This window comes from Anastrepha ludens, chromosome 3 (genome assembly GCF_028408465.1).
Source record: "Anastrepha ludens isolate Willacy chromosome 3, idAnaLude1.1, whole genome shotgun sequence".
NCBI classification, from domain to species: Eukaryota; Metazoa; Arthropoda; class Insecta; order Diptera; family Tephritidae; genus Anastrepha; species Anastrepha ludens.
In genome coordinates, this window is record NC_071499.1 from 108,538,706 (window position 1) to 108,656,482 (window position 117,777).

The following is a 117,777-nucleotide window of genomic DNA, read 5'->3' on the forward strand; positions in this document are numbered from 1 at the left end:
TAAAAAGCTATTGAAACGAAATGAGAACTTAAAACCAACTTCACCTAAGCTAATTTATTATTTGTATTTGCTTTAATTTGTTGCGTTATTGAAAAGAAAGAAAAATAAAAACAAAAACAAAAACTACGTTGAAAGTGAAAAATTGTACGAAAAAGTGAAGAAAAACTATTAGTTTACCTTGTAAATATATATAAAAGGATTAACATTTTTAAGTGAATAATAAAAAGTAAAACTTATGCGAAAATTAAATGAAAAATATTATTGTTTTTGTTTTGTTATGGGGCTGAAAAGTCTTGGACCTAACAAAAGGAACATATGGAATAGACTCGATATAGTCGATTATACTGGCTTGAGGATACGAAACAGAAATATTGTTGGAATGAATCTTTTTTCTTATACAGGGTCCGGCACTCGAAGTGTAACCAATTAAAAAGGCCATAAAATTAGTTTAGAAACAATTCTCAGGACTAAACCACCTGAACCCACTGATGGGTCAACCAAAGTCTCATTTAAATCTGATCTCACTCCGGCCCAGCTGACACATCTTAAGAATCTTCGTGATCAGTTAGACACATTGGTAAATAATGGTGACTCTTCAAAAACAATAAAATATGTCAATGGTGCTTCTAAGATAGTTGGAACAAACTTTCGCTCGCTCAGCAAAAAGGGGAACCCAGTCGATTCTACAAATTCACTACCAGAACGTGAGAGGCCTGCGTACAAAGCTCGGAAGCTTTCTCACAGCGGAATCGATCAGTGGCATTGATGCTTTCTGCATCACTGAATCAAAAGTATTCCCATTCGACAGCATCGAACACATCTACGTAAAATTGAAGTGCAATAGTTCTGATATCGTTGTCGGGTGCGTCTACTTTTCCCCGAGAGCTTCACTCGCAGCTCTCCAGACATTCATTGATACTTCACTATCTGAAGGAACAACATAGTGCCGCAAATATCCTTATTACTGGCGACTTCAACCTTCCTAGCAGCTCACCCCGTACTGATTGTGAAAATCTTATATACGAAGGTTTCTCTTCGCTGGAATGCCAACAATTTAACAATGTCCATATCGATGATAATAACTTGCTTGATCTCTGCTTTAGTAACATTTCTATTCAGGTAGAATATACTCAGGCAATCACCACGATGGATCTGTATCACCCTGCCCTTGATATCACTATCGAGCTCCAGCCCAGTCTAAAGCCTGCAACACCGACTTACTATGATTTCAAGAACGGTGACTATGATAATCTCAATAACTTCTTCGTAAACGCTGATTGGTCTAACTTATATTCATCAAGCACTGTAGATTGCAAAATAAAAGTACTCTATGACATAATCCAGGAAGGCATCTCATCTTATGTTTCAGTGCGTGTCCAAAAAACAAGTCACTTCCCTTACTGGTTCTCAAGTGAATTAAAAGTCAAAACACTACTCAAGAAAGAAGCTCATTCCAACTACAAGAAATACAAGAACAACGATACTAATATGTATGTACTACAGAAAATTTAGTGAACTTAGACGGGAGTGCAAGGAGCTCAACACATTATGCTACAAAAATTATATAGATAAGATTGAGCAGCAGGTTCGGACTGATACAAATGCATTTTGGAAATTCATGAAACATAAAAGAAGGAGTAACAGCGATATTCCGTTTACCATCACTTGGAATAATCTGTCGGTTGACTCCGGCATTGAGATTAGTAATATGTTCGCATCCTTTTTCAAGAGTGTTATAATCAGGATCCGCATCGAGGCTTAACGTTAGCTGACCTAGGACACAGGCCGACTAATACTATCACCGAGTTCGAGGTTAATATAAATGACTGGATGGATGGACTACCAAACACCTTCCTCAAAAACTGTGCTACCAGCCTCAGCGGACATCTCACACATATATTTGATTTCTCTCTACAAACCGGTACCTTCCCAACAGTTTGGAAATCCTCCTACGTCTGTCCCATTTACAAGGACGGTCCTAGGTCTGAGGTTTCCAACTATAGACCAATCTGAATACAATCCTCTCTCGCTAAACTCTTTGAAAAAATAGTTCTCCCCCAACTCACAGCATTTTTCTCGAACGTTATCACCAACAAGCAGCACGGTTTTGTTGGCGGGAGGTCTACTACTTCGAATTTGTTTACCTATGACAACTACCTCCAAGAAACGCTAAACGAAAGACACGAAGTGCACACCGTCTACACGGGCTTCAGCAAAGCATTCGATAGGGTTGATCATTGTATCCTGATAAATAAACTCAACAGATACGGTATTCAAGGCAATGCTCTGGGCTGGATCCACTCATATCTATCTGAAAGGCAAGTGAGGGTGGATGGTCATCTATCCACCAAGCATGATGTAACGTCGGGTGTGCCCCAAGGATCACACCTGGGTCCAACTCTGTTGAGCATATTCGTTAACGACATTGGCGATCATTTACTGTCTGAGCACCTGCTATATGCGGACGAATTAAAAATCTTCAGATCGATTACTAGTGTACAAGACATCAAAATTCTCCAGAGTGATATTGACTTATTGTCGGCCTGGTGCAGCAGTCTGTACCCCAACCAACTACAATACAATTTAAATAATGAGACAATAAGTGAAATCGACAGCATAAAGGATCTAGGTAGACAACAGATTGACATTTCACAAACACATTATATTAACAAGGTTACTCTCCAAGTGTTTAAAACTCTTGGTTTTATCACAAGAACCAGCAAGGACTTCACAAATCCCAACACCTTACTGAGCCTTTTCCCCTCCTTAGTCCTTCCAATTCTGGAATATGACATAGTAATCAGGTCTCCTTTTACTGACTCTGCAATCAAACGCGTTGAACGAGTACAAGTAAAACTTTGCAGAAGCCTGGATTACCGATACAGTCGCCAAGGAGGATACAGATCAACACTTGAGATCTATGACCAGTTCCACATCAATAATTTGCAAGCACGTCGGCAGGTAGCGGACCTAATATTCTTTTTCAAAGTTGTGACTGGCCTGATCGATGCCCCAGATATCAATAGTTGCTTTGAATTCGCACCTGTTGGACTTCCACTGAGACGCAATCGCCTGCTAAAAACCACAAGGACAACTAAAAACTATGTTTTTAACGGTCCACATAACCGAATAGCTAGGTTCGTCAACTCTCTGCACACCGAGGTGGACTTTTACAGCGGATCACTCAATACCTTCGTACCAGATATTAAATCACGTCTATTACCATACCCCTAGGTCAAACAACATCTCGATTTTTTTTTTTTTTTTTTGAATCAATTAATTGTTACAAATACCCAATTAATTTGCTTAAACCTTTCCCCTCAAAATTCATTTTTTCTCTTTTCATTAATTGTTACCAAGTTGTTTACTTTTGCTCGATATGACCACCTTTTGGCTTGACTATGGTTCAGAAACGAATCACAAGCTGCCCGAATGTGACTTGCCCAATATTTTGGCCCACTCGCGGTCAAGGATTTTTTCAGCGGCTCGAGACTGGTGAATCTTTTAGTTCGGACCTTGCTCTTCAAACTGGTCCCAAGAGAATAGTCCATCGGATTCGCGTCTGGTGAATTTGAGAGCCATTGTGGGGACGTTATGAAGTTCGGAACGTTGTTTTTAGCCATTCGGTTCGAGGTTCACTCGAGCTTTGTAAGACGGTGCCGAGTACTGTTGAAATGTTCATGGTCTGCCACCGAAATGTTTGTCTGCCCACGGCATCAAAGTAACCACCAGAATACTTTCCCGATAATATTTCGCATTTAACTTCACGCCAGGCTCGATGAAAACGATTGAGGAGCACCCACCTGCAGTTACGGCGGCCCAAACCATTAACTATTGCGGATGCTGCCTCCTGGTGGTCAATCTATAACTCAGATTTTCGTATGAGCGGTCAAATAAACCCTATCGTTTTGGAAGTTTACGAATTGCTCAATTTGAAAAATTTTCTCGTCAGAAAACACAATGTTCGAAAATTGACCGCTTTCGGCCAAGCGAAGCAACTCCTTCGCTTTCTCAAGTCTGACTTGTTCCTGCCTTGGTGTGGGATCATGCGCCTTTTGGATCTTGTAAGGCTTGAGTTTGAGATCATTTTTCAGTATGCGGCGGATGTTACGGTCAGATATTTTCAGTTCTTTCGTTCCATTTCATTCGCCCGTCGTCGGGCATTTCGCTTAAATCGCTTCTTCACTTTTTGAACCATTTCTCGTGACTCTTCTCTTTTGATGTCCACCTCCATAACATTTCGCGATGCTACCAGTATCACGAGTAATGGTACAATAAACACAAAGTTTATTTGCCTTAAGATGCTCGAGCTCACGAACAATCGCTGGTTGTGATTTTCCAGCTAAATATAATGCAATCACAAATCACTACGTTTGAAATCCATTACTGATTTTTTTTTTCGGGTTTACTCGCGGCAAAATGCCGACGCGCGCTTGTAAACAATACTCTGGACTGTCATTTAGCCAACTAACAGACAGCTGATGCTCGTGCATCAGCTGCGCGAGCGGTTTGAAGTTGGTTACACTTCGAATGCCGGCCCCTGTAATCTGGTGGATAATTTCATTGCATTAAGTTTTTGCTTATGATACCCGGCACATGTCCGCCGTAGCTTCAAGTTCTATGGACCATTTCACCAGTCCAATATTTGATTACTTTTTCCAATAAATCTGGCCGTATGCCGTCAATGGTGGTGAGGACATCGCAGTTAATGATTTGAGTTTTCACCATGTTGCTGTAAAGTTGGTTTCAAAGTACCTCAATTTCTGGCAAAAAAGGGACCGCTTTGAAATCGCTAAAGATATGATTTCCAAGGCTAAATCTGACTCAACATTCATCAGACGCGTCATTGGAGACGAGACGTGGGTTTATGAGTGCAACACGAAATCCGAACATCAGATCTCTTGAGTGAGTGGAGAGCTTCGAATGAACCAAGAAAAAAACCGCACCGTATTCAGTCAAAAAAGACAGTTCTGCTAGTTTTAATGGATTACAACGTTATTGTACACCACCAATTTTTTTTTTTTTTGCCAGAAGGTCACACAGTCAATTTGGACTATTATTTGGGCGCTATAAAACGTTTACGTGAAAAAATTCACCAAAAAAGAAGAGATTTATGGAAAAACAACTCATAGATTACAACGCACCGTCGCACAGTGTCATCATAAACCGTGAATTTTTGACCAAGAACAAAACGAATACCATCCAACGGCCATTGAATTCACTTAATATGGCTCTCTGCGATTTTTTTCTGTGTGATCGTGTCGGAAAACTTCGACGAGGAACGCGTTTTAACAGTCGAGAGGAAGTAATGGAAATATCGAAGACGGCTCTGATGTTTATACTGAGAATAGAGTTCCAGAAATGTTCCGAGAGCTGAAGCAAACCCTGCCAAAAGTGCATTACAGTTTAGTACTAGTACTTTAAGGTGATAATAGAACTTTTGTTGATATTTCGAATTTTTTTAATATATTCCGGGAGCTTTTTGATGAAGACGTGTCATAATTCTTCATAATTCAATTTCATCATCTTCGCTGTTTACCATCGTAGTGGCCATGCTGGCGATGAAAAAGTATTACCGCAATGCGTTCTCACCGACGGTACTTATTTTCGGTAATAAGCGGGCCGAGTGTGAAAAGTGTACGCTCATCATTAGCGGACTCGCTTTTTGCGTTGTGTGGACGAATTTTTGGTTTAGTTCAATAGAATTGAAAGCAATAGAATGTGGAAGCACGAAGAAATGAAATTGAAATTGGCGAGAGGAAAAGCATCATAAAATTTTAGAAAGGAGACTGAAACTAGCGACAAATAGGAAAAGCAACAGACAAGACATGGTCGTCAGTTCGTACAGTAATTCAAAACTACGAAAATACCAGCATTATATTATAACTTCAAGCCCAAGAGCAGGGAGGGCATCGTTGTAGGTTAACAGAAAGGGAAAAGTGCAGTATTATGGGGCTGGTAAAGAAAGATATAAAGTAAATAAAGGGTGGTTGAATTTTAATGGCCGATGTTGAATACAAACCTAACCTAAACGTCAAGCTTTTTCTGCATTTCGTTTGACATTTTTTAATTTCAGACTAATTCAATTTGAACCATGGAAAGATGCACAATCAAGCAACGCATTAAAGTTATTCAGGCTTATTGTGAAAACGGGCGTTCAAATCAAAATGCACATCGCGCACTTCGTGATTTTTTCGATCAATTTAATCGTCCAAATGTGCGTACAATCGGAAAAATTGTGCAAAAGTTTGAGAAAACCGGGTCTGTAGGAGATGTGAAAATACCAGTGCATGCTCGTACAGCTCGTACTGCAAAAAATATTGCTGCGGTTTGCGATAGTGTGGTTGAAGAGCCGGCCACCTCAACTCGTCGTCGTGCCCAACAATTGCACCTCTCACGCTAGTCCTTGATGAACTTTATGCATTACACGCTTACAAGGTGCAATTGACTCACGAACTAAAGCCTCTTGACCATTTCAAGCGTCGTCAATGGTCAGAATGGTGGCAGGAAATGGCAACAGTGAATGACCAATTTTCGAAGAAAATCATCTTCAGTGTTGAGGCACATTTTCACCTCAGTGGATTCGTCAATAAGCAGAATTGCCCCATTTGGGCTAATGATAATCCAAGAGTGATTGCCGAAAAACCAGTGCACCCACAAAGAGTGACTGTTTGGTGCGGTTTATGGGCCGGCGGCATCATTGGGCCGTATTTTTTCCAAAATGAGGCCGGTCAGGCAGTTACTGTGAATAGTGTTCGCTATCGTGAGATGATAACGAACATTTTATGGCCCGAATTGGATGTGGACGATATGTGGTTTCAACAGGACGGTGCCACTTGTCACACAGCTAACGAAACAATTGCGCGAAAAATTTGATGGCCGAATAATCTCACGTCGCGGCGGTGTCATTAGCCGCCAAGATCATGTGATTTGACACCGTTGGACTTCTTTCTTTGGGGTTATTTGAAAGAAAAGGTGTGCGTCGATAAGCCAGCAACAATTCAAGAGCTAAAGGATGAGATAATTCGGCACATTAACGGCATCGAACCTCAATTATGCCTCAGCGTCATCGAATATTTGGATCATCGAATGGAGGTGTGCCGCCGAGGCCGCGGCGGCCATTTGGCCGATATTTTATTCCATACGTAATTGAGCTATACCAATATTATCATAATAAAGAGAAATGATAATAATTTTCTAAAGAAATTGTATTTTATTCAAAATCAACACCGGCCCTTGAAACTTAACCACCCTTTATAACTGCTTGAAAAGTGAAAGATAAGGTAAGGAATGGTGATGATGAATTCTTTGAGCAACGATCACTGGGCGCATAGTGCCCGAACAAATGATTTCCATTGATTTCGGTTTACAGCTTTTGCCATAACCAGAGTCCATGTCAGGCATACGTCTCTGCTCCATGTGAATATTCCAGTCTAGAGCAGCTCGGCTAACTTCGTGCGCTGGTTTGCGGTGAGAATGCTGTATCTAGTGCCATTTTCTTTCCCGAATATCAATATTTAATGGCCTTAGGTTCATCTATTGGCCACAAGATACGTAGAATTCGGCGATAACAGCAGTTCACAAAAGTGTTGAATTTTGTTTGCTACTTCATCGGATACTTTTTCGGATGAAAGCACGCTTTATATTTTTGGTATCAAAAGAAGAAAAATTGTGTGGCGGAAACCTGGTACAGCGCTGCATAGAGAAAATTGATTATCCACAGTTGAATATGGTGGTGGTGTGCGGTGTATGACAGCTGGTTTATTGATTCAACAATGGATGAGTTTGCTTATTTGGATATTTTGAAAAAAAGTTTAAAACAAGGCGCTGAGATGCTGAGGTTATTAAAGGAATACTGCTTTCAATGGCTCAGTAAAATAAGGTTTCTCTATAATGCCCCCAAGCTGTTGCCAACACCTCCAGAGTGATACTCTATTGAACACTTATGGGAAAGAAATTTAAGGAAACGCTAAATTACAAGCAAAACGGTCTTGAATGATTTTATGTGGGAGGAGGAGCGGGAGAAGATTATTGTCGAAGAGAATTTCAAATAGATAAACTCTATGCCCAATGGACTTAGGCAGGTGTTGAAATATCAACCCACGAAATGTCGTGTGTGCTCAACAAGCCACTAAAAACGTGCATATTTTAGAGAATTTTTTGAATACTTCAAATTTTGTATATGTAAATGCGCGTAAGCTTTTAGAGTTTGTCATTTTTGCATTGCGACTGAAATCTATTATTTATTTGTTAAATGGTTTTATCTAAAATTATTTATGCCTCTTATTTAATTAATTTAATGTCGTTATATAGTTAAAAAAAATAATAGTAATTTCAAAAACTGAAAAACTTTTTTTCGTGCTATTTTTCAAACTACCCACAAAGGAGCAGACTTATCAAACTAAGTGTATGTCCATTATAAACTCGTGGCTTGTTTAGAAAGGTCTAATAGCGTAGGTTCTTGGCAAACAAGGAACCAAAACACGTACGGCGCGCACCAACACAGTAAGTTCAATCAAATTTCTCTTATCAACTGGCTCCAAGTCAGACCTAGTAGGAGATGCAAAATACTTGGATGCACCGGATACCAAACAAGCTGTGAGAAGTGTGGAGTCTCACTTTGCTTTAAGGGGTCCTGGTGATCTAGATTTTTCAAAAAATCGATGTTTGTTTTTGATATTTCGAAAGTAAAGGCTTTTGAGAATATATTGAAAAATTTTTCGAAGGATATTCCTAGTATTTTCGGTTCTATAGCCGTTTTAGCAGGTAGTCAGATTCGTCACGAGGCGGCATCAGTGGTCGCATTTAAATGATGGTCAAAACTGTAAACTCAACTGTCTCAAAACTACTTTTTTCGGTCTGACAAAACAAAAACACCGTCCAGGTTCAATTTTCCAGGAGGGTCAACTTCAGCGCCATTTTTAAAATTGTTTAAATTAAAAAAAAAAAAATTATTATTATTATTATTAAATTTGTATAATAACAAGTTATACAAATATAAGGAGGCAGCAGCACCAGCAGCATGGGCCATAGGGAGTCTGATAACAAAAAATTTAAATGTACTTTAAATAAGGTCTAACGTTAAGTAATTATCATATTTAAATGCTTATAACTAAATAAAATAAACAAAGGTAAATATTAGATCCGTCTTAACAAGTCGTTGGCTTTTAGAAATTTGTAGACAGTCAGTATATTACTTGCAGATGGTTCTTTAAGAAAATCCAGTGCGGGAGAGGATCCAAAGAATTGTTGTCTGGAGGTGTGTAGATTTCGACAAGATTGTAGAATGTGATCTAAGGTTGCGGTTTCGTCACAAAAGGGGCAATCGGCTGGCAGCGTACATTGGAGGAGGTGTGCATGTGTGAGAATAGTGTGGCACCGGCGTGGGCGCGAGTACGGTTTGAGAACTTTTAATGGAAGGTCGGAAGGAAGTGATATCTTTAATCTAGATGGATTTAAGAAAGCGTAGTGGAGTTGGTAGTTTTTCCAGTTATCTAACAGATAAATGCGGCGTTGTTTTGTAATCTCTAGGAGGATGTCACTTTTAGAGTAGCATTTATGAAGTATTGACGGTAGATTAGAAACGCTTCTAGCTGCGGCATCAGCATTTTCATTACCGGTAATCCCCGAATGTCCTGGAACCCACATTAGCTTAATTTTGTTTGGACAGCTTATGAGAATATTTCTAATTGTATTTATATATGTATATGAGTTTGATCGTGTGTTGAACAACCGATGGCATTGATGCAATATTGACTGTCTGTGCATATAATTATTTTGCCTTTAATTTGTTTGGCATAAATGGAGGCTTCCAACAATACCACTGTTTCTGCTGTAAAAGCAGAGCATATTGGGTGCAAAAAACCATGTTTGATCGTGGCCCCGTTTTCCTTTGTGACGGCAAAAGATGTTGAGGCTTGGGTTTTTGATCCATCTGTAAATATAAAATTCCATCCCTGTTTGGAGTACTTTTCTTTTTCGGATGTAAACAGTGCTTTGTAAATCTCCTTATTTTTCATTTTTGTATGTAAAAGAAGTTTTTCATGTTCTTATTGTAAAAAAAAAATTCCTGAAAATATCCTAAATTTTTGAGATCTAGACCACCGGGACACTTAATAAGACAAACAACTGCTTGAATCATTTTTATGCATAAATTCATAAAATTTTTTTGTTTTAGTTTTTTGATTTTCTGGAATTGTGCGGGTACAAAAATTTGCAAATCGCAAATATTGCATTGAAGTATTAAATTCACCTATCCCCTGATTTGCACGGTACTTGTTTTACACGTTTTCGCTTTTACACGGTTTTCCAAATAAGGTTTTTTTTTCTCTTACGCTTTGATAAAGGTTTATTCAGAATATAATAAAGAAATAAATATTTAATAAAAAATGAAAGTTTTAATTTTCCGTCAAAAATTTCCCGCATTTCTTCCCTCTGAATTTTAAAAAAAATTATAGGCTTATGATGAGGAAAGAAGTTGAAAGAAAAGCTATTTCTTTACAAACTAAAATCGAAATTTTGGATCGCTTACGAAAGGGAGATAGAGTAGTAGATGTTGCAAAATCATAAAGCATGAACGAAGCTAAAATAACAACTATTAGAACAAATGAAAACACAATTAGAAAGAGTGTTGCAACTGGCAATACCATGAGTATGGGCACAACATCATACACCAGAAATATCGCAATGGAAAAAATGGAGAAAGCGTTAATGCTTTGGATAGAAGATCAAACACAAACAAAAGTACCCTTTGGACGCACAGTGCGGCCGATTCCCGAAAAGCTGGCCAAAACTCAAAAAAGTAACCTTTAATAGGGTTCAAAGCAGCATATGACGGCGTTGTATTACTATACAGTTTGAAAACTCAAATTTTATAAAAAAAATTGCAAAAAATGTATTTACGTATTGCTGCAGCTAAAAATTTTGTATCGAGGTATTGACATGTACTAAAGATTTCTCGTATTTTACTAACCTTCCGAAGATGATTCCATTTGGTTTTGTTCAATTTACTCCATTACAAAATCTTTCAAATGTGTACAACTTTCACTATTCATCGACAGTAATACGATGCTCAAACGAAGGCCACGTTGCGACTGAAAATACAGAGGATACTTAGGGTACAGGAAGTTGCTATGAACGGTTTTCGCTACTCAAGGCATTACTGTAGCCAACCCAAAGACAAAAAAACTCTATCTAGAAACTTTTTTTTTCGACTTTTGGCCAGCTTTTTGGGAATCGGCCGCACTGTGGGACGCTATAACTAATAAAGCATTACGAATTTACGAAAAAATTGTAGAGCAATTACCATCTTCTTCTTCAACTGAAAAGAAGCCAAATTTTTTGGCAAGTCATGGCTGGTTTGGAAGATTTAAAATAAGACATTCTTTACACAGCTTAAAATTAAAAGGTGAACTGGCTTCTGGCAACGTAGATGCAGCCCAAGAATATCCGGCAAATTTTGCAGAAATTATTAACGACAATTCATACACCCCTGACCAGGTTTTCAATGCTGATGAGTCAGGGTGTTCTGGAAAAAATTATCTGAAAGGACTTATGCCTCAAAACTTTATAAATCGGCTAGTGGTCATAAAGCAGCAAAAGATCGTATAACAATTCTTTTCTGTAGCAGTGCTTTAGGAGATTATATTATGAAACCATTAGTGATTAACATATCAAAAATGCCCCGTGCCTTTAGAGGAGTAAACATCAATAATCTTACCGTTTTTTCTAAGGCTAATAAGAAAGCGTGGGTTACTGCTGCAATGTTTACTGAATGGTTTCATGAATGTTTTATTCCAGATGCCAAAAGATATAGGGTGGGCCATGTAAAATTTGCTTTTTGAATCGGCTATAAAAAAAAAACTAATTAATATTTTTTCAAACGTTTTTTTTTATTTTGAAGATTGAACATTGTCATTTATGAATGAAAAATAATATCGTTCAAATGACTGCCACGACTGGCTTTACAGTAGGCCATTCGATCAACCCAATTTTTAAGCACATTTTCGATTGTTTGGGCTCCAATTTCATGAATGGCAACTTCGATTTCGTGTTTTAAAGCATCAATCGTCTCTGGATGGTTCGCATAGCATTTGTCCTTAACGGCTCTCCACAAAAAATTGTCCAACGGGCTTAAATCACAGCTCCGAGGCGGCCAATTGATATCGGAATTTCGGCTGATTATCCGGTTTTCAAAAACGGTAGCCAAAATTTCGAGTGTAACTTTGGCAGTGTGACAAGTTGCACCATCCTGTTGAAACCAAATGTCGTCCATGTCATCCTCTTCAATTTTTGGAAGCAACTCGTTGAGCATGTTACGGTAATGCTCGCCATTTACTGTAACCGCGGCTCCTCGCTCATTTTCGAAAAAAAATGGCCCGATGATGCCGCCAGACCAAAAACCGCGCCAAACAGTGACTCGTTGTGGATGCATTTGCTTCTCTACAGTAACGTGTCCCATTTCGTAAATGTCAAACCTTTAAGTAAATTATGATTACAACCATTGGACCAAGTTGTAATTTCTACTTTTAAAGCTTTGTACATAAAACGTGCCTTTACATATATTTTGGAACAAATGTAGAATAATGAATCTTTAACAGTTATTAGTGCTTGGAAAATTTTTACAATATTAGACTGTGTGAAGCATGTCGCCTTATCATGCACTGCGATTAAGAAAACAACGCTCAATAGCTGTTGGAAAAAATTGTGGCCAAATGTAGTCAAAAATGAACATTCCATTTCAACGTTAAATGATGACTATTTGCAGATAGTACAGATGGTACAGATTAGACAGAGGTTTTGATGATATTACTGATGACGATATCGCAGAGTTAATGGCTGATAAAAAACTAAGTGAGGATGATTTAGTTAACTTAGTTTGCGAAAGTGAGTCTGACAAATCTGATGAAGAGGAATTAATACCAGTAACATTCACTACTAAAGTCATCCGCGAAGGACTCGCATTGGGAAGAAAGCTGGGTAATCATTTTATACATGTGGCAACCAGACTGAACGGACGACCCGATGGCAACCCTGACAATAACAGGACAATATAAAAACGCAATTGAACACGAAGAGTTTGATCGAATCGCCTTCGAGTACAGACGCGTTGTACTAAATTGGCACCACATACATTTTTCCTTAAATCTAATTTAATCCTAATTTTAACCTAAATATTATTGTAATTAAAAAACTAAAATAAAAATACGTTTTACTGAACCGAAAACAATTAATTGCCACTATACCCACAATACAAAATGACACAAACGTTGAAATGGCTTTACGATTTCAACGTGACATAAATCGCTGCTTGGCTCAATATGAAGAAGTTTACAAAGATCTTACAAAAAATTCGAAGCAATTGTTATAACCGATGATGAAAGTGAATTCGAACCTTCGATTCCGAAAAAAAGAATGAGTGTAATTTCTGACAGTACACAATGGTCTGAAATTCAAATATTTTGGCATAAATCCAAAATTTTTTTTTATTATTTCCAAAAACTAGGTACGCAGTATTAATATAATTGAGACATTTCAGTGGTCTAAAATATACAAAAAATTATTTGGATATGTCAACTCAGTTCTAAATATGAGCTGTGAAACATGATGCTTCTGAAGCAACAACAAACTTGTAAAAAGTTCAGTAAAATATTGTAAGAAAACAGCTGTTCGATAATAGTTAAAAAGGAAAAAAAAGAAATAAATTTATAATGGGAGAATATAAGAAACGTATCTATTTTTTAACTTAATGAAAAAAAAATGCGGTTTATTGTGTCATATCTGTATAGTGTGGAGTTTTGTTTAATAGCCTTTTTAACCGAAAATTTCGTATTAACCTGTGTTCTGTGGAGTGAAAGTTGTGTGTATTGTTCCAGATTTTTATGTTCGGTGGAAGTTTGGGGTATGTTCTTTAAAATCATGTATGTAACATTTGCCCCATTTAAGTATGATATATTTGTAATTTTCAGCAACCTTTAAATTCCAACACGAAGAAATGCTTGGATTTTGGATAGAGGGCGATCGCAAAACTAATATTGTTTTGGATTGGGTTTTTAAAAAAAATTAATACTAATGAGTTAAGTTTAAAGAGAAAAGATGAAATAAGAAAAAAAAATACAAAATTTATTAGCATATTTAGCGAAGTATTATCAAAATGTAATCGTATGGTTAATAGATTTAAAACGAAATACCCCCAGTGGGTTTCCGCAACAACTATTATTGAAATTTCTGAGAATGATTTTGAAAAACCCTGTTCAAGTAAAGAAGGACGACCAAAGGTTAGCTACACAGATGAAAAAGATCGGCTTAAGAGGAAGCTGGCAAGAGATCTTTCTTGTGAAAACAATGACGATGTTGATTTTTTGATTCATGCAGCTGCTGTTGCGGCAAAAAAAATCAAAACAAAGTGATTTAGCATTTATTTTAAAGAAGCAGAACAAAGCGAAATAAGAAAAGCTGTTACCACTAAAAAACCCGAAGCAGTTCCACTAACTCCGGAAGAAGCTCTCGCATTTTTACTTGAAAATGATTTAAGCAAAAGACAATATATCAACATGAGGTTGTTAAATAAAGAAAGGAATTGCAATATATGTATATCCAAGCTATGAGGAAGTAATTAAATGGCAGCATTAAATGCACTTTACCGGCCTAAGGAGATATCTGTGTCGGAGTCTTTAGCAGAAGTATCACTGCAAAATCTCTTAGATTCGGATAATTCTGATTCCGATATATCGGAAGCAGACATTGTGGAGAACGCTTTAGTTTTAGATACGGAAGACTGTGATTTCGAATGATTTGCTTGGTACATATAACTTTTTATATTATATTCAAGTGAATTTAATAATTCTGTAACTTCTCTCTCATTTCAGATGTACAGTTAATGTTATTATAAAAATAGTTGTTTCAGTAAAAACATATCGTCCCCTTAGTATTAAAATAGCCTATAAATTTTTTGATGTTTTGGGAAAATGAATTTCAAACTTTTTGTCGAAAGTAGCTCTCACTCAAATCTCGTTATGTCTGTAAATATTTATTATTTTTGACTGACGTTTTGACGCACTTTGTGGAACTAGAATTTGACCAAATTTTGACCACTTATAAAATTGACGATGGAGAATCCAAAAATTCAATAAAAAAATAATAGCCTATGAGCACATAGGCTATTGTTATACTAAGGGGACGATATGTATAAATATTTGGATAATAAAATTATTTGACCACTTTTGCCTATCATATGTAAATTTTTCATTTTATGAAACCAAATTTTTACTATAGGTCCAAGGGACGAGAATAACATATTTACCAATTTTCGTTAAGATATCGCAATTTTTGGAGCTGAAATTCAAAAATTTGTACTATAGGTCCAAGGGAGGTACCCCTGGGGAATGACCGATTTCATCCATTCTTGGAAGTTTTCTTAACTAAGTCATATATAACCTGTATGGGAAATTTCAATGGCCCCTTACCACTCCTTCTAATTTATGCCAAAAAATTTTAATTTCAGACCATAGTGCAGTGATGAATGATAATAAAACACCTTTGGTTTTATTTTTTGTTCTTCTGTTTAATGTATTGTAATTAAATAAAAGAACAGTGTTTCCGTAATATGTATATTACATATTTTAACCTGTCAATGCATTTTATTTTTATTTCTGTGTACACTTAAAAATACTGAAAAAAATCACAACTGTTAAATAGGAAAATTATGCATTTTCTGCATGCAATTTTTAATTTTCGATTTACACGTTTTTCTCAGGAACGTATTTACCGTGTAAATCGGGGGATAGGTGTACTTTAATTTTTTTCCAATCCAAATTTTTGTATTTGCAGGCGACATCTGGCGGTAAAGTTAAGCTAAGTTTTCCGCCTCTCCACAGCGACATCTGTAAGGCAGATATACTAGCTGCACTTCCGTACTGAAAAAACAGATGACACTATTCCTTGATGGTAAGGGAATTTGCTTGTTCTAAAATTATATGAAATTTACAAATTTTGCTCATATTTATGTACCTAGAAATCAATTTTAAAAAATATTAGCAGTCTAATTTGCGAAGAGAGTAGGAAAGTTATGGAACTGTCACACCTACTAATATAGAATTGGCATATTAACAAATAAACTTTTTTCTTAAGTTTATGCGGACTTGTGGTCGAGCTTCGACCGAAAAAATCTGACTTCAAATTTGGGAGACTGAATGAAAAAAACTCAATGACGTCAATGGCGAGTCAGATTTGCCCAAACAGTGTTTCAAGTCGAACCAATAACCCAAAAACTCCTATAGAGGCAGTCAGAAGAGAGAACGGCGAGATGAATTCAGTCCAATGGGAAGTTCTTCCTCACTGGTCCCTTGCACTGCATCGAATTGCATCGGCATTGGTGCATTGAGTGTTTATGCCGGAAGGTTGTGCGATCAATAAGGAATATTGCCTTGAAGTTGTGCGTCATTTGCGTGAAGTAATACAAAAAAGCCGCACGGATTTGTGGAATAACCACTCATTCCAACACGAAAATGATCCATCAACTTCCCTTATAAGCCAAGAATAGAGGTGGGTTAGGTGTACTTTCTTAGGTAGAGATGCACCTTTTCGATACCTGATTTCAACATTTCCTTCAAGGAAAATATTTTGGAAACCCATAAAGAGTTTTTTTTCTATGCTTTTCGGGAAACTTTTGAGGGCTGCTCACGTATCTCTGACAATAAAAATGCCAATAACGACCGCTGTAGCCGAATTGATTGGTGCGTAAGAACCATTCGTCGAGTAAGAACCATTCGAGGAGTAATCTTGGACGCAAAACTGACTTGAAGGAAACATGTTTCGCTGAAGGTGGATAGCGCATTCAAGATTTTTCCGCAACGCCGAAGAGCCTTCGCTAAAACTCGGAGTCTGAAACCTGCTGTGGTCCTGTGGATATACACAGCACTTATCAGACCAATCATCACTTGTGACTCTATTGTTTGGTGGCGACGGACCATGGTTAAGTCCACACGCCAGGAACTATACAGACTAGAAATCTCCGGTGATGCCGTAAATTCTATGCTTGATTTGCTCCCCTTGGATCTTAAGATACAAGAGGAAGCAATACGAGCAATGTGTAGACTCCATAAATATGGTTTCTTGTACGTTGACGGGACACAGAAATATTTTTAAGATGCTATCTGAGCAGTATCTACTGTTTTGAGGACCTAAGGACGATCTTAGGCCCATAGTTTCATACAAAGAAATTTTACGGATTTTAAGTCCAAGAATTAAACAGTTTCTGAAGCCAGCTGGAGGAGTGCCAACTGTTTTCCAAACGGGAATTTTTGCCATCTGAAAGTAGCTGCATGAATAATTGAGATGAGATGGAGCGGCAAATAGATTGGAGTGTTTAGTGGCAGTCAGGCTACACTGAATGCCCTGGAGAAGGCGAAACAAACCTCAAAGATTTTTCAAGAGTGTGTTTTTGTTCTTATATGGGTTCCAGTACACCGCAGTATTCAAGAAAATGGAATTGCCGATGAATTGACCAACTACGGATCAGCGGTTACCCCATAGGGACCAGGAGCAATAAACGGAATCAATTCTACGGGAATCATGAGTTGGATCAGCGATTATGTATGCAATTTACATAAAAGGTCGATGGTCCAGTCTAGAATGCTCAGAAGTGCAAAGTGTTTTGTGACAAGCCCGAACAGAAAACTGTCGCACTTTCTTCTAAAAATTGGCAGAAAAATCGTTTGGTTGATGATCGATATTATTATGGGACACAATCCATTGAGTTGGAATCATTGAGGACCCGATTTGCCTGTATTGCTTAGAGGAGGTGGATAGCACTGAGTGTTTTCTCTGTAAGTGTCCTGCATTTGCTAAGTAAGGCTACGAATTTTGGGTGTCGATGTCATGAGAATGAGTAATATTCGTTCTCTCAAACAGGACGATATTTTCAGGTTTGACAAAGAAACTGGGAAACTCTCACAGTACTAGTTATCTCTGTATCTATTCTATTCTGTCTCTTTGTCTCTGACACTTCTCTCCTTTCCCTCTTGACTTTCAACCCTTTTACTTTCCATAGTTACGAAAACAACGAGTTTTTTAGCCTGAGTGTTTTAGGAGTTACCAAATCTCTCGGTGCTCTTGGCTCCCTTTTTTTAAATTTCAATTTTCATTTCAAGAACGATTCGGTAGTGCACGGGCTCGAAACCCACTGCGGCATGAACGACCAAATTACAGCAAATTTTTGTTTTAACAGCAGGCAGTGGCAAACTTCCAAGGGTATTTCTACTATGAGAAAGCTCCTCATTAAAACATACTGTTTATGTATGTAACATCATCATCATCATCGGTTCCTGTTTCTTCCACTACGGCATAGAGCCTCAGTAAAACACCTCCATCTGATTCTATTTTTTGCAAGAAGCTTGATTTCGTTCCAAGTTTTTCCTGACGTTTCAGCTTCCTTGTGGACAGTTTTCCTCCAAGACGACCTTGCGAGCACCTTGTGGATACTGATCCAGTGTTTGACGACAGATTTCATTTGCGTCCTTGCGAACCCAGTCCACCTCCATTTTCGCAGTTTTACCATGTGAGCTACCGGCTGGATTTTGCACCTCTCGTATAGATCGTCATTACTTATGGTGTTGGGCCACCAGATCTTCAATATCTTGCGTAAACATCTGTCTGGCGATAACGTCTAGTTTTGCACTGTCTTCAGCGGCAATGATACTACCCAAGTAGGTAAAGGTGTCAACGTTCTCAATTTGATCACCATTTAAGAGGAACGGGCGGCTGCTAGTGGATCGAATTTTCATGGCATTCGTTTTCTCGTGATTTATTTTTAGCCCTGCATTCAATGAGGTTGAGGACAGATCGTCAATTTTGTTCTGCATCTCGGTGTGTTTGACGGAGAGAAGGCATATATCATCAATATCTTTGGCAAGGTCTTCGAGATGTTCATAGAAGTTCTAATACATACCTCTTCTTTTCCCCTCAAAACAGCTTATTAGTATATCATCAATATCAATTAAAAATAATAAGGGAGACAGCAGGCAGCCTTGTCGTACGCCAGCACTGGTGGGAATGCTTTCCGACAGATTACCATTGTGCAAAATCCTATTTTTAAAGTAACAATGATGTTTTTTCGAAAGCTTTAATATGGCAGGCTCTCATTTAATAGGACAACCATTGCAGTGTAACTATGGGAGTCTTTAAATTCCTGCTTCATTTCTCTTCTGCGTGCTCTTTTGTATCATAAAGGCTGGCACAAATTGTGGATCAATAACCAGGCGAGCACTTTTCTGAAGGCTTGTGATGTACTGAATCCGAATCCAAATCAAAATTTTTTATACTGACACCAGATTTTCAAGATATTCTTGCTATATTTGAGATCATGTAACATTAGGCGAAAATTTTTATGTCGTTACAGTATTTCAAAGCCCAACGCTTTACCTTCTAAGCCGATTTCCATATGAAAAAAATATCTTTATTTGTCTCTAAGTGCCGTCTGCTGAATTTACAGTGTTAGTTTATTTAGGAAGCTCTAGATGTATCTGAGAAATACTTCTTATAAGAGATTTTTAATTTCAAATTCTAAAACACTTACACATATAGGGTGACCAAATAAGAATAATAGATGTGAGATATCAATTTGATTTTGGCTACATTCATGTCATTTTCTGTGAGATCGCACTTCATTCAAATGATCGACTCGACTTCATTGGCAGTGCATAAAGCGTGCCTCAAACTCATCCAAAGTTGTTGGCTTGGGACTTCATATAACCAGAGAAAAAATAATCGAATGATATTAAGTCGTCAATTGAAGAATATTCGCCGTAAGACACCCTTTACTATTTTGAACGTCACGTCGCTTATTTGACCTGCCGTCTTGTTAAACCACAGGTCAGATATATCGATGTTGTCGAGCTTTGGTCATGGGAGAAACAATTAGCTTCACTCTAGACTTCTTCCATTCGCCACTTCTCCGCTCGACTAACTTAACGAAAAATTTATTTACTTATGAACCACTTGCTAACGTTTCTCGAAAAGGAGAGGCTTCTATGATATATTGATAACCATTGACGGTAACGCATTCAACATCCTCACTTCGAAAGAAATAAAGTCCGATGATGTCGTCTTACGATAAATCGTATTAAACAGTACATTTTGTGGATGATTTGGTGCTTGATCGTACATTTGTAGATTGTGTCCGCTCCCATACTTTCAATTTTGCTTGTTGTTGACCTAGCCGTTGAGCCAAAAATGGCCTTTCTCTGAGGCGTTGAATTTTGGCCGAAATCCGGATTCATGTATTTACAACCGAGCCGGAATTTCGTTTATATGTTCCAATAATTTTCACACTCTTAACTAGCATAAAACGATGCATGATGAAATAAAATCCGGTTTTTAATTTGATAAAGTATCACTGGTTGCCCACTCATCGTGGTTTGGGAACCCCTGTCTTTAAATTTTTCATTATTGCGACAACGCGGTAAATGGAGTAGCAGCAGTGATCAACTAATTAAGCTATGCCAGCTCGAGAATGAGAACAACTTCAATACGAAAGCGAATAGTAGTGAGACAGTGACTGCCTTAATGGGCGAGCCACCATCGACTTGAAACGCATATATGAATATGTATGTGTGTTTATGTGTAGATGAATATTTGTGCACTGCACTGAGTGCGCTAGTGCGTGTGCGAGAGTTGTTTTGAGGCGAATTCTGTAATGAAGCACAATTGTTGGCAATGTTGGTGTTGGTGGTGGTGGTGGTTCGGTTGGGCGTGAGTGTGAAGAAAATGCGAATAGCGCAACGCAAGTCCAGAACACAACAAAACAGATCGGCCGTTGTGGCTAAACAAATGCCGGAAAGTTGAGCGTTGAGAATTGCATTTGGGCAGAACGTCATGCCGGGGAGGACATTGCCTCTGCTGCTAATGGCTGCGGAATATTGAGCGAGACCGGCAGACGAAGAAGTGGAAATGCGAAGAAAATTTCAGTTGTTGGGCAGTGTTTGTGGCGATTGGAATGATCGAGTGATCGGAGCGCGACGCGTTTGTGAAGGTACGCCGTTGAAGATTTGCAGAAAATGGCAAAAATAGTGAGGCAGGTGAAATAAAGTGCACGAATTCATAAAATGCAGTAAAACAAAAAAAAAAAAAATGGTTGTTTCGCGGACTGAAGCTTGAAAGTGAGCAACGCTGTGATGGAGATGTGCGAAATTTTGTGTTAATGTAAACAAGCAAGCAATTTTAGGAATTAATACGTACATATGTATGTATGTAGCTACAATACATACGCATAATTACGAAAACTGTGTGACGTAGTGAAATCGAAAGAAGTGAAATAGAATAAAAAATTGAAGTAAAATAAAGTAAAATTGCATAAAATATTTATAATAATAAATGAGAAAGAAATAAATTTATGAATGAAAAGACATATTGGAAAATGAACAAAACATGGCATAGCATAACAACAGCACTTAGCAAGACATAATATAACATAACAACTAAATATCATATAAAATTAAGTAAAAACATAAATAATAACATAACAAATACATATTGTAAAATAGCATAACATAACATAACATAGCATATCATTACAAAATACAATGCTGCACAAAAATTTCATATGAAACCACAAAATACAACATGGCATGCTAAAACATAGCAACCTAGCATAATACCACATAACATAGCACTACATAACATGGCATGATAATATATATGATTATAGACTATATATAACAAAGCATAACTTAAATAACATAACTAATAATAACTTTACCATATCCAAACACATGGATGAGCAGAACAAAAATAACAAAACACAACGTAGCATAAGCATAAACATAAACATAACAGATAACATAGACCACAAATAACATAACATAATCTGCATAACATAATAAAAATACCAAAACACAACATAGCATAAGCATTAACATAAACATAGCAGATAACATAAGCCTCAAATGACATAACATAATCTACATAACATAATAAACATACTAAAACACAACATAGCATAAACATTAACATAAACATAGCAAATAACATAAGCCTCAAATGACATAACATAATAAACATACCAAAACACAACATAGCATAAGCATTAACATAAACATAACAGATGGCATACACCACAAATAACATAACATAATCTGCATAACATAATAAACATACCAAAACATACCTAGCATAAACATTAACATAAACATAGCATAAGCCTCAAATAACTTAACATAATCTTCATAACATAATAAACATACCAAAACACAACATAGCATACGCATAAACATGACAGATAACATAAACCACAAATAACATAACATAATCTGCATATCATAATAAACATACCAAAACACAACATAGCATAGCTTTAACCACAAATATCATAACATAATAAACATACCAAAACATACCTAGCATAAACATTAACATAAATATAGCAGATAACATAAGCATCTAATGACATAACATAATCTGCATAACATAATAAACATACCAAAACACAACATCGCATAAGTATTATATTAACATAAACATAAAAGATGGCATACACCACAAATAACTTAACATAGCATAACAAACTTAACACAACTTAACATAACTTAATCGTAGCATAAACATTAACATAAACATAGCAGATAACATAAGCCTCAAATAACATAACATAATCTGCATAACATAATAAACATACCAAAACACAACATAGCATAAGCATTAACATAAACATAACAGATGGCATACACCACAAATAACTTAACATAACTTACAAATAACAGAGCATAATAATATATAATGTAGCACAAAATAGGAACATAACATAATAAAATAAAACGCAGCATAAGAAAGCAAAATTTAACATAACATAACATAACAAATTTAACACAACTTAACATAACATAATCTAACCAGTACCATACCATAACAAAACATAAACCAAAATTTATATAAATATCTATAAGCAATGCATGTAACAACATAACATAGCATACCTAAACAATGGTAACAGAACAGCAGCGCTTAACAATATATAATGCAGCATAACATAAAATAATAAAAAATAGCGACAGATAACATAAATAAGCATAACCGAACGTAACATAGCACAACATAGCATAAAATAACAGCAAATAAAACATGCAATACTCTAAACTTTAGAGTCTAATCAGAAATGCGGTGCATTAACAAAAAAAATGTTAATCTCAATTTCAGCTAACCACTTCTATGCGTTAGTATCTCGCATTACAAAGCAATGGCTCAGGTAACCCGATGTGTGTATTCATTGCCAAAGAGTGAACTTGTGCTTTGTTTCTGGATTACATATTTGGCGAGCAGTGATTTGTGACCGTGACGTCGTGTTCGTGTTGTTTTTCCTTCCGCCTCCGGTACAGCTTGACCCTACCACTGGCAGGGTAAACGAAAAAAAAGAGAGCTTATTTGTGGCTTCTTGTGATATTCTGTAGTGAAATTGAAATTGAAGTATGTGAAATGTATGCCACAATGGAATTAAGATGTTTTCACACATTCAAATGTATGATATATCTATGTATGTATGTATGCGCATACTTACATGTGCATAAATGTGTAGCCAGTAACTATTAAAAGTAAAAGCGGGCAAGAAAGCGAGTGAGTGTTATTTAATATGTGTCCAAATGGAAAGAAAGACTCTGCTTGTCGGATATCTGCAGCTTTGAAAAAAACAAGAAAACAAAGAAGAATGTGTTATACATATGTATGTGGCATATACATTCTCTACATATGTATGTACATACATAAATGTGCATTCTATTGAGGAATAATTGTATAAGTGTCGTCCAGTTGCATTAATTGAAATACAAAACAAACAAAAGTCACAAAACAGAGATCGCACAAACCATACACATAATTACAAACACACATGCATCCATACATGCATACTAAATGGAGCACATACTTTCATACGTACATAAATTTGTATTATTCGTGCTATTCAGTTGACGCGCCAACACCCGCAAACACACAGCTGGAAATTCAATGACAGTGGGCAGTAATGGAGAGAAGACCTCAAAGAACTGTGTTTATGGGGTGAGTAAGCGTTGCCTTCCTCTTTTGTTGCTTATTTAGTTGTTTGTTTACTTAAATGCATACATTTATGTGCATATGTATGTATGTGTGTGCATGTATGTATGCACTATAGACCGCTGGCTGGTGGTTAGGCAAACATGATCGCCACAATTTTCTTCATTCTGATTAAGTAAATAATGCGCGCTTGACACTTACACACACGTACACGTTCTAAAGCTGGCGATAACAATGATTTTTCCAAATGGATAGCTTGGATTTTGAAAGAACAAAGTTGTGGGTTGCATGGGTGGGCGGTTGATATTAAATATAATTTGTGCTTAATATATTTTATTATAATACAAAAAGTTAACAAAGAGAGAGAGAGGGAGATATGACATATGAAGATATTGGCTTGGGGGAAAAAGAAATGTCGTATTAGTGATCGAAATTTGACGCTTTATTTAACGTACTTAGAATCATCCGATTCAAGTCAAATATGCCCCGTTTTGTTCGCAAACTTGTTGTTGTTTGCAAAAAACTTAGACAACCAGTTTTCGCAAGCTTCTTTTGAGGCCAACTTGGTATCACCAAGGGCGTTTTGAATGGACCGGTGGGTGCAATAGGACATCCCATCCGAGCTCCCGTAGCTTCTGGCGGGTCATCAAAGATGTGTGAGGACGAGCGTTGTCCTGGTGGAACAACGCCATTCCTATTGACCAATTCTGGCCGCTTCTGGTCAATCGGTTTCGCTTCAAACGGTCAAGTTGCTCACAGTAGAGGTCCGAATTAAGAATCTGGCCATAGTTGAGCAGCTCATAGTGGATAATTGCCTTTCAATCCCACCAAACACACAGCAAAGCCTTCCTGGCGGTCCATCCGGGCTTGGCGATGGTTTCGGCCGGCTCGCCGCTTCTCGACCACGATCTTTTTCGCTTGGCGTTGTCGTACGTGATCCACTTTTCATTCCCAGTCACCATCCGCTTCAAAAATGGGTAAAATTCGTTCCGTTTTAGCAGAGACGCAAACGTTGATTCGGTCCTAGAGAATTTTTTGCGTCAACACGTGTGGCACCCAAACATCCAGCTTTTTTGTGGAATCCAATCTTCTGCAAATGGTTCCAAACGGTTTTGTGGCCTACACCTAGTTTCTAACTAATCAAGCGAATGCTCACATGCCGGTCTTTTTGGATAATTTCAACGATTTTATCAGTCTCTACGACAATTGGCCTACCAGTATGGGGTGCATCTTCGACATCTACTACACCAGAACGAAATCGATCGAACCAACGCTGTGCTGTGCGAATCGTTACAGTATCAGGCCCATAAACTGTACAAATTTTTGCCGCCGCCTTCGTTGCATTTTTACCTCTAAAGTAGTAAAAACGTAAAATATGACGAATTTCTTGCTTGGTGAACTTCATCTTAGACGCGCTATAACTTAAGACTGAAACGTACGATCACAACACTGTCAAAGAGACACTTGTAGTACAAATTGTCGTCTTCAAATCGCCGTTTAGTGTGACCCGATACAATAAGTACAACGCAAGATATGTTTAAATGTCGCGCTCAATTGACAAAATACGACATTACTTTTTCCCCAACCCAATATAAAAGAGAGGTATACAGTTATATTGTGCAAGAGGAATCACATAACTGCTTAAATAAGACATTAACTACCAAATACTAAACGAATCGACTGACTGTGGGTCAAAAACTCATCTGTTGCAGCACAACCGATCACTATCTGCTCTGACGTTCACACGGTAGGTTACAGAACTTATATCCGGCCAAGGACTGCCACGCCAGCAGCTTCTAGAGTAATGTTGGATAGCAAACTAACGTCAATGGACTACGCTCAATGTGGAAGTACGAACGAAGAAAGCACATAATGCCTTATACGCCTACAGAAAAATGGTCGGTAAGACATGGGGCTTATCTCCACCACTTTCACATTGGCATTCTAGTATGGTGGACAAGTTTGGATAAGAAAACGTATGCTAACAAATTGGAGAAAGTACAAAGAGTAGCAGAGCTCTGCATAGCAGGTGTAATACCCATCGTTACTACGGCGGCACTGGACACGATACTTAAACTTCCCCAATAGATTTAGTAGCAAAAAGTTCTGGAAATAAGTCTGCACTTTGGCTATTGACAACAGTACGACTAATTCAAAGGTCATATCACCACAGCCGAATACGCAGAGGTGTAAACGCTAACTGGGACTACGTTATTCTTCAAGCTAATTTCAACAGTAAACCAAAGGTAGTATGAGTAAGGGACGACTGGAGAAAGGTACAACTTTTAACGCACTACACCTTTAACATATACACTGACTGTTTCAAAATGGAGTGTGGGAACCACAATATTCTGCTCGAAATTAGGCTACGAACAGTCATACAAATTACCGGACTACTGCAGTGTGTTCCAAGCTAAGATCTACGCAGCAGACTTAGCTAGAGAGAACACTCCTCCGAATTCTCAAATAAACTTTTACATTTACAGTCAAGCAGCCATCAAAACAATAGCAGCTGTAATGACAGATTTACACTGCGTTCGGCAATGTCGGAATAGGATGAATGTGCTGGGAACTGAGAAACAATCCACCATCTACTGGGTTCCAGGACACAAGTGATTTGAAGGGTATGAGAAAGGGGATATACTAGCCAAACTAGGCGCAAACCTTCCTGCACCTAGCACGCCCGGTATAGAACCATCTCTCTACACACAACGATGGATATATCATATATGATACATAGATGCAGCAATGCTTCAAGAAGCGAACTCAAGATGGGAAAGAACCTGCTCATGCTGGATCGCGAAAATCATGTTACTCAGGCCAATGTCAGGTGTACAAACTATTTTTTATATTTTCCCAGGAAAGTGTGTAAAGTTGTTGTGGGTATACTGAGGGGACACTGTCTCACTCCTCCACATCCAAACTAGAGCAGAGTCAACGTGAAAGGAACTCTGGAACAGCCCTGCGCTTAGCAAAATAAAAATAACCTGCTTAGGAGCTGCATCATTTCGATATCGCTCAAGCAAGCCCTAGATCACGTCGGTCTCCATCATGCAAGTGTAGATGAAATAGCAGATGAATCACGAAGCCCACTTGTGAGATAACTGAATAGGTTTGGCCTAGAATTAATCAGTATAGGACTAAGTTAGGTTATGTTAGGACAAATGGCTGCCCAAGCGAGTGCCAACTTGGACAAAGAATTGAATTCGTCTGTGTTTGCCATACAGAGGAAAAATAGATGGGGAAAAATAAAAAACCGAGGGAAGAAGGAAGTATAGGCTTTGGATTGGAGGATGATGACCACACGGTTACTAATTACGTTGCGTCAATCGCTTCAAGCTGCTGATAAAATTCACCAGGCGTGTAATGCTTAAACTTGCTATATCCGCAAGTGTAGAAAAAGAGCAGTCTTCCATTAGTACGACGGTTAGTAGCGTTACCGGGCACTGCCTACCAGGAACACGGGAACTGCCATGGGAAAGGTATAGGGTTTCCCCCGAATGCCTTTTGTCGCAGCTGCAGAAACGAGGAGGAGGTGGAAAACGTTGAACATTTCCATAGCCACTCTTCTACTTTTGCCAGAATGTGATATCGATGTCTAAACTTTTACTCCTTTGGATGTCTAGCAGACTTGGCATGGGCCACCATCCATAGAATTTTACTGTTTGTCCGATAGATGAAGGAATTTCACTACATTTGGAATTTAAGGGTGAGCTTGAGTCCAAAGTAGTTTCATCACAATGGGTATCCAGGCCTAAGTGAGTCCCTTCCTACCCCTTATCGAGTGTGGCACGCACCGTAACCTAACCTAACATTAAGGGTCCACACTGTACACAAACAAAAATGAACAAAATCCAATTTTTCCGGTACATTCATCGTTTATTCGAAAGAGCCAATACTCCCTTTAATTATGGCAGACAATTCCATTTATGTTGCCACATCGACTGGCTTCGCAGTAGCGCATCTTGTTAACTCAGTTTTCTTAGACCTTGGCGAAGGTTTTCAGCACTATTTCACGTTGGTTGACGAATGGCTTGTTTGAACTTCACCTTAAGGGTTTGAATCGTTAATTAATTTTTTGCATAACACCGTTCCTTCACGACACCCCACAAAAAAGTCTAACGGCGTCAAATCGCGGATCCGAGGTGGCCATTTGAGACCGCCGAGACAGCTGGTAACACGAATATCGAAGAAAGATCGCCCAAGTCCATTTCTGCAATTTCCGGCCACGAAAAATGGCTTGTCTTGTCTCTATAGCGCTCAGCGTTGATCGAAATGGCGTTTTCAGCAGCATTTTCAAAGAGAAATCGGGCGCTGATGCCAAACCCCAAAACCACCACCAAACTGTCGCTTTCTGAGGATGTATTGGCTTTTTGATGATGACACGCGACTGGTCCAATCCCAATACGACAGTTTTGATGGTTAACTTAGTCGCCGAGATGAAAATACCCTTCGTCAGAAAATCATTTTTTTTAATAAGCCCACTATTTGGACTACACAACATTGACTGTGGATATAACTTTGCAATATTCTCCTAACGAGCTCGAGCGCATGGGGACTTATTTCGTTCCTCAGGGATATGAGACTGACTTGCTGTCAAAGTTTCTAGCGGCGAAGAGCTGTCGCTTTAAAATTACAAATAATTAAGAAAAAAAACACAGTATGGACCATTTGCCGACCAACATCAAGGCACCCACCAAAAATAGGAGGAGGATCTCGGCCAAACACGTAACAGAAGTGTGTGCTACAATTATTTTCCTATAATTTTTTAGCGGTTTGTAATTTTCGGTTAAAAAACGAGTTGAAATGAAAACAACTGTTGGAAACCCCCTTCGGGAAATATGGGATTCATCTATTAATCACTGTCAGAAACCCCGTACGAAATGAGGTGCCTGCTATTTAAATACTCGGAATGTGAGTTTGCGGCTGGCATCTTTCGGATTAACTCATTCAGAAAAGGGCAAAGTTCAATGAGACTTTATGCTTTTACTTAAGTACTTCTTTAATTACGAAAGAAAGGATGACCATTAAAACTACGAGTATTTAAGAATAGAGTCTTAAATACTGAATGACTCACAATTAGTTGCCTTCTGGCTCTGCGTATAATCTCACTTGCATACGCACTTACTTGTGCGTATGTAAATGGGTATGTAAATAAGTACGTGAGTAGGTCAGAAACGGTCAGTAATGACGAACGGATCATTGAACTTTTTTTCGCCTCTACGTCTGTATGTATTTGAAATAATAGAATAATGAAATTTCACAACAAATAGGACAAAAATGATTCCAAAGCGACTGCTACCTATTTTACGCACGAAAAAGATAAAGTTATTCGTAATTTTGTGGCTTTATACTCTTGGGAAGAAAACAATTATATTCAAAAATCATACACATTCATTCATATTTTATATTTCAACTCTTTTCCACCTGTGGCGGCAATGAATTCGTTGGATCGCAAGAAAGTTTTCCAACTCGCTGGCCGATTGAATCAGCGGAAAAACGCGGTTGGTGAGAAAAGAATTTCCACGTCGTCGATTCGCTTTTTAATGAGTTCGCACAAGCTTGCGAGTAGTTGTTAGACAGGAACCAGCTCCGCTTGCGGGTACAAGTCAACAAGTGAAGTGGAATTAAGTAAATACTTCGGTGAACCCATTTAATTGTAGAGTAATTATGCTGTGGCAAATGTGGGACAGACAGTCGTATTTACATGCAGTAAATGCACATAAATATGTGTACACAGATGCATACAAAAATGTTTCTATACAGGGTTATCCAAATACAAGTTTCGTTTCTGGGTTGTATGCAGGTAGTATGAACAGAGGGGCCGAATTGTTTCGTTTATCGAAATCTACGCAAGTAGGAAAAGTCTCTGATCGCCCTCCACTTGGGAGTGGTCAAAGTGACGATTGTTCTGCATACTGCTCAAACGGCTCACAATATCCGGGCTTCACCCAAGTATCTTCTGGGTAGCTTTCGAACATCCGTTCGTGAGCGAGCTAATGTGAAAAGACGAAATAGCCCAGTATATCTGGTTGTGCGCTGGGTTTGGAACCCGCCACGTAAAAGCCTTTTCCCAATGAAAATGAAAGCTAAGTCGCGGATCGGCCAAACTCGTGTGAACGGTACGAAGAAGTATATTACAGAGTTCTTACCCTCAAAATATTAAGTGTAGATCAGTGTGTCTTTGACGTGGACCAATATAAACCACTTTACGTTGAGTATTCAATCATTCCGAGATAAGAGGCGAGTTGCCTAATGAATTGTAGTAGCAGCATAAACATTTCCATATATGTACGTGGAATGCTGCTGGAGCGACAGTCCTTGGCGCGATATAAATCCGGGTTGGCCTAGTAACTAGAACCCACTGTCGTGGGAGCGCCTAACGAGTTTGTTTCAGTTTGCTTATCGAAAAGACAGCGGTGACCGAAATTAAGCACACACCGTATCTGCTGGGTGAAAAATGGCAAACGAAATTCGTTAGATGAGTTTGTTCTTGTATCAGCTGTCAAAACTCTTCGGTTATCAGTTAGAGCTTTAGAGAAGTTGGAATATTATTTCGAATTTAGCGAAAAAAGTACTTGCGCCGTTTCTTAGCTGGGATTTGTTTTGCCACCACTTACCCCAGTTCGCTCAATAATGATTGCTAATTAGCCGTTTATTTGCGAGCTGAATTTAAAGAGTTGGCCTTGGACGCATATTGGCTTCTGCACAATTTGCTTTATGAGACTTTAATGAACTGCCACACCAAAAACATCAACAATAACATGAGCCCGAGTGGATCCAACAATCGATCTTGAGAGAGGTGAGTTCGTTAATAATGTTCCTAACCATTTTGGTGATGCCCCCAAAACCTGTTGCGTTTAGAGTTCGTTGATGTTTTCGGGGTGTCCTGGTGGTTCAATGTTATGAAGATGATTTAGAAACAATTACGATCGGTCACTTAGGCGATTATTGTCATTCGCGAGTTAGAGCCAAAAATCACCAATATGGTTTGGGAAAATGTGGTTTTCGGTATAGATGCATATTTTTTTTCCTTTAACTTCTTTCGGCAGTTTTTAGTCTCAGTTACTCATCTTCTCCTAGACTGCTAACTGCCTGCCAGCTATAGAGAACGAATATTTACTAACACAAATCGAATTGAGGGAAATTGTAAAGCCGATAAGCTAGCCAGGAAAGGCATTGCTGAGGTACTGAGCTCTTCAACTGCTCAGTGATAAAAGTACCATTGGGACACCTTTGGCCACGAGTAAACTAATAATCAAAAACAACATCATTCAAGAGGTCAATAGAGCATGGAGAAAATAATTTGAAACACCTAGGCTACTATGGCCGCAAATAAACAGGAAAAAACAAAGAAATTGCTTCGTGTCTCAAGAGATGAAATCTCGAAGGTCGTGGCTTGTGTAACCGGTCATTGGCTATTTGGCAGGCATTCCTTCAGACTAGGAGTTTTCTCTCATGGATATTGTAGAAATTGTAGAGATGAGGAAGAGGAAGAAACAGTTGAGTAGTTTCTTTGCAATTGTTCAGCCCTATCTAAAATCCGAGCAGGTTGTCTAGGAAAATACTTTTTCAATTCTCTTGCAGAGCTGTGTGGCGCGGGATGGGCTACAAAATGGTTGCACGAAGGGAATTAAATGTGGTTTTCGTGTAGCACAGTGGTATTATAACAGACCTGTAAGGCCCAAGTGAGTTGGTCGTACAGATCTACTATCAGTATAACCTAACCTAACCATGAAACTATCGAGCTTAAGGCCTCGCTGCTATAGCTCCTAGCACAAATAGCTTATAAGATTTATGTTATAAGCTAATTTTATATATAATAAATAAAAATAAATATTCGGCAGCGGAATTTTGCTCGCTCATTTCAAGGACGATAGATTGTTTATAGGGTTTGGCCGTCTGAAGCAAAATTGTGAGAGTAACTTCGGCGCCTATGTCTCCGGGCATTCGGTACCAGAACTCTGCCCACTGATTACACATTGTCCAAGCAGTCATTGTTCAAACGGCAAAGAAGCTGTTTAAGCAGAGGCTGCGGTGATTGTTATCGTATCTCACCAACACAATCTCAGTGTTTTCGTAAACAAACCGTTGTCATGACTAATGTGACGTCACCAAATCAGCTGAATCTTTAAAATTCGCTGAGAGCCTGCTTACGGTCTGATATTTTACACACATCTGAAATTTTTTTCCATAAATACAGTATTAGGTGATTCACAAAGTATGCCACATTCTCTTAATGGTTAAATAAATGTTTAGAGGCCTTGAAACCATAACCAACTATTTCTTAACGTTTAAGAATCTTTTTGGTTACCTAGCGGAGCCCCTAAATATATTTCTAGCCGCTGAAAGTTTATGACATACGAGGTGTGTTCAAAAAGTATCGCAAATTTGGTGGTTTTTCAAAAACTATTTATTTATTTATTTTGTCCCCTTCAAAGTAATCCCCACGGGATATTATGCACTTGTGCTAACGTTTTCTCCAATCTTCGAAGCACTTCAAAAAATCATTTGTTTTTATCTTGTTCAGCTCCTTCTTCGTCAATCGTAGCGTAGCGTCGTCCTTTCATGGGCCTCTTCAGTTTCGGGAACAAGAAACAGTCACAGGTGGCCAGATCTGGGGAATACGGTGGCTGTGGCATCATTAGTGTGTTGTTCTTGGCCAAAAAGTCGCGCAGAAGGAACGATGTGTGAGCAGGTGCGATATCGTGATTTGTTCTTCCACAAATCCGGACGTTTCTGGCGGATTGCTTTACGCAAATGCGCATAACTTGCTGGTAATATTCCTTATTGACCGCTTTACTCTGTGGCAAGAACTCATGATGCTCAAGGCCCCTGCAATCGAAGAAAACGGTAAGCAAACCATTTTACATTCAACCGAACTTGGCGCGCTTTTTCCGGTCTCGGTTCGTGCGGCAGCTTCCATTGAGATGATAGAGCTTTGGTTTCCACGTCATAACCATAAACCCACGATGCGTCACCAGTTATGACCCTCTGGAGCAAATTTGGGTAGTCGCAAACAGAGCCCAACATCTCATTAGCAATGTTCATGCGATGTTGCTTTTGGTCGAAATTGAGCAGTTTTGGTGTGAATTTTGCCGAGACCCGTCTCATGCCCAAATCATTGAAAAAAATCGAATGACATGAGCCAATCGATACGTCTAGGTCCTCAGGAACTTTTCTAACGGTGATTCGACGATTGACCAATACCATTTTCTTCACTTCCATCAATTTTTTCGTCTGTTGTTGAAGTGCTCGGACGTCCGGCACGCTTTTCGTCGTTCTCATCTTCTCGGCCTTCTGAGAACATTTTGTACCACCGATCAACGTTGCTTTGCATTCACGCACTTAATTTCGTTTTCCACACAAAATTTGATACAGGTTCTTTGATCCATCCTTTTGAATAGGTGAAAATCGAAGACGAGCCGAAACACGTACAAGCAAAGCAGCTGTCAACAATTAACTGAACATTCAAAATGGCCGAACTCGTCGGCATGAGTGGGAGACATGAGTACCAACATATCGCCACAAAAAAATCGAAATTCGAATATACGTAACCTGTAACACACTACGTTACTTACGACACCTTGCGAATACCGAAATGAAAAAACATATTTTTTTATAAATTTACTTTTAAAAACGCGCTACACCGTGTCAAAAAACAACTTTCTTTGATCACTTTTCGCCAGGACAAATCAAAAAAATGCATCAGAAAAGTATAAAATTCATATGCACCACCCTTTATGTGCCTCTTATGCTTTTGAATGTTGGGGATTGCTGTCGATTGTAATGCTGACTGACAAGATCGTGAATGCGACTATAAACCGGATAACAAATCACACCAGTGCACGATCACAAGACTCAAGTGCGCACTCATATTTACGTGTGTGTGTATATTCGTGTATGAGAAAATCTAGTTTTCTTTAATGGCAAATTCACCTGACCCAACTATGCCGATGGTGATGAGATGGCGATGACTAGACAAGAGTTTCGGTAAAAGTTTATTGGTCTGCGGAAAAACGTGCTGCTAGAACGACAGCGCAGACATTGGAAGAAAAGCTGTCAAAGCATTGAAGAAGCTGAAAAAAGCAATGAACAAGCAATACATTCAAACATACATACAAACACACCTGTAAGAATATTGGGCGCCACCAAAGCCAGACAGCCAAGAATGTCAAAAATCAAGTGCGGCCACATAAACGAATGAGTTTGGCCTTGAAAGAATGGATCGTGTTGTTAGGCGCCCCTAATTTTCTTCGATATTACCGTAAATTGACTGAAAATGCTTTTCGGCTTTTCTCTTTTGTCTTATTTTTGTTTTTGGGCGAAAAATACTGCATTTTTCCATGTATTCACATGAATTGCCTATCAGACGAATTCGGTTGGTTATGTGGCGCCCACACACAAGCGCAAGCACACACACACTCAGACGCACACGCGACCACTTTAAGTAAGTCGACACGCTTAATGAAGCGATTTATTTGTTTATTTATTTATTGACTTTAAATGATTTTCTCCATAATTTTTTCACACCTTACATTTTGTTCGGTGTTCGTTATTTGGACTCAACGTTTTTATTTACACTGTAGTTTTTATTGTAAAGGTGTACAATGTTTTCTTGTGCTCATATTTGATTTTTTTTCACACATTCTTTTACTCTTCTTCTCTTGCTTATCCCTTCATTTACATTTTAATTGCAATGCACTCCATTTCGAATACTAATGAAAATTGATTTCATTCCAGTCACATATGATTTTCTGAAATTAAATAAGCGCCTGGGAATGACCTGTAGGATAGTATAGAAAAAAACTTAATCAAACAAAACAACAACAACAGTGTTGCTATTCAAGTAGCGTCTACTTGACATGTAAAGTTATAAGTGTTCAGATGTAATAACATTAAGTGTTAGCAAATATAATTAAAGCACCTTCGTTGTCTTCAGCGGCGCTGGCATACATGCATATACAGGGTCTTCTGGTTGGTTGGTTAGAGTGGTGATTCATCCAGAATCCAACTAGCGCTTCCGCACCATTTTGTTGCCACATCCTCGTTACCAAATTGTTTAACAGTTACTTACAGCAAGACTATATCCAATCTGTGCGGTTCGGGAACCTTATCAGGTTGTTGACGTCTAAACCAGACAGTTGCTCGAGACTCTCGAATAGCGGTTTGCCCAGGGTTAGCATTCTGTCCTTTCATAGGGCAGGGCATTCACAGAGGAAATGGAAGATGGTTTTCCTTTTCTGCGGTTGTTTACAACTATGACAGTATGTGTTGTGAGGGATGCCCATTTTGGCGGCTTGTTCTTCGATAGACCAGAAGCCAGTTATGACTGCCGTTAGTCTACAGGCGCCCCGTCGTTTCAGGTTGTAGGTGGGCCATAAAGTCCTGCTGATTTTGCATTTCGTCTGGTCTCTCCATCTACAATCTGCGATTCGAAGGTATTTTAGGGAAATTGCATTCTTGACTGGACCTAATGGTTTGAGTACCGATTCTGCAAGAACGTTATTCATGGCAGATCTCCCTCTTTCCAGTTCATCGGCTTTTTCGTTACCTTCTATGTTCCGGTGTCCTGGGACCCAAATTAAGGTTACTTTATGGTTTTCACTCAAGTTGGTGAGGCTATTCTACTTTGCTCCACCACTTTAGAGGTTGTTATAGTCGCGTCCAGCGCCTGGATTGCAGCTTGGCTATCCGAAAGAATAGCGATATTGCCCCTAAAAGAGAAATCTGCGATTAGTAGCCTACAGGCTTCCCCAATTGCCAGTACTTCCGCCTGGAAGACACTGCTGGTATTAGGGAGACGCACAGAATTTTCAATTGCAAGTCTGTGAGAATATATACCAGCTCCAACACCACAATCCATTTTACTGCCATTTGTATGACTGTAGTGTCGAAGTTGTTTAGAGAGAGTCCCTTATTCCATTCTTCCATAGATGGAAAGAGAGTGGCAAAATTCCTATTGAAAGTTACCGTCGGGACGATGTAGTCAGTCCTCACTGTGATTAACTGAGCTTGTCGCAACAATAGACTAGCGTGACCATACGTTTTTTCTTTTCAAAGGTCTTCTAAGTTCGAGTTTCTTTTTTGTAACTTTTTTTACATGCCATCCTTTTGGAAAACGTCTCTTTTCACACATGTTTATATATAATAGAACTCTGAAAAGAATTTCTCCGAACTAAAGGAGAGCCTCATCACCCTTTTACCGAAAAAGGGGAAACTAGCAAAGCTGGAAAGGCATCACACTGCTCAGCATGGTTGACAAGATCATAGTCCACATAATCAATGAAAGATTATCTGATGCACTAATGGGCGGTGTTGCTCATATAAACTCGCTTAGAGTCATCGTGGAAAAATCGGTCGAATGGTATACGCCGCTTTACCTCTTCTTCATCGACTTCCAAAAAGCGTTTAATACTGTTAACCACGAAGCTATTTTGAGATCATTCGTTTGTAAAGGTGTACCTGATAAAATTATCGATTTGGTAAAGGAACTGTACACAGACGCCAGCTGTCCAGTTAGGCGTGAAAACCTCTTGAGCGGCGGTATCCAGATTCACACATATAAGGCATTGATCTTCAAATCCGAAAGGAAGCGATGAAGGCGGTATAGAGGCTCAAGTTAAACGGAGTCTGGGGAAACGAAGAAAACACTGGTGATTGTCAGTGTGTACCGCTCCATCTGAGAAACGAAGAAAGCACTGTTCACTGTCCGAAGGACACCCAGACACCGGATATCGAAGAAGGCTCTACAAGCATATCACTAAAACTTGAACCTGTCCTAGGAATCAATTCTGCATCGGTTCAACTATGGATTGACGACTTCATGAGGTTTAGAAGACGTTGGTCTGAGTTGGGATCTTGCAGAATAGCTAAGTGCTTTGTGAACGAATTAAACAGGAAATTAGCGATCTTTCTCCTAAAACTTACTAGGAAGAGAGTACTGGTAGGTGTAATCACAGTACACAACGCCTGTGGTCAACATATGGCTACCATGGAAATCACTGGCGACCCAATATGTCTATCCTGTCTAGAAAAAAAAGAGGACACTGGAAGGCATTTTCTCTGCAACTCTCCGGCGTTTTCTAGAATGAGACGTAGGCTGTTGGGTTGCGATGCACGAAGTACGGATAAAGTTCATACTCTTCCGGATCTTTTAAGATTTATCAATGAATCCAAAAGATTCGCGGAATAGTGGTGTCAAATCAATTTTTCTGCCTCTCTGTTCTTTCCACTAAATCTATCCGAGTGTAGTACAACGGTCTTCCTGACTGTGTGCTTTGATTTGTCCCACCCCCACAAATCTAATCTAATTTAATCTAATCTATGGTAAGGCGAGGATGTGTGCTGCCTCCGCTCTTGTTTAACCTAATCTAAAACATCTGCTGAGAGAAGAGTTTCCTGGAGTTTGGTTGGCAGTCTTGAAGATCTCGACTATGCAAACGATATTTTTCTGTTCGCGCACAAACACACTCATATGTAAAGTTGGAGACGGTAAGCGCATTTGCAGCTCAGGCAGCTCTAAAAATTAACATCGCTATAAACGAAGATGATGTGCATTAATACCAAAGGAGCCCAACCTTTGCAAATACACGGTAAGAATATCGAAGAAGTAGAAGAATATTATTAGCTAGGGAGTGTCATCAATAAAGACGGTTGCTCGGCAGCTGATATATAGTACGTATCCGAATATGTTGCTGTGCAGTGTTTGGTAGTTTTGGCATATTAGACAAAGTATGGGGGTCATCACTAAGAATATGCGAGTCCAATGTCAAGTAATGGTCTGCTTTCTTATTATATTGAAGATAACTGTGTACCAGGATTCTGTAGAAATTGACGATGTGCAGTTGAAGAGATTGTAGGCATCTTCAATATTCTTGAACGCGCATTGAAATGTTCAGTGCCAATCTAATAGAATTGGTCTACAAAAAACTTGAGTTTAAAAGTAACGAGACCGATTATGCTTACCAACATTGATGTTGCGTGAATTGCAGTCAATCTCAGTCTGAAAAGTGCTATAGTAGTGTGGAAGTTTGGAATCCTCTCAGTGAGTTTTCAGTGGAAGTTGAGGAGACGTTAGATGCTGTTTCTATGCTCCAGTTGCTCTATTAACCAGGAGGTTAACACAGCTAATAGTAATCTCCTTTACTATGACCTTTTCGTTATGAAAGTTCAACATGGCCATGGAAAGTCAAGAAGGCCTCCAATGCAGAAAGAAGTTAGACGCAGAGAGTAGTTCTATGGATGATGTAACAAGAGTTGGACCGATTAGGGTTAATTTTTGAAGCATAGATGAGCTCAGAAGTGCATACGTATTATAATTGCAGGCATTGCTTTGGTGGGAGTATAGTTAATTCTAATAAATTTCGCTCATAAAAAGAGTATAAGCCTCATAGGGGATCTTGGGCAGTTTTAGTTTTCTTAACTCAAAGTTTTCTGTGGTAGGAGGTGAGGAGTTTTTAAAGTACCTGGCATTATAATTCTGAATACATTTTAATTTCTTTACACTGCATGATTATCCATCTTTTTGTATTAATAGGAAGTGGTCTCGATTTTACCCTTTGCTTGCTTACTTTGTCATCTGCTTTATCCAGTACTACATATAGATTGATCTTTTTAGTTAGTTACTCTTCCTTTCGAATCACTTACTTATCTCTTAAAAGCATTCACCCCACTTCCTAGGTCGTGGTGCTGGCACTAGTTAAGGGTCGTAGTCTTTGTTAACTCTGTAGGTCTCAGTGCAATTTTGAGGTCTTCCAAGTCTTACTTTTGTATAGGATAGTTGCAAAAAACATCAAAATTTGACTTCATTTTAGAAAATATTTGTTTGTAAATATTTTTACTAAAATACATACATATATATACCACACTGTAGTTCCGCATTTCTGATGGCAATTCAAAGACTGCAAACTTGTTGCTACTCTTACTTTCGCTTCGGCTGTGTCTCCTCCATTCTGCTGTGTCTGTGGTGCTCCTACAACAAATTTACTTCATTCGGTGGCGAATAATTTGCTTTTGGTTGTTGCTGTTGTTGCAGTTATTACTATTGCCTTTATAAGCAATTTACAACTTAAGGTGCAATGACTTTGTGCCATCACCGTCTCCCGGCCAACCTCTTTCCGCATAGTTCGCTTGTAATAAATTTATAGCACTTAATTAGATATGTAGACTGGCGTTGTCGCTGTGTGTTTGTTGTAGGCGAATTGAATTTGTATGCAAACGCATAACTGCTAAATAATTTCAATTTACATGCACAATAATATTGGAAAAGTATATGAAAAAATGTTGCAAATGTGCATATTAGGGGGGTCTAATAAAATAAAAAAAAATATTTAATGTTATTCTCTATATTTATTCTATTGCGAAAAAAGGTCCATCTGAGCAATTTCATGCCAAGTGACCCAAGTATTTTGGACATTGTCGTTCATTCTTCTGAAAATTGCTTTATTTGTAGGCCTGAATATAAATTGAGAAAAGTTAATAATTATGATTCGAAAATTTTGGTTCTTTTTAATATTTTGATAATTATTTTTATTTGTAGTTGTTTTAATAAAAAATACTGTAAAAAATTCTTCTTTTGAAAATATTAATCGTATAGAGTTTATTATTTGTAATGTAATTCTTTGAATAAAATATCTTTATAAACAATTTTTCTTGGAAAAACATTTTTTTCAATTTTTTTGAATATATAATATTTATAATTTTTTTTTTGTTTTTAGGGTTCTTAATAAAAAATACTTATTTTTGAGAATAAAAATTCAGTTCCGTTTCGTATTTTTATAAACTTTTTTTTATTTGTAGGCTTTTTAATAAAAAATACTTTTATAAATTCTTGCTATTTATAGTTTTTTTTAATAAAATATACCAAAAAAAAAGTTGGTTTTCAGAAATAAAATATCGGTTCTTTTTAATGTTTTTATAAATATTAAAGTTGTTTTTAATTCAAATATATTTAAATGAAATTATTTTTTGGAAATATAAAATATTTCGATCCTTTTCAATATTTTTATAAATTTTTAATTTCAGTCTATTTAATAAAATACAATATAATTATGAAAAATTCGTTTTTGAGAAAGAAAATATTTTGGTTCTTCTTAATATTTTTATACAGTTTTTTATTTGTAGTTTTTAATAAAATATACTTAAAAAATTATTTTACGGAAAGAAATATTTCGTTTTTTTTTGATATTTTTATAATTTTTTTATATGTAGTTTTTTAATAAAATATACTCATAAAATATTTTTTTTTAATATTTCAGTTCTTTTAAATAGTTTTATATTATTTTTTTATTTGTGTTTCTTAATAAAATATACTTATGAAAAATTTTTTCCTACAAAAAAACTTTTTCGGTGCAAAAGAACCGAAATTTTTAATTTATTTTCTTTGTATATTTTTTATTGAATAAAATATACAATACTTAAAAAAATTATTTTATGGAAAGAAATATTTCGTTTTTGTTTCTGTAATTTTTTCAAGAAAATATATTTATAAAAAATTTTATTTTGGGAAAAAAATATTTTGATTCTTTTTAATATTTTTTTAAATTGTTTTATTTGCGGTTTTTTAATAAAATATACTTTTTAAAAATTATTTTTGAAAAAAAAACTCGTTTTTTTATATATTTTTATATTTTTTAGCAGTGTTTTTTAAAAAAGTTTTTCTAGAAAAATAATATTGAGATTCCTTTTAATATTTTTATAAATGTTTTTATTTGTAGTTTTTAATAAAGTTTACTTCAAAAATCCTTTTTTGAAAAAATAATGTATTTCCTTGTTAAACATTTTTGGGCAAAAATTATATTGTGTCACTAGTGCAAAAGATCCTTCTAAAATCATTTTCTTATTTTTTTATCAGTATCAGACTCTATGAGCGTATCTCAGTAATCCCTTAAATTTCATATTTCCAATAACTTTTCGAGTTTTATTAAATTAACTTTTAGAATAATTTTGTTTTATTCCTTGATTTTAGATGACATTTTCAAGAAGAACTAAAGAATTCCTATGAAAAAACATATATCTGCGCATATTATCGCTCCTAGTCGGAGCATAGAGCGAAACTAAAGGTCCTCAACTATTTCTGCCCGCCGCTAAATGTATAATTTCATTTCAGCTGGTGGTGGTAGAGCTCTTATTTAGGATTGTGCGCAGCCAAGTTTGTCGTGGGCGTCTACTGCGTCGGCTTACTTGTGGCTTCCATTGAAAAGCCATTTAGAAACATTGTTGTATTCTCTAGTTATATTCAAATACGTGCCATAAATTTGGTATGAAATATTTATTTATATATTATTTAATTTCCTCTTCTTATTTCTTTTCACAAATGCTTCAAAAATTATACCTTTCGCTTTATTAAGACAAAAAAAAAACATAACAATTTTTTTGGACCACCCTAGTGTACATATATTCTTGTATACAAGTAGATATGCCCGTTGCTAAGTACTGAATGCTTGTAAATGGAATAATAAAAGCAATCTGTGACGGTATACACTTCAGTTGTTATCATTCTTTTGATCAATAACTTCGATGGATGAATTAAGTTGCTTGTAACAAAAGATTTCATGAACGCTAAGTTTGCAAAATATAAATTTATTGTAGGATGCCTCAGAAGTTCGGAATTTTATATGCATTCCAAAGTGCTAATATGTGTTTTGTGCAAAAGTTCCTTAAAATATTCGAAAACTTCACTGAGGTGAGAAATGCTAAAAAATGTTAAACTTGCTAAACTTTGGTGTTATTATATTTATGGGCGGGAAAGGGACATAACAATTTTGTATATATTTATTCCTCTAATCAGTAAGATCATCTACAAACTGTCTTAGCGTATTGCGCTCCAATTCTATATTAGAATTTTTTCCTTTAAAACACTACTTTCCTTGACAGGAACGAAGTACGATCTTGCCGGTTTACATTAAAAAAATATTGTGTTGATTCAATAATTTTTACAGGGTAACTTGTTAGAGGGTTAAAGAAGTCCATCATTTTTTTCGCGAATTGGTAATATCAAAACGTTATCCACGGTTTATACTTTTATCATCAAGAAGTTCACGAGCAAACACTTTAATGAAGCCTTACTGCCGACACTTTGGCCAAATTTAAGCCGACCCCTCAGGCTGCTTTTATGTGCTTATTAAGTAAATTCAAGTCAACATTCCACCTTGATCAAAAAGTTCCCAGAACAACCACCAGGTGACACCCTAGGGCAACTGATTTTAGTGTTTTTTTTTTTTGTTAGGTTGACACATCTCTGATTAACATTTAGATTTTTTACAATTTTAAAAATGGATTTGAATTTGAAACGACGATTTTTGTATTAAATTTTGCATTAACGTTTACGAGTGGCATGAACGCTTCAGAAGAGATCGTGAGTCCATCGAGTTGCGAGTCCGTCCACATCGAAAACTGATGAAAACATCACTAAAGTGAAAGAAAAGTTAAGTTAATTAACCATCAGAGAGTTGGCAGAGGACTTGAATATATGGATCTCTGCAAGGCATTGCACTTAATGATTTGGGCTTTAGCCGTGTTGCTGAAAATGGACCTGAATTTCTTGCGAAAAAGGGACCGCGTGGATATCGCCAAAGACATGATTTCCAAGGCTGAATCCAACCCAACATTCATCAAACGAGTCATTACTGGAGACCAGACGTGTGCTTATGAGTATGACGCGTAATCCAGACATCAGGTGAGAAAATAGTGTGCTCCGAATGAACCAAAACCAAAGAGACCATGTTCACACTTCTTATGGCTTATAAAAAGAAATGATTTGTGGGAAAAAAACTCGCGGATTTCGCACCATAATAATGATCGAGTCAAAAAAACCACTACGGGGAATGCGTTTTAACAGCCAAAAGGAGGTAATGAAAAAGCGAGCGTTGGATCAAACGCTGCCATAAGTTCGTTGTAATTGATTGGCAGTACTGAGGAGGCGATAATATCTCTTTTGAGGAATAAGCTAGTATTTTGAGTTTTTTGACTATATTCTATAACTTTTTGCTCAATGTGATATTCACCATTGAATTTTCCTATGCTGTGCTAGAATTCCTCGCTTGAAGCACCAAAAAGTACTAAAAGTTCAAAATGAGCGAAATCGGTCGATTCCACACCGTTTACCCGAATTTTGTTTAATGGGTTAGCCCACTGTAGTGGCAAAATAAGAAGCATAATTTGAATAGTTTTTAAGTCGGACAATGAAACAATTAAAATTTCCAAAAAGGTTCTTAATGGTTCCTGACATAAGCCGTATGCATAGTTTTTTTTTCAAGTTACGGTCTGTGTCAGAAAAAAGATATATATTTCAAATTTTTTTACATGAAAGTATGTACAAAACTACGAGTCGCAATTACTCAATAGCTGTGTAGTCTCCATCGTTGTCGAGTATAGCCTGGCATCTTCTTCATGCTTTGAACCAGCTTTTCTGCGTAACTCGTCGACAAACAAGACTAAATTTAACGAACTTGACGCACGAGTTGCTTTAAATCATGGACTGGCCTTCCGGCAAGATGCGTTTTCATAATTCCCCATACGTTTTCAATGGGGTTGGTGTCTAGGGACTGGGAAGGCCAGTTCAATACTGTCACGCCATTTTCATGTTTTCTTGTTTCTCTGAGAGCAGTGGTCTTGACGATATGGGACGGTGGGATAAGTTCGCCTCCTTCAGTCGTCGTTCGAAGGAGTTGATACTCACATCTATTCCCTTTCTAGCAGGAATTTTGCGTGCTTCGTGTATTCGCAAAGAAGAGTCCCGCTTAAAAAGTTGGACGATCACTTTATTCTGATTTTTTGTCGTCACTCGCTTCAAGCCGCGCTCGGAAAAGTCATTAACATTTTTGGACACCTTATACCAATGATTCCACATCACAACAAACTTTTTTGATTTTTTGATCACTTTTGCAGCCGCGGCGTAAGATAATTTCGGCCTTTCGAATGTGTGCATAAAAATACCGCCTCAAAACACTTCGCGTACTTAACCTGAGTTAGCGCTGACGTCGTAGCCCTTGAATGGGACTATTATGCAGCAAAAAGCAGAACGAAATATATCTTCAAGTTAAAAGAAAAAAACCGGTTCTTTTCTTCTGATACAGACTGTAATACAAAAGTAAGCAGGAGGGTGGGCATGGAAGTCGTAACCCGCTAAGGAGTGTGTAACAACTCAACTGCCGAAGCAGCTAACCCTTAAAATTGATGGGGCCTAAGTTGTATATCTATACATTACTGCTAAAGTAGATGATATATAATAAAATTTCGGTTGATTTACAAATTTTGAAACTTTAGCAAGAAGGAGGGTACAATAGTGAGCTTAGAAGTGTTTGGCGTAAGCCTGCATGGAACCGCTATTGGTACAGATCTTGGTGGTGGTAGCAAATAATCGAATGAGACCTTGGAGGATTGGAATGGAGAAAGGCTTCGTGTGAACAGAGGTTGATCGCGAGTTAGTTGGACCAAAGTTCAAGGCGAAAGCTGAAAATTTTGCTACTAAGATTCCCAAAAGACGCAGGCTTATTACAAGAAGCCTACTACAATTATGGGTCAAACTCCATCTGGTAACACTAAGGTCCAACAGGTCCTGGGCTTTCAGTCAGCCAGGTCAACCTAACCTAACCTAATACAAAAGTAAAAGTAGAGGCGGCCGGACAGATTTTTTTCGACGAAGTTTGTATTGAAAGGACGGATCATCACCTCGCTATATAACCATAAGACTGGAATATATTTCGTGATGCCATAAAAGAAAACATGGAAACTCGAGTCTCTTTGAAATCCTCCTCCGAACTGGACAATGCAATCGTATACTTAAACGATAACATAGTAAAAGCAGCAACACAATCGACACCAATATTAGACACCTTAATAACAAAGAAAATCCCTGCTTTTAATTTAGATAAAATCAAACTAAAACGCAAGCTCAGGAAAGACTGGCAACGCTCCAAACATCCACCCGATAAAACTTCACTAAACAAATCATCAAATGAACTCAAAAAAATTCTCCAAGAACATAATGACAATCAACTGAAGAAATACCTTAGCAGCCTCGAAACAACTACAGCTACGAACTATTCCTTATGGAAAGGAACTAAAAAACTCACTAAAACAACCATACACAAGCCTCCAATAAAAGCAAATTCCAACACATGGGCTAGAACAAGCAAAGAAAAGGCTGAAACATTAGCATATTTACAAATAGCATGGAGAATAAAGGCATTGAGCTGCCAAACACAATTGAGAATGCAGACCACACACTACAAAACACGACAAAAGAAGAAATCAAATATTATATAAAGAAACTTAAAGACAAAAAGACACCGGGATATGACCAAATAAATGGAAAAATACTAAAGGAACTACGCGACACTGTAATAAAATACATACGAGACCTCTTCAACGGAATAATTAGGTTACAATACTTCCCAAAAGCATGGAAGGTTGCACAAGTTTAGTGATCCCCAAACAAAAACGCCACTGTTGCTAGCTCGTACAGACCAATTAGCTTGCTGCCCATCCTCTCTAAATTGTTTGAGAAAATACTGCTTGACAGAATTGACCCGATTCTAAAACAAAAAGACGCTATCCCCTCACACCAGTTCGGTTTCCGAAAACAACATTCAACTGTGCAACAGATTCACAAAGTAGTAAACAAAATTACAGACGACTTCGATAAGAAGAAATATTGCATTGCCGTGTATTTGGACATCGCGAAAGCTTTTGACAGAGTATGGCACAAAGGACTTCTATATACCAACGCCAACTACTCGAGGATCTATGATAGGTACATTTGCAGACGACACAGTTTTAATATCAGCTAACCACAATGAAGAAGCAGCAACAAAAACACTGCAAGATACGCTATCAGCTACAACACAATGGTTTGAAAAATGGGGCATTGAGGCCAATAAAGACAAAACACAACATGTAATATACGCGAAGAGAAAATATGCAAGATATCCAATTCAAATTAACGGGGAAGACATAAAAATACACTCAAGTGCAAAATACTTAGGCGTAAAGATTGACTCAAAACTCACATGGAAAAAACACATACTGAACAAGAGAAACGAGATGAAAAGCAAATTCCGACAACTCTACTGGCTACTAGGAAAACAATCAACCCTAAGCTTATTTAATAAACAAATGATATACAAATCTGTAATCAGACCGACATGGACCTACGGACACTGTCACTGAAGCAGTAAAAAGAAGCAGCAGTAAGCACATCTTGCGACTATTAGCGCACAAAAATCATGAGATGAGACTGATACCGGAAATGGAACTTAAACCAAGAAGACTAAAGCGCAAAACACCCACAGATCTTCAGATAAAATATAATAATATAAAATTATAGAAAACTATCTATTAGTAAAATTGTAACTAAATACCTCCAAAGACAATAATGTTCTCTTTCAAAGGGAAGTTACATTTTAATTCCAAAACCTAACACCAATTACTTATTGTTAATATTAACAGATCGTAATTTATAATGGAAATAAAAAAAAAAAAAAAACACGGACGGACCAACTGCAGAAACATTTTTATTTTTCAGTACACCGACAAAGGCAAGAATTATATAATACAAGATTTGGCCATCCGAAGTAAAGTTGTGATAGTAGTTTTGGCTGTTATGTCAGCAGTTGTGATAGCACAATTCTGCCCACTTCTTTCACATGTTTTCTCACGCTGTTCCAAAGAGTCGTTGATTTTTCGTGTACGAGGGGTGCCTTTTATATTTCGGGATTTGGCAACCCTGGTGTTGCAATCTGGCAACGGTCAGCTGTATCGCAAAGTTTGACATTTTTTGGCGTACTCAGAACGTTTTGAAATACTAGCGCTATTTGTGTTGCTTACAGTAACTTAAAAGATTCATCTCGGTCCAAAAATGGAATTAAATCGTGAACATTTTCGTGCGATTATTTTTTACAACTTTCGACGAGGATTAACTCAGCAACATTGCATGGATGAACTTAATTCATTTTTTGGCGATGAAGCTCCATCAAGGACCAGTGTTTATCGATGGTATGGTGAATTCAATCGTGGTCGTGGTTCACTCCAAGACGAATTTCGTGAAGGTCGTCCAAAATCAGTTGTTGTTCCAAAAACCATTGATGCTGTGCGCGAACTGATATTGCAAGATCGTCATGTGACCTATCGTGAGATTGAGACCATCTTAGGCATTAGTGCGACCAGCATACATTCAATATTGCATAAACATTTCACTGTCAAAAAAATTTGTTCGCGTTGGACCCCACACAATTTGTCAATCGCTCAAAAAAAGGCTTGGTCGAAGGAAATGCTCAAAAAATACGATCGCGGGGCTTCGAAACACGTCTATGACATCGTGATAGGTGATGAATCATGGATTTATGCGTATGAGCCCGAAAGTAAACAGCAGTCGACTGTATGGGTGTTTCAAGATGAGCCAAATCCAACAAAAGTTGTTCGCACACGAAGTACTTCCAAGCAAATGGTCGCCTGTTTTTTCGGAAAAACTGAACATGTCACAACCGTACCACTAGAACAACGCAGAACAGTAAATTCTGAGTGGTACACAACCATTCGTTTGCCAGTTGTCTTCCAAGAAATTAGGAAAACCAATCGCCAAAGACGGATCACTCTTCACCAGGACAATGCGAGCTCTCACACATCGGCTCAAACAACTGCATTTTTGAGCACCCAAAACATCGAATTAATGGGTCATCCGCCGTATAGTCCTGACTTGGCACCGAATGACTTCTTTTTATTCCCGTACGTAAAAAACAAACTGAGAGGTCAACGTTTTTCGACACCTGAAGAAGCGGTTGCGGCATTCAGAATGCATGTTTTGGAGGTACCTCATTCAGAGTGGCAAAAGTGCTTCGACAATTGGTTCAAACGCATGCGAAAGTGTATAGATCTTCATGGAGAATCCCGACATATAAAAGGCACCCCCCGTACAAGTAATAAAAAATTAACATGGTAAAAGTCTGCCGCGAGCAATTCTGAATGGTGTTTCTAAATGTAAGGAATTTAGACCGTCTCCCGATCACGCAGCCATTTCGAGCTCATCAATCGGCGGCATGTAAAAACTCATAAGCCAACAATAATGTCATTAATCAAAATTCCACAGGAAATATAGTTTCATTGAAACACCCTTTACATATTAAAATTATTGCCATACTCAATTACAGAATACTAAAAATATTCAGCAAATAAAAAAGGGGTTTTTAATATCTATAAAAACCGTAAATAACAATCAGAAAATTACGATGTATGTACATACATATGTGTATGTACTTATATATACCAATGAATGTGGCAATAATATTTCCGCTATAAAAATATATTTCAATTGCAATCAGTGGATGTCGCGTGCCATTCATTGGTGGTATCGCCATGGTGCTTCAACTGCATACTGCTTTTTTTCATAAAAAATACAGCGGCAAGCAGTGGCATATGTATGTATACTATATGCATATCTACATACATATATGCACATCTACATATATATATGTATGTATAAGTACATGCACATAGCTGTAGTTGCTCAAATAGAAAGCAACTGAAATCAACTCTTGATCGCAACTCAATCCTCTGTATTATTTCTTTTAATTAAGAGTTGGTGATCTCTTGCATTATTGGCATTCCGTTGGGCCGGCGAGGATTGACTCAGCAAATTAGCAACTATTTATGGACGCTCTTGTGATTAAGGAGCTCTACACTGGCACTATATTTTTTGACAAAATTGTTGTTGCAACTAATTATTGCGCTCTTTATTTGTACCTCAATTTCAACTTGTACAACTAATAAATTAAGGCGTTGAACTTCAATTTTTGTTACATATTAATAGTAATCAGTAAAATGGATCTACTATAATTAACGTAGCTCTGTCAAAAACTTTTATATCGTTGACCTTTGCCTTTCAGCCACGATCAGTGGTATCCTCCAATGATGAGCCATAAGTAGAAAAAAAAGAAATATATTACCATTCTCACGTACTTTAAAGTTGAGCCTCTCCAGATAGATTATGGTTGGAGAAAGATAGAAATATTAGAAAAGTAAGTTAAAGCGATCTTAAGTATAGAAGCTCCAATATTTCTTTTAAAGTAGTTAGCGGCCTTTGCCGCATTGGTAATCCCTAATATGACTGCTCTGAAGCTTCAAACCTTTTCAGCCGATGAAATACTGAAGAATGATTAAAGACTTTTGAAATCGAACAAATAATAATTATTAAGTCCATATTAATAGGTCCATTTCTGTCCTGATCGTTCTAGTACATTTTATGTCTGCTCCTGATTTGTACACACACACACACACACCTACTCATGCACTCATACGAGTATACTTAGGAAAGCTAAAACTAAAATAAGCAATAGCTTCTGCCCAGCTGCAGTTAGTAGGCCCCCAGCCACGAATTACTATTTGTCTTCGCTTCTGAATTTTTGTATTCGCGGCGGGGTTTGCTTGTATGTATTTTTTATGGCAAAGCAAGTGCAAAGTATTTACATGTACAGTAAGGTGCAGAAATTTATAAATTTAGAAAATTAAAATTAAAAAATTTACAAAATTTTACTGCCGAGCCATAGACGTCAGCTTTCTCTAAAATATGTAAAATATCTGCATAGAATATTTGTGGTTATTTCGGGTTTCAAGTGTACGTATCATAGTCCATGCAAGCAATATTAAACTAGTTATATTAAACGAAGCAGTAATAAATTGAAGCATCTAAGAGCCATTTTCACATTGGCGCGTTAACTTAAGGCTTACTGCTCCAAATGCGGGAGTTAAATTAAAATACAAATTAAACAGAATACAAATTTAACAGTTTCAGCCTTGAATGAGAATTTCGCTCTAATATCTATTTTGAAGTAATACAATACAAAAGCATGGTACGAAGAAGATTTGTAGTACAGAAACGAATTAAAGGAGCAGGAACGATGAAGGTTAAATCATTACTGAAAAATCAAGATTTATTAAACCGTAGGTTAACTCGTACATCGGATTTAAAGTCAACTTCAGATTAACTCGGCAGCTTGAAAATGGTCCTAAGACACCAATTCAAGCAAACGTAGATTCAAAAGGTACTAGAGTTTTTAATTCTGAATAATGTGCCCACGTAGTAATACTCTGTCAACTCCCTTTAACCCAAATTTTTTAACCGTATAGCAAGACAGGAATTTCAAGACGATTAGTTAAATGGTTTTATACAGTAATAATCAGCTGAAAATAGAGAACTTCATTTCTGAGGATTAGTCTTATACAAGTCAATTGAGAAATCTCGTTTTCTCAACGACATGGATATACATTTTTTCAGAGATCTATACATAGACAAAGGCGACTTAGGTGATAATCTCTTATTAGCCAACGCATGAGTGAAGGCGGAATCTCAATACCAATCCAATTTTTTTCATTTTACTTAGAGTTATATTTACAATTTTACAGTTAGCTATAAAATATAATAAGCTTATAGCAATGACTTGAAAACAGTTTAATAAAAGAATTGTAAGTGAAGAAGTCGCGGAAATATGCCCTATCATCAAAAAAATATAATAGTTAGCGCACTCGCGTCTTGATATCTACACCACTGTTCGCTATTCAATAAGTGGTACTTTGGACTAAGTCTAAATTGAAATGTAAAGTGCCGAACAAAAATCACATCTGACGAGTTCCTCATTATGCCTATCTTGTAAGGCGCTGAAGGATGAGGAGGTCCATAAAGTGTTCAAGAGAACGATTCCGCGGAGTATTTAGAGATGTATATATAATATAAGTGGCGCGTAAGCCCTTAGTGGATATTTAGACAAGCTCCAAATGCGGCTTGGTGTCGTTCCACAAATGGAGGGACATACAGTTTTATGCCGCCTCAGAGCGCCAGTTTTTTTTTATTAGGAATCGAGGCAGAAATATGCTCGGAGGTTTGTTATTGTCTATCAAGGGGCGACCGCTATTAAAAAAAAACTTTTTATCATTTGGTGTGTATTGACTACAATGCTTATTGAATGCAGACTCTACCTAATGCTAGTCAAATCCATACCCATTCTCCCACGAAGGCCGTCTCATTAGCGAGCGCAACATCGGGGCAGCTTCACTAGCTAGTACATGTCTGACGAGTGGACATATATACTCGAGCCCGTTTTTGGGTAAACTAAAAAAATTTAGAAAATGAAATATTTTAGCTTTTTTGAAGAAAAAGTGACTTTTAGGAAAAATAATTATATTATATATGTATGTCTAAATGTCGACTTGACATAACAAAACTTTCAACACATTTTTCAATTCAAAAATATATAAAAGAAGATTTAGTAGTGAAGATAATAAGCTTTGATTCATAACAAATATTCCATTAGTTTTGGTTTTTCAATTACGCTGGCTAATCAGGGAAATCATAAAAATTAAAAGCCGATAAAATGGGAAATAACCATTTGCATGACTAACCTATAAATGCAGTATTTCTTACAGACTATGAAAAACAGATTAATGCTAAATAATTCAATCAAAAATAAATTAAACTTATATAATTTATTTATCAATGAAGGAAAATGTAACACTTCTTATAATTTACAGAGAAAGAATATTAGAGAATTCAGTTAGAGAATTATTTTTATTCTGGTACTTTGTGATAGAAAAATCTAGGCTAATATAATGTGAAAGCGAATTAAATTCTCTCAGAGTTCTAGAAATCGGAGCATTGGAAGATGCATGCAAAGTACCTATAACGGACAAAGACTTTCTGGCCACGTTCAATCCTACTAATATGACAAACATAGTATGGCCTGCACAAATAAAGACGGCTTATTCCCGCTTCGAACGCACCAGAGAAGTATACCAGATACCTATGAAATGAGAATTTCAGCTATTAACCCATAGATGTCGCTAGGAGTATTTTTAAACCTTCCCAAATGTCTTGTTTTTTTCGTCAGTCATCTGTCAACAATATTCAGTTCATTGTTTGTTACATTTCATACAACAATGCATTTTTGTCGCTCTTAAAAATGTCGAATTTCGTGCCTTCAAACCACGATTTGCGGACATCGTGAAACCAATTGTGAAATGCTGCTCTCCCGGTTCAAAAGAAAGTTTTTTTGCATCGAATCGTTACGGGTGATGAAAAATGGGTGTATTTCTCCAATCGCAAGCGTAAACGATCGTATGGTCCGCCCGGCCACAAGCCAAAAACAACGGCCAAACCAAATCGCTTCGGCCGCAAGGCAATGCTGTATGTTTTCTGGGACCAGCGGGGTATGATTTGGTACTAGCTATTAAAACCAGGTGAAACAGTTGATGGTGCACGCTACCAACGACAATTGGCCGATTTGAACAGCGCTATACGAAAACGCCCAGAATATGCCGTTCGGGGTCACAAAGTAATTTTTCTTGATGACAATGCACCGCCGCATCGGGCAAGAGCGACCCGGGAATTAGTGGAGAAGTACGATTGGGAACCGCTGGTTCATGCTGCTTACTTACCAGACTTGGCGCCTTCCGATTATCATTTCTTTGCATCGATGGGCTACGCACTTTCCGAGCAGCGATTCAATTCTCACGAAGGAGCCAAAAAATGGCTCGATGATTGGTTTGCGGCCAAAGACGGCCAATTTTTTTGGCGCGGCATCCACAAATTGCCTGAGAGATGGGAAAAATGTGTCGCTACCGATGACTATTATTTTGAAGATTAAATTTGTAACCATGTTTTGTTCATAAACGTTTGAAATTGAAAAAAAGCCTCATTACATAGGTATCTACCTGGTTAACAGCTTTAGGTCCTCATTTGATCTGTATAAAACGAAATGTATTGAATAAAACACTTAACAACTTTCAATTTTTAAAAGGGAGAGGCAAAATTTCTGTTTTTAGGGAAAAACAGTCACTACACAAATATTTTTTTCAATATAAATACATATTCATTTTTAGTTTTTCTCTCCGCAATCTACCAATCTCCCAGCGGAACTGCGAAAAAGATTTCATCTCACGGGGCTGGTTTGCTCAAAGGCTTCTAGTTACTGTTGACGCCTACGAAACTCAGCGCGTCTTAGATCATTATGAATAAGTGTTACATCTTTTCCAGTTATCAGCTGATTTCAGCATAAAATCTACACTATTTTCTCCGTTTAAGATTGTAAAGGTTTCGGGAGCATAACTCCGTGCAGACTGTGCAGTTTGATGAACTGTTATAACCAAATCTATGGAGATATTTTCAAAATACACCGTACCTTGAAAGAAATTGTTAAGGTGATAGTTTGTTCCTCTGTAGTTCCTTTCTAACCACGCTGTAAGAATGGGACGTCCATGATGCGTCCATCTTCCATTAGGTTATTTGTTCCACCGATCTTGCCAGTGGGCAATCGCACGATGCCTTTCATCTACTGCAATTTCTTTACGCCCTGCTCTACCGTCGTGTTCGGGTAGTCTTTCGAGGGCGGTTCAATAAGTATCCGTGTTTGATGAAAGAGTTCGTTCCTGAGGGAAGTTGGTGTTAGCATCGTGTGCTGCCTTCTCTCAAACCACGGCGAAATAAATTTCAGACTGATTGATAGGTTAGTTTGGATTTGGCACCTATTCGAGTAAGACAGACGTGTTTTGTGATTTTTTCTAAGATGGAAAAAGAGCAGTATCGTTCGGTAATATGATTTTTGTTTTTGGATGGGGAAAAATGCGAGGAAATAAAAGCACAGATGGATGCTGTCTATGGGGACACTTCGCCATCTATGGTTAGATATTGGTTCAACAAATTTAAACGTGGGCGAACATGCGTTTTTGACGAGGAGCGACCAGGACGCCCGGCAGATGTGGTTGTCGAGTTAATCATTCAAAAAGTCCACGACAGGATTTACGGTAATCGACGTACGAAAGTGCGTGAGGTAACAAAAGTCAGAGGTGTGTCAACCGGAATGGCAATTAATATTTCAATTGATAAGTTGGCGATGAAAAAATTGTCGGCCCGATGGGGGCCGCGATTGCTCACAAGCAACAACAAGCGGATGCGATTGTTAACTTCGAAGGAGTGTTTGGAGCAATTTAAGCGAGATCCGAAGGAATTTTTGCGTCGAGTATACATCGTTGATGAAACGTGGATTCAATGTTACACATCAGAAACTAAGTGAAAATCAAAACAATGTATTTCTCTCGGTGAATCTGCTCCAATGAAGGAGAAGACAGTGCCATCTTCCGGAAAGGTCATGGCGACGATTTTTTGGGATGCGAACGGCTTCATCCTCATGGAGTTTTTAGAAAAAGAAAGAGCGACTGGACGATACTACAGTGAGTTATTGGACCGCTTTCGCAAAAATTGAAGGAGACACATATGTACATACATACGTATGTAGTGATTACGAGAGCAACAATAGTGGAATTGGTTAATGTAGTTTCAAGAAGCAGATGTGTGTAGTTTATATAATTATAATTAACATATAATTGTGTTATAATTATATAACACATTCCTATACTTTGTGAATTAAAATATATGCGGCAGCACCATTCAATGATAGTTTTTAATTGAAACATTATAAATCGAAATTTGTGTGATACCCACATCCAAATACTTAAATCAGCTGTTCTATTTCGTACCATTTCAGACTTCTCAGTAAGGTGGCAACGCCGTAGGCAACTAATTTCAATTAAAGCTTTGGTTATTCGTTTGAATACGAATACACTTATTTTTGACCCGTTCTTAATATTTAATTAAATTTTATTATTATTTGAAATTTTTTCTTTCAAATTAGATGGCAGCTCCATTTAAAAATATTATTGGTTTCATATAAATATGTATATGTAAATTTCAATTAACCAATTTTTGTAATGGATTATTTAATTTTTCAAAAAAAAAAAAAAACAGGTGGCAACACCAGCTAAAACATTATTTTTTATAAAAGCTTATGATTAACTATCATCTAATATCCATATTTAAGTATTCAAACTAATGATAATGATGAGACGTTTCTGTTCTTGAATTAAATTTCATGTGGTAACACCTAGTTTTCATATCCGATTTGCCTACCAATCAGAACTGCGTCATAGCAACGTTTGCAGACGACACCGCTATCTTGTCAGTTGGAAATACACAAATTGAGTCAACTGCAAATCTTCAAAAACTTTTATACAGAATATATGAGTGGACAGTTACTTGGCGTATAAAATAAATGAAACCAAATCCGTTTATATTGATTTTACGTACAATAAAATAAGATATCTTCCACTATATATAAATGGAGTGCAAGTCCCGTATCATAACACGGCTAAATACCTGGGTATGACTCTTGACACTAAACTGAGATGGAGTTCTCACGTAAAGAAGAAAAGAGAAGAACTCAATATTAAATTCAGAAACATGTATTGGCTTATGGGTAAAAGATCTGCTTTATCCATGTACAATAAAGTACTTCTCTACAAGCAAATACTAAAACCAATTTGGACGTATGGGATACAACTATGGGGTTGCTCAAGCTCCAGCAACATACTTCAAATCCAACTAACGCGCCCTGGTATGTACGCATCAGCGATCTGAGCGCGATCTCGGCATAGAACCAGTTTCCGTTGTAATTAAAAAAATGCCCTATCTCATATAAATAGGCTATCTCATCATGTCAACAGCGAGGCCTCAGCCCTCATTGACCAACATAAATGGTTTGTAAGGCTGAATCGCAAAAATCCGCAAGTTTTGTGCAAAGCACCATCACATTAGTTGTATTATACAAAAACCGAAGAAAATTGTTCGTTAGTTTATTTTTGTTAACTAGTTACAATAAATGGTAATTGATGAAATTAATGAAATTTGTGGTAAGTAGCTATTTTTGCAAACAAAATTAAGTGGCAGCGCTATTAAAAATTGCTTTCGGAATAGATTTTTCTTACAAACTTTTGCCTTTACACCATTGTTGTAATATTTACGTCCATTTTTTAAATTAATTTTTTTTAATACAAACAGGTGGCATAACTCAGCTGAAAGGGATGTTACACAGAAGCCATTTACAACCCATAGGTCTCCTAACTGTCTAGTTGCTTTTGAGTGCTGTTCTTTTGAAGAAATTTTCTACGTTTTTGTATACTTATATATGTACATATATATATATATGTCACTGTAAATAAAACAGAATATTCATAAATATTTGGCCCCTTTTTGCTGTTAACTGGCTACGTCCTTTGGATTAAAGCATAAACGAAATTCCGTTGGAAAAAAAGTTGCTTAAATTATGCACAATACTGTATATGCACAAGCATATAAGTATAGATTGGACTTACATTGCAACAAATTGTTGCATGTTTGCAGATTGTAAATTTGCTTATTGGCAAATGCCACAATCGATTTATCTGCGCGCAGGTCTAAGCAGACTTCGAAATTCCACTGTCTGGCCAACACAAAGGCATGCATTATATTCACATGCACATTCACTTACATATATCGTAGGTATGCATAGATTTATTCATGTGTATGTGTATTAAAATCGAAATTACAATGGCGCGTGCCTGTATTTGTTCTAATGGTTTATGTGCAACACACAGGCGACGCATTTGTTCGATTCTCGGTACTTCCGTTGACGCTGCAAAAATGCTTGTCTCGTACAAAAGGTGAAAAGTTGTTGGCATTTTCACTTAAGTATCTACAACCTGAAATAAATCCTTGGAAAAAAAGAGCCATTGAAGAGAAATGAAAGAGCAGCAACTTCTACTTTGCTGCTGCTGTTATTAAGCTACTTGGGGATGTCTATGTGTTTGTGTGGGTACGCTGGTGCGATTGCATGCAAATAAGCATTGCTGTGTGGGTATGATACGAGTAACTAATTTATTGTCACTCATTCTTGCCACATGTGCAATGCGGCAAACGCCCTCGCTTGCGTAAGCTACGGACGATGCTTGCTGCAATTGTTGATTGTTTTCAATTTCATTTTCATTTTCATTGGGCTGTACGCACACCCATGCACACACACACATACTTACGGGATGCATAAGCACACATACACGAGCGCAAATTTATGGGTATGCAACACAATCTGTTGCATGATTCATCGCAATTGTACGACCATGAAATGTTGCATATAAATAAGTACGTGCATATGTAAATATGTATGTGTGTGCGTACCAAAATGTATTTATACCCACATAAGCTTGGTATGCTTGTTGCATGCACTTATTTGCTACAGATGTTTGCGATATTCGATTGCGCATATTTACATACATAAATACATGCCGATGCTTGTGCTTTATGAAATGCTTAATATGCTTATGTATGTACGAGCTTGCATGCGATCGTGCGCTCCCCCAACGCGCCTCCCGTGTGCGATTTATGGGGCTATGCTGAGCAGTTGGAAATGCTGATGTTGATCTGTGATGCAGATATTTACGTTCACGTTCATGGGTGGGTGAACTCTACAAATCGCCAACGCAACAGTGGGTTGGGAGTTCAATTTTTATTTTACAAAAACAAAAAAAAACAACAACAGAGAGGTATACATTTTGAAATTATTTCAATTTAATCCGGATGCATATGAATGCTGGATTTTATTTTTTATAAGAGCATCAACTTCTAGTTTGCTTTTCTGTCCAGTTCTAAGCATTTGTATAAATAAATGTAAAATAAAATTGATCCCCTATGCCAAATAACGTACCTATTTTCAGCAGAGTTTTAGCTCTACTAACTGACATCACTTTTAGCCAAAAAGCATACGAACTGCAACTAGAAGACCAGCTGTATGGACAAAGTTGGTTATTCAGTCTAAGCTTTAATTTTTCTGTAAAAATTTTCCACCAATATCTTGTTTAAAAGCTGCTGTCAGGAAATTTCTTTTCTTTTAAAATAAAAACGACATGATTTTTTTGCAAAAAAAAAAAAATTTAACAGTATATTTTATACTTAAGAATAAAAAAAGTTTCAAATATTCGAAAACACCGAAAATATTTCACTTTAAAAATTCAGTACTAAAATTTTGAACATTAAATAAATGTGAAAATTTCTAATTTTTTGCAAAACTTTTTCAGTTTACTTCTTGCCAATTCTGCAAAGAAATCATATTTTCTGAAAAGTTGTAAAAACAAAGTTTTTCCCAAAAATTTTTAACAAAAAAATAATATAAAAAACCAATTTCTAAAAGTTTTCTTTAATCCTAAAAAAAGTATAAATGTTAAAAAGAGGCGCAAATATTTCACTTGAAAAGCAAACATTTTCAACATCTAATAAAGTTCAAAAAAATACAAATTGTTGTTCCAAATTTTCTGATTCTACTCAATCCTATAAATAAATCAAGTAAAAAAAAAATACAAAAAAATGTTTCCCAAAAATTTTGAACAAAAAATTAAGATTAAAAAAAATTCAAAAAGTATAAATTTTTTTTCGAAAGTTTTTCAGATAAAAAAAATAAATAAATAAATAATTGGCGCGTACACTTCTGTTAGGTGTTTGGCCGAGCTCTCCTCCTATTTGTGGTGTGCGTCTTGATGTTGTTCCACAAATGGAGAGACCTACAGTTTTAAGCCGACTCCGAACGGCAGATATTTTTATGAGGGACTTTTTTATGGCAGAAATACACTCGGAGGTTTGCCATTGCCTGCCGAGGGGCGACCGCTATTAGAAAAATGTTTTTATTAATTTTACTTTCACCGAGATTCGAACCAACGACCTCTCTGTGAATTCCGAATGGTAATCACGCACCAACCAATTCGGCTACTGCGGCCGTTTTTCAGATTGCTTCTGATTATACTCAATCCTACAAGTAAATAAATTTAAAAAAAGAATTTAAAAAAAATTTTTACCGAAAATTTTTATTAAAAAGTCTTTTTTTTAATGCAAGAAGTAAAAAAATAAGAACACAAGAGATTGAAATGTACGAAAATACCGAAGATCTTACCTTTAAAAATCAACATATACAACATTAAAAAAATCTGAAAAATATGCATTTTTTTTTTCAAAAATGTTTCAGCTTATTTCACATTATACACAATTCTACAAATAAATCAGTCTTTAAAAATATTACAAAAGAAATGTTTACAAAAGTTATGACAAAAAAAAAATTATTTAATATAATTAAAAACCAAAATGTCGAAAAATATATAATACTTTAAACAAATATTAAATGTTAAAAAAATCGCAGATATTTCACTTAAAAATTGTCGACTTAAATAAATCTCAAAAAATAAACATTTTTATTTAATTTTTTTCAGTTTACTTCTGATTATACTCAATCCTACAAATAAATAAACCTTCAGAAAAATTACAAAAAAGCTTTACCCAAAAATTTTGAACAAAATATATAAAATAAAAAAAATAAAAAAATTTCAACAAGCATATTTTATACTAAAAAATAAGAAAAACAAAGTTCCGAATTTAGAATACCAAAATTTTCAACATTGAATAAAACTAAAAATTATAAATTTTTTTTTAATTTTTCCAGTCTATTCTGAACAGTTTAATCATGATTAATTTTCAAAAAATTCTAAAAAAATTTGTTCCCCAAAGTTTTGAACAAAAAAAAATCAAAAATTAAATTTCAGAAAATTATGTTTTTTAAGGTTTAAATATTAAAAAGAAACGCAGATATTTCAAAAAACAAAGTTTGAAATATTGGAAAGCAGATATTTCAATTTAAAAATTCAATTCCAAAATTTTCAGCGTTGAGTAAATCTCAAAAAAATTTAATTTTTGTTAATATTTTTCCAGTTTACTTCTGATTATACTCACACTTACAAATGAATCAATTTGCAAAAAAGTTCCAAAAAAAAAGATTTTCCAAATTTTTGAAAAAAAAGTGTATTTTATGATAAGAAAACAAAGTTTCAAATGTCTGAAAACATCACAGATATGGGTGGGCCATGTAAAATTTGCTTTTTGAATCGGCTATAAAAAAAACAACTAATCGATATTTTTTTAAACTTTTGTTTTTATTTTGAGGACTGCACATTGTCATTTATGAGTGAAAAATAATATCGTTCAAATGACTGCCACGACTGGCTTTACAGTAGGCCATTCGATCAACCCAATTTTCAAGCACATTTTCGATTGTTTGGGCTCCAATTTCATGAATGGCAACTTCGATTTCGTGTTTTAAAGCATCAATCGTCACCAAATGTCGTCCATGTCATCCTCTTCAACTTTTGGAAACAAAGACTCTTTGAGCATGTCACGGTAACGTTCGCCATTTACTGTAACCGCAGAAGACTCACCACTTTGGAAATAGGTTTTCAATATTTCCCAATTTTGTTCAAGCGTATAGCGTCCCATTTCGTAAATGTCAAACCTTTAAGTGAATTATGAACACATTTGACATGTCATTTGTGTTACCATTCTCAAAAAAATAGGTGGTTCAAAAAGCAAACGCTATATGACCCACCCGTTATTTCACCTTAAGAATTCAATACCAAAATCTTCAACATTGGTCTCTCATTCAACATCCGACAGTAATAGATTTTAGTCGAATATGAGGTTCATCGATAAAACAAAGGCCCGTTTATCGAGGCTGTTTAAGCGGCTGCCGAACTTTCTCTAATATATACATTTAAAAACACTTTCGATGTTGTGCTTCAACCTAAAAGAACGTTCAGAAAATATTTATTTTTTATTTTAAGGAAGCATGGCTGACTGTTAGGGCTTTCAGCTCACTTTGAAAAATAAAATTATTACTTTTTTTGCCGAATGCAGTGTTCCGTAATTCAAATTTCAGTAATTTATTGACCCAGCTTCACACTGACTACTCAGCTTAAAAATTTCCAAATATGCAAAGATGTCCAGCCGAGATTGTTTGTCTTGTTTCCTTGATTTATTTGAGATTCTAGATATTAAAAAAAAAATTAATTACACAATTTCGCATTTATTAAAAAATAAATAAATAATTTGCGCTTATACTTCTGTTAGGGGGTTGGTGTTGTTACCTAAATGAAGGGACCTGCAGTTTTAAGCCCTCTCCGAACGGCAAATGATTTTTTTTAAGGAGCAGGAGTTCGGCCAAACACCCAAAAAGGGTGTAAGCGTCAATTATTTATTTTTATTTTCAAAACTTCGTACGGCATATCTGAAAGCCTGATTGGCTAAGTTAAAATAATACCTGGATTAGATTTTGTTGAAATTTAATAAAATTTTTTACTTTTTAATATTTAAAAAAATATTTTTTATAATCTTTTTCAGTTTTGATGCATTCCAATACTGTGGCCTTCACTGTGCATTGATGCAGATTTCAGCTACCGTTGCTTGCATAGCAATACACTCAGCCTGAAAGCACGCTACGATAATTGTCGGCATGACAACCGACGAAGTGATTTTGCGGTAAGTTTATATTCCTTCGAGTGGAGCTACAATAAATCCAACTCTTGACTAAAATCCAACCTGCTTAAGCTTACAAGTAATTTTTAAGTTAAGGTAAATGCCTGGAGCGATGTGAACATTGAAGAGCTGCACTGTAATGCTTTGATAATATTAGTAAGCAAATCAAGATAAAGGATAAGTGTGGCTAGCAGCAGAAGTTTTGCTCAATGCGCTTACCGCTTGGAAAATCAAATAAATCCAATCTGATTTAGATTGTGTGTGTATGTGTGTATTGTCTCTATTTTATTTCTCATATTTTTTATTTATTTCTATTTTCATTTTCTCTTAGTTATACTCGTATTCATTTGTTCTGTCTTTATTTAAGCACTTTTCCTATCTACAGCCGAAATCTGTTCGTTCCTACATTACAATCCAATTCAATTCAATCACATTGATGCGCTTAACTGTTGCTGCCGCCAGCCGGTCAAGAGGTGGAAAATTAAATTAAGCGCAGCATATTGACCGGCATCTTTGCTTACACGCGCGCCATGCGGCGGTGACGACGATGTGCACGATAAGCCATGAGTGCGCCACCAGCATCTTTGTCTGCATTCTCCGCCTGGTCACTTGCCACTAATCCAGCTTTCATTGCATTCAAAGATGCCAAATCCCGTCGCCGACGTCGTTTACCCGCTATTGTGCCTCCCACAGGCACCGCTGATACGGTGCCCAATTGCAGCAGTAGTGGATTACTGACCAAGGCTGCGGCAATGCCCAAGACTGCAGCGCTGGCCAGCGGTATGAGGAAACTCTTCGCTAGCAAAGCCTTTTGCGACAGCTCGTGATGTCCTTTGTGTGCTGCCGATTCATGTGACGCTTCTGGATACGTGTATGAGTATTCACCACCCGCGCCAGCATAGTGACCACTGCCCTTACCGCCGTACACATCGAAAGGTATGCCGCCGACTTCAACACTGTTGGCTCCACCATAGTAACCGCCATGTCCGCTGGCTCCATAGTGACCAGCCGCATGTGTCGGACCATAGTCGATGTAGTGTCCACTCGAGTATGGGCGCGTTTCTGGGTAGCTGACGTGTGCGCCGCCGCCAGGTGCGTAAGCTGTTGTTAATCCATGTGACTCGCTGCTGCCGTACGGTTCTGCGAATATCGGGTAGAGGCAATGAAACACAGAGATTTTTTTAGTGGCATACAATTAGTTTGAAAACGTGTTCTTATAGTTCCGGGCACTTACTCACACTAATCCTATCTTGCGCACCCTGTCCTCGCAGTAGCTGCCAGCTGTTTATGGAATTCGCCAGCTGTTGGCTGGGATTATTAGTGTTGTATTTTTTATGTCCAGCGAGGTCTGGGAAGGTTATAGGCTTGGAGATGAAGCTGGCTGTAGCGCTGTCGCGAATATGATAAGGTGCGCCGTTTGTGGCGGCAGAGGAACTTGAAGATGAAGATGTTTCGCTTGTTGAACCTGGGCCTCTGAAAGGTGAAAAAATAGATATCCAAATTAAAGACTTCAGATGATTTGTTTTAGCTAAAAATATTTCGTTTCACATATTTTCAAATATTTATGACCAGCCGTCTGGCAGGTGTGAAAGGATTGTATATCGCAAGACTCCTTACTCGAACTCAAAAGGGATCAATTGAACTCTCATGTCTTACGAGTTCTTCTAAATCTAACTTCTAGCTAAGTTGTTCTCTTTTGGGAATTTTTTGAGGTTGGTAAGGGATAATTTTGTACCAACTAGTCATCAATATCAAAATCTATTATCCCTAGATGGTTGAACTCATATTTTATTTCGTTTTGGAAGTAGGCGGTGAATGGTGAAATTTTCACTAAAATCAAATTCAATGGTTTTAATAACGAACCTGCTGAAGATCTCCATGTGCGTCGAATATTTCTGATCTATCGAGTCCAGAAAAATATGTAATAATAGTGTTCGAAATGATCTAAGTCGATGAAGTACTTTTTGTTTGTGGTATCAAGAAGCCAAGGTGGTTGCTTCTTAACACACGGTGCCAAAGACTTCAAGCCAGATTTCAGCGAAGGCCGAGCAGACGCACAGAAAGCGGTTTGCTCTCTCATCCTCCTTTCCACTTTCTGGACAGAGTGCACTGTTTGAGATGCCTGCCCTTTCCATGTACTTCGCCCATAGAAAGTGGTTCGTCATCATTCCAACCAGCTGCTACCGTCTTTTCTGTCTAAAAACAGGAGGATCTGCGACAGTCGGTTGGACATGACAGGTAACTTCTGTTTTGTTCATCTGTAGCCTCTCTCAGCCTGCCAAGCTTGCTTGTGGATTGAAGTCACCTGTTTGCTAACTGTGGGTTTGATGACTGCAGAAGGGAGGGGCAGAACGGGCTCCGGGCCCATGCAAGTTAAAAAGTCAGAGGCCTCACGTTACTAACGTGCCCTCGGACCCATGTTAGCATCCATCGAGTGCTTAAGTTGTTTTTAAAGGAAGTTTTGTGCGATCAACTCTGGGCAAACTTTCCTAGAGAAGTTTGTTTGCCGAAATTTGTCGACATTCTGAGAAAATGTTACCTTTGTCCGCTATTTTAATTCATATAAACTAAATTCGGACAGTCAAGTGTGGTACCATTAAAGTACAATCAAACAAACCGAAAAGGGATGGAAAGAAAGATTGAGACATTCGGACAGTGTTTATATGCATTATGGGTGGTGTGTGTTGAAAAATGTTCAATATCCTTACATCCAACACACATCGTCAATCTATACTGTGTCTCGGGCCGCAATGGTGCCACTTAGTGCGAGAAAGCAGTTGAGTGGTAAAAGAAGGCACGGTAACCAAGCCCAAGCATACATAATATCACTGCTCTCATATGTTGAGGAGATGGATAGATCAGCGACTAGAAACAAATTGATTAATCTGTACACTTTTTGCTGATGCTCTATAAGCCGAACAAACGGTTTCTCACGTTTGCAATAATGGGACATAGGGTCAACGCCCATAACACCGACAACATCGGAGCTGCACAAACCGATTTCTGTAGAAGCTTCGGACATGAGGAGGACATAGAACCTATACAGAACTTCTTGTGGACTTCTTGAACTTCTTGTGAACTTAAGACACGATTTTTTAGAGAAGCTCATTAGATTCTCCAAAAAAACGGTATTTCTTAAGGGTACGTAGTGTCCAGGCTGGGAAAATCTTCCCGAGGGTTTCTGTCGCCACCGAGTGAGCTCTTGATAAAAACAGCAGTGCGTCTAATTCAGACTAACTTAATGGATGGCAAACTGCTCACAGCAATATTGAATTCCGATAGCTCCTTAGGTGTTGGTGGAAGAAGAGGGGTAAGATTCTGCCAATATTAGCCGAGTGATGTTGAGTGCCACCTCATGGATTCCCAATCACAACCAACTCTATACTAACGATGGAGGCTTTGTTATTCACAGAAACGCACTCAAACTCCCCCGATCCGCACGTGATCAGAACCATTTCCAATGTTCCAAAATACATAGCGTTCAAAGAGCTAACTCAGTTAGCTAATCTAAGAGAAGGCCATCACAGCTTACTACTCTTGCAAATCTACGTTCGGCAAATAAATGGGAACTCAAGTCACAGGTCGTTCTCTGGATGTACAAAGTAGTGATTCTGCCAATTTCAACATACGGTTTGGTGAGAAGTTCTTCGGAAGAACTATAATATCACTAACCTGGGGAGGGTGCAAAGGTCCGCTTGTATTGGCAATATAAGAGCATCTACAACTTGTCTCAGGGCTACCCTTAATATAGTTTTGCACTTACTTCTCATCGACTTTCACATTATTTCCATCGCTGCTCAAAGTGCAAACAGGCTAAAAGAGGTTGGTCTCTGGAGGCCATCCTTCAAGGCACATGGTAGGATTTATGGGCAGTTAACACTGTATTTCTCTTAACTTCTCTCTATCCGCAAACTGGAGTTTGAGAATCGTGCCAGAACAATCTTTTCAAGCTGACGGGATGGGAACGAGGGAAAAATCTGTACTGAGGTAACTTTGCCTTCAAGAGGAGTCTGGAATCGGGAGTCGGAGCAGGAGTTTTCTCTAAATCAGTCAATTTATCTATATCCATTAAACTGCCGAATACTGCTAATGTTTTTCAGACAGAAGTCGTTGCGATTCTGTAGGCATGCAGAATGCTTAGGGATCGGGGGAGCGAGATAGATATTAACATTTTTTCGATAGTCAAGTCGCGATCTAGGATCTGATGATGCAAAGGTATAGATCCAAATTAGTCAATTCCTGTAAAGAGGAGATCAAATCCTTGGGTGTACAGGCAACATTTCTCTGATCTGGTTTTCAGGACATAAGAACATAGAGAGAATTGAAATTGCTGATGAGCTTGCGGCACCACCCGGTCATCGCCATCCGCCAGAGTTTTGTTAAAGGGGAATTGCACTACTTCTTTCTCAGGAAAGCAAAGATCTGATGGAGCTCCATTTTTTAGTGTGGTATTTCGATAATTTTATGGGCCCATACAATAGATGCAGGACGCAGATAGTCCTGGGGGCTCCACGCCATTCGATTTTCAAACTTGTAGTTAGACTTGCCGGTCATTGGACGATCGGCACTTACGCAGAAAAGAGGGGTTTTACTATTTAATCCCCAATGCAGAAGCTGTGGGGACTTTTCAGGAAGGAGACTATTGACGACTTTCTCCATAAATGTCTGGGTTTAGCAGCCAGACGATTAAGGTCATTCCATGCTCCTTTCTTCGACAGCCTGGGTCAGTTCTCCAACCAAAACCCCATCAGCCTTCTCCGTTACATCAAACGCTCTTGTTGGCTGTAGATATCTGCCCGTTGGAGGTCTCATGATGTATCAAAACGACGCTTTAGTGTTACTTTCGAGTGCCAGTCTGGTACTTGGCCCATTTGACCTACCAATATATCTAGCCAATGTAAATATATCTGTAAATGTATCTGTTCAATTTCCTTTAGTAAATTTTTCTGTTCATTTAGAGACATATTGAACTCATCCTACCAAAAAACTCCACTTCATGTCCTTGTGGCCCAATGAGATAATGGCAAAGCGGAGATATAAATAAATTGATTAAAAGAATTTACGAATGAGCATATTTTTTATATTTTATTGCGTTATCATTGTATTTACTCCTACAAAGACACAATTGAAAGCCCATTGAAAGAACGTGCGGAAATGTGCGACATGTGTGTGGGTAGAACTAAAAGAAACTCACAGAAAAAGAAGAAAAGCTATTTTGGGCTGTCGTATTACAGTGAAATTGCCAAGTAAAGGGCGCCAAGCCCCCATGCCGTCTGTCTCTTGTGTGCCATACATTATCGCTGGCGCTGAGCAGGACATGACTTTGCTTTGCTGAGAGTACTCGGTACTCGTATGTGACTCGCAGTTTTAAAATGTTGCTCCCCTCACATCACACATACATATACACATACATGCATGAGTATCGTACGTGTTAGAATATATTTGGTGACACCGGTCAACCAGAATCTGACCACAAATGCTGCTTGCCAAGTTCACGGTGATTTCGTTTTTTCGTCGTGGGACTCGTGCATGTGGGTGATGAAGTGTGTGTCTGCTTGTATGCTTTGTCACGTGTGCTCATAATTTGTCGCATTGTTGCTTTAGCCTTTGGCTTTTTTGTTAAGCATAGGAGATTATAAATAGTAACAACAATGGGCAGGATGAAAAATAAAAGTGAAAACGACAAATTGTAGGATTTCAACTCCTTCCGGGAAATGACAGAACGTTCAACATATGGTTGGCTAAAGGAGCTTATCTAGCGCGTATGTTCTTGTATTTGTGAATGTATGCACTAGGGATGTCAAGCCCGGGAGTCAATAGTTTCGGTATTCCGAAAATCCTGAAAGTTTCCGTATGAAATCTTATATAATAAATAAATAAAAATATAAATGAATTAATAAATTCCACAATAGTTTCGGCATCCTGAAAATACCGAGGTGTTAAGCATAAAGTTATTACATAATAAATAAATAGTTAAACTTGTACATTTTATTTTTTTTGAAAAAATAATGTCAATCCGACAACATGCATGCGTGCATAGTGGCATTTTCACCTTTAACTTTATGTAGATTAAGGTAGATTAAGAAACCATTGGCTTGAATACCACTGCCTGGAGATCGCCCAACATAAAACCGAACTAATCCTGATGAGACGATGCCACATGCCACTCGAGGTCAGCTTGTATCTAGGCGGCACATCCCTAGTAACTTAAAAAGCGGGGAAATACCTGGGCATTCAACTCGATTGTAGGCTTACAATATTATAAACTATTAAAAAGATATAAAAATAGATTCATTATGGGAGGAGACTTTAACGCTAAAAACATATACTGGGGTTCAAGACTAACTACAACGAAAGGAAGAGAATTACATAAGGCAATGCAACTTGCTGCCAACGTACTGACCAACTGATTCCAAAAAAATGTCCGACCTAATCGATTTCTTCATAGTTAACAAAATATCTCGAACCTTTCTAGAAATTGAAGATAGTGATTATCTAAGCTCGGATCACTCACCAATATTTTTGTCTCTCAGCGAGCATATCATTTTTAAAGAATCTATGGACAAATTGAGTAACCGATTCACAGATTGGATTACCTCAAGAAAATTCTACAAAATTTCAAAAATAATGCAGCACAAATAGTTAATAAGGAACAATTAGATAGTGAAGTTCAAAATTTTACGTCCAACGTGCAACTTGCCGCATGGAAAAGTACTCCAACTATTAAAAAGACCGCAGTCATTGCTCAATACCCAAAGGACATCAGAGATCTTATTTCACTAAAGAGAAAACTTCGCAGTAAGTGGCATCAAACACGAGCACCAAGTCGGAAAATAAAGAAATTTAAAAATGATGGGTTTTCTCGTTACTTGCATTCATTGTTCAACGATCGTCGTGTGGATTGCTCTTTATGGAAATGCACAAAGTACTTGAAAAGGCCACAAATGCATTGTCCTCCTCTCAAAATAAAAGAAGGAAAATGGGCTAATAACAATTCCCAGAAAGCAGAACTATATGCAGATTATCTAGCTGATATTTTTACACCTCATGAGGCAACATCCGAAAGCCTGTTTACATCCGTGCTCCAAGAGTTTGAAGAAATTCCACGAGTCACGAGGGCCGAACTAAGAAGAGACTAAAGAGAAATTAAAATGCTAAAAAATAAAAAATCCCCTGGTTTCGATATAATCACTGCAGAAATACTCAAGCAGCTTCCACCTAAAAGCATCCAAATTCTCACTAGCATAATGAATGCATCACGAAGTTTCATCGTATTGACCTATATCACTCCTCCACGAAAAAAAATAATTCCAACACATCAGTTTGGCTTTCGAAGTAAACATTCTACAATCGACCAGGTACACAGGATCACGCACGAAATAGAAAAAAGCACTCGAAAATAAAAAAGTATGTTCTGGCGTATTTCTTGATGTGGCAAAGGCATTCGATAAAGTTTGTCACACAGGTTTGCTTTTTAAACTAAAATTAATACTTCCTAAGCAATACTACGAAATCTTGGAGTCGTACTTATCAGAGCGCTATTTTCGAGTCAAGCAAGATGATGCTTATTCAAGTCTTCGACAAATAAATGCAGGAGTACCTCAAGGCAGCGTTCTTGGGCCTCTGCTGTACCTTATCTTTACACGTGACCTACCATCTGACCCTAATTACGTCACACCAACGTTTGCAGATGACACCGCCTTGATTGCAGTTGGTGAAACTGAAAACGAATCGACAGCCACATTACAAACCGCGTTAAATAAGATCTGCCAGTGGACTAATACATGGAAAATTAAACTTAACCAAACAAAATCTGTACACGTAGTTTTCACAAACACGAAGTACCTAGGTATGACACTTGACTGCAAACTTAGATGGAAAGAGCATGTCAAGAAAAAGAGGCAAGAATTGCACATTAAACTCAAAAACATGCAATAGCTCATGGGTAGCAGATCAGCTCTCACGATAGAAAACAAGCTGTTGATTTACAAGCAGATACTAAGGCCAGTATGGAGTTATGGTGCGCAGCTATGGGGGTGCGCCAGTCAAAGAACGAAAAACCAAATCCAGCACTTCCCAAATAGGGTCCTTAGGTACATTGTCAACGCACCATGGTACTGCAGAAGTTCCGACATTGAGCGCGACCTTAAAATAAACTCCGTCAACACTGAAATCGCAAAGATTGCAGTTGCCCATAAAGAAAGACTAATAAACCACATCAATGAAGAAGCACTTAATTTAATTGAAACCAACGGATTAATACGAAGGCTCAGACGCACTAAATCTCGCGATCTCATACCTCCATAGAAATGCTTTATATCATGTAGAGTGAAAATTGTGTAATGTTATCATAATTAAGTTGCTTGTTAGTCATTTGTAAATATTTATGAACTAGTTGCAATAAAAAATAAAAAAAAAAACAAAAAAAAAAAGGCTTACGTTCTGAGCTCAGATATGACATGGCTACTAAAGCAGCGAAGATCAGGGGAATGCTGAGCAGACTAACCTAGATTAAAAGTACGTTGATCATGGTTACCAAAAACGCAATACTCCTGTATGGAAGCGAAACATGAGAAGATTCGCAAAAGTATAAAATTAAACGCAAAGCACTGGAGGCTGTACGACGAACAGCGGCAATCAGTGTAGCTACAGCCTACCGCATTGTCTCAGGCGCAGCAGCTTTTATGATCAGCGACGAGACACCTATCGACCTCATGGCCTGGGAAGGAGTATGGTAAGTGACCCCAGGTGCATATATTGCGAAGCATCGGGATTAGTTTCGGGATCGAAAATCATCATCCCTCGTCGGTACGTGTGCTCCCCACACTATACCTCTTGATGCTGTCTCTAATGGGCATTAAGGTGTTAGCTTTCACTGCAGCACATATTTTTTATATTGTTATTGCCATTTCGTTTGTTTGTTGTGTTAAAAGTTGTTTCGCAAAAAATTGTTTTGCGGCATTTTCCGTTGATTGTAAATGTTTTTATGCCCTATTTCGTGAAACATTCGTAAACATTTTCTCATACTTTGGGCTGTGCGCGATCGACTTTAAAATTTCAAATCCACATAATTTGAATACCCTTTTGAAATATTTGTATGCAATAGTGGATTTGAAATCTGCCGTGCTTTGAGTGTAAAACGTAGTATAGTAGTTCTGCTACTTTTAAGGTATGGATGCTTGGTTTGGTGGGAAGCTTTTCGGAAGGGCTATTATGCCATTAAACTGGGGAGGGGAACATGCAGAACTTGCCCCAGTGCTGCCCTGAATGTCTGTTTTGCACTTACTTTCCATCGACTTTTACGTTAATTCCATCGCTGCTAAAAGTGCAATCAGGTTAAAGGAGGTTGGCCTTTGGAGGTAGTCTCGCAAGTGACACGGTATCATTTTTGGGCAGTTAACACTATATTTCTCTGAACATCGAGCAGATCTCTCTATCCGCAAACAGCAGTTTGAGAGTCGTACCAGGGCAATCTTTCCAAGTAGGCAGGATGGAAACGAGTGGAAAATCTGCATCGAAGATGGAATCGGAGTCAGAGCAAAGGTTTTTATGGTGCTGATCCGAACTAGTCAACTCCTGTAAGGAGGATATCTAATGAGGGAAATGAAACTGCAGATGAGCTTTGAAGGAAGGGGATCTAATTGGTCTCAGAGACCTCCTACCCGGTTATCGGCATCCCATTGACTGTTGTGAAAGGGGAATTGCACAACTTGTTTATCAGGAGAGCACAGATGATATGGAACCCCATTTCTTGGTGTATGGTATTTCGAAAACCCTTTGGCCACAGTAACTCCTAAAAACTCCATGCCATTCGATCTCCAAACTCGCAGCTATGTTTACCGGTGATTGGATCCATTACCATTTAACTCCCATTACAGAAGCTGTGACAACTTTCAGAGAAGGGTTTTTTCGCGTTTTCTCTGTAAATGTATGGGTTTGGCAGTCAGATAATTAAGGCCCTTTATTCGATAGCCTGGGGCAGGCCTCCAACCAAAACCCCATCAACTTTCTCCGTTACATCAACAGCTCTTGTTGGCTATAGATATCTGACCGTTGGAGGGCTCAAAAACCTGCTTTAGATTTTACTTTGAGAAGCAGCCTAGCGGCTGGAGTCCACTGTGCGCTACGGCCGAATACTCGTCAAGAATCGTTTTCTTTCTGTCCACGAGTTTATAATCATCGAGTGCCACGCGGGTTACCCATTTTAGATGCATATTTATCGAGGATCCTATACTCCGTAAACATGGCATCCCTTTCTTGACATGCTTAGAATGTTTTATGTCTTTGACGTGCCGTAGTTTTATATACTTGGTAGTATTAAAATGAATCGAAATTATGCCCCTCTACAGAATTTGCAAAAATATTTGATCAAGCTTTAACTCAATTTTAGCTAAAAATAAGCAGAACTACCAAATACATTTTTTTCCTATATTAAAATCATAAAACTTGTATTACACTTGTAGAGGGTATATTCTTTGGCTTAAATATGCATTGGTAGCTGTAAAAAGACGTCCTTACTCTGCAAGTATTTGCATTTTTGAATGTCTGCCAACTTTCACTTTTATCTGAATTGCATAGGATTGTGGCGAAAAATCGTAAATTTTCATGGCTTTTGCGCTTTCCCACCACTATTTTAGGTTTCACTAATCATTGCTGCCTTTGGATTAAAGAGGTGAAACTTTTAAAGTTTACCTTTAAAGCTAAGGTGAATTTAAAAAAAAATCTTCGTTTTAAATGTAAACTTTTTATTACAAGAAGTTATCCTATTTATGCGTTTTAAGAAAGTTGTACTTTTGCCATTAAAAGTTGGGGTGCATAAATTTTTCTGAAAAAAATCCTAATTAAGAAACCGTCAATAGCAGAAGCACAAAAATTATTAAAGGTAAACATTTTCCGTTGAACAGTCAGTTGAGCGGAGGGCCCCGCTCTGTCTCGTCTTTATATATGCACTTTCAAAAAGCGTTCGATACTTTACCATACATCCCGGCGCTATTTGTAACGTCCTCGAGTGCAAAGCGGTCTCATCGAAATTGATTCAGCTCATTGAGGCAGTTTACACGGGCGCAAGCTGTCGGATAATGCATGAGAAACTTCTGGGAGACAAAATCAAAATATTAGCAGGTGTACAACAGGGATGTGCTCTCTCTCCACTTCTCTTTAACATCGTTTTGTACGATGTCATGAAAACCGCCCCGTCATCTGGCGCCGGTATTACTTGGGGACTGCAAGGGCGCCAGCGGATCTTGATTGTGCAGATGACATCTGTCTTCTGTCCCATAACTATCTTGACATGGCAGCGAAGAAAGCCGGCCTGAAGATCAATATCCAGAAAACCAAAGTTATACGCATGGCAGAACACAGAACGCAACACAGAAAATACGTTACATTTCTTAATTGACGGTATCGATCTCGAAGATGTACAATCTTTATGCTATTTAGGCAACGGTCTCGTTTATATCGGTCTCTGGAGGTTCGAGCGATGCTATCAAAAGCCGAATAAAGAAACCTGTGAAACAAGCAATGTGGAACGCATTACACATTTCACGGCGCACAAAACTGCGAGTTTTCAACCCAAAATTAAAGTCGACTTCACTTTATGGTTGTGAAACGTGGAATGCGACGACAGCTGACTCAAGCTCATTATAAGTTTTTGTAAACAGATGCCTTCGAAAAATTTTCCAAATATTCTGGCCAAATATTGTCTCGATTGCTGACTTATGGACCAGAACCCAGCAGAAGCCAATATTATTATAAATCCGAAAGAAAAAGTGAGACTGGATTGGCCATGTTCTACGCAAAGGAAATGAAGACTTAACAAAGGCCGCCATTGACTGGAACCTCATGGAAGCCGCAGACGTAGAAGTTCAGCGAATATCTGAAGACGACTGCTGGAGTAAGAAAGGCGCGCCATGCAGCTTAGCTGGAATGAATTTAATGGATTGGATGAATTTCGTTCGAAAAACTTGTGACGAGATTGCCGCGTCTCTATCAAAATGAATACTCACACCTATTTTCATACTTCTTCTTTAATAGCGGCAGTTCGCTTGGAAAACAGTGCTGAGATTCAGAATCCTAATGCTGGTATGTGCACGATTGAGGATACAAATTGCCACATAATCGACAGACCGATAGTGAGCGATTTCGTTGTCACTTATACAGGATCCTTCAAAAGACGCACCCAGATGTTGTTTTAAAATAAAACAAGTAAAAATTTAGATACTTTCGGGTTTCACTATTTCTATGCAAAATACGACTCTTCAAAATTATATTTGAAAAATGACATCATTTAAATGTTCACATGCTCGACATTCAGATGTAAGTTCCTTAGAAAACTTAGTATGTAGTCTTTTACTAAGTCCTTGTCTGTGCATCGTAACGAAGTCGTATTAGCCTTCAGATCACTGCTGTGTACCCCAGGCTGAGATTTTCGAAGTTCAAAGGGCAGCAAACCTAGCTTGTGATACTACTGAGACCATCTCCAAAGTTAACTTTTAGCAGCCATTGAAGCAATTACCTCGTTTAGTATAACGCACAAGATCGTTCTTCAGAGCAGGGAGGCAATGAAGAGGTTGGCACCGAACTGTAAGCCCATTTCTATTGACGTAAAAAATAAACTGCGATCATAACGCGATTCGCAATCATCTTCATTCAATAGGGTTCACGGCAAAATTCAAATAGCTTCTCAGCATCTCGTCTGTCATGAACAACATGCGGTCACAAACAGCGCCTTTTGTACCGAATCGTCACGAGAGATGAGAAATGGTGCGTATACATCAATAAGAAGGAAAAAAGAAGCAGGTGGCTCCAGGAGATACGCCAAAGGTGAGAGTCAAGCCAGATCTTCTTCCAAAGCAGATCATAATGGTGGGATTGGTGGGGCTGGGAGGGCATTGTGCACTGGAAAATGCTCGAAAAGAATACCACGGTCAACAAGGAGCTCTACATTGCCCAGCTACACTGCGTGAATGAGGCTAATCGACTGAAAAGACCTGATCGACTTGGTCAAACCATACTCCTTCACGGCAATGCCAGGCCTCATGTTATACAAGTCGTCAAAGCCGCACTCCAAGAGCTCGAATGGGCGGTCCTTCAGCATCCGCCGTATTCCACAGACTTTGCACCGACCGATAACCATCTTTGCCGCTCTCTGCCAAACCATATAAAGGGCGTTACCTTCGATAACACAGAGGCTTTTTAGAAACTGGTTCAACAACTTTTTTGACACCAGGCCAGGCGATTCTTAGCGGAACGGCATCAACAAATTGGTCAAGAATTGGAAAGAGGTTGTAAACAGCAACGGTGAATATATAATTGATTAACGTATTGATATAATTATTGTTTTGTGTTTAAATAAAAGTTTTCGATAAAAACGCCACGAACTTATTCCCCAACCCAATATGATTGGTGCGCTGACGGGACATAACCCAGTATCAGCGTATGCTTATGCGATAGGAATCTCGGACAGCGAGGAATGTAGAAAATGTAAGCAGCATGGCTTAAGGAAAATTTTAGAGCATTGGAAAAGCATAGAGCAAAATATCTAGGGGCACCACAGTTTGATGGATAGGAGGATATATCAGTAGGAGGTTGAAAACGTCTCCTTAAATTCGCAATAGAAACAGGTACCATGCGTCTGAACTATTTCAAAACACATAACTAATGAGCTCTATCTGGTATCGCTATGAACCGAAAAGGTCTATCCGTGACTGCAAGTCCAGCTTAACCTTACCTAACTTTTGTAAAAAAAATTACATCTGAAAATTATTTTGAGATTTTGAAATTTGTGTTCAATAAGAAAACGTAAACCATGTGTCGGATTATATTATATGTTTTTGATCACAAATAAAATATATTTTCCGCACGTTACTTCTTCGCTCCGAAATAATGCTCAATTGTTCCTTTTTTTAATGATTAACGATTTTTTTCTTTCATATAACGAATGCTCGACACATTTTATACGAACACCCCACACCATCAGCAAGTGTATATCCTATATATATAGTTCAAAAACTACTCCCCAGTTCTTCAACCCACCTATAAAATTCAGGTGGAGGATCGTAACTTTTTGCTGCCGCTGAATTGGAAGCCGTTAAGTCTGACACTTTTATATTCCTTTTCACATATCCCTCGGCCTGGGTGGAAGTGCTGGAGCCAAAATTCGTTGCTTGGCTTGAGGTAGTTGTTGTAGCATCCTTGGGAGTAAACGATGTGATGCTAGCCCGATCTTCAGCACGAACCGAAGACACGACAAAGAGCACGAAAACGATTACTAAGGATTTAGAAGCCGTTCTAAAATTTAGATGACGAAACATTTCTCGCACAAAAAAACAACGCACGCGGTGTCACATGTGATAATAAATATTAATAATATTTTATGCTTCGCTCTATTTTAAGTTATGAGGTAACTATTTTATTGTATTTGTACAACTTCCACTGATGCGCACTTCAATATATAACTAAAGGCTTCACTGTTGCGTGCTTCGACTTTTATAAGAAAGTCAATGACTTCGTACTAACTTTGGTTTGTTTTGTTCGTGTTGTTGGTGGTTTTTTCAGTGTATTTAATTTTAATGGTTTTATTATTTTTGTAGTTATCGTGGCTGTGTTTGTAGAAGTTGACAGCGTTGTTGTTTAGGACATAGACAATTTAAGCCTCAAATTGTTGTGTGGTAAAGGCAAAGAGGCAGCAGAAGATGGCTCAAATGCGCGCAGTGCAGCACGCACAGTGGCTTGGTGTCACAAGAAGTGATCATCAAATTGAATTTATGCTAGTCGAAAAAAATATTTGCGCTCTCATAAAACCGAATGGGAGTTTTGTACAGAAAGAAACGTCCGTCTTTGTCCGGAAGACGCATGCAAGCTTTTGCTTGAGACATATTTCCTGACCTGCTCAGCGGGCTACACCAGACGCTCTTTTGCGCACACGAGTTTCGGGCAGTGAATAATGTCTCGCAACTAAGCTTACCACGGCAGAGCGAATGAGAAGAGCTAAAAGACGTCTCCAACCGATATACTGGAAAACAAGTTTAAAGCATCTGAAAATAGAAGGAAAACTTACACCTCAATTGGGGATTATCGCTTCATTAAGTTACCATCCTGTCGACTGGATTTTGCAGCATATTTTCTATCGTTTCGATCACTATTTCAACAAATTCGCTATGTTTAAGGGGATTACACATTGGCCAACACAAATTTGGAACCCAAAACCAGGTTACAATTTGGCGAAGGCTCTTGACGTACTCGTATTACGTCGGGATTTCTGGGAAACGTGGCGTATTGAGATTATTGTGAGGTCAGATTGAATTTCAGTTTATCAAGAACCTTCAGAAAATTGTAGTCTAATTGTAGTCAATCAAATTTTGCAGGCCTGTGTTATCGGCATGACAACGATCTTTAACGGCCGCTACACAAAAAAGTTGAAACGGTGTTAAACTGCTGTTTCGAGGAGGGCGCATGGATATAGATAGATATATTCTTTATGAGGATTGAATTTCAACCTTTTGTGCCCTCTACCTATCACAGTACTTCATCTAGACCCAATTCCCTTATTAAGCTCTGGATAGGTCAGCTTTAGCGTATGAGCTTATCCTCTGTATCAGCCTTTATCGAGCTATAGCGCTGCATTTCAGGGGAAGGTGCATTGAGTCTCCTGGTATTGGTCGCAGAAATGGCAAGAGTCAGTAGACCAAATACCGATCATGTGCAGATGACTACGCATTCTGCAGAAGCCTGTGAGAATGTCCGTGAGCATTCTCAGTTTATCCTTGGAGAAGATGTGTTTTAAAACTCTTTTGGTTGTACCCTCCCTTTCCCTAAGGAAATCCCTGGGGTAGCCAAATAGTTCGGTACCAGTTTACGTCGCGTAGTCATTAGCTTTTTTGATGGTGTGTTGTCTCATAGCAAGTACGGGCTCGGCTCCTATTAAAGGCGAGGTCGCAGCCTATCTCGCCAATGCGCCCACTATTTCGTTTCCAGTTATACCCCTGTGTCCTGTGACCCAAATTAGCCGGATGTGATTGTACGTTTCCAGTAGATTGAGTTTCTCGATACACTCAAGGATCAGTGAGGACTTGATCTCGCAAGACGATAGAACCTTGAGTGCTGCCTGATGGTCGCTTAGAATATCTGATTACAAGCGATATCATCACTATCTTAACTAATATTTCGTTGCATACCCAGCGGACTTCAACTCATCGGATATGCAGAATTTTGAATGTTTCATTTAGAATCTGCCTTTTGCACTTCTCCACTGGGAGTATTAAAAAGCTGACAAGTTCGTTCATATGGCATCATAATGGCATGAACAACCTAAGTGCGGTTTTGTACTCTGAGGCAGAGTTCGGTAGCCAGCGAAACCTAATCTATCCCATGGAACTTCAAAATGTGAGACGTTCCTTTTACATGGATTTCGAGTGCTGTTAGAGAAATGGCAGGAAGTTTCAGAATTGGTCGCTTGAGAACAAGTTAGCTGGTAACTACTGACACTGGCACTGATGAATGTAAAAGCTGTCCTTTCGATTGTATCTCGTCTGCTCTTGGTAAAATGCAATGCGAGAGAGGTCGCAAAGTAGCTTCTAGAATGGAGTTTGGCTCATATTGAGCCAGAGTGTTGCTAATTTTAAACAAAAATAATTGTAAGTTCTTAACTTCATAGATTATGAACCAAAATCAATAGCGCGATGTAGATTGATGATATCTTATTTCAGCACCTCAGGAGCTTCTTGAACGAGGTGGTGGTGAAGTATGTTACGATTGTTGTATGGGCGTCCGAACACAGGAACATCGAAGTCTTTGCCGTTTGATATAAGTGCCGAGACTGACGGGAATGGACATAGAAGCATACTGTCAAGAAAAGAATCAGACTACACTCTCCAAACTCGGTTGCTTTATCTTCGTGTAGACTCCGGCTTGAACTTGTTTTCAAGTCAGATCTCGCCTAGATTCGGTGAAAGAATATCTAAATCACTAAACTCTCTAGGCCGTTCCTCCATTCGCGCATGATGAGTATCACCACTGGAGATTGTGTTTTTGGAGACGTACGGCAATGGAATTTGCATTTCACAAATGACTTTAGTTATAGCTGCAGAGTTCAGAAAGCGGTCGAGAGCGGCGAAAAAAGGCTATTCTACGATTAGCTGCGGCAAAAACTCGATATCGTTATCTTAGTACAAGAAAATATCTTTGAATGCCTTGTGAAATTGGAGTCAATAGACACTTGAAATCCCCAGCGTCTCTTGAAATAACCTCCTTCTCTCATGAATTATCTTACGTTGGGAGCTAAAGGGACATCACTGAAATGACCCGCTTACGTGGTGTCACAATAAACCTCTCTCCGCTGTCAACAATTTGCACCCAAACAATTTAAGACCATCATTTTGAAGTAACTTATAATCTTTAAAATTCTTATTTTAAAAAAAACTTTTCATTATGATTAAAACACTGTGCAACAAGACTGCCGGATTTTCTGTATTTTCCTTCTTTTATTTGCCATAGTTTGATTACATAGTAAGTTTTATTTTAGTACGAGCACCTACGCATTCATTGTCGTCACCAGCAATTAGTGACGCTAACGCAATTGACTAACCACTAACATTAGCAACAGCAACAACAAAAATGGTTCCAACTGTAATTCAAATATGTAGGCACACTTTTATAATTCAATCAGTTCACTTTCGTTTAAAGTCTATGAATGCAAGCTGGAGTCAATTCAGGTTGGGAAAATCTCAGAGGCGCTTAACAAATATTTCCATGTTGTAGTAAATAAAATTAGATACTTGAAACGTACAGGTTTGCAATAGTATTTGGGTACATATGCTTGTATTTGCGAATTATTTCCCTGCAGTCAAACACACTAGTTCTAAACGACTAACATTTCCACCAGTTCACTTTCCAGCTGAAGTAGTGCGTCTTCTATCTATTTTCTATGTTAGCAAATGAAATTTTTAACGTGAAGATATACCATGAATTTTCAATTGCCAAAAATCACCCGTTTTGAACTAGTTGAAAAAGTAAATAAAAATTGATAAAAAACTTTTAAGAAAAATTTTATCAGAAATCAAAATTAAAAAATAAATGTTTTTCTTAAAAAATGTCTAATCCAATTTGTGACCCAAATTATTTGTCTTCGACTAGTTGAAAAAGTAAGTAAATGAACATTTGAAAACTGGTTTATTATGAATTAAAATATTGTGGAACATTTTTTTTAATGTTTGTTCTAATTTGGATTAGTTGAAAAAATAAATAAAAACGGATAAATAAATTTGAAAGAAAAATGTTATATAAATAAAAATTATAAGCAAAATATTTTCTTATAAAATGTCTAGTCCAATTTGTGGTCAAACCTACTACTTTTGGACCAGTAGAAAAAGTAAATAAAATGGATAAAACAAACAAAACAAAATGGACAAACTTAAAAAAATAATATATTATTATAAATCTAATTAAAAAAAAAATATTTTCCTAAAGAAGGTCTAATCCAAATTATGGCTTAAATCCCCTATTGTGGGCTATTTGGAAAAGCAATTAAATATTGACAAATTAATTTATGAAATAAAATATAACGGAAACTCTTTTTTTTAAAAAGTTTAGTCCAATCAGTGCTGAAAATCGCCAATCATGGACTAGTTGAAAAAGTAAATAAAAATAGACGGATAAACTTGAAACAGATTTTTTTTATAAATAAAAATTGTAAGCAAGATATTTTCTTGAAAAATGTGTAGACCAATTCATGGCCAAAATCAGTAGTTTTGGACTAGTTGGAAAAGTAAATAAAAATAGGTAAATAATATCGAATGGAAAATAAAATTGAAACATTTTTTTTTAAATAAAACATAAATTTTAAATAAAATATTTTTTTAGAAAATGTCTAGTATCAGTCAGCGTTAAACCCACTAGTTGCGCACTTTGAAGTAAATAGACTTCAAAGAAATTTGTTATATACATTAAACTAAAAACAAAACAAAAAAATATTTATAAATTAAACTTAAACAAATTTTTTTTTAAATACCAAATGCAATTTGTGGCCAAAATCACCAGTTTTGAGTTAGTTAAGAAAGTAAATAAAATTGGCAAATAATCGTTTCATAACTATTTTATTATGAATTAAAATAATATATTACGAACTTTTTTCTCAAGAAATGTCTAGTCCAATTAGTGTCGAAAAGCACTACTTTTGGCCTAGTTGAAAAAATAAAAATAGATAAATAAAAAGAAAAGAAAAAAAAAATTTATTTTAAACAAAAATTATAAACAAAATATTTTCTTAAAAAATATCTAGTCCAATTTTCGCCTAAAATATGGGAGGTTGAATTAGTTTTAAAGGTGACACACAGATGGCGCTATTTATCACTTTATCGCGTTGGCAATACTGAATATATATTCATGACAAAGCCTCATCCCTAGGCTTTGTTTATCAGTATCTGTCATTTCGCTGAAGTATAAACAACGCAGTGTTTTCGTGCTCCGAGTATGTCAACTTTCGTGCCGTCGAAACGCAATTTGCGGGAAGCTTTGCTTTTCTGCTTCAATTTGAATAAAAATACAGCCCAAGCCCGTGAATTGCTGCAGGAGGCCTACCCAGACCATACTCCGTCGATTTCAACATGTGAGTACTGGTTTCGACGATTCAAAAGTGGTGATTTTCACACCGAAGACAAGGAGCGTCTTGGCCAGCCCAAAAAGTTCGAGGACGCGGAATTTGGGGAATTGGTAAACGAGGACTCGTGCCAAACCCAAGAAGAGCTTGCTGAATAATTGGGCGTTGATAAATCAACCGTTTGCAAGCATCTAAAAGCGATGGGAATGATCCAAAAGCAAGAACATTGGGTCCCGTACGAGTTGAAGCTGCGCGACGTCGAACGGCGATTTTTTACGTGCGAATTGCTGATCGAGCGACAAAATCGGAAGGGTTTTTTGCATCGGGTGGTGACTGGCGACGAAAAATGGATCCACTACGATAACCCAAAACGCAAAAAATCATGGGGTTTGCCCGGCCACGCATCAACGTCGACGGCCAAGCAGAATATTCACGGCAAGAAAATCATGCTCTGCTTTTGGTGGGATCAGGTCGGCGTCGTATATTTTGAGCTGCTCCAACCGGGCGAAACAATCACGGGGGATCGTTACCGACTGCAATTGATGCGTTTAAGCCGGGCATTGAAAGAAAAACGGCCGGAAACGGTAAAAAGGCACGACAAGGTTATTTTGCAACATGACAACGCTCGGCCGCATGTTGCTCAACCTGTCAAAAAATACCTTGGAACGCTTGGCTGGGAAGTGTTACCCCACCCGCCGTATAGTCCAGACATAGCTCCCTCCGATTATCATTTGTTCCGGCATATGAGTCTCGATTTGGCGGACCAGCGGTTCTCCTCGTACGAGGCTACCAAAATATGGGTTGAGTCATGGATAGCCAAGCAGCGGCCAGAATTTTGGAGAAACGACATCCGGAAATTGCCCGAAAGATGGGCGAAAGTTGTAGCTAGCGATGGCCAATACTTCGAATAAAATATTTTGTACCGTTTTTTCACAATAAAGCCCCAAATCTTCGAAAAAAACCTTTAAAACTAATTCAACCTCCTAAAAATTTATAATACTGATTAAAACTTATTACAAACTAAAATATTAAACACTTTTTGTTGTTTTACTTAATATAATTTAATTTTTAAAATTTTTTTATTTGTACTAAAACTAAATGAAAGCAATGTCAGCGAAAAATGATTAACTATTGCTATTTAAAAACAGAACAACAATAAAAACAACAAGTAATAAAATTATATCATACAACTCCAATTAACCATTCTGTAACTGGTACAATTGTAGTCAATCTCGAACTAGTTTGACTGCGCCCATCAGAAGCCAGTTAATGAACTGGAAAGCCTACAGAGTAGCTTGTTTTTCGCTGAATGTTTGCGGTGCGTGAAATATTTATTTGCAACAGTGTGTCGGTATTGCCACCAAGCGATTCAACGAAGCATAAAATGTCACTTAATTCACAATGCGAGCAAAATTTTATTTCAGTTATCATTTTTTGAATGATGTTGCCATTTTAATACTTAATTGAAGTTAGGATGCAATCTCCCAGTAAACAAAGCTAGTTATTGTAAATCTCCAGCATTTCGTCACCTTCTACATATATTAATACCATGGAGTAAGTACAAGTATTTAAAACCATTTTGTTTTAATTCAGTTCTTTGAAACTTTATGTGAGTGAAAAATCTATACGAGTTTTCCTGGACAACTTTTACTGTCGCACGTTAGGAAAAATTTGGTAACAAAACTGAGCAAAATGAAAATATGTCTTACCACTTTGTTCAATGGTGTTTTGTAATTTTTTGAGGGGAGCCTTTCTTCTGGCAGTATCGAACTTTTCAGATTTGTACGCGAAAACGCCGAGCTCCTCCTCCTATTTGTGGTGTGCGTGTTGCTGTTGTTCCACAAATGGAGGGAACCTACAGTTTCAAGCCGACTCGGCAGATATTTTTTTTATAAGGAACTTTTTCATGGCAGAAATACACTCGGAGAGGCGAGCGCTATTAGAAAAAACTTTTTCTTCATTTTGATGTTTCGCCGGGATTTTAACCTCGAATGGTAGTCACGCACCAATCTATGCGGCTACGGCGGCCACCGTCTGATTAAATACTCGTACATACGCCATCGTTGACATTTGTTAAGTAGATAGATGCACAATTTTACATGAGAGAACAACGCGTTAAGATTATTAAAATTATTAGAGGAAATAATCGTCCGAATGAGTCTACAATTCAAAGGCCGAGGAACAAATTTCAAGAAACTGGTTCTTTCTAGGAGGGGTTTTTTTGAAAAATAAACTCTATGTGAATAATGATACAAGGATTCCAGAGCTGAAACACCAAATTCGGATAGATTGAGCTCAATGCGATAAGGTATGAGCGAGTCCTTGAATATTTTAATTCTCGCAAGACTGCATACATACGTACATATGATGGACAAACGATGCCGCTTTTCACATATAATTGTTAAAAGCCGCATTTTGAGTAAAATATTGAAAACTGAAAGATGTTCAGTTTTTGCATTTTTCATTTTAAAACAACATCTAGACGCGTCATTTTATAACAACATCTAGCGGTCGCCCCTCGACAGGCAATGGCAAATCTCCGAATGTATTTCTGCCATGAAAAAGCTCCTCATAAAAATATCTGCCGTTCGGAATGGGCTTGAAACTGTAGGTCCCTCCATTTGTGAAACAACATCAAGACGCACACCACAAATAGGAGGAGGAGCTTCGGCCAAACACGCAAAAAGGGTGCAGCGTCAATTATATATATATATAAAGAGCATTGGAAGGTATTTTCATTGAAATTTAAAAGAAATTGGGTTCAGAATGAATAGAAGCCAGTTAGTTGAGCTAGCCATTCGAATGAGCTAGCCAAGCACCACTATTGGGGCTCTAGACTGGTCACACCTAGAGGGAGACAACTTTTTAGTTGTATACTAAGATCAAAACTTGATGTTGTATCTACAGGACAGCCAACATATTGGCCATCTGACCGCCAGAAGATGCCTGACCTGATTGACTTTGGTATTATAAAGGGTATTGATCGCAAGATTGTAACAGCGTCCTCATCCCTGGAATTGTCCTCCGACCATTCTCCGTCCATTATAACCATGGAAAGTAGTCCTTGCACCAGAACAGCGGGTAATCAGCTCCCCCATCCCAATCTCATAAACTGGCTTAAATATAAGAAATACATTAGCACTCATATAAAAACCAATGTTTCTTTAAAGAATGATATGGATATCGATAGGCAGATATATACATTGACTGAACTAATGCATGGAGCCACTAGGGCAGCAGTGGCCACAAATAATAAAAGTCGTGTTAACTCTCAGCGAAACATTGATGAGACTATAGAAGATTTAGTTAAAAAGAAACGAGAGCTGAGAAGGTCTTGGCAACAATATTGTTCTCCAAAATACAAGAAACTGTTGTATGAATACACAGTTAAGTTGCGTTGCGCCCTTAAAAAAGAAAAGGAGAGGCATCTTCATGATTTCCTTTCTAATCTTACTCCGGCGGACCAAACAGATTACGCATTGTGGAAGGCCACAAAAAATATAAATCGGCCCATACAGTACGAATCACCAATTCGGCTAGAAATGGTAATTGGGCACGTACGGATTCTGAAAAAGGGTGTGTATTTGCTAAACATCTGCAATCTGTCTTCACTCCCAATCAGTCTTCTGCAACTACTTGTTTACCACTAGACATATTGCAACCACCAAAAAAGCCAATAAAGTTAAAACAAATAACATACTCTCAGTTATTAATCAACTTAAACCTAAAAAAGCACCAGGTTACGACAAAATCACCCCAAAAATGCTAAAAGAGCTTCCCAATATTGCCGTTCTTCATATCAGGCACATATTTAACGCCATCTCTCGTACTGCCTACTACCCAAAAGCTTGGAAATTATCTCAAATCATTATGATTGGTAAACCTGGGAAAGACTTAAGCCAAGCATCCTCATATCGGCCAATTAGTCTATTGTCCATACTTTCAAAGCTATTTGAAAAATTGCTCTTGCAGAAAATAATGCCCTTTATTCAAGATAACAATATTATTCCTCAACACCAATTTGGATTCAGAGCAAAACATAGTACAACTGAGCAAGTTCATCGCATTGTGTCATTTATACGAAAGTCTTTTGAGAATAAACAGTACTGCACTGCACTGTTCTTAGACGTAGCGCAAGCATTCGATAAGGTATGGCACCGCGGCCTAATTCACAAAATTACTAGTTTACTGCCTACGAATGTACACCTCTTGCTGCAAAACTATATCACCAATAGAGAATTTGTTGTAAAGCAAAAAGATTTTTTCTCTCGGCATTGTAGAATAGACGCTGGAGTTCCACAAGGCAGCGTTCTAGGTCCTATTTTATATGTATTATATACATCTGATATGCCAACGACGAGCCAAACAATGACATCCCAAAAGTAGCAACGTCTATATTACAAAGGCATATACTTGAAACAGAAGTATGGCTTAAAAACTGGAGAATAAAGGTCAATGAAACCAAATGCGTGCATATTACTTTTACTCTAAGAAAAGAAACTTGCCCTGCAGTTACAATAAATGGTCAGAATATACCACAGCAAAACGAAATAAAATATCTCGGAATTCACTTAGATAGAAGACTCACATGGCGGAATCATATTGAAAAGAAAGTGTCGAATATCAAGCTTAAAATGAAAAGCCTATATTGGATGCTTAATTCGAAATCAGCATTACCTCTAGAATACAAAGTGCTACTATATAAAGCCATGCTAAAACCAATATGGGCATATGGTATAGAAATGTGGGGAACGGCTACGCCCTCAAATATCGAAAAACTTCAGAGAGTGCAATCTGAAGCCTTGCGGATAATCACGGGAGCTCCATAGTATATAAAGAACGCTAACATTCACAGAGATATTTGCATACCTCGTGTAGCCGATGAAATAGTAGGGTTGAGCAAAAAATACCTACAAAAGCTAGAAGACCATCCCAATAAACTAGCGCGAAATCTACTTTTAGATGAAGGTCACACACGATTGAAAAAAAGAGAAATCTTCAAGTCTGCACTATCTTAATGATCTCATCTCACACGAGAGTCCGTCCACAACTTCCTCCAACTACATCTATCACATTCGAAAAAAAAAACAAAAAACAACATCATTTTCACAATCGACATGAGGGACAACGGAAGCTCTAAGGGAGACTGGAAACTAGGCCTTTCCGGCTCCCAGCTACGAAGAATCGGAGACTGGAAACCCGTCCTTTCCAGCTCCCAACTATGAAGAATTGGAGATTCACAACCGATTTAATCATATACGTAAATATATGTTCATTTGAGCAAATAATTCGTTTCTTAGCACTGGCAAGGAAACATATTACTCTAGTATATAAGATTTGTAAACTTATTGTTAGTTTCTTATACAAGAAAGATTCTATAAATAAAGAAAAATGAAAAAAAAAAAAAAAATCGAATGGCAATCGAATTACATACTTACATAAATTAAATGAAAAAAAACAGAGGTACATTGCTGTTTCATAGCTCTAGTTGCTGTGCTGCTCTGGCTTGCCGTAAGTTGACAGACCTAAGCGCTTTGACTGCCAAGTATGAGAACCTGATTATAATTTCCCAGCTCGCACTTCTTCACATAAATTCAACCACTTTGGTTTAGTGGGTTGTGGCTGCCCTACAACCATTTGCACTAACAAAGTGTTTATGTATGTATTTATTTATGTTTGTGTGTATTTATTTATGCTTGTGTGTATTTATTATTGTTTGCATGAAAAGTCACCTCGTCCCGTCAAATTATGTGTTGCAATAATTTTACTTTGCTGCTAATTAAATAGTTACACAGAAATAATACCAACATAAAAAAATTTGTTGCAACATTGAATTATTATGGAAATTCAGAAGATTAGTTGGATGCTTGTAAAAAATGACAATTAAATACAACCTCTGCCATTTTCAATAAACCTTTTTCAAATATTTACAATTTGTAAATTCGCGGTGGGACTATAATTTTTTTAAGTGACGGAAGGTGATTATAAAGTGGCACTGACACAACGGAGTGTGGGAGTTTTAGGATAGAAATATATATACAAAAATTTTAATTTCAGTAAGGGGGATACAAACATAATCGTATAAAAGTAGTATTTACTAAAAATTTCTATCAACGGAAGCATAGGAAATTTCTTAACAAGCAAGCAATAATGAGAAATCGCAATTAACTCACAGCCAGACATGAATGTGTATGTGTATGTGCAATAACATATACCTATAAATGTATATGTAAACATATTTTTATATATCTATATTTATGTTTTATATTAGGGTGGGTCAACTTTTTTGCGTGAAATCAAAGTGTTGAAGAAATCATAAGTCCCGAATATGTTTGGAGCCCAAACATTTTTATCTGAAAAATATAGACGAAATGATTGAAGTACTAGGCTGGCTCTCCCAAGTAGCACTAAAACGCCGTTTTGGTACCTTTTTTAGACCTCCAACGGGCAAATATCTATAGCCAACCAGAGTTGTTAATGTAACGGAGAAGGTTAATGGGACTCAGGTTGGATCACTGCGCCAGGCTCAAAAAAAGAAGAGCCAGTGACCTTAATCATCTGGCTGCCAATCCGGTAATTTACAGAGAAAGCACTCAAGGGTCTCCATATCAGAAAGCTCCCCATAGCTGCTGCAAAAGGTATTAAATGGTAAACCCAGCTTTTCTGTGTGGGTGCCTATCATGCAATAAGCAGTAAACACAGCTACAAGTTTGGAAATTTAATGGCATGGAGTCCCTAGGACTATCTACGTCCTGCGCCTATTGCACTGGGGCTAAAGAGATTTCGAAATAGCACATGAAGAAATAGAGCTCCATCTGATCTGTGCTTTCCTGAGAAATAAGTTGTGCAATTCCACTTTGACAACAGCCAGAGGGATGTCGATGACTGGATGGGAGACCACTGATGCCAATTCAGTCGACCCCAGGCAATCTCAGTGACAATTGCTATGTCCTGAAACCCAGATCAGAGATATGTTAGTTGTTACTAAATTCTATTTTTGTATAAGGTGGTTTTATAAGGTCGCTTTTGCTTTAGTCGCTTCAGTGGGAGTTTTCTATGCGGTTGTAAATTAACTTACCGACAAGCTACTTCCCTGATACTTTCAGAATACATTATATAAGATTAGTGCGCTAGGTGGCGTGCGGCCGAGGTATAGGAGAAAAAATTCAATTATAGCCCGATTTCGTGCATACTCTGAACACACAATGTAAAATTTTACAGACTTTTTTAATGCGGCCTTGTGCATTTGCTTCATTTAACATTTCTTCGACATTTTATTTGCTTGACATTGCGTTATATGGAAGTAATCATCCAATACCGTCAGCAAAAAAAAAAAAAAGGCAAAAATCCTTGTTATTTTAAACTACTTCGAATTTTGACCTTATCGTTCCAAAATTTTTTGGGCTATTAAAGACAGTGCACCGTAAATTTTTCTACAAATTCTGAGTTCTGAAATTTTGGGCGAATTTGGACTATGAATAAGTTCGTGCGGTTTTACAACAGATGGCGTAACTTGATTATTATTCCATCGATCCACATTTCCAAACATTCATTGGAGAGCTACTGTCGTAAGGCACAAACGTCAGTATAAGTTTTTTATTTGAAGCGTAAACAACAATATTTTTACCACACTTGAAAATGTCGAATTTCGTGCCAAATAATGTGTTTTTGCGGGGAATTCTTCTTCATTATTTTAATATGAAGAAAAAAGCAGCCGAAAGTCATCGTATCTTGGTGGAAGTTTATGGTGAGCATGCTCTATCTGAGCGAACGTGCCAGAAGTGGTTTGCACGCTTTAAAAGTGGTGATTTTGGCTTGGAAGACGAAGAACGCGAGGGTGCGCCGCCAAAGTTCATGGATACCGAATTGGAGGAATTGCTCGATCAAGATCCGGCTCAAACGCAAGAAGAGGTTGCAAAAACTTTGGGAGTTGATCAATCAACCATTTCCAAACGTTTAAAAGCCATGGGAATGATCCGAAAGGTAGGCCATTGGGTGCCGTATGAATTGAAGCCAAGAGACGTTGAACGCCGTTTTATGGCATGCGAACAACTGCTTCAACGGCACAAAAGAAAGGGTTTTTTGCATCGAATTGTGACTGGCGATGAAAAGTGGGTCCATTACGACAATCCAAAACGTCGGGCAACGTATGGATACCCTGGCCATGCTTCAACATCGACGTCGGCGCAGAATATTCATGGCCTGAAGGTTATGCTGTGTATCTGGTGGGACCAGCTGGGTGTTGTGTATTATGAGCTACTGAAACCGAATGAAACGATTACGGGGGATGTCTACCGACGACAATTGATGCGTTTGAGCCGAGCACTGCGAGAAAAACGGCCGCAATACGCCGATAGACACGACAAAGTTATTTTGCAACATGACAATGCTCGGCCACATGTTGCACAAGTGGTCAAAACATACTTAGAAACGCTCAAATGGGATGTCCTACCCCACCCGCCGTATAGTCCAGACCTTGCGCCATCCGATTACTATCTCTTCCGATCGATGCAACATGGCCTGGCTGACCAGCACTTCCGTAATTACGATGAAGTCAAAAAATGGATCGATTCGTGGATTGCGGCAAAACCGACCGAATTTTTCACAAAGGGAATCCGTGAATTGCCAGAAAGATGGGAAAAAGTAGTAGTAAGCGATGGACAATATTTTGAATATTAAATTTGTAACCATTTTACGTCAATAAAGTTTCAAATTTCGAAAAAAAAACCGCACGAACTTATTCATAGTCCTTTTTTTGATCTATTTTTTTCACACATAATTCACCTTTCTCACAACTATTGCATACAAAATGTCTCATCTTAACTTTTGAGCGGTAGTTTGTGGTGAGCAAAAATGTTACCTCGTTTCTAATCATCGAAAAAAGAAATTATCTGGCATCCAATAACTCTACCCAAATAACTGAGATCACTAAGTATATCTACATTTCGTTACTAACAATTTTGATTAGACACAAATACATACGTAATATGATTTATTCAGTCAGCTTGTCGGCAACCTTTTGAATTGGAAGAGTTGAAACAAATTTGTTTGTTGTCTACAATAAATAGTACTTGCATATGTCGTCAGTTGCTATTGAAATGATTTTATTTAAATCGATCTTATTGTCCTCCCCTCTGCTGTGTCCCGAGAGCGGTAGTAATCCTTGAGGTTCTATTTTGGGCCTTGGGAAGACATATACCTGACAAAAGAGGCAACTTCCACCGTGTCTTTTATGTGGCACTCATCTATAACAAGTTTCTGTTTTGACAATTTTTATTGACTTCAAAAAAGTACTATAGTTAGGTATCTTACTTAAAAAAAGAACTGGTGAAGACAGCAAATTGTCTTGCGTCGAAAGCGTATTAAAACCTAAATAGAAACACCCGGCCACGGTGTCATACGACAGCTTCCGAATGAACAATTTTTAAATGTTTTTTTTTTTAAATAAAATAAATAATATTTGCAAATGGAACTAAAGAATAGCACCTTAATCAAGTCCTTGGTTTGTAAAATCCCTGCAAGTTCCTTTGCTTTATTTTTGTGTTTGAAGGATTATTTATGGAAAATATGTATTCAACACATGCCGATGAATGAGGCCTATTCGAAATCTGTTGGAAAATGTGGACTATGCCAAATAGTCCATTTCCGGTATAGCCATCAGCACCTTCTTCGATTCAGCTTTTATCTCCTCAATCGACTCGAAACGCATTCCCCGGAGTGGTCTCTTGAGTTTCGGGAATAGCCAGAAGTCCCACGGAGCAAAATCAGCGTGGAATTCAATACGGGTGGAATTTTTGGCGAAATGGTCACGAAGAACGAGTGCAGTGTGAGACGGTGCATTATCGTGATGCAAAAACCAAGAGTTGTTGCCCATAATTCTGGTCTTTTTAGACGAACTGCTTCACGTAAACAACTCATAACGCTCAAATAATATTCCTTATTAACAGTTTGGCCAGGTGGAAGGAATTCATATTGCATCACACTACGAAAATCGAAAAAAACTGTCATCATGACCTTTATTTTTGAACGACTTTGACGTGCTCTTTTCGATCTGGCCTCGCCTTTAGCACGATATTCGCTTGATTGGTCAGTTGTTTCAGGGTCGCAAGCATAAATCCAAGTCTCATCTCCCGTAATGATGCATTAGAGCTTGTCCTGATAGTCTGAAAGCATTGTTTCACACACATCAACGCGACGACTTTTTTTCCAAGAAATTGAGAGTTTTCGTACCAAACGAGATTTGACTTTTCGTAGGCCCAAATGGTCTTTCAAAATGGTTTTCACAGATCCTTCTGATATTCCGATCATATTGGTAAGGTCTTTAACAGTGAGCGACGATTTTTGAGCACTAACTCCTTCACTTTATTGACGTGTTGGTCGTTGACGCCGACGACGTCGATGGTCGTCCGGAGCGCTCCAAGTCATCAACACGTTCTCGATCCTCTTTGAATTCTTTGTACCACTTATAAACACTTTTCTGCGACATGGTCGAATCACCAAACGCCTTCTGCAGCATGCTAAACGTTTCCGCAGCCGAAATTTCATTCCGCAAACAAAATTTGATGGCACTTCTCTGCTCAATCAAATCAGTCATTGTAAAAATCGAAAAATCCACTCTTGGTCGTTCGGTAAACACAAGCGTAAATATATTACTGATAATGGCATTCACATGAAAGTTGGCCCAGATGTTATTAACAGCCAACTCATGAAAAAAATAACTAGAGCGAAATTTTAATCCCGCGAAGTTTGACAAATACACCTTACTTTTTGCCCACAGTAGTGTTTTTTGAATATGATATCCGGCATACGTCTGTCCGCCGCGACTACGAGTTACATGGTCCATTCGATCAGTCCAATTTTTGACTACTTTTACAATAAATCCAAAGAATAAATCAAATTGATCAGCAAAAATGCGACGCAAACGAAGGTCATTCGACTTCAATTCTTGCACGAGTTGTATGTTATAGCACCTAAGCCAAGACCCTTAAGTAAAACTTTTCACGTTGTCGAAGCGCAAAGGCCAACATTTCTGACAACTGAACAGATTTCTATTATTTTTCAAAGAAAATTTCCACAATGTGGAAGCCTTATTCTAGCGTGAAACGATTCATGATGACTTGCTAAATCTTACTGAACAGAAATGTCAACACAGTTCGCAATTCTCAGCTGTCAAACCATAGTTATCGATCTCGCCCACACAACTTTTTTAATCCAGATAAGTAGGAATTACGAATATGAACCAAATCAGAACATAAATGCAGTTCATAACATATCTCCTCCTCAGCGTTAGCGTGCACATTTTTTACCGAGTAATTTTTGTTTGTAAGTAATGAAAGCTTCAAAAGAAATTATTTTTTTATTAAAAAATAGTTAATACTACAACAAAAGCCAAATAATGCAAAGTTTCAAACTTTGTGCAAAAGCTAATAGGACTATGAATAAGTTCGTGCGGTTTTTTTTCGAAATTTGAAACTTTATTGACGTAAAATGGTTACAAATTTAATATTCAAAATATTGTCCATCGCTTACTACTACTTTTTCCCATCTTTCTGGCAATTCACGGATTCCCTTTGTGAAAAATTCGGTCGGTTTTGCCGCAATCCACGAATCGATCCATTTTTTGACTTCATCGTAATTACGGAAGTGCTGGTCAGCCAGGCCATGTTGCATCGATCGGAAGAGATAGTAATCGGATGGCGCAAGGTCTGGACTATACGGCGGGTGGGGTAGGACATCCCATTTGAGCGTTTCTAAGTATGTTTTGACCACTTGTGCAACATGTGGCCGAGCATTGTCATGTTGCAAAATAACTTTGTCGTGTCTATCGGCGTATTGCGGCCGTTTTTCTCGCAGTGCTCGGCTCAAACGCATCAATTGTCGTCGGTAGACATCCCCCGTAATCGTTTCATTCGGTTTCAGTAGCTCATAATACACAACACCCAGCTGGTCCCACCAGATACACAGCATAACCTTCAGGCCATGAATATTCTGCGCCGACGTCGATGTTGAAGCATGGCCAGGGTATCCATACGTTGCCCGACGTTTTGGATTGTCGTAATGGACCCACTTTTCATCGCCAGTCACAATTCGATGCAAAAAACCCTTTCTTTTGTGCCGTTGAAGCAGTTGTTCGCATGCCATAAAACGGCGTTCAACGTCTCTTGGCTTCAATTCATACGGCACCCAATGGCCTACCTTTCGGATCATTCCCATGGCTTTTAAACGTTTGGAAATGGTTGATTGATCAACTCCCAAAGTTTTTGCAACCTCTTCTTGCGTTTGAGCCGGATCTTGATCGAGCAATTCCTCCAATTCGGTATCCATGAACTTTGGCGGCGCACCCTCGCGTTCTTCGTCTTCCAAGCCAAAATCACCACTTTTAAAGCGTGCAAACCACTTCTGGCACGTTCGCTCAGATAGAGCATGCTCACCATAAACTTCCACCAAGATACGATGACTTTCGGCTGCTTTTTTCTTCATATTAAAATAATGAAGAAGAATTCCCCGCAAAAACACATTATTTGGCACGAAATTCGACATTTTCAAGTGTGGTAAAAATATTGTTGTTTACGCTTCAAATAAAAAACTTATACTGACGTTTGTGCCTTACGACAGTAGCTCTCCAATGAATGTTTGGAAATGTGGATCGATGGAATAATAATCAAGTTACGCCATCTGTTGTAAAACCGCACGAACTTATTCATAGTCCTATTATTTCAGAAAAATATTGGGTAGTCGAAAAAGTCTTTTCGTATTTTGTCAATAGATGTCGTTGGAGTCATCTATCTCCAGTGCTACCAATCACATTGTGTCATATCATATGGTGTTAGAAAGGTGACATTTTAAGCTCCATTTAACAAAAAAAAATTAAATTCGGAGAAGTTGAAAAAAAGTTATAGCTGTTCAAAAATGAGTGAAAATAATGAAGAAATTCGCTATATTTTGAAATTTTTGTATAAAAAAGGGAAGAATGCCACGCAAGCCAACAATGAAATTTGTGAAGTTTACGGAGACGATGCTGTATTAGTTCGTGTAGGACAACAATGGTTCGCTCGCTTCCGTTCTGGAAATTTCGATGAAAAGATGCACCTAGCTCCGGTCGACCTATTGTTGAAAAAGTCGATGAAATTATGGAAAAGATTGACCAGGACCGTCACATAAGCTGCCATGACATCGTCAAGGCACTAAACATTCATCATCAAACGGCTTTGAACCATTTAAAAAAGGCTGGTTACATAAAGAAGCTCGATGTTTGGGTACCACGTGAATTGACTGTGAAAAATTTAATGGACCGAATTAACATCTGCGATTCTTTGCTGAAACGAAATGAAATCGAACCATTTCTGAAGCGAATGGCAACAGGAGACGAAAAGTGGATCAAATACGACAATAATGTGCGAAAAAGATCATGGTGCAAGGGTGGTGAAGCTCAACAAATGGTCGCAAAGCCAGGATTGACGCCTCGAAAGGTTATGCTGTGTGTTTGGTGGGATTGGAAAGGAATCATCCACTATGAGCTGCTCCAGCCTGCTCGAACGACTGATGAGATTGAAGCAAGCAATCGAACAAAAACGGCCAGAACTGATCAGCACAAAGGGCGTCGTCTTCCATCAGGACAACGCTAGGCCACATACATCTTTAATATCTCGGCAAAAACTGAGACAGCTTGGCTGGGAAGTTTTGATGCATCCACCATATAGCCCTGACCTTGCACCATCGGACTACCATTTGTTTCGGTCAATGCAGAACTCCCTTAATGGAGTAAAGTTGGGTTCAAGAGAAGCCTGTAAAAATTACTTGCCCCAGTTTTTCGCCGAGAAACCACAAAAGTTTTACACTGATGGAATAATGTCTCTAGAAGAAAAATGGCAAAAGGTGGTCGACCAAAATGGTACATATTTGGTTTAATAAAGTTCATTATAAATATAAAAAAAAAGAGTTGAAGTTCGATTAGAAATACGAAAAGACTTTTTCGACTACCCAATATTAAGTTTTCGCTTAAAAATGCGCTTTCTTGAAATAATTTTCCAACATATAATATAATTTCCTCCTTACACTTACATATGTATATATGTATGTATATATATACTACATTCTTTTTGGGTGTTTGGCCGAGCTCCTACTCCTTTTTTTTTTTTTTGTGTTTTGTTTTTTGTTTTTTTTTTTTTGGAGGTGGCAAAAAGCATTGAAAGCCGAAAAGTGTGAGACTTGTCTTTCGACTCACCCACTAAAAACCCCACCCCAGCTCCGTTTCCCTCCCGCGGGGCGACCGTTGGGTAATACTTCACGGGAGGGGGAGCGGCCTATTGCCTCTTCGTGAAAATGCGCTGATGTTCAGCACGTCGCAGTTTGGTATTTACTTATCGTTGAGTATTAATTCTGGGAGGGGGGCGGCCTATTGCCTCTACTTGAAAATCTGCCCTGCTGTTCAGCGTGACGCAATTTGGTGATTCCTAATACCGTTAAGAATACTAGGTACTACTTCACGGGAGGGGGTGTGGCCTATTGCCTCTACGTAACAATCTGCGCTGTTGTTCATTGCGACGCAGCTGGGTAATTACTATCCTTGCCATGTTACTGACAGCGGACCAATGTTCTTCTGAGTCAAGCATGATATCTACTAGGTTGCTAACCATTATTGGCTTCCCCACCCTATCACTCAATTCTACTCTTTCCAGCTCGAAACGAGGGCAGACAAAGAAAACATGTTCTGCATCTTCAACTAGACTGTCGCAAAAGGTGCAGTACGGGTCATCTTCGTGCTTAAATCTATGCAGATAAGCCTTAAAGCATCCATGCCCACTAAGTACTTGGGTCAGGTAGAAGTCTATCTGACCATGCTTTCGATTTATCCATCTTGTGATATTCGGGATCAATCGATATGTCCATACTCCTACTCCTGTTTGTGGGTGTGCGTCTTGATGTTGTTGCACAAATGGAGGGATCTACAGTTTAAAGCCGAATCCGAACGGCAGATATTTTTATGAGGATCTTTTACATGGCAGAAATACATTCGTAGGTTTGCCGATGCCTGCCGAGGGGCGACCGTCAGAAAACACTTTTTTCTTTTATTTGATGTTCATGCATGGAGATTCGAACCTACACGCTCCCGAATGGTAGTCGCGCACCAACCCATTCGGCTACGGCGGCCGCACACACTTCCACACTTACTCTTAGTATTATCAGTATTCTTCCAAACTATTTCGCCCACCTTAATGTATATGTATACTTTTGTTTGTAATTCATAAACACAGCAGTCTCAAATATCATTTGCTTGAAAAAATTATGATTTGCCTAAATTTAAAAGGTCGAAATTAAGCGCTTCAAGCAGCGAGAAATTGCACATAGGATTGCATAATTTTAATAGAATCCACTCTAGCGCAGGAGAATAAAAGGCCCTCTAACTAAAATTGCTCAAACTTTACGGCACACTCGTAAATTAGACAAAGGCAGTTTGATTAACTAATTTTTGTCGTAAGAAGAAACATCAAAATAGTAACAAAGCGTAGCTAATGTGTTGAAATAGAAAAAAGTGAAAAAATAACTCAAATATTCACATGCTTCGAACCAGGAACTTATCCGAGTTTTGTTAGCGGAACAGGTTAGTGATGTATTGCCAAACTTTGCTGAACAGAAATGTCACCACAATTTACCATTCTCAGCTCATTAATTTTTTTTCTACATTTTCTCCCGTCATTGCCTTATAAGTTTCATCTGATTTCTTCAAACGTCTCCCTTTCCTTGTTTTTGTGAAGGTGAAGCGGCTTCTTCGCGGTTACTATGGCCTCACTTCCACTTTCATTTTCTACACTTGAATCTTCAATTGATGATTCCATTGACAAGTCAAAGCGGCATTCCTTCACTAATACTTATACCGGAGCTGCAGTCATATGGTACACATAGGCGAAGCCGTGTAAAAATATTGCCATGACGTAGCTGCTTCACTCGTAGCTGCTAAGGTAAAGCGAAAGCTAAGAATGTTGGTTTTAATTTTTCGAAAACTCTTTCTCAGCTTCGCCCGGAGATTTTGCTCTATTGCATCTAGCATTCCACTTCCATTACTCAGCAAATCTTTAATTTTTGCCACCCAATTCATACTCATCCAACAAATCTTTGCAACAACACACTCCCTGTGTTCTAAATCGCACCTTTGGTAGAGATATGTGATTGGAGTACACTAAGAATGTTCGGAGTACTGCCATAATTAATCAAACCGAAAGTGGTCGATTGGAGAGAGTTCGTATCGTTGGTATCTCTTAAAATTATATTTCATATTTGGCCAAGAGATTACGGGCCCGAGAGATTTGTAAGCACAAAAAGGTGTTTGTGGACATTCTAAAGGAAGCCAGGAGTTAGTTGAGAAAATGGCTCAGAGATCTTGAAACGTATTGCTAAACTATGTATATAAGTAAATATTTCGTAAGCGCTTCGATATATAAATGTTAAATAAGTATGCATGTGCAGCTGGCATGTTTCGGATCGCTGCCTTGACAATTTTTACTGGCATGCGATGTTGACAATTTTCTCCCATATACATAAATTATATGTTTAAAAGTGTTTTATATGGAAGAAAATGCTCAAAAAATTCAGCGAAAAAAAATTGCCAAAATCAACACGATTTTCGAGCGACTTAAAACTTACTGTTTAGTATACTAAAATCTAAACTATATATATAAAAATTAAGCCGAAAAAAAGTGTGCATTTGTCTCCGGTAATCTCAGCAACGCGTGTAAGGAAAACAATGAAAGTTTCACATATTGTTGGTGTTGCTTTGGCAAAGGTTTCTGTGAAGTTTGGTTGAAATCCGATAACGCGTGTGTGTGCGGTGCGTCGGTTAAGTGAGTGTGTTTTTGCTATTTGCCGCACGTATTTTTTGTACCGCACATATCATTCATTAGAATTGAATACATTTTGGTCGTGTGTGTCTGGGCCGATTATTATGAAATTTGGTATATATATATATTTTTCCACGGTGAAGGTTAGTATAATATGCTTATTGATTCCACTCGCCACCAGGTGGCGCTGCCGAAGGCCAAAACGAGGACCCGGGTAACCCTAGGATGTGTTTTTACATTGAGGGTATCAAATCAAAGCTACTGATGAGTGCTTTAATACAGAGTATTTTTTAGATCTCTGAGTGACCAGGGTAACTAGATATAGCCGAAAAGGTGGACCAAGGTACCCTTGCATGTGTTTGTACAATATGGGTATCAGATGGAAGCTGTTGATGAAAGCTTTTAAGTGAAGTAATGCTTACTGCCCGTTTCCGGGATGAAGAAAGGAGATGGAGCTGGAGATGGAAGAGGAAAAGGAATAGCTACAGGAAGAGGAAGAGGAAGACCACTTATTATTAAAAATTAAAAAAAAAAATTCTAAAAAAATTTTAAAATGTTACATATACGCTTATTATATAAACGTTAATCTGAAGTCAGTTATAGTGAAAAATTCATTGCATCATTGCCGGCGTGATTGGTGATCGTTTCCTTAATTTTTTGCAGAAAGGTTATGCTAATATGAGATATTACCTATATCATTCATATATTTACGTATTACCTGTGTACTCAGAAATATACGGTTGAAGCAAATATATGTCAGTTTTTTTACTTCGCCTGGAAAAGTTTATATAAATTTAAGAAGAGTAAATAGAACTTATTTTATATCAGACTTCACGCAAAAAAGTCATTTGCACCTGAACACATAGCTGGGTTAAAGTGGAGGGGAGTAGAACAGTTCTCTTCTTCTTCTCCGCTTTTTCGTACACGACGAATGTATGTATCATACGATTGATGTTGTTGTTTATGTGTAAAGGGGAGCGCATCTATGTAAATGCAGAACGGAACGACGACGCGCTCAAACTTTCTTTCTGATCTGATTTTCAAGCAAACAACAAGTGAGTATTTTTTCTCCAGAGAAAACCACGTTTTTTAAATTGTTTTCTGATAAAAACAACCATTTGCATGGAAAAACGAAGAATAAAAAAAGTAATAAAGTAAATCACATCAAACGTTTTTTAATTGCTACTACTATTCAAAACTTCTTTCATTACTATTCATGCGCGAGAATTTTTATAAAAACACACAGTATTTTTCGGCTTAATTTAATTAATTAATCTAGATTTTTTTAAAGACGACCAGCGGAACGGGCGGGTTTTCGCTAGTAGACTATAAAACTGTACACCCAGATTTTTCTGAAAATTCTGAATTAAAATTTGGAAGTTTTGATGTATTCCTTTTTTAGAAATTTCGCCAGAGTTTTGTGAATTGAATCGAAGTTCGAAGGTATTGTAAAACATAAAAAATAAATAAAATACAAAATAAGAAAAAGTAAAGCTTATTAACTCGTTGCGCAGCTATTATTTTGAACCTACTATAGGTGTATGTATATCTATGCTGTATATTCATCTACTTTCCGCCGGTTGGCACTCAATGTGTTAAATTGAAAAAAGGCATAAATTGTTCAGAAATTGGTAGCGACTACTCTCGGGATTTTCATTACTTAAAAAGTTGGGATTGCGGGATCCGGAGATTAGGGGACTGCCATCCCCAGAAGTCACATATAAATTCAGTCAGTGACAGCGGTCGAAATTGAAAAGTATAAAATATGGAAGCCATACCTTTCCTCTGCAAGGCATTGGGTTAAGTGGATTCAGCGGCTTGTTTCTGCTTCTGGCATTAAGAACGATAAGGTTTTTAAGCTTTCTTTATTTTTCAATTTTATTAAAGGAATGCATAACAACACAAGAATATAGTGCCAAATTTCAGGTTGAATGGAGTAAAATTGTATAAATTATGAGTATTTGAGCATATGTTGCTTCAGGCCTAGCTTCTATATCCAGCATCTTCAGCTACCCCAGGGATATCCCTTGAAACATTTCTTTAAGCAAAAATATTTCAATTTTTTTGTTTCAGCTATTGATTCTATTGCGATTTAAGATGTATGCCGCAAAACAATTTTTTTTTCGAGATGCTTCCGGAGCTTCACTGTCATTCGTCAATTTTCAATATTTTGCAATGAAAATTTACTGAAGAAACTAACACTATCTGTACCTCCAAAGACATCTTTTATAATATATCTCTTTTTGACAGAATTAAATTTAAAAAAAATAATAATAATTGACGCTTACACTTTTTTAGGCTGTTTGGCCGAGTTCCTCGTCCTATTTGTGGCGTCCGTCTCGATGTTGTTGCACAAAAGAAGGGACCTACAGTTTTAAGCCGACTTCGAATGGCAGATATTTTTTATGAAGAGCTTTTTTCATGCCAGAAATACACACGGAGGTTTACCATTGCCTGCCGAGGGGCCACCGCTATTATGTAGAAGAAAAACTTGTTCTATCATTTTGTTGCTTCATGGAGATTCAAACCTACGTTCTCTCTGAATTCCGAATGATAGTCACGTACCAACCCATTCGGCTACTGTGGACGCTTAAATTTACCTCCCTTAACCTTCTTTCTTTCCATGACTTTAAAATTTAATTTTCAGAGTTTTCACTTTAAGACTTCACATAATTTGAACCGCACCGTTCTTTGCATTCAGGGAAAAAATGTATCAGCAACTTTAAAAAAATCATTAGTATTCAAGGCATAAATTCTTCGTTGTGTGTCTACAATTAATTTCCACTGCCAACACTGGTTGATGCGATTTCTTTGCAGTTAAACGAAGCAAGAAAATGAAAGGGGTGTGCGAGGTATGAGTACCGCAACTAAGCCACTGGTTTTTTTCTTCAACAGTTAGCTCGTTTCTTCTGCAACAATCAAAGTGTCTGTGTGGCTTTTTTGTTGCAAGACTACAAGAATAATGCAACAGTACTGCGTCTACCTTGCCTATTCACTCGCCAATTTAACAATCTCAGCGCGCCTGCCGCTATTGTCTGCCTGCAACTTAAATAAGCATAGTTGCTGTGCGCGGCTGATTATATTCCGCAAAGTTTACTACTGCCCCCCGCGCCTTACTCTCCACCAGTAGTCAGCTCGTGCGCTGGCTACCCTTTTGCATACCGCAAACAATTGTGGCTTGCAAATCCTTTCTTCCCATGGTGTACATGCTTGCATACAGGATGCTCCTGAGCGCCTGAAATGCTGCTAAACATTCTAGCTTCCCATGCAGCTTCACATAATTCCCGTAGCTAAGCGAGCAGGAGCAGGAGCGTGCATTGTACTTTTTTGGCGCAATCATTATTTTTTTTTTTCTTCTCAGCTTTAGCTTTCATTGCCTGTCTTTTGTTGAAGGTTTTTTTGGTAAATTGCAGCGATTTGTTAACCTGACATTGGCATTGAATACTGCGACTGGCTGCTAGCTTCCTCCAACACTTTTACTTCAACTTCGAAATTGGCGTTCAGGTTTTGGCAGTGGCTGGTTTTTGATTTTTGTTGTTGCTTCGCTCACTCACTTCGGTTGCAACGTGCTCATACTCCCGTTAGCTTTTACTTTTCTAATGCGGCATTCTCATCATTGCTGCACTGTTGGCTTTTGTGGTGGATTTTTCCGCCGACTCTTATGTGCCTTCGCACCAAGTGGGGCGGAATGCATATAAATGCGTTTAATTTGCTGACATTAAACTGACAGCAGTGAAAGGATGAAATATTTAAGGATTTCATTTAGGTATGCTTGTGGAAATAATCAATGCATTTAAGGAACTTTGATAAGATGGCAGTGCAGAAAATTTGCAAAAGAGACAAAGTGCGAGTAGTAAAACAAATTATTAAAATTCAGCTAGTGAACGGCTTCATTGTAAAGGGTTGAGATACAAAAATTCAAATTTCCACTCGATTTCACAAGATTTTTTTGTTTAATTTTTTCAAAAATTAATTTCACTAAATTTTTGTACTCCTTTTTAATTAAATTTTTTCAAATTTTAATTTTTACAAATCCCTCTACTCTTTTTTAGTTACATGTATTTTCAAACTTTAATTTTATCACATCCTTCTATTCTTTTTAACTTAATTTTTTTCAATATTTAATTTTATCAAACCCTTTTACGCTTTTTTAATTAACTTCTTTCAAAATTTAATTTTATCAAAATCTAATTTCATCAAATTCTGCTTCTACTCTTATAGCGTTTTTTTTTTTGGTTAAAAAATTGTAATGTTTTGTTTCTCTAAAATAATATTTTTTTGCACATCAATATTTATTACAACCCTTTTAAAGTAATTCTCCACCCAGTTAAAACCCACTTGTGCCAGTACCTTTTCCAATTCTTGTAACTCTTCTGTTGTGTGCTTTTGGCTATGACCTTGACCTCTTCCAGTTACATCCAATATTTGAACTATGTATCAAAAGTAGAGAAGCATTAATTTGTGGTTAACTGCAATATTGGAACGGAGTGCTTCTTATACGACTCTAATTCATAGCTTGGGCTCCATGGCATATAAATTTTACTTTTCCGCAGTTTGCGTAGTCTTCCTTTCAAGGTATCTTCACATCGAGTTAGGTCGTACATATAGTAGAGATACGAAAAGCATAACCGAAATCCGAGTTAATTATTAATAACATTATGCTACACTACACTGTAATAAAGACTGTGATGAACCCAAATGATTTTCATGAATTTATGAATTCCGTACTATAGTGCTCGCATCACCCAAGTGGACATATCGATGTTCCTATATCGACAGTCGATTCTACATTACCGGAACGACCTTATTACAGAAACTGCGATCTATAATAAAAACACTAGGCCTTGCACTATGTTCTTCATGCTAGTTGCCGAAGAAACTTTCGCCTAAATGAATGCTAGGACTCCTAGGGTTCGACTACATGGCAATTAATGTAATTTAAGCTGGGTTGGGTATTTATATATAGTAAAATATTTTATACTCGAATGTCTCTTATGCGGCTTGTAAAGTGTGATTTGGGTCAACCATTTCGCTGCTCGAGTATCGCTTTTGAAATGAAAATTAGCCAAAAGAAGCCTAGAATATTAAAACTATAACTTAAAAGAGAAAATGATGACCCAATTTCCTACTTCTAAGCATCATGAACTTTAGGCTTAAAAATGTCTAAAGGAGTGTCTAAAATGTAGTATACCTACTAGTCGGCTGAGATTTTTGGGAAAAGTATGGAAATTGTGACCTCTTCCTCATCTAGACAACTTCTGCAGAACTCATGTGTTATCACACACATTCTCTGGGCGTGCCTACCGATTAGGCAGTGCCGCGTAATAAATAAAATCAGTGTGTTAAAATTGTGCTATCTCTTCTTAGTAGAAGTTCCGTGCCTTTAGCATTGAGAGTCGGCCACAGCTGTCGGGCGATTTTGCCTTCATTACGCCATCTTTCATTCGCTACTCTTACAATTTCCTCGCGGATACGTAGTTTACATGTTTGCAAGGGTATACCTCTATCATTGTCTATGTACTCATCAGTCAATTTGGTACCGATATTCGCTAGTTCATCGGCTCTGCAGTTTCCCTCGATGTCACAATGGCCAGGAACCCCTGTTATCATTAGGTGAAATGACTCAGCCATCTCTTTAAGAGATCCGCGGCATTTCATGGCTATATTTCAGGTTGTTGACTGTTTTGTGAGGGATTTTATCACCGCCTGGCTATCAATGAAAATGTAGATATCATCTCCAGGTATTGCATCATACTGCACCAGTGTCACGACTTTTATTATTGGCATCAGTCCAACCTGAAAGACATTACAGTAGTCAGGAAGGCGAAAACTGAAGGAGATCCTCAGATGCTTGGAATATACACCTCCCCCCACCCTGCTATTGAGCTTTGATCCATCTGTATATACATGGATGGACTCGCCCTGTCTTACCACGTCCAGTTGTAGTGGCAAGTATAGGCGGGACTGTCCGGGAAGGCCCAACGTGCAATCCAGAATTTTACCGCGGCAATAGTCTGTGTTTGACAACTTACTTGTCTGCAGGTCTACCGGAACGAAGTTTAATATCACATATAGTGCTTTCGATGGTGTGGTCGACATTGCAGCGCTTATAAAAACAGATGCAAGTCCTTGGACCCTGTCAAGTCTTTTAATGTTCACGACCTTCTCCAGGGCATTCCAACATATTGCAATACCGTAGTAGAGAATTGGACTTATTACGGCTGTGTACAGCCAGTGTATCATTCTGGGTTTCAAACCCCATTTTTTTCCAATGAGCCTTCCGCAGGAGTATAGCGCCGTCATAGCTTTGCGTACTCTATCTGCGATTGTGAGCCCCCAATTTAGCTTCCTATCCAGTACAAGTCCTAGATATTTCGCGTTTTCTGTTAACTTAAGCGGGTTTCCCCCTAAAAGCATCTGTTGAAGAGCAGGTGTTTTATGTTTTCTGGTGAACAGTATCAGTTCCGTATTTTCTGGATTTACTTCTAGTCCCCAACTTTTGCACCATAGTGATAGTCTGTTGAGAGCTCTTTGTTGGTGATCACACAGTGTTGGAAGGTGTTTGCCAGAGATTGCAATAACAATATCATCGGCATATGAAATAATCCGCCCTCCCAGAGACACTTCTAAAAATATAACCATTTTAATTATTTAGTACTACAACCTGAAAAATTCATAGTGCCCCTTCAAGGATTAAGAGTATTCCTCTGAGTCCAACATTCTCAATGGCATTTAGTACAATGATGGAAGTGTTCTCATCGTCGCCAAACGGCTTGACCTGTACCTATTTTGCTAAACCTATTAGCGCTGCTTTAAGTCTCTTAAGGGGTTACATGGGTTTCGTCGGGTAAAAAATGCCTATTTTCAATATTTTTTTTTCTATGTAAAAAATTATTTATTTAGTTTAAACTTGTTTCTGTCTTATAGATACATATTTAAAGAATAATTTCTGAAATTTTCAAAAAAAAAATTAAAACTCCTCCATTGTGACGTCATTTCCGGTGACCCCTCGAAACGAGGTGCGTCCGCGTTGTCAGCATAACTCCTGACAGGCTCATCAAAAATGAAAAAAACAAAAATAAGTGTCTTAGTTAAGGCCATAAACTCGTACTTGAACGAAGGAAAGAAAAAAAGTAAAAATTGAAATTTTGGCTGACATTTTTCCAAAAAAATGAAAATTTCGGTCAAATTTGCTTGACATTTTGTTTTTTTTTAAATAGTTGTAATTGAAAAAAGAAACAAAATCCTTCGTTCATCAAGATCGGTTGAGTAGTTTTCGAGAACATTTGACAACCGACTTTGAAAACGCGGTTCCGAGAAAAACGCGTTTAAAGTTTTGAGTAACAATAAAAGTGGCTTGGAGCGCACACATTCCGAAGGCTGTATCTCCGAATTTACTATTCGGATCGACTTGAAAATTTAGGATAATATTCCTGAGATGTTGTAGAAATTAATAAGCAAAAAAAAAATAAATCGATTTTTTGAACCAACGAAGCAAATGTAACCCCTTAACTTAAAGGCTGAGGTGTATATTTTAGTCGTCTCTTACGACAGGTATTCGTTTGCCGCGAGCAAATTCTAACCTCCTAGCCCGCTGGATGATTAACTATTTAATTACCACTAGGAAATACTCTGCATGCACTGCGCTGTTGTTAAGTCAAAGTATAAACCAAAGAGTAGTGCGCAACACAACCACAAATTCGTGGATATTGAAATCAGACAGCTAATTTTTTCCATCTTTACTTTACCTGCTTTTGCCCTCTTAATAGAGTTTATCACGCAGCGAACATACGCACAAGCATAAGTTTTATGGAAAAGTGTTTGCTAAATTTTAATAGTAATAGGAAATAATTGATAAATTTGATTAATGCAAAGAGATAGTGAACGTTTCAAGGACTTGTAACAAATAAACAGTACTCCAATCAGCTGTGTCATATTTGATTTGTTTCCGTTTGAAAATTTATTTTATGATTTTGTCGTATAGACACGTCTTTTTGGAAAATTTCAGCCATTTATGTGAAGGGGAGATTAGCTTCAGAATACAAAGAATCCAATGCAAATCGAAGCGTTCTATGCATAGTTATTAACTTACATGTTTAAATATTTTAGGACCTTTACTTAATAAAATGTGAAGATAACTATCACATAGAAAAATAACATTGCTGGGAGAGCTCAGTATTTGCAAATGGTTCATCTGAAACAGAAAGACCCAGCCATTGCCCATTTCATTCCATATGCAATATTTGGTAGCCAGAACAATTTTACACTTAGAAGTTGATCCAAATAACTGACGTTATCAGAGAGTGTAAGTTGAGCGCCACACAGTATCCATAAATTATGGTCCTTTAAGTGATTTAAACAAAAATGTAGTCGACGAAGTAATGTATCTGACGCACTTGCGAGCATTAAAATTAAATATCCAAATGATTTATAATATACGAATATGTGTGAGTATATGTGTGTATATGCATAAGTATTTAGGTACGTACTCGCCCGCAAATAGCGGATATTTCATTAAAAGATTTCCCAGACCACTCAGAGGCAGAACGTCGAGGAGTAGAATAAACTTTGCTTAATATTTATTGGGCAAAATCTTTGCTCATGCGGAGTTTAACCTACATGCGGCTCCTCCTCCTGAACGCCACCGCCAGTGCGTTGCACAGCAGTTTGTTTAATTAACTTTTGTTTGAACTTGTCGCATAAATCTCTTTCCAAAGCGATTTGACCTACGATGAAAGCCATGTTGAAGACAATAAACAGCGGGGGCGAAAATCGACAACATTTGCCATTTGAAGTCGAAACATGACAGCAGCAAACCAAACAAATATAACAACTTATAGTGACAACAACAGTTGTAGCAAATATATACGGAGTAGTTGGTGGCAGTGGGAATAGGGAGGGGAAGGAAAAAAAGTTCCAAATAACTAAGAACGTAAAGAATTTTAACGAGTCCTGCGGTCAAACACAAACATACGCGCCATGCACATATGAAGTGATGGAGCTGTAGCTGTGGCGAGTCGGCGGCAGCCCTGGTGGCAGTCAAAACATGAGTCCTGTTATGTAGACATTTGGTCAGCAGGAATCTGAGTTGGTTGTGCAAATGTTTAGGCATTTTCTATCTGTGTCCTCCACTATCCACCACCACCCACTGCAGTTGCTACCTCCATTCAGCCATTCTGCCTGGGTAATCGCAAAACCGCAAAAACTCATTATGTTCACATTTTTCCAGCATCCAGCGCATTCACACACAGCAAAGTAACGAAAAGGTCCTGTGGCGGTAAATATTTACAGGACATGACATAAGGTTGTCGTACAGCGGGCGGACAGCAAATGACGGAGTTATAGAAGCGGAGTGAGGGCGGGAAGAGAGCACAAAACAAACTCGCCGTATTGCGATTCATTGCTCGGTGGTTGAATAGTGGCGGGTAGGTCGTCGTATTTCGGTGATGAGTGGCGTTGACAACAGGAAACCGGAAATAATGTACGAATTGTGCTAAACTATATTTTTATGTGCTCCATTGGTGCTCCACCAATTGCGGTAATATGGGCAGTAATGTGGGGCGCGTGTGTGATAATGCACATAAAATTAGTGAAGATTTGCAATCAAAGAGCCAGTAATGGGGCATCAATGCCACATCACAGAGCAGGATTTGAAATGAAAATTACTTATACTGCTTGTGATGAAACAACTAGGGTATTAATTTTAATGCAAAAAAGGAAATAATGACTCAGTCACTTATTTCTAAATGCCGAGAACCATAGGCTTTAAAATCATCTAAGAAAAAATTGTAGTGCAAACACAAGAGTGTCGTAAATGTACAATAATAAAAGTACAATAATAAAAGTAGGTCTTTCTTTTTTGGTAAAGCTAATATATGTTATATATACGACCGACGTAGCCGAATAAGTTGGTGCGTGACTACCATTCGGAATTCAGAGAGAACGTAGGCTCGAATCTCGGCGAAAGACCAAAATGAAGAAAACAGATTTTTCTAATAGCGGTCGTCCCTCGGCAGGCAATGGCAAACCTCCGAATGTATTTCTGCCAAGAAAAAGTTCGTCATAAAACACCATTTGCTGTTCGAAATCGGCTTTAAACCATTTGTGGAACAACATCAAGACACAGGCCACAAATAGGAGAAGGAGCTTGGGCAAACACCTAACAGAAGTGATATTTATTTATTTTTGTACAATGAATTTTTTTAGGTCTCGAAACAGTTGGAAGTCGCTTGTAAAGCCAAATCTGATGGATGCTCCAATAAGTCAAACTTTAATACATGGTGCATTGTCCTGATTAAGCACAATTTTTTTCTTTTGCAAACTGCGTCTTCTTGCACGAATTTTTTCCTTTAGCTGGTCTAAAGGGTCAATAATATTCAGAATGTATTGTTTTACCAGTTTGCAAGTGATCCACGAACAAAATTCCTTTCGCATTCCAAAACAACATGTTGCTAACTAACTGATTCTTGGCCGATTGCTGGACACGAACTCGTTTCGGAGTCAAAGAACCTGGTTCACACCACTCTTTAGCCACTTGTTGATATTTAGAATCACGGTGATAGACCCAAGTCTCATCCCTAGTGATGAATCGATGCACAAAATCGAATTTATTCTTTCGAAAACGCTCTAAACGTTGCTGGGAAAGTGGCATTCGAATGAGTTTTTGCTCCATTGTTAGCAAATGCGGTATTCAGTGTGGACACAGCTTTCTGAAACCCAATACTTCAGTCAAAATATTGCTTGCACTACTCAATGAGATGCCGAGAGCTTCTACTAAATCTCCATCAGTCACTTGGCGTCTTCCAATAAGATATCCTACATTTTTTCTCCGATTTCTTGTTGTGTTTGGACGTCCGTGAAGTGGATTATCTTCAAGGCTTTGACGACCCCGTTTAAATTCAGCAACGCAGCTTTCTACTGTACTAATTGATAGCGAAAAGTCCTTATACACTTTTAAAATTCGTTCAAAAATTTCCTTTGCATTTAAACCTTCCAAAAAGAAAAATTCAGTCACTGCACGCTGCTTGATTGTTTCCATTATAGAAAATACTGTGACACTTCGATACTAAATGGCTTGTTAACAAAGAATAAATTGACAAATTGAAATGTCAATTCATAGGTTCATACTCGTATGAGGAGGGTACCAAGATAACAAAAAAGTAGACTAGTACCCTGCCCTCCCTTATCGAAAAAAAACATATTGAGCAACCTAGTCAAATTTAAAAAAAATTTGTCCGTGCTTTATAATTAAAATTTTTTCCTCGACACTTGAATACACGCAATTTTTTCTGCTATCGATACCAAGGTGGTATCGAATGATTAATAATCCTGACACATTCGTAACTATGATTAAGTAAACAAGGCCTCACTCACTTGATTTCTTGATGACGTGGATTGTTATGAGATACTTTCCATTTTCATTTTCACTTTTCCGCTTTCTATGGAAGTATTTTTATTTTTCTTGTATTTTTTCACATATTTTATGACGCTGCTTGTTTGTTATTGTTGTATTTTTTTGGTCGCCTTTGGAAATGTGTATAAATTCAAGGCTTTGCCTAAATGCTTTCTTGACATTTTCCATCAGTGAAAGTTTTGCAGATTGAAGTGTTATCATCGCAAATCATGAGTTGCCAACTCTAAACAAATTTTTATGGTTAATTTTATTTTAAGTTTGATAGTTCTTTACGTGCGTGCTTAGAAAAAAGTGCTAGAGGTGCGTAAGTTCGAACCCCCATGCGGTGGCCTCCCGGCAGGTACTGACAAATCTCCGAGTGTATTTTTGTAATGAAAACACTCCTCATAAAAAATATCTGCCGTTCGGAGACGACTTAAAACTGTAGGTTCTTCCATTTGTGGAACAACATCAAGATACACGTGCACGAAACAAGCCGGCGAATTTGACTTCCCTTTAAGTCGCATTCGAATACTTTGATATGGGTATTAAGCTCATATTCAGGAAGCCACTCGATTAATGAATTATGCAGATAGAGGCGTTGAGCAGTGGTTTTCCCGCGCAAGTGCAAAGAGAGGATTTAGGTTCCATTGGCTACCTGTGGTTAACTTCTGAAAACGTGGTCTAAGTGTCAGCTCGGCGAGTGCAGGGCGAAAACACAGATTTTAAAGGCCGCGTGGATCGGAGGCACTCGAGTGAGCTCCAAAAGGGTTGGGTTAGGTTAGTTTGGGGTACGGTGCTTGCCACTCTCTATAAGTGTGTACAGAGCGCTCTCTCATGCCTGGAGACGCCTTGTTATGCCGCTAGTTCAGCCCCAAGCTCCCTCTCATATTCCCAGGTTTGTGAAACCATTTCGTTTCTCTAATGAATGATGAAGTATTGTGGATGGCTTCAGATTCTAAGTGTGTTGACACAAAACATCCAAAAAAGTAAGATTTTAGACAGCGACATCGCGTTCTAATGAGAGCGAGACAGTGGCATAGAAAGTTGTCAATGCACTCCAATCCTCCTCGTCCCTACAGCAGCGACAGATACGTTTGCTCCCATGTGTTCCCTTTAGGCATTGGTGATGATATCAACCATTGCACTACTGGAATGCCAGTCTAGATTGATGAGATACCTAAATCTGTGCTCATTCCTTCTAGGCCAGACCTCTTCTTAAGATAACAAAGACTCAAATCTCAACTGTGATGGGTGTCCTAACCGGTCTTTGTTCGTTAGGGACATTTGTACAGGATGAATCAATATTATTTCGAGTCCCTTCCGCGGCAGCTATTTAGAGGATGAGATTGAAACATACATGCCTGTATATAAAAAATTAATCATCCAATTTGGTTTTTTAATACATGTAGAGTAGGTCGGGAATAAAATACCACTCGTGGACCAAACCAGACAAACACCTACGTGGAGGTGCGGATAGATGAACTATCACCGAGATAGGGTAGGAAGGCTAGCAACCTACTTACTTAAAACACAATACGCTAACGAATCCTCAAATAATCAGTCTCGGATAACAAAACAAATGCGATCGGAGATAGGATTTGGATACCGTACAAGGACTAAAATCGGACTATGGAATGTTAAGACACTAAGAGAATAGACGCCCCTTGCTCCAACTTGGAGTTAGAGGATCTGATATACATATTGTATTGGTCAGTTGCCTTTCGCCATATGCTGAAATTTATGATTAGCATGAAGCTGTGGTAAGCAGCTAACTTCTAGCTGGTGCTCGTTTTATGATTCGGTTTTGGATATGCATTTTTTCTATTTTTCCGTTCTTCCTACCCTTTCAGTGGTACTCCAGTGGATGAATCTAGAATTCACGTCTCAGTGAGTCCTTTTATTTCTTGGTGGGAACCATAAAACTTGCGGACGCCGTAGCCGATTGGGTTGATATGTGATTACTCTTCAGTATTGCATGGGTTCGAAGCTCCGTGCAAGAAACACCAAATGATAGAACAATTTTTTTCTATCAGCGGTTGGTAGGCAAAGGCAAACTCCCGAGTGTTTTTCTGCCATAAAAAAGCTACTCATAAGAAACCATCTGCCGTTCGGAGGCATTTGTGGAAAACATAAAGACGCACACAAGAAATTGGTGGAGAAGCTCGGCCAAACTTCTTATAAAGGGTGCAAGTGCAAATTATATGCATACATATTTATGTATTTATAGAGCCCAAGTTACGCTAGCTAAAACACAAGAATTGGAGTTAGATATGCCACGCTCCTAGAAAACCGCCCTCTAGCATCACAAGAATGACCCTAGATTGGATCCTCCGGGAAGCAGAAGCCGCGGCTGGCCAAAAATACCTCAAAAAGATCCATCCTGCATGTGGTATCACACGATCTTGATGGCCAATCCACTGGTCCACGAGAGATAAATTACTCACCGAAAGGACGACGCAGAAAATCCATTGTTTCCCAGGCTGTATGGCAAGTAGCGTCGTCTTGTTGAGACCAAATGTTGTGGAAATCACGGGCTTCACTTTCCGGCATCAAAAAGTTGTTTATCATAGCGCGATAGTGTTCGCCATTCATTGATGCATTGACGCCAGCCTGGTCTTTGAAGAAATATGTGCCGATGATTCCTGCAGCCCATAGGCCGCATCAAACGGTTGTTTTCAATGGGTGTAAGGATGTAATGGCTATTCTTGAATGGTTTCGGGTTGCTCTTCAGCCCAAATAGGGCAATTTTGCTCATTGACGAAGTCATAGTCATTGATGTATGTACACCATCAGTTGGTCTGAGCGCGCGTTGAACACTTTTCACAGCGCGTCGATTTTCGTAAAACAATTGCACGATTTGTAAACGTTGTTGAGGCGTAAGTCTTTTCATGGTGAAATGTTAATGAATACTACAAAAAATTATGTATTTCGTTTCGTAGTAGCCTTGTGTGATCTGTCGAAAAAGTATCTCCAATCTGATTACTCTTTATAACCATGTAACTTAATCGAACTCTTTTTGCTTAAAATTTGGTTAAACTTTTTGTATTTCATATCAATTCTTGGCAACTCTGGCGGCTACTAAACTTCTATGTGTGATTTTGATTATGGTTATTATTCTCTTTTCTTGTTATGACTATTGTTTTCATTTCATTTAACATATAATTTGATGGCGATTGCTAGGCGGAGGGTAGGTTATTCGCATTACCGTTGCATGAGTATTCACATCGAGGAATGGTCAGCAGGAACAGTAAGGCGGGTAGTGGGAAACAATGGACTGCGTCAAAAGAGAAAACACTAAAATCAGCGTACGCTTACATGTTTTCATACATTCAGAGCAAAATATATGTACGAGTTTGTCTGTTGCAAAAATTACCAACAAAGCTTTTGCGTTCAATAAATTTTTCGTATTTTCTTTAAAAATGTTGCAATTTTGTCTTTTTATTTGCCTTACTTTTTTCTCATTGTTATTTTAATTTTCTTCCTTTGTATATTTTTTAATTGCGTTTATGTAGTAATTTTCCTTTTCCTTTCTCTTTTCTTGCAGGCGCGACAAGGCTGCGGCGAATGGCGAACCATTCACCGAGCCGCCACCGCGTCTACGCGGTCAAAGCGCTTACTTGGCGGTAAGTATGAGAATTTTTTTTGCTCAAATTTGCTTCAATTTCCTTCCTTGTATTTTCTCGTCGGCCGCCGTAGCCGAATGGGTTGGTGTGTGACTGCCATTGGGAATTCACAGAGAGAACGTCGGTTCGAATCTCGGTGAAACACCAAAATAAAGAAAAAGATTTTTCTAATAGCGGTCGCCCCTTGGCAGGCAATGGCAAACCTCCGAGTGTATTTCTGCCATGAAAAAACTCCTCATAAAAATATCTGCCGTTCGGAGTCGGCTTAAAACTGTAGGTCCGTCCATTTGTGGAACAACATCAAGACGCACACCACAAATAGGAGGAGGAGCTCGGCCAAACACCCAAAAAGGGTGTACGCGCCAATTATGTATACATATATACATATTTTCTCGAGACTTGTACTGGCAAGCAGTGGGTTTACCGTTGCACGCTTGTTAGAATTTTAATTTTGATTTTAGCTCGCGCTATTGTTTGTTGTTGCATTTGTAGTGTCACGGCCACATGTCGGTAAATGCTTTTAAGCTTTTAAAATACGTTATGTCCATTTGGCACATTTGCCCTGCAACACGGCTCATTCAATCTTACACTTTCGGTGGCTTTGTCACTTTGCCACTTTGCCATCTTGCCACCTTGCCATCCTGCACATTGGCAGTTGTGCTCCTTTCTACTCATTTCTACATTTCTGCTCATTTCAAGTACTTTCTTTAAATTTCTACTTTCATTGTCATTTTCACTGCTGCCATCTTCCATTTATGCATTTATGTTCGGTCCTTGGCAGGCTGTTGTTCCTACAATTTCCACTTAACTGTGCAGCCGCGTCGCATAAATGCTGTTGCTTGCCACTTCATAGCACTGAAGTAATTTCCTGGCAGCCATTTTTCTTACTCCATTATTTTCTTGTTACTTATTTAAAGTTTGTAGCTGATGTCCTGGTCACCAGCTGCCTGCCAAGTAGTGGCACGTGACGGCGTTGGTGGTGGCGCATTCGTGTTGAAAGCATCCTTTTGTGGCCTCATTGCGCTTTATTGTTGTCGTTCATAATAACATTCGCAACTTTTGAGTATCTGCCAATTGTGAGATGAGTAAAGTTTATCATTCTGGGAGCTGGTCTCACTTTAAGGAATTTAATTTACTATTTATGGTAATAGACATAAATTATTTTATTATGTTAATATTTGCATATCTAAACACCTCGACAAAACTTTTCTATCGTATACGGTCCTTGTTGCTGTTTTTGCGCCGTCCCATGTGATGTCAGCATCTGCTAGCTTACGCCGACCACGACCTCTGCTCCTTTGCGAGTTCCAGTCCAGTGCTATTCACGTAAAAAAAGATTATAGCCTCGATGAGATGGTATTAGAGACCAGCCATGTTTCACTTATGTACGACAATACAGACTTCACACATGAGCTGAATATTCGCAGTATTTATACGCCCAAATGCCGCCTTTGCTTTGCTTAGTCTGTATTTGACATCTTCATCTGTGCCGCCGTCTACCGTGATAGTGCAGCCGAGGTAGCAGAAGCTTTCGACAAATTCCATCGGGCACCCGTCAACCTTTATATGCCTTGCTTTATTGTGGTTTACTTTCATAGCCTTTGTCTTGACGAAGCCAGTCCGGCAGTGCATGCAAGTTCGCCTTCGCTTGCATGTCAGTGAGTTTGTGAGAGAACAGGCAGATGTCATCGGCGAAGTCCAGGTCCTCAATATGTCTGGTGAAACTCCATACGATGCCTTTTTTGAGCGGGGTGAGTTGGCTTATGACGTCATCTAGAACGATAGCGCAGAGAAGGGTCAACAGAGGACAATCTTGCCTTACGTGCCTGCGTTGATGGTGGATGGGTCGCTGATATTGCCATTGTGAATCACTGCCAAATTGGAGTTCACATAAAAGTCTTTGATGAGGCGGATTACCTTAGTGAGAACTCCCTTTCTACTTCGTCCAGCCATTTTGCGTCTCGTTTGATTATGCCGAATGTCTTCTTAAAGCCAACGAAAGGCCTTTAAAGCGCAGAGCGCCACACCACTGATTGTTCTACTATGATGCGAAGAAACCAATCCAACAGGTCACAGCTTCGGTGAGGGCGAAATCCTATTTGCTCGTCTCTTAAGGAGTGTTCGATACATTGGAACTTGCTTTGCATGATCATTGCTACAATTTTGTAGATGGCGTTAAGTAGGGTTATTCCTCGCCAGTTGCCGCAGCCATTCAAATCTTCTTTCTTGCACAGCTTCATGATGATGTTTTTTGTTCAGGACAGAGACAGCTCTTCATTGAAGACGGCCAACTCGAAAAAGTTCATTAGGAAACGGGCGTAATGGTGTACCTAATTTAATATCGTTGACGAGGCAAAAAAAAAAAATTAGATCAGACGATCATTGACTTGTTTGTGACAAAAATCGAGTTTGTTGTGGTGTTAAAATATCGAAAGACTCGATTCGAGAATATTTGTGTATGTGCCGAAGACTGTTGTTCCCATTATCGCCATTGAAAAAATACTTGCATGAGTTAAGGTAAACTCAAAACGGCATGGGGAAACGTAATATTCACAGATGAATCTTTTTTTTTGGGTTAGTTTCATGTGTCGATTCTGGTGTTCTAATGATTTTGGGTTGCTAGTGTCCTACTGTTTGGAGCTGCTTCTCTGAAAAAGCATTTTTTCGATAGAGAATTTTGGTATTTTTTAACATAAACAAACATGTAACGTTTTAACTTACGAACTTTTTTTGTTATTTTTTGTAAGAGTTGAAAAATTACACTAGTCTACAAGGAAAAGTATCCGAAATAATTTAAACTAATATCTGCTTCTCTGTCCATGCAAAATTCGGATTGATAACTAAAATTAATTTATTAGTTTGAGTTTTCGAGATATCCTAACCTAAAAGTGCAAAAAACCCCATTTTTGCCCATATTTGAGGTTATGTAGCCTTGCAGATGTTTTCGTTCACCAAAATTAAAGGATGACATCTTTAAATACAAGCCTTCTTTTTTCAAATGGTGTTGAGTTTGCTCAAATATCATTTTTTTTCGCAGAGATATCGCATTTTGAAATTTTCATGTTTCTAAATTTTCCTACACCTGAAAATCGATTGAGATAACAAAGACATGATATAGTCGATTACTAATTTTCTTCAATTGAGTCTTATTTTTCTTAAAATTTTGTCTCACACCATAAGTGTGCTGACTCACCACATCCCTACACTATCTAACCTTTGGGTACCGAGTCACACACAGCCCTAACCCCTAGAAACCACCCCTATCATACCGCGAGCAGGCTAACCCACATAACCGCAAGCAGGCTTTCCCACAAACTCCAAATTTACATACTATTAATCCATATATTTCAGGCCCTCAAACCCAAGAAAATTAGTAAGCGACTATATCATGTCTTTGTTATCTCAATCGATTTTCAGGTGTAGGAAAATTTAGAAACATGAAAATTTCAAAATGCGATATCTCTGCGAAAAAAAATGATATTTGAGCAAACAAAACGCCATTTGAAAAAAGAAGGATTGTATTTAAAGATGTCATCCTTTAATTTTGGTGAAAGAAAACATCTGCAAGGCTACATAACCTCAAATATGGGCAAAAATGGGGTTTTTTGCACTTTAGGTTAGGATATCTCGAAAACTCAAACTAATAGAGCAATTCTGAGGCCAGATTTGGATTCAGCGCATCATAAACCTTCGGAAATATATAGTCTGGTTTCTGGGTATGAATGTTGGTTAAATTTTGTCGGCCTGTGTTATCTCGACCGAAGCATATAATTTACTCGTGAAAATTTCGTGCTATGATTTATTACTTTTTTTTGTATTAACGAGACATTAGTGCATTGATTAACTTACTTCGACTTTTGGCGTTGAAACATCACACTTAGTTACTGTGAAACCCTAGTACAACAGGTCCCAACGTGACCGAAAATGGTTACTGTGCCAGAAGCAATCGATGCTGTACGTGAATTGATAACGGAAGATTGTTATGTGACATATCGGGATTTAGACGCATCTGTGGGCATAAGAGGGAACACATTCAATACCGCAGGAACATACGGCATAATTTGACAAATTCCCAAAAAAGGCCTCATGTCGATTGGTGTGAAGAAATGTTGAAGAAATTTAGCAACGGTGGTTCAAGGTACGTCTATGACATCGTGGTAAGTGACGAATCTTGCATCTATTCATATGAGCCGGAAACAAAACTACAGTCTACAGTCTACAGTGAGTGTACCAAGGCGAGCTTAATCCAACAAAAGTTGTTTACGGAAAACCCACTTCAAAGCAACGCCTGACGCACCGAAAAGAGTGCCTGTTTTTTCAAAAACTCTGCTCATGTTGTAACTGTTTTACTATAGAAACGTAAAGCAGTCAATTCTGAGTAGTACAGAACCATTTTTTTGCCAGAAATTTACGGAGAACTAAGAAAATTTAACCACCGAAGTCGACCCATTCTTCACCAAGGCAATGCGAGCTTTCACCAATTTTTTCATACAAGAGAGTTTTTGCGTACTCAAACCCGCCTCACAACCCTGATTTGGCACCTAATGATTTCTTTTTGTTACCCAACATCAAAAACAGAATGCGAGGTCAACGCTTTTCAGCGTCTGAAGAAGCTGTTGAAGTTTTTGAACAACTTGTTTTGGAGGTATGCACTTCTGAGTGGCAAAAAAGCTTTGAAAATTGGTTTAAGCGAATGCAGAAGTGTATTGACTTCCAAAGAGCATATTTTGAAAAATAATAAAGCCATTTTCGTTATTATTTTACTATAATATGTCTTCAGAAGAGAGGCTAAGTTCTATCTCAGTTATACATTGCTGGGTCTCTGCTCTGATCGAACTAATGGGTTTTCAGACAACTTGAATACGATAGGTTTATACGCACTTAATTTTCCTATTTCTTGAGAAGCATGAGACGACAAAAAACTTTCTGTGCCTTTTCTGGTATTGCGATAAAACTTTTTGATGGCAAAAGTATTCAAGGAGAATTCCTGTAGAAACAGAAGCACAACAATCCATGCCTAGGGCTATGCTGGAATTGTGCTCAACGCAAGCCATTAAGAGTTATATCCAAAGAATATAAAGTCAAAAGAAGTCAAGAAA

At 38.0% G+C, this 117,777-nt stretch overlaps 2 protein-coding genes across 2 annotated transcripts; one reads left to right on the forward strand and one right to left on the reverse strand.

Annotated features, from left to right (window-relative positions):
• The first annotated feature begins 22,844 nt into the window (after nt 1-22,844).
• Nucleotides 22,845-113,722, forward strand: LOC128857653 (uncharacterized). Its single transcript, XM_054093400.1, has 4 exons — nt 22,845-24,039; nt 61,097-61,234; nt 112,600-112,759; nt 113,603-113,722. The coding sequence occupies exons 2-4, from the start codon at nt 61,209-61,211 to the stop codon at nt 113,720-113,722; spliced, it is 306 nt and encodes a 101-aa protein (XP_053949375.1). The 5' UTR covers nt 22,845-24,039; nt 61,097-61,208.
• Nucleotides 61,610-75,554, reverse strand: LOC128858744 (uncharacterized). Its single transcript, XM_054095234.1, has 3 exons — nt 75,266-75,554; nt 62,466-62,704; nt 61,610-62,371 (listed from the first exon to the last, which is right to left on the reverse strand). The coding sequence occupies exons 1-3, from the start codon at nt 75,541-75,543 to the stop codon at nt 61,749-61,751; spliced, it is 1,140 nt and encodes a 379-aa protein (XP_053951209.1). The 5' UTR covers nt 75,544-75,554; the 3' UTR covers nt 61,610-61,748.
• Nucleotides 113,723-117,777: the final 4,055 nt, after the last annotated feature.

Coding starts and splice junctions, on each gene's coding strand:
- LOC128857653 (XM_054093400.1), top strand. CDS start 61,209: ATGACAACCGACGAAGTGATTTTGCG. Junction 61,235..112,599: donor ACCGACGAAGTGATTTTGCG/GTAAGTTTATAT, acceptor CTTTTCTTGCAG/GCGCGACAAGGCTGCGGCGA. Junction 112,760..113,602: donor CGGCCGCCGTAGCCGAATGG/GTTGGTGTGTGA, acceptor TAAAGTTTGTAG/CTGATGTCCTGGTCACCAGC.
- LOC128858744 (XM_054095234.1), bottom strand. CDS start 75,543: ATGTTTCGTCATCTAAATTTTAGAACGGCTTCTAAATCCTTAGTAATC. Junction 62,705..75,265: donor CCTCCACCTGAATTTTATAG/GTGGGTTGAAGA, acceptor TTCACCTTTCAG/AGGCCCAGGTTCAACAAGCG. Junction 62,372..62,465: donor GCAAGATAGGATTAGTGTGA/GTAAGTGCCCGG, acceptor CGATATTCGCAG/AACCGTACGGCAGCAGCGAG.